This window comes from Trachurus trachurus (genome assembly GCF_905171665.1).
Source record: "Trachurus trachurus genome assembly, chromosome: 4".
NCBI classification, from domain to species: Eukaryota; Metazoa; Chordata; class Actinopteri; order Carangiformes; family Carangidae; genus Trachurus; species Trachurus trachurus.
In genome coordinates, this window is record NC_139898.1 from 27,081,809 (window position 1) to 27,225,987 (window position 144,179).

The 144,179-nt window shown below is 41.9% G+C and overlaps 5 protein-coding genes across 6 annotated transcripts in view; 4 read left to right on the forward strand and 1 right to left on the reverse strand.

The window, feature by feature from the left end:
* Positions 1-4,998: 4,998 nt before the first annotated feature.
* On the forward strand, positions 4,999-119,309 carry LOC310984968 (disks large homolog 4-like). 2 transcript variants are annotated; one of them, XM_083970348.1, is made up of 24 exons: positions 4,999-5,263; positions 6,282-6,452; positions 8,426-9,287; positions 10,804-10,927; positions 70,907-70,960; positions 74,343-74,393; positions 76,185-76,309; positions 76,988-77,157; positions 77,671-77,807; positions 78,294-78,438; positions 79,596-79,728; positions 82,011-82,167; positions 82,912-83,014; positions 96,435-96,549; positions 102,958-103,140; positions 106,455-106,518; positions 108,382-108,397; positions 110,590-110,631; positions 111,013-111,063; positions 111,688-111,789; positions 112,587-112,759; positions 112,888-112,997; positions 113,962-114,053; positions 115,005-119,309. In XM_083970348.1, exons 1-24 carry the CDS (start codon positions 5,245-5,247, stop codon positions 115,109-115,111), a joined length of 3,306 nt encoding a protein of 1,101 aa, XP_083826474.1. In that variant the 5' UTR covers positions 4,999-5,244; the 3' UTR covers positions 115,112-119,309. The 2 variants fall into 2 exon arrangements, with proteins under 2 accessions (XP_083826474.1, XP_083826475.1); XM_083970349.1 differs by lacking the exon at positions 110,590-110,631.
* A 3,019-nt stretch (positions 119,310-122,328) lies between these two features.
* meltf (melanotransferrin) lies at positions 122,329-133,825 on the forward strand (the record flags this gene model as incomplete). Its single annotated transcript, XM_083969827.1, has 16 exons — positions 122,329-122,377; positions 123,541-123,695; positions 124,189-124,288; positions 124,868-125,053; positions 125,153-125,309; positions 126,507-126,574; positions 126,670-126,854; positions 127,876-128,041; positions 128,458-128,600; positions 129,616-129,712; positions 129,816-130,010; positions 130,946-131,099; positions 131,635-131,702; positions 131,814-131,998; positions 133,222-133,414; positions 133,598-133,825. The coding sequence occupies 16 exons, from the start codon at positions 122,329-122,331 to the stop codon at positions 133,663-133,665; spliced, it is 2,169 nt and encodes a 722-aa protein (XP_083825953.1). The 3' UTR covers positions 133,666-133,825.
* Positions 133,826-136,731: 2,906 nt separating this feature from the next.
* On the reverse strand, positions 136,732-137,749 carry LOC310985237 (protein NCBP2AS2-like). Its single transcript, XM_083970777.1, has 2 exons — positions 137,697-137,749; positions 136,732-137,578 (listed from the first exon to the last, which is right to left on the reverse strand). Exon 2 carries the CDS (start codon positions 137,503-137,505, stop codon positions 137,200-137,202), a length of 306 nt encoding a protein of 101 aa, XP_083826903.1. The 5' UTR covers positions 137,506-137,578; positions 137,697-137,749; the 3' UTR covers positions 136,732-137,199.
* Positions 137,750-139,002: 1,253 nt separating this feature from the next.
* On the forward strand, positions 139,003-141,039 carry fkbp2 (FKBP prolyl isomerase 2). Its single transcript, XM_083969685.1, has 2 exons — positions 139,003-139,568; positions 140,596-141,039. The coding sequence occupies exon 1, from the start codon at positions 139,106-139,108 to the stop codon at positions 139,526-139,528; it is 423 nt and encodes a 140-aa protein (XP_083825811.1). The 5' UTR covers positions 139,003-139,105; the 3' UTR covers positions 139,529-139,568; positions 140,596-141,039.
* A 720-nt stretch (positions 141,040-141,759) lies between these two features.
* ncbp2 (nuclear cap binding protein subunit 2) overlaps positions 141,760-144,179 on the forward strand; it is a 4,637-nt gene continuing 2,217 nt past the window's right edge. The window contains exons 1-4 of the mRNA XM_083969411.1: positions 141,760-142,042; positions 143,196-143,282; positions 143,599-143,693; positions 143,894-144,032. Of these exons, the coding sequence (XP_083825537.1) occupies positions 141,968-142,042; positions 143,196-143,282; positions 143,599-143,693; positions 143,894-144,032 (396 nt within the window). The 5' untranslated portion in view covers positions 141,760-141,967. The remainder of the gene's footprint in view (positions 142,043-143,195; positions 143,283-143,598; positions 143,694-143,893; positions 144,033-144,179) is intronic.

Below are 144,179 nucleotides of genomic sequence, written 5' to 3' on the forward strand. Positions count from 1 at the left end.
GAAAGACAGAAGTGAGGAAAGAGAGAAAGAGGGAGACGTGGAGTGATGAAGAAAGGGAGAGAGAAAGTATGAAGTCATGAAGAGGAAAGGAGGAGGTAAGAGTATATAAGAGATGAGGAAAGAGATGGGAGTCAAAATAAGGGAAGTAAAATAGGAGGAAGGAAAGGAGGAGAAAAGGTGAAGTAACAAAGTGGAGAAAGAAGGGAAAGAGATGAAGTAATGACAGGAAGCATGTGATGAAGCGAGAGGGATGAGGATCACCTCAGCAGGTCTGGGAGATTTGAGTTCCCTCAGCTTCTCTGTGGATTAAACTCAGCAGAGCCTCTCGTCATCTCAGCAGACGTCCCTCCTTTTGTCCGTGTCCATTAGTCTAACAGCCTGACTCTTCTTCATCCCTCTCTATCCGTCCATCTCATCCACTCTTGACACTTATCTGAGCCCAGGATCACGGAGGCACGGCTGAGTGTCAAGCTGTTTATTATAAGGTCGAAAAACCATCAGTGCTTCAGTGTTTTTCAGGAGCTCAGAGACAAAGTCTGGTCCACTGTGGTGAGTATTTTTGTATTGTGTATAAATATCCTACGCACACTCCACATCAGCACCAGTCTGCACATAAACTAAACTGATTATTGATTATTCATAATTAGGCTACATACAGTAGAGACCTTTGCTGTAAATTGACCTTCAGCTTCTTCGTGTGGTATTACTGTATTTCCTAATGAAAAATCTTAGCACAGTGAGAAAGAGAGATGCTTTATATTCTCTCTCCTGAACTATTTGACACCGACTGTACTCAGCCTTTGATTTATTCACAACTTTATTATCCATTAATGGGCATTAATGACAGGGAACTTTAATGATTAGTCTAATTCATCCCAACTTTGCCCTATGTGCTCATTCATCTTTCAGTGTGACTAAATTATATATCTACACCTATTTGAGTAGTGCCATTTGTTTAATTTAACAGTTTTGCAAATGTGCCACTTTTGGTTTTACTAAGCTGAAACACCTGTGGGGGCTTTGAATCTTCTTGGGGACGACACAACAAGCTTTACAAACCTGGATTTTGGGATTTTTTTCTGCCACTTCTCTGTAGATCATTTGTCACTGAGCAGCTACTCTCAGGTGTGGGATGTTTCCCCTTCAGGTTGTCCTGAAGCCCCTCTGTCTTGGTCCTATTGGAAGCTGAACTGTAGGCTTAGTCTCAGGTCTTAAGTAGTCTGGACCAGGTTTTCGTACTTTGCTCTTTTCAGCTTTCCTTCAAGTCTCATCATCCTGGCTGCTGGACACACTCCCACAGCAGGACTCAGCCACCACCATGCGTCACCTTCGGGGTGATGAGCTGTTTCTAATTTCCTCCAGACCTAACACTTAGAACTGAGGCCAAACAATCAATCAATCTTGGTTTCTTCAGACGTAACAAGATAATCTTTTTTCTCCCAGTTTGAGTCCATCAGGTCCATCATCCTTTGTTTTTTTTTGCAAAGCCCAAGCAGATTAGTGGAGAATTGCAATGATGTTTTTCCTTTTCTCCCACTTCCACTCAGGTTTTGTGGAGCTCAGCCAGAGCGACCATCAGGTTGTTGGTCGTTTCTCTTATCAAGGCCCTTCTACCCTGATTGCCCATTTTGGTTAAAGTTCCCCACCACATTAAAACTTTATTTACATGCTAATGCATCCTTATTCATTCTTCAACACTACAGAGATATAGAACAGGAAACTTTTACATAAGGGTTTTCTCCGTAAAGTTATTACTCTATACATTTTACTAATGCTATTTCTCCACAATTTGGTTAAGTAAGCTTTTGCTTTTACTCTGCCTCTCTATTATGGAATTACAATACACTGTTTTATGCTGTTTAATAATACGCAGCCGGATCCTAATAATATAGGTATCACTCGCTAAACGTTCACGCCAGTCTGTCTTGTACCATTCCCCGCTGTTCTCCTGGCATCACTTTCCTCTTTAGAACAACTCTTCTCACTGTGGTCCAGGCCGACAATTAACAATAGAGGCTAGTAGCACACGCACACACACACACACACACACACACACACACTTCTACACACATTGACGAAAGCAGAATGATGTCCCTTTGTTCCCGTTCCTCTTTACTCTGTCTTTTACACACTGGTTTGGACAAAATGATACCTCTGTGCTAACTGACCAACCCACTTACACAATCATGCATAAATCCTCCTCCCACACACATACGCAGAGTAATAGGCTACATTATGCTGCCATAAGTATGTGTGTGTGTTTGTGTTTGTGCATGTAAGAGATAGCCTACAGAGTGAGAGTTTTTGTGCACTCTCCAAAGCAGTCAATAAGCTCTTGTGACCTGATCAATAACAATACCAGAGACTGGGTCCATGACCTGCATTCAGCTGCTGCCTGCATATGTGTGAGATGAGTGTGTGATGATGACTGTGTGTGTGTGTATGCAGATGAAGTGTCCCCACAATTGATGCATTGTCCAGAGGCAGGACCGAGACATACAGTATATTGTGTCCAACACGCAGAACTGACGTGTGTGAGGCAGAAAAACTTGTTTGTTAGTTGACAGTTGTTGGCATCTGATGAATCCCAAACCCGAAATCAAACTTTATCATAAAGTTTCATTTAAATTTAACAGGACAAAGTACAGGCTATACAATGTCCACTGCTGCATACTGGGAAATTGCTGTCTTTTCCCAGAGTTGAATTAGAAAATCAATAACAGTTTCCTCTCTGTCAAGCCAGCAGATGATTGGGATGCAATTAGCCTAGCTTAGCACAACGAGAAGGGCACGTGGTCAAACATAAAAACTTCCAACAAGTCCAAATATGTCTTATATTGGCTCCATGTTGTATTTTGTATATTATGATGCACTAAGAGTTAGCTTAGCTTAGTAAATTACAAGACTACTTCGCAAATTTCTTACAGATATAAGCAAAGCTATATGGGTCATTGGCCGAAGTTACTGTAAGATGGTTAGCTTTGTTGTTAGACATGTTTTTCTTTTAAAGAAATATTCTAAACAGTAGTGACAATTAGGTACTTGTTGAAAATTATTTTTAAAAAATGTTTGCAAGAGAGATAAGCACAGCTAAACATGGATTATTGGCCTTGTGGTCAAGCTACTGTAAGATTGTTAACATAGTTGTTGGCCAAATTTTTTGGGCGGTAATGGACCTACATAAAAACGCTTTCATTAGATTTTTAGCTTAAATATGGGAGTTATTGACTCAACAAAGAATCACCAAAACAGTGATTGAACAGATTTGTCAAATCATTTGTTAGCCAGTTAGCACTGTCGTGGGATCATCCCTATGTTCCCCGGGTCCTATGTTCTCCGATTTTCCCCAAAAGGACCTGGGGAACATGCAATTTTTGTACCCGTATAGCCTACCTGGAAGTGGAGTTGTGAGTGACTTGGCATATTTTTGCCTATTTTTGAGTGAGAAGTTGAGTTGTGACTTTGAGTGAGAAGTGTAATTGTCCCATTGGTTGGGTTTAGGCAATAAAGAAAGGAGTTGGTTATGTTTAGTAAAAAGACCAGGTAGAGGCTAGACAGGCCAGATAGATGGAGAGTCCAGATAAGTAGAGAGAGTCCATCGACCAGCAACAGCGGAGAACATATGACCCTTTTTTTGAAAAAAGTCTTACTGTATGTTCCCCAGTATGTATTGCGACCGGGCAACATAGGACCCTTTTTCAAAAAGAGGGTCCTATATTCCCCGATCAGGGAACATAGGTACGCTCCCCTGTCGTTAGCCACTCTATTATAAGTAATAGAGTAAAAAGCACCTAAGCAGAGAGCCCAAAGCTGCTGTGTGTGTGTATGCTGCCATCTTTCCTGACATGAACAGGCTCAACAGTTGTTTTCAATTAGTTCTGTAAATTAGGTATCGTAATTTTGAAACCATTTCCATGTTTACATTATATATTATAATTTTTGATTATGCTACTTTTCTGTTATCATCAAAATACTGTGTAAATTGATGTCACCTGTTACCAAAGACTCTCAACGTGACTTTGGCTTGATTTCCCCACAGACGTCTAACTCACTGTTTTCTTTTCCCACTGAGTTACAGACATGATGAATGTTGTATTTTCCTGTGAGGACTCGGACGTGTTGTTTTGAGTAAACTAGGCCCTGGCTGGCAGCCTTGATCCACTGGGCTGAGAGGTGCAGACAAGCCTGGGATAGCTAGTGCAGCTTTTTAATCTCCTCATCCAATTCACTGTTTACCATGACAATACCACCAAACCCACACAGGGATGAACTTGCCTGAACTGCCAGTGGGATTACACCTGTGACATTTCAACTGGATCCCTCACATACACCTTTGTACAAGATGATAGTGTTTTTCTTTCTTTTGTGTGTGTGTGCATGCATGTGGGCTCCATAAATTGACATTAATCCTACACCAACCCCCTTCAGTGCAGAGTACTTTCATATCTTCACAGGTCAATATCGCCTACTACCAATATGTGATTTATAGGTTACATGGGAGTCTAATCAGTATATGTAAACCTAAATCTATACTCAGAGTTGAATGGATTAGATGTAGATCCAGTGCGCAGACCCTGCAGGCTTTGATCCCCTCCTGCACCACAATACACCTGTTTAACATGACAATACAACCGACATACACAAGCTGCTTATGTGCAGCCTCTCAAACAAAACCGGCTTTAATGGCGTTTGGATGACAGTCTCTCTCTCTCTCTCTCTCTCTGTCTCTGTCTCTGTGTGTGTGTGTGTGTGTCTTTCAGGCACTTTTAGTCGTGTGTACAGTGTTTTGTGTGTGTTTGGTCTCTTCCCATAGGAGCCTAAAAACCGGTCTGACAACGTTTTGAGTCCAGACACCTGAATGAAGGAATGGAGGACTAGTTTCTTTTTTTCTCCCACCGTAGAGCCAGAGGGAGAGTCAAAGTGAAAGAGAAGGAGGGAGTAAAAAAAAAAAAAACCACAACACAATTACAGCTCCGGGTACTAAGTCCAATTATAACCGGGGGACGATTTTCTCTGTTCTCCGCTGGACTTCCGGATATTTCATGAAGTTTCTTCTGTCCTCTCCTTTCGGTCCACAAAGACAACTTGACAAACCAGAGGACCGTGGTGTCAGCGCGCTGTCCCACTTTGGAGGCAGGCTGTCCCGAGACAGACGCACACATCTGTAAAAACAGCGCCACACACACACACACACACAGGCGCACACACACACCCGGGGAGGAGTGCTGGACTGCGCGCGTCACCATGCCCGTGCGACAGAAAGGTAAATAAAAGTCTTTTAAATTGTTTTTTCGTCGGTCTTTATGTCCGTAAGTGTAGTCTTCACAGACATGTGTTTTTGTTGTGTTAAAGAAACGACTCGGTTTATTTCACTTTGACAGACTGGAAGCTCACGTTGATGTCGCGAGGCGCTCCTCTCTAGCGTCAAAGTTAACGACACATCACGAAACTTCTCCACAAAAAACCGCAAATTCACCGTTTGACTGTTTATTGAAGAACTCACACAAGTCGTAGGTCGTAACCCAGGAGTTTTTACTGCTCGTTCAGACCTTCTGGTGAATTCGGCGAACAGATACTAATGCGTAAATTAGCACTTTAGAAATATTTAAATGTACTCTTTCGTTTGTTTTCAGCTGCATGCTAGACTGCATTGAAATGCATCTACTGTATGTTGAAGGAATTACGATTTAACAATAAATCTAAATACTCCAAGTTGTATTAAAGACATGCAGCAAAGGATTCATGCCGACTTCTATTAATTAAATCGCCATAAATCTGGCTGCAGTTTGGGTTTGACGTGTGGAGGCTCAACGCTGACACATTTCCACAGAGTTTGCTTTAATCAGCTGTTCACAGAGCCACAGAGGGCGGAATGCAGTCTGCACGACTCCTTTTTACACCATAAACTGTTTATACCCTCCTGCCCTCCTGCTGCACCAGGGCAGCTCAAACACGTGCTTAACAAATGTAATAGAAGTCACCAGTCCATAAAGTCCAGATGAAAAGTATAAATGTTGTTCAGTGTTCACCAAAGAGACCCCTGTTGTTTAAAATTACTGTGAAAAAAATAGATGGACACCTTGTTTTCCACGTGTTTCATATTTATATCTACCTTTGAAGTTGCATTTGAACACAGGAATTGGTTGCAGAAAAACAAGGACATGAGATAACACTCTGGCACTGCTAAAAATCTGTCCTTTAATAAGATCTGAACCAGTCACAGTTTTAATCAAATCTTAATCAGTAGTTGTGTGTTATTGATTTGTATGTGTTGTGTTTAGATGCTCAGCGAGCTCTGGAGCTGCTCCAGCAGTACCGGGTCAAATTAGACCAGAGACAGCAGAACCAGAATCGGAGCAAACCGGGCCACGTGGAGGAAGACCACCAGCTCCAGCTGTCCCTGGACCGGGTCATCAATGTTTTCCAGAGCCAGCTCTTCAGCGCTCTGCTCGGTAAGGATGATCTGCCTTTTAGTGTATGTGTATCCAACCACTCAGCTGTTTATTTATACACACATTTAAACCTGCTGTTACAATATGACCTATTGATTTTGAAGCCTGGGTTGAGCTTTTAACTGCTGTCAGGCTTGTTCACCTTCCCATTATTCTGTTTTATTTGGACTTAACAGCTAGAGGTGAATAGACTCTGAAGGCGTGGTGTTGAATTTGTTGCCAGTGAATAAATGAATGGACATTAGGGGTGGTTCTTAAAAAAAATAAAGGTTGTTTAGGCTCTTTTAGGACATTTAAGCATTTTTTTTTTTTTTTTTACGATGTTAAAATGTAAATGTAATGTTTTATCAGCTGCAAACCAGCTGCAGATTTTTGTGATTTGGATGAACTGACCCTTTAACACAGTTCTTGTGTTGTTTATTTCAACAAGTCCAAGAGCTCAGTGTCATGTTGCCAGGTTGGTTTGATGGATTAGTGTCATGTGTCAGTCAGGAAAGATGTTGTACGTTTAGGACTGTGTATAAGTCTTAAAGACGAGTGTCTCTGTACGTCAGTGGGCCAGTGGGCCGGCAGCAGAAAGACTTGACTGGTCTCATATACACATGTTCTCACGGTGTCTATAAGACGTTTGAGCCTATATAATCACATGACTGTTCACCAGGAAATAGAGAGATCAGTGCACACAGGAGTAGGCGTGACACGGCCCGTCGTAGGACACACAGGACTCCTTGTAGAAAACAGAGCACACATCTGAAGTATGTGCAGCATGTGAAGAAGTCGTCCGAGTGGAGCTTCACTCACCAGTTAGAGCTGCTTGTGGTGAAGTTTCCTGTTTGAAAGGAAAACACAGGCCCTGTCTCTGTGTGTGTGTGTATGTGTATGTGTGAGAAAGTGAGTGTGTGAGACAACAAACAGGTTCTTAATCTCCGGTCCCACCCGCTCTGAGCCACGCCCACACCTGTGGCTGCTACACTAATACTGCTTCCTCTGCTCTGTGTGAGTGTGTATGTGTATGTACAGAACAATAGACGGACTTCCTGCAGCTTTAACCTTTAACCTCCTTATTGATCATTGACTACTTTACTGTTAAATACATCTGACGACATCCACTGTAACAACTAATATATTTGAATATTGTCTGTTTTGATTTCTGATATTTGATGTCTGTTTCGTCCTCATGTGTACCTGCTCTACTTCATTTCATTCTCCTTTCCCCTCCCCTATTGAATATTTCATTACTCTTCCTGCTATCTCTTTTATTGTCACCTGTTGTTGGAGTTGGCAGCCTGAGCTCACACAACCATGTGTTTGATTTAGTGTGGAGTTTGTCTGTCAGTTGTGGAGCAGGGGGAAGTGAAACCTGCGATTGTAACAGTCGCTCAGTGAGCTCACGTCCGAAAAAAGGAAATGACAGAGGAGGGATCAACCATTCATTCCTCCTTAAAATGAGGAACAACAAGGTTGGGACACTTCAGGAGCCAAAACTATGATGGAAGTTCCCTCATGTGGCCACTAGAGGTCACTGGTGTATCAGCTGTTTCATTAATGATGGAGAACTCAAAGACTTTGATTGATAAGATCACATTTTCTGATACGTCTTGTTTTGTTTGACCAACTTTTCAAAATTATTCAGATGCTCGACTCGGCTGACGATGATATGAAACAAAAAATCACCACATTGTCACAGTGTAAAAGTTGGAGCAAAGAGCATTTATAGTTTGTTGATAAAGACTGACCTGTGATTAAATGATCGTCAGAGCGGTTGATGATTAATTTCTGGTTATTAAATAATCGTTTTTTAAAGCTTTATATTATTTGATGATGAAAGTTTCCATTGACATTCATTAATTCATTCACTTATTGTTTTATTATTAATTTTATAATTAGCCATTAATAGTCATCTATTCATTCAGTCATAACTTGGACTCTTCAGTCGTTCATCATGGTTCTACTTTCTGTGTTTCCACCTGCAGACATCCAGGAGTACTATGAGCTGACCATCCTCTCGGACAGTAAACATTCTGGGGACCAGATCGACGGTCCTACCCAGGACCCAGGAGGACCCCCCGGCCTCCAGGAGCCCCCTCCCTCCTGCACCCCACCGGAACAGCCCCCCGCCCCGCCTGAGGCCTCCGCTGGTCCTGTGAGTCCACCGGCTCCTCAGCCTGTAACACCTCAGCCCAAACCTCTCACCCCCAAACCCAGGTCCATCAAGTCCCCTGCCCCTCCAATCCCAGCCGGAGTCCCCCCGAAAAGGGCGTCGCCCCCATCGACACAGGCCGGTTCGCCTCCGTCGCAGCCCGGCAAGGTCAAGTACCGAGCTCCTCTTCCTCCCGTCCAGTCCGGAGCCTCGGCAGCGGAGACGTCCAAACCCTCGTCTCCCACCGCTGCTGCCACAGCGAACGGGATTCAGACTCCAACTGGCTCCGTGAAGACGCCTCCCGTTGTTGTATCGCTGAACGGAGCGAAGCCCCCTCTGACCGCCACCTCCTCCTCAGAGAGCTCCACCACCTCCACCAACCCACACAGCCTCCCCGTCTCCCCCGACCTCAACCTGGTGACCGTCTCAGCCCTCGTCTCCAGCACCATCCAGGGCCTCTTACCTCCGACCGCTCCAGACAAACTGATCAGCCTCAACAACTCCACCAGTCCAGGTCCGGACTGGGTCTCGGATGCTGCAGTCGTCTCTACGGGGGTTTGGACCAGCAAAGACCCAGGATCGGGCAAAGTCCCTCCCAGTGTGAGTCCAGCGAGCCAGAACCAGGGGCAGTTCAGCTTCAGCAGCCTCAGCCCCACAAGTCCTCCAGGGCCGCTGACCAAAGGACCCCATCTGAGGTACGACCATCTTTTTATTAACCAACTTATTGTGGCTTTCTTTCGTGTTGTTAAAGTCACGTGAGAGGATAAAAGGCAGGGATTCTTACAAGAATGAATTAAGAGATGTATCCGTTTCAAAACAAAGTTTACTTAACGAAAAAACAATTTACATCCATCACTCCGTAGAAAAACTGTGCTCCCTCTCACCGCTCTCATCCAAACTGAGGCAGTCAGTGCTGTAATCTCTCTCAACTCTGCACTATAGATATAGAACACATTGATCTAAAATACAAACTTAGAAATAATTAAATACAATCTAAGTCTCCAACTCTTTTTTACATATCTATGAATTATGGCTCCTACGCAACTCATCTGATTAATTAATGCTGGGATGTTCAAGATTATCAAGGAAAGCTTAGGTCCAGTTTTAGTTTTCTCAATTTGAATATTACTTCTGTAGTGCGCAAATTTTGACGGTTAGTCATTGTCTCAAATCGAACACTGTTGTTGTGCACTTACCAGGAACTAACGATGGCAACGGTTGCCAATGTTTTATTTTTTTTGGACCGCTATCATCGCCCGTCAACACATCTACCGGCTTGTTTTGTTTGTTATTTCAATTAGTGGTAATGAATGCCTTACTCATCCTTTTTTTTTCTTTTTTCTTTACTTTCTTTTTCTTTGCTTGTGCGTCACCTGTTTAATGCGAGGTGGAGATTACGGCGCCGTAATCAGCTGGCTCCTCTTACTTGCGGAAATCATTTGCCTACCGGTCTGTTGATTTACATATTATACTCTTTTACACCATATACTATTACACTACTATACGTAGCAAAGATGGCGATCATTGAGGGTGTGAAGCGTCCATCGTTCAACACTCAACTTTTGGACCGTTTTGAGTGCACCATCCCAGTACACTGCATTTTGACATACTTGTCATTTGAGACGCACTTACATACTCAAAATACTTACCGTAGTTTATGTATGGAAGTTTTCGAATTGAGACACAGCACCTGTCTTTCACAGCTCTGGTGTGGTGATCTGATCAGAGCTGAAACAAATGCGTTAGAGGACTTATCACCGGCCAATCGGTCCCATCACTTTCCTGTGGCCTCATCAAAAAGCTTTAGGTTTAGATTCTGGGCCAGCAGCAGCGAGTGCCCTCTGGAACGAGGTTCAGATAACTCTGTTTTAAGTCTGAGCGGATTAAAAGAAGTACATTCCCTTAGGCCTTTGGAGTCGTGAATGGAAAACCTCCTTCACCAAAGGTCACATTTTGTTTTTAGTCACTTGTGTCACTTTGTGTATTTTTAACCTCTTAATTGCAGACCTGCCACGTTAGTTATTTTTTTAGCAGATTATTGCACCTGCAGCACTTTGTCTGCGTGTGTATTTTCACATTTTACGAAACACAAACTGATGATGCAGGTGATGCTGTGCGTGCAGGGACCTCATGTGTAGAAAGTGCTGAATAATATCTGACAGTTTTAAGAGTTCACCTCCAGACACCCTCTCTCCACCTCTCTGTTCTCAGCCCCACCAGCCCTGGGTCAGGTAAAGTCACCTCCATCTCCAGCCCCAGCTCCGGCCCCAGCCCCGGCCCCGGCCTCGGTCCAGCCAGCCCCAGGCCGGCTACAACCCCACTGACCCCCAACAAGGTAAGACATCTCTGGTTTTTTTATTTGTGTGTGTGTGTGTCGGTGCCTGAGGAAACCTGCAGCAAAGCGCTCTGCACTAAATAGCAGAGCGAGGCGCAGATTGTCTCCTATCAGCAGGTGGCTGGACTCAGTCTCTGGGTGGCAGCCTGGAGGCCAGAGCAGGGCTGCACACATGAGTTTTACAGAAACTGTTTCTATATATAAACTATAAAACGTCTGTTGTCTCTTTGTGCTTCGTTCGAGAGCTCGTTGGGTTGTGGAGCTGAGCTGCATGATGCTGCTGTTTTATACAGGATCAGGTGGGAGGGGCTGCTTACGAGTTGTCATGGCTTTAATCCTCCTCATATAGAGATTTCTTTATGTTATGTTTATTTTATTTGATATGGACATCACAGGTACATTGAGGCTGTACAGACCAGATGCTTTGCTTGGTTGTATATAGCACAATTTTCAACACAGGTGCATAGGCGGCTTTTCTAAAAACAAAGAGCATATGATCAACTATAGAGCTAATCGATTGATTGATCGATTAATCATCAACCATATTTTGATGATCGAATAATCAGTTTGAGCAGTATTTTAAGAAAAAAAGTCAAAATTCTCTGATTTCAGCTTCTTAAACGTGAATATTTGTGGTTTCTTTGTTCTTCTGTGACAATCAACTGAATCTCTCTTTGGTTTGTGGACAAAACAAGACTTTTGAGGATGTCGTCTTGTGGTTTGAGAAACACTGATTGACATTTTTCAACCTTTTTTTTGACCAAATAACTTAGTTTAGTTTAGTTTAGTTTATTTAGATCGCCATTAGCTTTTGCCACGCAGCAGCTATTCTTCCTGGGGTCTTTTCATCATAATAAAAGACAAATACAAACCATTAACACACAACACATTAATACATAAAACAAAAAATACATACAGAAAACACATACTCAATACAAAAAAAAAAAAACATCCAAGACAAACACTTAACATATGTTACCCGCTCCTACATTGAATCACTATACAACAAGAATACCAGGACCCAATTTACAATAGGCTACTAATGGTCAAAATTGCGATCAAAATAATAATCTCTTAGTTTCATTTTAAAACTAACCATGTTTCTTTGTTGTATAACATAATTCGGAAGGGCATTCCACTCCTTCATAGCTCGATATAATACTGTACCTTGAGAGAGTGCCCTGGGTAAAATAAAATAACCTCCAGCAGCATGTCGAGTTGAATAATTATGTATGTTTGAACTAAAAGACAATTTTCTATACAAAATGTATGGCATTTTAGTTGTTATTATATTTTTAAGAAAAACCATCAACAAATATGACAATCTGTGCTTAACATCCAGCCAACCAAGACTGGCATGCATTTGACAAATATTCGACCTTATTCCACACATAAGTGCAACTGATCGAATAATCTTTAACTGATTGAATAATCTTTTAAATAATCGACAGATTAATCGATAATGAAAATAATCATCAGTTGCAGCCCTAATAAGCAATAAAAAAAATAAAGCAAACACATTTCATGATCATAACAATAACTATAATAATAGAAAGAAAAAAGAGTCTGTGTTTTCATATTCAGATGTGATTTTGTTGGCATCTTTTAGAGCAGATATAAAACTGTTGCTGCTGCAACGTCGGCTTTTTCTTGCAACATATTTACTGCCACGATTGTCTCTAAATCAGTGTGTCAGAGTTGGTGCTGGATAAATAATGTTTTTATCTTCCTGTAATCTGAACCATCCTGACTGGGACAGAACCGCAGTTTGTCATTTGGTGTCACGCTGCTGCTTAGGAGGAAATGAGGAGCACAGTTCACCCTGCTAATGCAAATACAGAGGAATCACTGTCATGTCTGATATCATTCCTCAGATGTATGAATCAGACTCCCGCTGTTGCTTCGTGTCGACACATCACTGCTCTCGTATGGGAATAGTTTTGATACAAGTCAAACATGTTTATTGACAACCTGTCTCCTTTTGAACCTGTAAATCAAAAAAAAAAAAAAAGGCTGCAGACTAGAGACCAGAACTAGACGGACGGATCATGTATGCTGTTTGACCACGGGTTTACACTGGATTACATAATATGACAAGAGGAATCAATTCCAGTGCAGCAACATGTGTGTTGTCCTGTAGAGTCAGCAGAAAGCTGGGAGGTGCAATGGGCTGTTGGTCTCATCGGCTGGTTTGTGCTGCTCACGTCTCAGGAAGTGTTGCTGTTATTGCCTTTATGCTGAAGGTGTTTTTGTATAACACTTCAGGCTGTTCACTGTGTTTCACCGTTGTTTGTTGTGTTGCGTTGCGACACATTACTCAGGTGTTGTTCAAACCTGCAGCTGCTGGTTCTTCTGGCCTCGTGTGGGCAGCACAGCACCCACCCAGTCGAAAGCTGGAGAACTTGTTAGTGGTTGTTTACACATCATTTACACAGAAGTGTTAAAATAACATCAAGGTTAATTTGTATTAAAAGTTATCAGAAGTGCAACATGGCCGAGTGCAATATCCACTGTTTTAAGTGGTAAAAAGTAAAATGTGTCACTACAGACCAGGAATGAAGCACTGTGCATCATGATTTTTTTAATGTCTCTTCAGTGAAAATGAAATACAAATGATTATTCCAGCTGAACCTGCCAAAATCATTGCAATTGTTCAAACCCTAAATTGGATGTTGTGTTTCTGGCTGTCGAATGGTCCAGTTTCCAGCATGTTGGAGCAGTTTTTTAGTTGTTTGTGTTGTGGTTTCCAGTCACTCCTGATTGAAACATCCGGCTCTTTAGCTGCTAAGTAGCTGCAGGTGAAGCAGCTGGTCAGTGACTGTGTGAATGTGTCCGTGCTGTTTGTCACTGAGAGCAGTTTCTTGCCGTGGTTTTTGAACAATGAGCTGAAACTTTCAACAACAATTTAAATTCTAATACAGTATTTTTGTAAAAGATGTCTGCCGCAGTTGCTTTAATAATTAATCCAGTAATAACTGTAAACTCTGAGGATGTTGTATCACTCTTTACACATTATTAAATGTCCATGAAAAGAGGTGAAGTTGGCTCTTTGCTGTGATGTGTTTGAATAAATCCGACCAGAAATCCAGATGCCTTTTCTAATGTTTATTAAAAACAGAAAGAGATACTGACCAGTAGTTCTTGTACTGAAAAGATACAACATTTTTGAGCCCTAGTCTCTGTCGTTGAATGATGCCCATTACTGTAAGTGATGGTAAAGAAAAGAATATTTAAACCCTAAACACATACAGTAATAAACAACACAGGTTCCACATTTTGGCTCCTACTGCTTTTAACTCCCTGTACGAGAAATTGAGACCCAGTAACGATGTTCGTTAGCGCAGTCAGACTGACTTCCTGTTGGCAGCAGTGAGCATCAGGGGAGAGAATCAACAATGAGTGCAGAGAGCGGAGGGAGGGAGGGGGGTTGGTGCTGGACAGAAGTAGAGTAGGACAGAGACGGAAACAAATGTAAACTAGTGTGTGTTTGGTCTTATTTGGTTTTAATGTTTCAGACTCAACAATAACTGCAGTGATGCCGTGCACCTTTAAAAAAAAAGCTGAATATCCTGATTGAGAGTGAGATCTGGTCTCTGAGGAGCTGCAGGCTGCATGTGGAGCTCTAACTTGAGACCCACAGTCAAAGTTGAAAGTAGAGCATCCATCGCTTTACCGCTGTTACTGTTCACTCAGTCCAAGCCCGGCTCCTGCCAAACAGTGACTGACCTGATAAAATTGCACAGAGTGGTATATGTGTGTGTGTGTGTGTGTGTGTGTAGTATATGTACTTATGTGTGTGCTTATGTCTGCGTATACACGTCTGTCTGCGTGCGTGTTTGCCTGTGCATCCATGTGTGTGCGTTTCTGCGCTCGTCTCTGCACGTTTTTTCTTTTTCTTCCTTTTTTTTTTCTTTTTTCATTTTCGTGGCGAGTGCGTTCTGCCAGAGAGCGGATACATATCCTGAGCCATGCTCTCTTTGAGCTCAAAATGTGGCTACCAGCTGCCATAAAGCGAAGACAGCAGCTGGAAGACAAGAGGGCGGGCGGAGGTGCAGCGGGACGACTGCCATGTTTCCGAGTCCGGCCTCTATTTCAGCGGAGAAATCCTGTCTAGCTGCTCTGATGAAAGGACAGGTGGAGAGGACATGAGAAAGGGAGGAGAGAGAGAGATTGAGGGACGAAAGAAGAGGAGGAGGAGGAGGGGACAGAGGCGGACAGACGGCGGGAGGAGGATGTCTCCAATGGCAACAAGCGGCCGAGCGGTGGCAGAGGGAAGTTGCGGCAGGAGGATGTTTTGGTGAAACTTTGCCAGTGGGACTGGTGAGGATGGACTGCATCTGTATCCTCACTACCAAGGTGAGACACAGGAAGACACACAAACAGATACAACTGTTTTCTAACTAGATGATCAATGATCCCCTCTGGGTTGAAACTGTTTGTGTATTTGTGTTGAACTTCGACTGAGTCCGACGCGATCCCAGCTGCCGACAAATACCGTGCTTTTTAAAGTAAAGTGACTTTTAGAGCGGTGGGAAATTCCTCTTTACGTACTCTGAATAGTTTCACGGTAAAACAGTTGCTTTGTAACCGATGGTGCACCTGCTCACGATCACTCAGGTCACACAGGCTGCAAATTGTACAAATGTGTCGCTGTGGTTTGATAATGAACGCACTATAAGATGACATGTTTGAGGAACAAGCTGTGCTCTGGTGAAGTGACTCTGATGGTGGTGGTGGGGGGAGGTAGGGGGGTCGATCTGCTGCTCAGCTGCTGGTCCGACAGCGGACGATACCCACAGAGAGACGGGAAATTGGGTTGATGGGACATGCACTTCAAAAGGCGAGCGCTCTGACTGGCTGACGGACTGACTGACGGGTCTCGAGGCGAAGAACTAGGCTGGTGAGAGTTAAACACATACATTATGCACGTACTGTATGTGCAGGCTCAGATATGCATGGCCCATTTAAAGCAGCACAACATGTAGATGGATGGATGGATGGAGAGTTGAAATGATAGATGGGCTTTTTTCAGAGCAGGAATGCAAATACAACTACAAGCTGGGGCCATGGTGAGCTACCTGATAGACAGGTGACATAATTGTTCAAATGGGAACAAGAAGTCACGTCAATTTTCATTTATCTTTATGACAGACGAATCCCAACAAAATCCCACCAAGAGCAGCGCTCAGTAACAGTGGCAGGAAAAAACTTCCTGAAAGATACAAAAACCTTGAGCAGAACCAGGCTCAGAGTGGGCGGGGCTATCTGCTCCACCAGTTGGGTTTGAGAGGAAGGTGGTAATGGAAACTCATGAGCAACAAGTCTTTAAACAGTTTTAAAAAATCCAGAGATGCTGCCTCCACATCGTTTCACACACGTTGTTCATCCCCAGTGTGAACTCTGTAGACAACCTGGTCTGTCATGTTTCAGTTTGTCCTGAGGTTCAAAACATTGAAATTGTAGACACTGAACATTGAAGCTTGATCTTGTGATATGGCTGAGTTGTTTTTGTTCTGCTCTGTCAGTCAGAGTCTGTGTGTTTGTAGACCCCGTCTGCACAGGCGGCCTAATGTGAGCAGCAGCAGCAGCAGCAGCAGCAGCAGCTCCGGTCCACTGTGTGTCTGTGTGTGTGTGTGTGTGTGTGTGTGTGTGTGTGTGTGTGTGTGTGTGTGTGTGTGTGTGTGTGTGTGTGTACAGGAGGCGTTCAGGCACAGTGCTGAGTGTGGGTCACCTGTGTTCTTGGAAGTGCACACACCCCATTACATAATAACTGTAAATACATTGTTATAAACTAGATCCCACTGGATTCCTGCACATTTAAAACCAGTATTGTCTAGAAGATTTTGAGGTTAAGAGAGACATTAAAGGGATACTTCACTCAAAATCGATAATTCACCAATTTTCTACTCACTGTCATGCCAATGAAGGGTTTGGAGAACTTTCAGAGTCATCAAAACGCTTTAGGAGTTCCAGGGGGGGTCCGGCTGGCAACGGATTTTCATATAATGGCGGTGGATAGAGTTCACTTTTGAATCGTCCAAAACACACTATGAAACGTCCAAATGCCTCTATACTGCTCGTCCGTACTGACCCAAGTGTCCTGAAGCCGCAACATGAAAAAGTTGTTCGGAAAAAATTGATTTGATCTCTGTTTTTAGCCTTGTTGTAGTAGTAGCGTTTTGATGACTCTGAAAGTTCTCCAAACCATTCCTTGGCATGATGGTGAGTAGAAAATTGGTGAATTATCAATTTTGGTTGAAGTATCCCTTTAAATATCAAATTCACAGTTCAAGCTCGGCCGTGAACTCCTCTTGACTCTGACACTTGTCCTGGACTCGAACCCCGAGTCACCGTGCTGCCACCTCGCAGCATGGAGGTAGGTCACTCTGCGGCCAGTTCATGTGCTTTGCTTACGGGGGAATTAGCCGTCAGGAGGACGACAATCTGTCACTCTGGCAAACACAGGGACAGAATCACCAACCAAATCACATCACATGAAAAACAAAATTACTGTTGTTGTTTTTTTTTTTGTTACAGTTTTACAGAGTTCATCCTAAGTGTTTCCGCAGAAGGCCGACATTCACAGTATCGGGGTTAGGATTCCTTAGAAAGAAGCTGCAGGGTCATTTCAGTTAAAGGGATCTGGTGAGAGAGAGAGAGAGAGAAAGTGTGAGAAGAATGAGACACACTCACACCACACACATACACACACAACCAAATAAGTCTGTAGTCTATTGGCAGATAGACAAACAGACCGCATTAATCTGGTTAATCTCATTCATCTCATTAAGATAATGGATTGAAGAACAGAGGGTGTTCCCTGAGCTCCACGCTGCTAGATTACTGCTGGAAAATGTCTCAGTATATCCCCGCTCATCCTGCTGGATCCATTTCTTCTAACACATCCCTGTCTGACCGCGGGGCAAAGGGAAAACACACTGAAAACACACTAGAAACTCAGGGAGATGATTGAAATGCATTTAATTGCACTGAGTGCGATGAGTTTCCAGTTCACCTACAGTGTAAAAGCCACAGGTTGTATCTTGCAGACACTTTCATAATATCAAAAATGTTGGTTTGTAGAGAAGCACAATAAGGATGGGAGGCAAATATGATACGGGTTGAGTTGTGTTTGCTTTGCTGACAAAAGGAGAGAGGTCATTAACTTGTGGTGACTGGAAATGCATGATAATATACGGACGAAATGTAATTTATCATCATTTTGAAATGCAACAATGATGTGATGTAACCGGATGTCCTTTTGCACTCAGACGCAGCAGTGCGCCGCGTCTGCCTGTGGAGATTGTTGTCAAACATAGTGTATGAGGACTTTACTCTCCTCTCTATCTTGTCCAATCCTCTTTTCATCTCTGATATATCCAGTCTTAAATCCTTCACTCGGTTTTATCAGTGTGTGATTGTTGTGTTGGCCTTTACCGAGTGTCGCTGTGCTTCCCGTGCTCCCGAGAGAGCAAGAGTCTCCCCTAAGAGGCTTACCTTAGGCTGCTAATAGACTTTACAGAGGTGGGGCTATTTTAGTCTGGACAAAGAGGAGGAATGAGAGGAAAATAATGAGAGACAGAGACACACACAAAGACGGAGGGAGAGCGGGTCTGGGAGTCTTTGCGTTCCTCGCTTTGTTGGGATATTTTTCCAGTACAACTCCCATGCTGCATCATTCCACCGATCCATCCATCTGTGGAGCTGCCCAGCTGGCATTGTGATGTAACTGTGAAGGAGGGGAGGGCCGGTGGAGAGGGAGGATGGAGGGAGTGGGGGTCACGGCTGACAAATTAATCAACAGAGGAGGCATGAGAGGAGAGAAGAGCCAGAGAAGTTTGCAAAGAGCCGCGGGACCACCGAGCACAGGGCAGGACTACTGAGACAGAGATGTAGGAAACTCTCTGCGAATAAAAAGGGGATCGACGTCCTCTCTGCGGCGCCGCGGGATCCACAGTTGAAGAATTGGACTAAGTTTGTAGGTGCGAGGATTTCCCTGCACGCAGTAGGGCTGACACCTACTGGGCCGGCACGCAGGCTGCATGACGATGGAGCGTCACAACTCTGCTTCCTCACTAAATGTAACGTATTTACTCGGTTTCTTTCGCACCCACCTGCTGCCTCAGGTGCAGCTCACTCACTCTGAAGTTTTGTAGTTGGTGTAGCAGCATGACATAACTGTACCTGTGCATTCACCTGTCCGGCAAATGATATTCAGTTTGCTGTATTTTTTTTTTTGTTAACTCTGTATTTGTGATCTTGCAGCAGAGTTGAAGTTGTTTTCAGATCAAACAGAGGTGTGTGTATTTAGTGAGAACACAGTGCAGAAAAAAAAAACACAGCTTCCTTGTCTGTTCGTAATCATCCTCATTCACAGGATTTAGCTGCTGTGAGACAGTTTGCAAAGCTCATCTTAGTACAAAGTACATGTTGGCATCCATGTACAGTACGTGCACCAGGCGCCTCCCAAATTATTTTGGAAGAAGATTTGTCACTTCCTTCCCCGAAACACCCGAGGTCTTTCCAAGGTTCTCCCAGAAGAGCATCCGAGGTGCTAGGAATCACGGAGGCTGGCTTACAATTAAGAGGAGCTGAGTAATTAAGAGGAATTAGTCCAGGGCCAGAGGTTGTGACTTTACTATTAGTGATAGCCGTTAGCCGCTCTCTCTACTTGTACGACCGCGTCTGTCTCGGACCTGCTCGGCCTCCGCAGCTTATCTGAACTCAATGTCCCACTGCGTAAAGGGTCACGACAGGAGCAGAGAAATTTAAAGAGGTAACCAGATTAATAACAGATTCAGGAGACTGTATCTCAGCAGGTTAATTGGAAGTTCGGGATTTACAGCTCTATTGTTGCAACTCACTACTAAGAACACAATATTGTATAATGTGCGGTCAAACATGCTGTAAAACGCAAGTTGTGTAAAGTTTTTTGGCCCCTGTTTTGGCGTGAAAGTGAGTCGTTAGCAGGTCACGACTTTGACCATCCCAGACTGAACAAATCTGACATTTAGACAAAATAATAACAACTTTTACGAGAAGTTTTCATCCATATTTACTGCATTTTCTTTTATTTACGTGCCCTCACATGCAACGCTGCTTTCACCTTTCTCATAATTCTCTAAATTATAGATACAGAACTGCATTGATGTCTAAAAACATTATAACTACAGTTTACTATTTAACATCACTTTGTGAAACCCATTAGTCTCTAAAACTAGCCCAGGGCTGTAATGCTTCTAACTGTCCCGTCCCTCAGTCCACATCCCTGAATCCGGTCCAAATCCGGAAGCTGGAGCCGATCAGACTTTAGCCACAATCAGACCAACTTGGCCGGTGACCAGGGTCAACTCCGGGGTCAAAGACTGAGCCGTGGTCGTCTTTGAAAAATAATTCACCTGGCTTAAAAAGAAAAAGGAGGGGGATGAGCAGGGTGCCAACACTCTGCAGGGGCCGATAGCCTCATGAAGAAGGGTTTATAGCGGTGGTTTGTTGTTTGTATCTGAAAGGGTATTAGCACAACGACGCGTTCCCTTTGCCAACACTTTTTTTTTTTTTTTTTTTTCATTTTTAACAGTCTGTTGTTTCTCGGTCAGGCTAATGGGCTAGCAGGCTAACATTAAATTGCTCATTGTTCAGCCCATGTCATGCCTGAGTTCAGCCAGAGCAGCTAATCCCATTAAGCAGATGACTAATCTCTGTGGAGCCACACACACACACACACACACACACACACAGACAGAGAAACACACACATACGAAGATACCAACCTATACACACACACAGGCAACGAGACAAGTGGCTGAGTTCATGTCGGTTCAGTCTTATCATTGATTTTCCAGCAGGGGGAAAATTAAACAGCTTAGCGTCATCATCATGGCTGCATGAACCCGTGACCCCCGACTGTCAGGGCAGTTTAGAAAAGAGGTCTGGATCATTTTTCATGTCTATTGTGAGTCAAAAAGATTACAAAAATATTGCTCATGCCCCTCCTGCCCTCGTCTGTCATACTCCCAATAGTTTAGATGCAACAGATGAGTCGAGTGATTAGATTTAAGCCCGTTTATGTCCACATCCAGATCCAGAGCCTGTGCAGTTTTATACAGTATTTGTTTCCATATGAACAGCTCATATAGACTTGTACTGTGTGTATGAAGATGCTAAACGCTTTATATTTTCTCTTGTCAGGTCAGGATCAGGACAAAAGCATAAAAGCACAAATTGATGTAAAATATGTTTGAGATGAGGATTAATATTTGTAGGTCACAGTCCAGGTGCTGCTGTGTCTGTGTTTTACCACATAGTGGCACTGTATGTATGAAGAACAGCAACATGTCGGCTGCCTCAGATGATTATTCTGCAGAGACTTGACACCTCCAGTTTTTCTGTGTCACCACACAGGCGACGTTGTCCCCGCGAATTAAATCCACAATTCAAAACCCACCTCTTAAATTAATGAACTTTTTTCTGCCGTACGGTTTGAGATTTGCAGCTGCAAAGTTTCCCCCACATCCTCAGACATTAGTGGTGTTTCCCTTCTGCTGTGCATCTCTTTTCTTTTTCCTTTTTTTACAAAGCGAGGAGGAGAGATATATTTAGAGGGAAATTCACTCATGTGGAAAGTGAACACACAGCTGGTAAAAGGCAGATCATGTGACCGTCTTTGAGATGTTGATGTATGGAGTATTTTGCCATTGGTTCGTGTGTAGTAGAACGGAGAATCTGCCACCATTGGCTCGTAGGGAGTGTATGAGGTTACCACACACACACGCACACATACACACGGCGTAGTTATTTCTGTGCTGGCTGACCTACTAATGTTAACATGTAGTGCATTGCCTGCTAGGCTCGTGAGGTAGCATCTTCTCTCTCTCTCTCACTCCCCCCATTTGTCTCCCATTCATTCCTTTATTTATCTTATCTTCCTTCTTTTCATTCCTCTCTTTATTTCGGATTATATTTTTATTCATTTAGTTCTATCTTCATCTTTTAGTAATTGGGTGTGTGATGTTGATAATGTGACATCCGATGCTATGTTTACTCTCACATTATGTTTTATGAGGCATATGAGCCAGAGCGCCTGTGGCTATCCCAGATGTATGAACGTACGTGTGTGTGTGTGAGTGTGTGTGTGTGTGTGTACAGCAGGATCTCCATCTGTTCCTTGCCAAACACATAAGGACACTCGGTCTCAGGATGGCTAACTTATCACACAAGCCAAGACTAAAGGAAGACTGGCACTTGACCCAACGCTGACTCTTTGACAACGTAAAAATAACTCCCTGATTTCTCTCTGCAGGAATCCGAGCTGAGCTTTCAATAAGACTTCATTATAAAAAATTACAATCTTTTAAAGGATTCATGAATGGGTTATAACTCATTTATTGATGTTTATTGTTATCACATTTGTTACACATATAAATGGCAGATAGTGAACCCACATCCAGCTGAGCTTTTTTATTTTGTGTTCCCCATCATCATCAGCATCTGTGCCTGTCGGCTTTATCAGATATTTAAGTAACCACAGTCATCATCTTAATACTCAGAAAGTTTCATTCATAGATTATTTATCATATGAATTATTTTATCATATCATATATTAAAAGACCAGATTCATACTTAAAGGCCTTAGGAAACCTTGGCCAGGCTGCTCTCAGCCGTCATCCTCATTATAATCCCAGGTGTGAATCAGATAGATTAGAAGAATTATCTACACTGAGACCACAGACGATCTTATGAAGCATCTTGGTGAGAAATCAAAGATGCTTTTACTTTACAATACGGATTGGACGGAGTCTGTGAGATTAAATAAAACTTCAAACTTGTAGGAATTTAAAGAAATTGTCAGTAGCTGCACCGTCCCTACTTTTCACTTGCAGAAGAGTAAGGTTTGAGCCTGAATCATGTCTCCAACTACTTTCCAATCAGTGAGATCGCCCTGAAGGCCAGCTGTAAAGTCAATGTTTTCATGAAGGACAAGCTGTATACTGTATCCTCCCCCCCTCACTATTTTTTTCTTCTTGTACTTCTGCATCTTTCCCAGGAGAAATCTTTTTTAAATTTTGTAAGGGGAAGAAATAACCTGACCTTGAGTCTGCATCAGTGTATGAACTGTGGATAAAGAAAGTGTTAATAACTTAATTATAACCCATTTATGAATCCTTAATGAGGGTTGTCCCATTGTAAAATGACGCAAAGGTTTCTGTATAAAAACATGTCAGACAGATTCGAGTCTACACCCAGAACATTTTCATGTGAATACGGCCCTTTTCCTATTGTCAGGCGGTATACTCTGTATCTGTTTAACGTTTATTCCCCTGAACGCTCCTGGGGAGGACTCTCTAATGTTTGTTTTGGAGGATAAGAAAAAGGAAGAGGGGAGTTGGCCTCGATTTTGAGTTTGAAGGGTGATATTTAGGATGAGCTATGCAAAAACTTCAAAGCACGGAGCACAAAAATGTCAAAGTGACGACAAGTAACTCAGAGGAGTTTCTGACTTTACAACCAATCATGTAAATGGTAGAATCACATCCAAAAAGACAGTGAAATAAATAATAATTATGATAAAATCAGCAAATCTTGCTAAAACCCTTCAGGGACTGAGGATGGATGCAAAACACATTGTTCTCACCCTGAAAGTCTTTTATCTCGTGCCTAAAAAAAGAACATTTCTAGAGATTTGTTGTGCAGAAGCTTTGGAACATGGTTGATGCATCAATTATTAATCAGCTAATCACTTACACAGAGTTTTACATGTGTTAATTTATGTGAATTCTCCACAAGAAACTTTCTTTCTTTTTTTTTTTTGAAGATAAAGTCCCTGCTGAGCTCAGAATAACCTTTCATGTCATTACATTATTTATGTGACTTGTCTACCTGCATCAACTTCAGAACTTAATTGGCTCCTCTGGTGCTTATATCTGTGCATCTTTTATCTGCGTACTGTACAGTTCGACCCTGTGAAAAAAACCTTCTAAAAAGAAATTCTCATTACAGATTAGCAGCTTTAAACTGGAGTCTTGCTTGTGGTTGTGGATTTATTACATAATCAGTAAACCTTTTGAAATTACTTTGGAGACCTCTCGTATCAATAATATCAGTATCAGCTTGTCAGTCCCCGTCTTCCCCACTTTTCCATCTTTTAATATTTCCTCCTCCTCTTCTTCTTTCCTGTCAGTGACCTCACAATCACCGCACACTGTTTTTTTTTCCTTTTCTCTGTGCTCGTCTCTCTCATGCTGCGTTGTTTGTTTTCCAGTCGAGGTGAGAAGACAGAGACAACCGCAGAGAGACTACTGTGTGTGTCACGGTCCAGATGGCCCAGCCGTCAGCATCACGAGCCTCAGCTGAAGAGTGCGCTTTGACTTGTTTGACTTGCTTTGCCCTTTATCTTCCATAAATCCTCTCCTCCCCACTCCTCCCCTCGTCTCTCCTCTCCTCTCCATTTCAGGAAAAATATCATGCACACCATCTTAAAAATATCAGAGGGGATGAGGCTGGTCTCTCTGCAGCTCCTATTACAGAGCATCTGGATCTGAACAAACAGTTAAATGAGTCTTATTGATAATTCTTTACATATTTTAATTAAAAGAGAAGATTAGAAGATTTTTTACAGGACTTTTCATTAAGAAATACAGTAGTGTAGTGCTCGATTGAAATTACGTGAAAGCAATTCAACAATACAATTTAATGTGGCTGGCTAACCTGAAGATGTTTACAAAGTGATATGTTAGCTAAGTTCATATAGAGAGTGTCACTCATGCATCTTTTGCAGTCTGCGAGCCATTTCTGCGCGGTTTTAGTGCACAGTGATTAATTTGTCTCAAAAGTTGCGCATGTATGTGTGACGCAAATGCACAGAACATATCATAGAGCAAACTATCAAACCTTCACAAGACCACATTTATGCTCTGTGAGCTAAACCGCGACTGATCGGGTGACTAACGGTGACTAGCGCTTAGTCGACCACTTGCTCATTCACTTGTTTAACTTCTGAGATATGGAGGCATTGCCAGTGGCTGACGAGGGTTCCCTCAATATGTCATCTTTTTCCCCATTGTCCCCTCCTAGGAGTGCACCAAGGCTCAGTATTGGGCCTCCTTCTCTTCCCAGTATACACCACCTCCTTGCGTCTGATCTTCTGCTCTCATGGGTTCTCTATGCAGATGATACCCAACTATATTTCTCCTTCCTGCATGATGATCCCACAGTTTACAGAGATCAAGGATCGATACCTTTAAATAAACTCTCTCTAAGACTAAAAATCCCATCTAGTCACTCTTATTATCTCAATATCAACAGGGATAATAGAAAACATCAGGCCTTACCTGGCCCAGGACGCCACCCAACTCTGGTCTGAGTTGTCCAGACAAATGAGTTAATCCAGATATAAATGAAATCTAAATATCAGCTTGTGGTATTTACTGTATTAATATAAGACAAGAAATCTGAATGAAGTCCTCATTGGGTGCTGTTAAGGAGTCAGTTTGTGCTCATTGTGACATTTGGCACATTTAACTATTAATACAATAACAATACATGTAAGTGGATACAGAGACGCTGTCCTGCCAGTAACCTGCACCTAAGGCCATGTTCAGACTGACTGAAAAAATAGGCCTCATTCATTTTAATTAGGCCAGTCCACGGACACAGCAGGGGGGGTGCCAACAAAACGTTGACGCTGTCTCAACTGTTGCTGCAAAGCAACATGATGTCATGATGCGATGCAGCGGCCAATCAAATACAAGCATGCAAAGAGACCTGCAGGATTACTCTAATGCATAAATGCTGTAGATTTACCATGTGGCTTGTAGTTGTTGCATTAATATTAAATACCTCTTCTCTTAGCTGTTAACTTGTAGTAATGTAAACTGATGTGTAGTGTTTTGGTGCTTTGTTAAGCCTTAATTGCTCAAATTAGACTCACTTTGGATTTTACATTACGTCTCTCTGGTGCCTGACGCTCATTTTCCTCCTAACAGAGCATTTTGTGTTATTTGAATGAATTTTTAATATTAATACCTGGTTATAAATACAACAAACAGTGTGAGTGGAAGTGACCGTGGTAATGCAGGATATGTAAATCTGTATGTAAAAGTTTGTCCAGTGCTGGATTAACGGAAATGCTGATGGTTTTATTTTGATCTGCCACCCTCCGATCAGCATCCTGGTCACCTGTGGTTTAAAATGGCTCAACGCCAGAGTTATCAATCGGCTGCCAGCAGAACAACAGAGCGGAGTTCAAATGTCAATTGAACAAACCACCCCCGAAAAATCTGTGTGTGTGCGTGTGTGTATGTGTATGCGTGTGCTTTTTCTGCATGTGTATGTGTGTATGTGTGTGCGTGTTTTTGGAGCTCATGGTTTGTGACTCTGGGTGATGTAACAACAGTGTCTCTGGCTCAGCCATTCAGTCTCTATGTCTCTCTACCCCCCTCTTTCTCTCTCTCTCTCTCCATCACTGTTATATTTGGTCAATTCAATCTTCACTAGCCCGTATAATACTGTACCCTTACCCCCCCCCCCCCCTCGCTCTGTGTGTGTGTGTGTGTGTGTGTGTGTATGTGTGCGTGCTGTTGTATGACTATACAAGGCTGAGCATCACTGCAGCAGGTAGAACAAGGGAGAATGGAAGAGAGAGAGTGAGAGAAAGAGAGAATAAGAGGGAGAGAGAGACGTTACAAATTTAATCCTCCCTCCAACTCAGTGTGCTGGTCTCTCCTCTTCCTCTTCCTCTTTCTTTTTCTTTTTCTTTCTTTCTTTCTGTCTCTCATTGATCTTGCTGAGAGGCGGGCCAAGAGAGGCAGTGGAGCGAAGCGAGGGAGAGTGAGCAAGGCAGTGTGGGAAAGAGAGAGATAGAGAGAGGGAGAGGGAGAGGGGGAGAGAGGGAGACACACAGAAAGAGAGAGCAAGAGGGAGAGAGAGGGAGAAGGGGAGCAGAGAGGCAAACTCTCACACAGAAACAGAGAGAGAGAGAGAGAGAGAGGAGATAGAGGACTGGGACTGCTGCTGCAGAAGAGGACAACAGAGACCACATCCACACTTACATGCACACACACACACATTCATTCATTCATGCACACACACTGACCCACACATGCTGACAACAACAACAACAACACCACACACACACACACACGTGCTAACCCGTTCTGATACACACACACACTCACACTAACACACACACACATCCTCACTGATGCACAGGCAGACAGTGACCATGCTGCTCTCTGCGTCCTGACCAGCTATGATGAGGATTACACTGATGAAGCTGATGATGAAGATGAGAGCGACGAAGAGCGCGAGGGAGAGGACGCCGGCCTGCCACAGCTGAGGACTGTAGCCAGGCGGTGGGGGGGGGGGTGGGGGGTGGAGGGAGAGGGCAAAGAGGTGGTGGTGGGGGGGGGTTGTGGAGACGGGATGGATGGATGGAGCGCGGTTGATAGAAGACATGCATGTGCGTGTGTGTGGTGTGTGTGCATGCGTGTGTGAGTGAGCGCATGGATGTTATGTGTGTGTGTGTGTGTGTGTGTGAGTGTGTGTGAGTGTGAAATGTGTGTATGAAGGCTAGGATGTGCCCCCCCCAGCGCGGGACCAGCTAGCTAACGTTAGCCACATGTTGTGCCACTGCAAAGTAGCATGTACCAACAACACCATATCTCTGATGTTTGGATGCAAGGTAGGTAGAGAGTTGCGTGTGTTTGTATGTGTGTTTGTATGTGTGCGTGTGTGTGCGCATGTGTGTGTGTGTGTAAGAGAGACAGAGAGAGAGAGAGATGCTGGGGGTAAAGGTAAAGTAATGGACAGAAAGAGAGAAAGAGACACTGACTATGGCAAAATGTGCTGAGACAGAGAAGGAGAGAGGTAATGACTAAGCTTGTCAAGGGACTCGGGGTTGAGGTAAACTAAGGTGAGAGTTAGTAGCCGGCAGGAGAGTGAGTGAGAGAGTCACAGAGAGAGAGAGAGAGAGAGAGGTCCTGGCTGTGTGTTTTTTAAAAAGAGGGAATAGCCGGGTTGTGCTCTGCTGTCTGATCTACTACAGCGTCCAGTCTGAGCCCTGTTGCTGCTACGACTTGATCTGCTGATGTTTCGCTGGTTTGAATTCGACACTTCAAGTTATTTAAGTTTGTTTTTATTTTATTTTATTCTGTGTCTGCATTGAGAGAGGATATAATTATAGATGTCTGTCTCTGTGTGTGTGAATTCAGTGTATTTTGGTTTGTAAACATGCAGTTATGTGTTTGTCCACTTGGGGGCAGAGGTACTCGCTGTAGCTGCAGCATTAGCATTAGCATTCAGCATCAGCATTTGCAGGTTGTGTTTGTATCCACCTGTTGTTTGTAATTCCAGTAGCCTACTCGTTATAGGTTTGCACACACATACACACACATACCTGAGGGAAATATCTGCCTCTTTATTTTACGACATGCTCCACTGTGTTCACCAGGGAGCTGCTAACCATGCACGCTGCTGCTGCTGCTGCACAAGTTTTCATGGAAAATGCCGGTAAATCAGAACCGTTACGAGAACCAAAACAAATCAGCAACACTGAGACACAGTGGTGCAACAGAAACTGCAGAGTTGGTGGATAATTTCAGTGGCTGTGTCAGTAACTTATACACACCACACAGAGACATTTCATCCATTGTTTATGGGAAGAATGTTGATTATAAAAACCTTGAAAGGAAATTGTAAGCAAATGAGATGGTGTCCAGAACATATTTTCCATTTACTTTTTTTTACTTATTAACTGCCTTCGTGTTCTTTCTCTTGGGGCTTGGCTTTCTTGTTGTATTTCCAATAACAAAACAATCATCTTTCGATGAGTTTTCATCACCTGACTGCCTCTTGCTTTTCATTTAAACAAATTATCCTATATTAAAAAAGACAGAACCTCAGTGGAAGTAAAATACTGTAAAATATTAATAGGAATGTGTTTTAAAAATGGAAATATCCAACCAGAATACTATACATCTAATATGCTGTGCATGGTTTCATATCCCACTATAGTTTCATCAAATGCATGATTTATTATAAACTCAAGTTAGCTGTGTAGCTGAGTGGATGGCGTCACGGTGGTGCAGTGGATAGTCGACTCGTCTTGGACTCAGTTTATCACAGACAGTTGGGTTTGTTTGCTTGTTCCTCTTCCATGGTCTATAAACATGCATGGCACACTCAGTAGGTCTCCATAGGATAAACATGGCCTCGCTGTGGGAGGCCTTCTGGGATATCCTCAAACAGCCGGCAGCCATGTTGAACTTGATAAACAGGTATAAATAGACAGATGTGTCCACTGTTATCAAGTGACCTTAATCCATTTACAAACAAGATTCGTCTGCACATCTGTCTCCCCGGTAAATTCACAACCGAGCAACTGCAGCTGCCTTAAATTCACAGTCACTCCATTATGAATGCGAGGAGTGCAGCCTCCTGACAGGTCCTTGGCATCCAGAACCCCTTATTAAATTAATACCACCATATCCCTTACGAGTGTGTGCCGACTCGCTAATTACATAACGTAAGGCCATGCTAAGTGAATGAGCTTAGGCTAAAATTGGCAATCATCATCTCGCAAAGTACTCTGAAACTGTTGAGTGGAAAATCAACACATGAAATATTAAAGTTCCACCCAAGCGCTTAAGGACCGCGGCTTTGATGTGGAGGAGCTGTTGCTACACTGAGCCGCATCTTTGAACAGTCATTAAACACACAGCTAACCCAAAAACGGCTGCATAAATGGGTCTGCGAACTTGTCTAAATAGCACAGTGAAGAGTGAAAGAGAGGGAGAGAGGGAGAGACGCTGAGAGAGGAAAACACAAGACTCAATATTCACAGCTTTATCAAACATCATGTCGTTAATCTCAGTGTTATATTCCGCTGCAGAGAAAAAAAACCTGAGACTGAGCAGAGGAGCGCTCGATTTACTGTGACAGATTCATGTAAGCGCTGTAATGTGAGAAGATACTGTAGGACCACTGGACTGTGTGTGTATGTATATGTGGTGTGTGAGTGTATGTGTGTGTGTAATACTGTTGTCCAGTTCAGCAGTTAGCTCATAATAAACTGTATGGACTTTATTTCTGTCCCATTAGATCACCTCAGCATGACGAGCAGGTCGAGAGACAACTGCTACGGTGGAGCTATAAAGAGAGAGAGAGAGAAAGAGAGTCATCATGAGTGTGTGACACAGTGAGAGCAGTTAGTTTTGTCCTCTAGAAGTGAAGCTGGAGACTCAGTGAGTCCTGAAGATTAATAATAACAAGTTATTCAGAGATTTTACTGAACAGTGTGTGGGTTAGATTTGTAGTGACCAATGATCAATAATAGAGCATCAGAACAGACATGTTTTGTCTATTAATATAATTTATAAGGTGGCACTTTATAATAACTACACATTATTAAGTGCCATTATTTTTAATTTATCATGTTTCATGATTCATAAACATTTATTAATGCTGCAAATTATGATTAATTCAGGTCGTTACTAATTGTTAAATAATTTATAAAACATCTATGTAGAAGACTTGGGTGAGCTTTTAAATTTTAATTTCATCTTAAAGAAAATGAAATCTAAAAAAAGTTAATGATATAGTTGTCTAATGTGTGACCACTTTAAGTAATTTTGCTGAAAAGTAATTATCTCATTCCAGTTGTTATTTTAAAGTTGCTGAAATTGATAAAGTGGATCAGGAGTGATGGAATCTAAACTTCACTGACGGAGACAGAAACACTGTAAAGTTTGATTAAAGTCACATGTAAACATGAGAAACATGGAGAGAGACAAGCGTGAACACACACACACACACACACACACACACACACACACACACACACACACACACACACACTTACAGTGCACGGTTTGAGGAGGAGAGTAGCTACATTTTAAATAGATGAGGCTGCACCACCTTCACTCTACCTTTGCCAGCAATGTGTCCATTTCTGAGGCTGTTTAAGTGTCTGAGGAGATAAATCAAACGCACCTTAACTGGGTCAGACAGTTCAACACATTCAAAATAGATGAATATGTCCCTCTATTTCTGCCCAGGTCTGTGTGTTTTCACTGACGACACTTGACGCGAAGCTGCAGCTGCGGTGAAGTCAGTTCAGGAAAATCTTCAGATGAAACATTTAAAACGGCTTTAATTTAGAAACCGGATGTCTTCCCCTCTCAGCCACGTTAAGATACGTGTTGCTTTTGAATTATACATCTCCTTTTGGTTCTTTTCTCTATTTATACATCCAATGATGGCCTTAAAGAGCATTTCCTGCTCTGTGATAACCGTAGCCTCTTCCTGTGTTGATAAAGTTTTTATTAAAGTTTGATTTTTAGCTTTTGGTCAAATACAATCGGCCTGTCTTTCCTGTTTTCTCCTGCAAGTGGTCATGATGCCACCACACAGTACCTAGCACATTAAGAAAAAACAGAGTAAACATGCACTGGATATTTACAATGAAACAATAAAACAACCATGTTAGAATAAATAATAGTAATATTTGGGAAGGAGAATGTGCTGACAGTGTGTCCACAGTTTAACACCGTTAAAAAAACCCAAATGTGTCCATTGATTCAGTGATTGTCTGACTTTTTAGATTATTGACCCATGTGCATCTGTTACTGTCACTGTGTGGTTGGTCATCAGCTGCTCTCTGATGTTCTTTCTTTGGCAATAAGTGCTTTTGCACTTTATGCCAAAAAGGCCAGAGAGAGAAAGGGGGAGAGAGCATGACGTGAGAGACAGAGAATGAAAAGATATATATGGAGAGAGAGAAAGATGAAGGCACGTGTGTGTGTGTGCGAGAAGTCCCTTACGGCAGAGGATCCCCTGCTCTTTCATATCTCACCAAGCGTGACTAACGCCTGGCTTTACACTGACGCACACACTCACACACATACACACATGCACGCACGCACACACGCGCATGCATGCACACACAGATCCAAACTAGCACATAGACATGTACTAGGATGCTGAATCTGCTCCCAATCTAGTCACGTTTCTCTGGCTACGCAAGACTGGCTGACACACTAAAACATGACAGCCCCAGTGTGCATGTGTGTGTGTGTGTGTGTGTGTTCAGCAGGCTTTCTGCAGGCACAGTCCTGATTAGGAAAGCTCGTTCCTTGCTAGTCGAGCAAGCAGAGAAACACACACACGTACACACACTTTGATGTAAAAAGAGACATATTTGGTGTCTCTGTCCGTTCATGCATTCATTCCCTCAGAGGTGCTCTGGTATCATGTGAAAATGAAACACCAAATATAGGGTTATAGCTGTGTGTGTGTGTGTGTGTGTGTGTGTGCGTGCATGTGTGTGAGTGCAGAGGGCAGGAGCAGCAGTGTTGTGACAACAGTGTGAGCCAGGGTCTCTTCAGGGTCTTAGTGCCCGGCCGCTCAAACCGCTGCTCTCCAGATTATTTTGAGGCGTTTCTGACTAATTAGCGAGTCGACAGTGAATGAAAAGATCAGAGCGAGGGGCGGAGAGGAGATTAGATGCTCAGTAGGGCACGACACGGGGGCTCAGATGGGTTCATTTTTGTCAGAGCAGTATTTACTCACAATCGAGGTCTAAATGAGGCTAAAGGGTGCAGTGGGAGCAGCAGAGGGGGCCGAGCACACGCACACATACACACACACGCGCACACACATAGGCCATGTCTGTTTGAATTCACAGGAATTAGCTGTGATACTTTAGAGCACGGACGGAGAGTCCTGTGAACAGCAGCCGCCCACTCTCTGCCCCAAAACAACATGTCTGCCAGACATTTTTTGGGAGTTTGCTGCCGACCAAGACGACACTCAGCTGCACACTGGCTCACATAGTGACAGTGCTTTAATACTGTGCAGCAGGCAGGCCTATACCTGTGTTTGTTCTAACATCATTGATTCATGAGCTGTGTTGAGTCAGCCGATGTTCAGTGTTTTTGGATCAAGGAGACTGACTAAACTTTGTTACAGAACTAAAAATCAGGACAAGAGAAAATCCAATAACGGAGTTCTAAACTGTGCAAAATGTCTAAATGTCTCTCCTGGGAGAGAAGTTTAATTAAGACTGTGGGCTGTGTAGTTACTGAAGCAGAGACGCAGAGGGAGCTCCATGATGAATCACACTGGAACACTTAACTTTTACTGTCATTTTCCTCTAAGTCCTTGCGTTGACTTACTGTATGTTCATTTCCTGGAGGCGTGGCCTCGCCTCGACCGTCACAGCTACATAGCTAACCCCAACTGAAGCTAAACTGTCCCAACATGGCTACGCTTCATACTGGTGTGAGTGGATAATGTATGTTTTAAAGTCATGTTAATGTCCAAATAAGCATTTTCAAATATAATAAGCTTGTGTCTATTTATAATAATAAGGCCCAAATTTCATCTATTTTACAAACAAAAATGATTTTATACTGATACAGTATATCATAAACAAAGCCTTTTACTATTCTAAACATTGCATTTTAATCATTGCAGTGAGATTATGAACTTAAAGGGATAGTTAAACATTTTGGCAAATTGGCCCATTGCCACAATCCCTATAGTCATAGCAGTAGGTTCGTTACCTTTAATTGTTATTTTTGATAAGTTTGATGAGGGAAACCAAGAAATCCCATTAGCCTCCTTAGCGTAGCTCTGAGCAGCTCACGGCTCTGCACCGCCGTTCTAAAAATAGCTTGCACCGACAATTAAAGGTAACGAAACTACTCCTAAAACTATAGGGATTATGGCAATGGGCCAGTTTGCCAAAATGTTTAACTATCCCTTTAAATGATCACAATAACATAAACTGTCTCTCAGTCAGTTACACCATGTGTTTTCATTAAAGCCACTTCTCCCAGACTCCCATATTATACCTCCAACTAAAGCAGCTTCTCATCAGCAGGTGTGTGATGAGGCTGCAGCGTGTGACTGTGTTAACAGGGTTTTTATTACAACACACACTGACTCAGAGAGATCAGCTCTGACTGTTTGTTGGCCACTGACGGAGAGCGAGTAAAAAGGTCAAATGTCATATTAACAGAACCGACTGTGAGATGGTTTGGTCTCTGCAGGAGGAGGAGGATCTATCTCCTCTCAACTCCGCTGCAGGCTGATTGGTCCGACGGCTGCTGCTGCTTTATAGACAACAACACTCTGTGTGATAGAGCTCTATACAATCAGTGCTTGCATCGAAATATGTTTAAATGTCATGTTGTTAAACTGAGCTGCACGTTTCTCAGCTGCTTGTGTCTGGAGCTGTAAAAGCCTCTTCATTAATTCACCCTTGATTCACCTGATCTGTATCAGACAGGAGAAAATGGCAAAGTAATACTACATATCTAAATCAACAAGAAACCATTATGTACATAACATTACAGTATTACATTACTGCAGTTTGTGTTCATAATTAATGTGAATGTTGAGCTTACAATGTGAAAATGTGTACACAGGAAGTTTAAAACACACGATGGCCTCTCTTTCTAAATGTTTCCTGCAGTTTGACATGTCATTATTACTGTTAATTTATTTCCATATGTGTTGCCACAGCACTTATCTCTGTGTTTGTATAGATTATGATGTAAAAAGCCACTTAACTTAGTAGCTACTGTATGTCCTCTTGAGTTGTGCTGGGTTGTGCACACATCTCTTTAATGGGCTCCTGTGTGTTTGATTTATTGACCGAGTAGCCGGAGTCTGTTTAGGTTAGTTTGTTTTGCTTTGTGACCGTTCCCGTTGTGTCTCCGCTGAAATTACCTCATTATCTCTGCGTTGATATGATCAGAGAATCCACATCCAATTCGTCTTGGAGCTTTGTATAAATCCAGTGTAACTCGCACGCTTTTCTTTATCAGCGTCTCCTTGGTATCTCATTGGTTTTTTAGATTTAATAAAACAGATTAATGAGGGATGAAGGATTTTACCTGGATTTCACCTCATTAGAGTTCTTTCCTTGAAGGAGCGAGCGACGGCCCCTGTGCAGCCGATACACACTCCCGTCCTCTTTACACAGCAGATGGACAATTTCCATACCATGAAACCACAATGTCACAGATCCACTGGCAAAGTACCGGCCCTCCCCTTCCCTCCTCCCTCTTCCCTCCTCCCTCAGACTCACCCACTCTCTCTCTCTCTCTCTCAACTGTTCTCTGTCCAGTAAAGACAAGAAAAAAAAACACATCAAAAACTATATTTTTAAAGATGAAGAGAGGGAGGGAGGGAGGGAACGTGGGAATAGGGATTGAGAAGGAGGAGGAGGAGAAATAGTGAGTTTTAGATGTGAAAGGCAAAGATGAAGGTAGAGAGAGGAAGAGGAGGAGGAGGAGAGAAAGACACAGTTATTCCCCGAGGTGGACTTGTCCCCCGCTTGCTGTCCTCATTCGGTTGTGCATCTCATTTTGCTTAAAAAGTTCTGTTTGAAGTCCAATGTGTGTGTGTGTGTGTGTGTGTGTGTGTGTGTGTGTGTGTGTGTGTGTGTGTGTGTGTGTAAACGTGTACTCGTCGTGTGTGTTTGTGTTTGTGCATTCACATATGTACAATACAGGAAGCTCAGGAAACAATTACTGCCATGCTGTGTGTACACCTGGACTGTCCCTTGTGCTCCCACACACACACGCACAAACTGTACTATAAAAACATCTCATTACACACACATGAGCGCACACACAAACACACACACACACACACACACACACACACACACACACACACACACACACACACACACACACACACACACACACACACATACACACATACACACACACACTTATGCTGTACTGTTTCGTGCTGGTTGCATTTTTTGCTCTGATGCTTCTTCTTTTCCAGCTTCACTAAACCTTTTCTGCTTCTATACTTGTCTGTAAACTAACCTCTCTTCTTTCTTTTTTTTCTCATCCTTTTCTTCCTCTTCCTCCTCTTCCTGCATCACTTTCTCTGTTTCTTCTGTTTCCACCTGGATTCCTTACCTCCTCCTCCCCCTCCTCTTCTTCCTCCTCCTCCTCCTCCTCCCCCTCTTCCTCCTACTCCTCCTCCTCTTCCTGCATCACTTTCTCTGTTTCTTCCTGGGTCTTCCCTCCTTTCCCTCACTCACATTTTATTTTTTTTAATTTCCATCTGGTTTCCTTACCCCCCTTCTCCTCCTCCTCCTGCTCCTCCTCCCCTTCCTCCTCCTCCTCCTCCTCCTCCTCCTCCTCCTCCTCCTCCTCCTCCTCCTCCTCCTCCTCCTCCTCCTCCTCCTCCTCCTCCTCCTCCTCCTCATCCTCCTCCTCCTCCACCTCCTCTTCCTGCATCATTTTCTCTGTTTCTTCCTGGGTCTTCCCTCCTTTCCCTCACTCACATTTTATTTTTACTTCCACCTGGATTCCTTACCTCCTCCTCTCCCTCCTACTCCTCCTCTTCTTCCTCCTCCTCCTCCTCCTCTTCCTCCTCTTCCTCCTCCTCCTCTTTCTCCTCTTCCTGCATCACTTTTCTCTGTTCCTTCCCGGGCCTTCCCTCCTTTCCCTCACTCACATTTTATTTTTTACTTCCACCTGGTTTCCTTACCTCCTCCTCCTCCTCCTCCTCTCTTCTCAACTGTAGAAGTATCGGTATCAAGAAGAAGACGGGGCGTCACCAGGCGCCCCGAAACTCCACCAACACCCGTGTCATCAACATTCAATGGGAGTCGCCAGAGAGCTGAGGGATGGAGGGACCCTGGGGAGGGAGGGGAGGGAGGTGAGGGAGGTAAGGGAGGTGAGGGAGGGGAGGGAGGGGAGGGAGGTGAGGGAGGTAAGGGAGGGGAGGGAGGGGAGGGAGGGGGGGACCTGGAGGAGAGAGGGAGGGGGCGCCGGGACCATGGAGCGGGAGAGGGAGAGGGAGAGGGACAGAGACAGAGACAGGGAGAGAGAACGATCCCTGGGGAGGGATGGATCTCTGGGTCGCCACGGTGACCTGCGGGGGGCCGAGCTGGTTCAGGTGGCGGAGCGGCAGCTGTCTCAGATCCAGCACGTTCACGGATACGTCACTCACACGCACATCACGCCTGTTCAGGTAAACTAAACTGTGGACATCCAACACACACACACACCTACACACACACACACACACACACACACACACACACACACACACACACACACACACACACACACACATGCACATGCACACAGATTGCCATTGTCAGTCTTTCCCTGTCACATCTGCTAAACCCACGGCCCACCTGTCTGTCACTGATTTACAAACACACACACATGGCTCAGGGCTTACACACACACACACACACACACACACACACACACACACACACACACACACACACACACACACACTGGCATCATGTTCCCTGCAGAGATCACCAGCCTGTCTGTCAATCCATATGTCAGGATGACTCTGGTGACAGACGCTGTCTATTTGAGGCCACAGGTTTTCCTCTCTGTCTCTGAAATCCTTTGTTGATTTTCATGTTCCGACTCTGAGGCCTATAATCCATCATCTTTGCGCTGCATCCCTACATAATTTAGGACCTTGTGTTAAAGCGTCAACTTATCATAATTGAAATGACAGCCTGTGTTTTTCCCCTGTATTCAAATATTCATATTGTAAACAACCCCTTGATAATATCATGAAAATTTGATAACATGGATTCAGCTGTACGACTGAATCTGTGCACGAGGGCATGTTCCAACCCTGTCGCCAAGAAATTATATTTATATTCTGCTAATTAGTTTTGTCAGTTATGTTTTGAGGGAAGTGTAATCGCTGCCTGGACTGGGTTTGTGGTGAATATTTTCTTTTTCCAGGGGACATGGTGGTGTTACATTCTTCCATTGTGTGCAGGTTGGTGGGGTTTTAGACACCAGAGACGAGGCTGTGGTTGAGTTTAACCAACAAAAGCACTTTGGTTGAGGTTAAGAAGGATTGTGGTTTCAGTTATATTATATAGTTATAATATAAAGTGGAGTTACCTCCTCCTCCACCAATGAAGTTGCAGTTTGCATCCATGTTTGACTCCACGTGCGGTGAAAACCTATTGTATGGAAGTGACTGATTTACCGGTAATACTTTACTTAAAGGTCCTGCACCTACAGTAATGGTCCCTATAGGCCATAAAAGACACTATTTGACTATTACTCATAATTTAACCTTTTTTTTTTTTTTTTTTTTTACAAAATTCAAAGTAACATTGCAGATTATTCAATTTCCATTAACAAATTGGATATAATGTTCTCTGTCTCAATATTGTTAAAGCAAAAATTCAATTCAACATCACGATCAGACAACCAAAACCAATCTGGGTTCTTCCATAAAAGTTTCTCGAACAGATGGTTTCAAGATTAACCGCACAGCAGGCAATTAAATATAAAATGAAATTACGTAATAACAGAAATCACATAAACGCTGCTCCTCAGGGAAGCCTCTAGATTTGCCTATTTCGATTACCAGTGGTAAAGTACCAGCACCTCTGTTATGTACTCTCTTTATATTAAGTCTCTGTGTGATCATTTTCTTTAATTTGCAATTAATTCCTGAGTTTAGACTCATCCCAAATAATTTATCCATTCTTCCTGATGGGCATAAAGAAAGCTTTGTTTGATTAGATTTGAAAATGTGCATCAGAGAGAGAGCGTGTAGCAGCACATGTCCCAGTTAGTGAAGTTCACCTTTTGACCTTTTGGATATAAAATGTTACCACTTAAGAATTTTTCTCAGTTTGACATTTGTGTTAAATTGTGTCATAATTTATTTAACAAATAACTGAGTCATGGTTATAAAAATGTGTTCTGACCTTAACCTTTGACCTTTGACCGTCCACGTGGACGTGTGCCAGATGTAATGAAACTCCCTCCAGGTGTTTGCTGATGTGCTGCCGGTCTCCTGCATGGAGGCGTAATAAAGTAAACACATCACGTCTCATGCTTGAAGTCACTGTTGACTGTGACTATATTTAACCAAGACCACAATCTTCCCCTAACCTTAATTAAAGGCTGACAGTCTCGAAACAAAACCAAGACACTGAACATTTTACTGATGTGTGTAATTATTCTGTAATTTGACAGATGTGTTCATCATCAACAGAGGTTCTCCAGCAGAAAATGCAGTCTGGGTATTGTTACGTTTCTGTCAAAATGTATTTACTGTTGCAGATTAGTGGGTGTCATTATTATTTCTAATAGACAGGGGTGTCACTCTTGTGTTGGGCGACTCCTTTGTTTTCAGTTTGGGAACAGAGTTTCTCTTTAAAGGGACGGTTCAGTTTTTTTAAAGTTTAGTTGTATGAGGTACAAATATCTATCTAATATAATATCTGCAGTAGACAGCTCTCTGCTCCTCGCTTTGTGCTAGACAGAGACACAGGCAGTGAACGGATGCAAACTAACAGTGCATTTTCACCCTTTCGTCTCCAACGACCAACTCACTCAGTAGTCCTCTGCACAGGTATAGGCTCCACGATGTGCTGTATCACTCCGCCTTTTCCACACACAGCTAAGAGTCTGATCCAAACAGGTGATGTGATACGGGTGGAGTGATACATCACGTCATGCCTGTGTGGACGAATACTGAGTTGGTTAGTTCCAGATAAATGGCTTTTTCCGACCAGTTGATGGACTGCAATTGTATTTAACATACACTTAAACAAGTGTATTATTTTTAAATGGGACATCTTGTAGGTGGCGAAAACATGCTGTCCGTTCACTGCTTGTGTCTCTGTCCAGCACAATGCGCTGCTATGGATAACTGCAGATATTATACTTCGGGGCTATTTACACCTCATACAGTCCCACTTCCAAAAAACTGAACTATTCCTTTAAGGACTTCACAGCAGTTCTCAGCAGTTTTATGCTTCTATTCTTGAAGCTGATGACTTTACTCAGCATTAGTGAAGGTGGCAGGCGCACCTCTATTCTCAGTTCAAGTACAAACACAAGTAAAGGATTCAATATGGCTCCAGAATTAGATTTGAGACTTTTTTTGAAAGTACTTAGAAGTCAAGGATACTGGCCTAAATTTTGCCTCCATGCACAGAGCCCTTCTTTGTACCAGGAGAATACTTTTGCAGAACTGTGCATGCAGGGATTCAGTCGAACGCTTGTCCCATTTTTTAGTAATGAGGCCCATTACTATCTCTTTTCTGCACTCAGTCTGTGTCTGACCGGCTCGCTCTCTCTTTGTCTCCCTTTCTTTCGACTCTCTATCTCCCTCAACACACGCTCATAATCGCGCAGCATAACCTGGTAATCTTTTTATTTTGGTTGATTGGGCCGTATCTGTCTGCAGATTAAAGCTTACATCACTGTACTCCGCACACACACACACACACACACTGGTTTCCCTGCAGCATGTGCACACTCTCACTACACATCAACACACATAAGACCTCAGCCACACACTTCATTACACTTCATAATGTGTATATTATCTTTTGTTGACTTTTTTTCCCCCTCTCCTTGAATCGTCGGTTTTACTGCCGTTTAAATCATAATTATGGTCTTTTTTTTATGTGAGATCTAACAAAAAACCGTCTCGTAGCCCATTAAAATTACATAGAAATATGCAAATTAAGAATTACAAATTACTTAGTTAGCACCACATTGAATTTCAAGGTAGGAAATGAGGTGTTTAAAGAGCCGTTGCTTTTCCTCTGTCATTCGCTCAAGCAAAGCCTCCGTATTTTTTTTTTTTAAGCCGTAAGCCATAAAAGGCTTTACAATGACTCTTAAACAGCTGACAGACATTAGAAAATAAGATTTAAAACGGCCCAGGATTCCTCTGCTTCTTTGATTTCCTCTCGTTTGCAGTTTTATGTCTCCCTGTCTCCTCTCTGTCATTTTTCTTCTCCCATCACCCCCTCCATTAAAATGTCATCCTGTTTTAAAATCTGGCATGAGTGATGAGCAGTTAGTGTTTTATTTTCTTCGATCAACTCTTATGTTGTTGTACTCTGTGTGTATTGGGTTAGTTACAGCAGCCTGCAGTTCGCCCTGGCCCCCTCAGCGCTGACGACTGTATATTATTGGTGTGTCAGGTCGGAGTCGTTACACAGTGTCATTTGTTTGTCCCCTCACTGACTCAGTTGTAAGTCATCACAAGTTCAAAGCTGGTGAAGCTGTGTGTGGAGTGGACACACAACTGAAGCAGCTCATCTTGTCTGTTCGGTGGAGGAAATATAGTTGTGTAGCTCCACCTAGTGGCCAGATGACACCTACCACCTCTCCTCCAACCCCCAACATTACACTGGAAAAAACAGAGGTGTAAATAGGAGTTTTTGATGTAATTATAATACTGCATGCATTCGTACATGAGAGAATCATATCAATACATGGAATGATTGATCAGTCTGTGCACCAGTAAAGCTGCAGTCTTTACTCACCTGTGACCACTGAGCTTCATATCCTCTTGCCTCGTGGCCACTCCAACATCATCATCATCATCATTCACCTGCGTTTGTTTGGCAGCTGAATACGAAGAACTTGTGTCTTTGTGCTGAATGTGTGTGTCGTGGTTGGTGTGTTTGGGTATTCAGGTTTATTTTGAGAACTCCTCCTTCCCAAATGGTGTGTGTGGGAGTTTGGGTGTGTGTGTGTGTTTTGTGTGTGTGTGTGTGTGAGTGAGTGAGTGACCACAGGTGCCAGGTCTGGCTTGCTTGTGCATGACAGATGGACCTGCCATCTTGTTCTCCCCACGTACATGTTCCCTTCTCTCTCTCTCTTTCTCTACCACCTCTTTATGTTTCCCTTTTTTATTCTCTCTCTCTCTCTCTCTCTCTCTCTCTCTCTCTCTCTCTCTCTCTCTCTCTCTCTCTCTCTCTCTCTCTCTCTCTCTCTCTCTCACACACGCACACACACTTCCTTCTCTGCAGTTTATCTTAAGTGCATATTTGTGTTTCGTCTCCATCATATAAATAATCCATGCTCACAGTATATCACATCCTGCTGTGATGTCACATTTTTTAAGAAACAGTGGACAGAGGACTTTTCTTTTCCCTCATCTACGTACATCCCATAATACTGTATATGACTAGTGTGAACTTCAACTGACTACTGTAGATAGGCTCTTGATTTTCAGCCTTTTATCACAGACCTCAGTTAAAGGGATAGTTCAACATTTTGGCAAATTGGCCCATTGCCATAATCCCTATAGTCACAGCAGTAGGTTCGCTACCTTTAATTGTCGGTGCAAGCTATTTTTAGAACGGCGGAGCAGAGCTGTTAGCTGCTCAGAGCTACGCTACGGAGGCTCATGGGATTTCTTGGTTTCCCTCATCAAACTCATCAAATACACAATCCAACAACTCCAAAACGCTCTGGTGGACAAGTTGTGACCTGCACATTCACCACGCTATGAGATAGTAACAGAACGTTAAGAGACAGTTGTTTTCGAGGCAAATGCAGAGACTGCTTGCTGAAAATCTGTCCCTGACGGGAACGCGCATCAGCGGTTTTGCATGAATTTGCCTCAAAAACAACTCTGTCTCGTAACCTTCCGTTATTATCTCATAGCATGGTGAATGTGCAGGTCACAACTTGTCCACCAGAGTGTTTTGGAGTTATTGGATTGTGTATTTGATGAGTTTGATGAGGGAAACCAAGAACCCACTGCTAAAACTGTAAGGATCATGGCAGCCAATTTGCCAAAATGTTGAACTATCCCTTTAAGACGCTGACATATTAGATTCACTTTTGTACAGTTGTTCAATATTTGAAGTATAATGTGTGTTGAGTCTAACATGGTTATATCATCTTCCTCTGCATTGTTGCAACATACAAAACATATAGTTGATGACCTGACACGGCTGACACAAATGTAAAATATGAAAACATAAATAAAAACAGAACCAGCAGCAAAATTAGTACAAAAAGATAAAAAGTTAAAGTTATATCAAGTTGTTAGTTTGTTAAATTATCTTTGTGCGGTTTCATATGTAGAGAAACATAGAAACTGAAGGCATCAGTGTGTGTTGCCCCGTGCTGAGCAGTGTCTGTGCACCGTAGGTAGAATCTCCCGAGGTTCCCTACGACGACGAGGCGTGGCCTCACCCAGAGGGAGAGAGGCTGAACGACGTCCCCGCCCCGCCTTTCTCCTCCCTCTATTCACAAAGCCACTCCTACTACCAGGTAAACCCGGCTGCCTCTGAGCCCGTCGCATGCGTCCATACAGTCTGTTGTCGTGTTCGTGTGTCGTCTCTGAAGTTCACGATGTGTGAGCATGCCTTTCCTTTTTTTTTCAAACACTTTTTTTCCCTCTCTTTTATTGTGTTTGTGTGAGATTATTGTTTCTGCGGATTACCCAAGATTCTTTAAGACTTGCCGTTGTTGCACGCATTGAATTTTACACACACGTCAAATCTTAACACCTCACAGAAGCAGATGCTCGAAGTTGCATTTTCACATTAATAAATTGTTAATAAGACGGACAACCTTGGTAGGAAACTCCTCCTCTGTGCAAATGGAGCTAAAGTGCCAGAGGTCTGAGTGGCAGATGGTGAAGAGAGGGAAGACTGAAGGAAAAACAGCTTCCAACATGCTTAGAAAAAGTTTTAACATCCTTTTAAAGAAGCTTCCTATTTGAACATAGAAACATGTCCTTTGTTTATGAGGATACGGAGGAGGAGGAGGAGGAGGAGGAGGTTTCATTATTGATTATACAATAGTTACACCAACTTTTAAAAATGCACCATGTAGCATCTTTAGGAGAAAAGTTATTCAGCATGTCCATGCTCTGCTTTTAACGAAATAACTGAATATAAACGTGTTTCACCGAAGCCTCTGCACGCAAAACCAAAATGTGACTTTAATGCTATTGTATCGCCCGTGTTTTTGTTTTGTTTTTATTTCTGGAGTTAGTTCATACGGAGCATGCTACTGCTGTGATTGTTGATACCTTCTGTTCATTGTGTGTCTGCTGTGACAGTTTGTGCCTTTTTGCTCTGTGCGCTCGGTCTACTATGGATGTGATGTGAAGGATTACACAACTTGTGTTTAATCAGCATCACCAGAGATGAGAATATCTGTTATGTCTGTTAACTGTGCTGCTGAGGTTTTTTTTGCCATCTGGGTACAGAGAGTGAACCACAGTGGGAAGAGAGCTGAGCTTCTCCTGTTTTCATCCACCCACACTGTTCATGTAGTTACAGTTTGTAAACTGCAGGGGGCAGCAGAGGCCAGAGCTAACGCTGTGTGGCCGGCCGCCTCACCAAATAAAGCCTGAAGTGAATTAATCAAACTGTTTGATCGTAAGCATCATGACCAGACAGATGATTATGAAGGCAACAGCAGGTTTTATTGGGATCATCAGAGTATTAATACACCTCACACTCTTCTCTGCTTTAATAACTCCACCGACAAAATCTATGTCCACATCAGAAACTGACGAGGGAGAAGGAGTAAAACGTGATTTGCTGCCTCTCTCTTACAGTAAGACATACATATTCCACTCGGAGACGTCAGGGGCTCTTAGTCATTAAGCTAATGTAGATAATTAGGAAGGAAGGAAAGACGGAGGAGAGGACCAGGGAGTGGCAAGAGACGGGATAAAGAGAGAATTAGAGGCAGACAGACACAGAGACGGAGTGCAGATTTGTTGCTGGCTGTTAATCAGCCTGTCACTCAGACCCCAACGAGTCGCTTTTCCCCTCCTGCTGATACACTAATAGAAATTAAGTGCGTGTGACCTTTACACCGGGCTTTCTTTGATGCTGAACAGGTGTGTGTAGTGATGATGGACTACAGTGGGACCACCAGCCTGAACGGCCAATCAGATCAGACCCTGAGCGTTGACTTAGCTGGACCTGACCCTCAGTTAACCAAGTGGCTTAAAATACCTTTTAGTATTTGAACTCTCCGCATGTCAAGTGCTGCACCTGTCGCCCATCTAGCCACGGAGCAGAGTGAACGTCATCAATCAACAATGTGACCGATAAAATGGAATAATCAGCATATCAGTGTTTTCAATCAGGACAGGTGCGACGATCAAACATCCTTCAAACACTGTGAAAAAAAGGAAATAAACAATATATTCGATCAGCTTTAAATTGGAACATCAAGGGAGCTGATGTCAATGTAGCAAATGGCACATGTTGTGAATATTTGTGGGCGTTGCTGCCGTTATTTTTCAGTGAGAGCTTCCTGTTCTGTTTGGATGAGAATGTATTAAATGTATAGAAATAACCAATGGTGTTTGACTTGGAAAACTTGTCAACATGCAGTGTCATCTTTGCACGAGTGACATCTTTTTTTTTTTTTTTGGGTTATCCGGATGTCATGTTCAATAATATCCACTCTCTGTTTTAGCTCTGTTTTTGGTTTCCTCCAGCTCCTGAGGGAAATTATCTCTCTAGTTTATTTATCTGTCTGCTGCCTGCTGCTGAGCAGAGCAGGTGGCATGCGGTGGGTTATTTCAGAGCTTTTTTTTATATGCTGCAGTCGAAAACAAGGCTTAGAAGAGATGTCATTTGTGTAAACGAATAAACAGAAGACAAGAAAGAGACATGGAGGACATGCAAGAGAAATTGTGGTGAGGCTCTGGAGTATAAGTCTGGACACTGGTGGAGGTCTTGAAGACAGGAAAAGGAGAAGCTGCAGATCAGGATGTAGATATGATGAGCTCAGCCTGACTGGGTATGAAAACTGGCCAATGCACTAAAATGACTGCTGATATAGTTGGATTTTATAGGACGACAGGGACGGTGTGATTGACCAGTTTAAGTTGTGGCCAAATCCTATATTGGTTGCCGCACGAGCACAGCAAGCACGAGTTTATTGGTCTCACACTTTTCCCAGATGTCAGTGCTTCGTTCACGGTTGTAATTTATACAATAAAACGAAACAAATGAATCAAATAAAAACAGAAGTTCACCTGAAGTCAGCTGATCATGAGAGGTGTGGGTGAGAGAACTGATTGAAGTTGACGCAGAGCTTTAGTAAAGTTGCTGTAAAACAGACGTGAGGGAAACAAACAGCCCAGTCAGATATTACCTCAGCATAACAAGCTTTCACATTATACAGAGTAAGTTGATCCAGCGTCATTATAAAAAACATATTGATTATAAAGTATAAAGAGCAGTTTGTGCTGGAGATCTGAGAAGGAAACTCAGCCCACCCCCCCCAAACACGACTCTAAATATCTGCTTCGGCCTCTTGGGATTCTCCTTCTGCTTAAGTAGGTGCTTTGTTTGCTCTGCAGTGCTTTATGTCTATTTAGCTTTACATCCAGCCGTTTACCTGAGGTGCTTGATGGCTCTTCACTCTGGTCCTTACCAGAACCTGAAAGGGATCTAATGGAAGAACTGGGGGGAGGCCAAAAATGGGTTAGAAACCGTTAGCAGAGACCGCAGTATAGATCTGTGTGGCGTCTGGTTTTACAGCGCCTCCAGTTTGGCCGGCGTCCCTTTACGGCCGTCGACAACGCAGAGCTGGCATTTATTTAACTTTTATTGACAGTCATATTGAAGTTAAAAGTCAGTGAATACAAATGTGACAAGGCAGCAATTGAGTTTTGATGAGCTGAAAAGTCCTGGTTTACCAAATATATCTCTACTAAAGCAGTAATAGTCTGACATAAATACACATAAGTGCATTGTTACTGGGTCACTGTGTCTGCAGGGTCACTCTGTCGACAGCCTGCTAAACGGGGACCTAAAATAGGTTGTGGGTCAGTTCGTGGACGGCCCGGGGGGAGGAGGGACCGCTGGGCAGGAGAGATGGCAAATAAATTTGTTTTAAAAAAAATAAAATAAAGGGAACACAGCATTTGTATGCAAGGCCCATCCATCTATCCATCTATCAGCAGCCTGGCCTACCTGTAGAGGATGGAAGGGCAAGGTTGGCTCTCTCAGCAGTCACACATTAAACATGCATGATGTGTGCTTTTATTTAATTGGTCCTAAAATATTAATAGAGCTGGCATTCACTGGCTGACATTTGACTAGAGAGAGAGAGAGAGAAGGAGAGAGAGAGGAGGAAAAAATGAAAGAGAGAGAGAGAGAGAAGCACATTAGGGGTTGTGATCGGGCCAGTGTGCCGCTGAATAGTTGCTGTGTCAGCTGACATGTCTGTGGATTGTATTATTTGTTGTGGTGGCTCGCTGCAGACAGACTGGCTGTACGAGGTGACTGGCAGATGCTAATGATATGGTTCCAGTTGTAATTTATGCCGGCCGCGATGATAGCTTCTTACTGTGTGTTCACACTGCGGGGCAACGTGATTGATGTGTTGTCTGTTCTGACCGACTCTGGGCGTTGCAGGAGGCTCAGGTTGCATCGCTGTTGTTGTGTTCTGCAAAAAAACCACAATAGTTTTCACCCTCGGCTTACAATGTCGTGTTAGAAAAGAGTCTGTTAAACCAGAGAACGTTTATCCAACATCTCACTATCAACAGAACGTGTTTGGTGTTCAATGGACAACAGGAAAACAAGGCAAAGAGGATGTATGCTCGGACTGACGGTGCTGATGAAGCAGGTATAATATTTACAGCGTGCGCCATCGCATTTCAGCGTGTTAGCATGCAAATACTTGCACAATATTTGAAATAGTTGCTGGGATTTTCCACTCTGGACCACAGCTAAGTTCCTGACACTGCACACGTTTGTAATATTTTTATTTTGACACATCAACTTGCATGAACAACCATTGCTTCCCATGTGTAATCAGAGAGTAACTCCAAAGCGTGTCTTGGGACTACGGTTATGCTAAGTCCGGCGCATTTACACTGATGCTTATGTGCATTGTCCCAACTCAATAGATAAATTAATGAAAATGAAATGAAAGACAGATAAAACACAGACAAACTCTTACTCATATTCCCAAATACTGAGCCAGAAACATATGAATCTCAAACATCCAGGGCTGCACTGTGAACAGGCTCCACCCACCATGAAGAGAAATCAAGGATTGTGACCGGCAACGTTTTCCTGAGCAATAAAACGTATTCTTCCTAGATAAAGAGTCTCCACGCTGGAAGGGGACTCTTCTGTAGATCTCATTTGGGTCCTGTCTTATCTGGAGCTGCACACGTTTGATTTAACGCCACAAAATCCCTATAACTTCCTATAACCCAGGCTGATTGGAGCTGCAGGTCTGTCAGTCACAATCACATCTCTGTAGCCCCCACATGAACCATAATATTCTGCACGGAAGGAAATAAATGGACCTCAGTGACTTGCTAAATGGTCAAACAGGGATTTAATTGGACTTTTCATATATAACAAGCTTTTTCTTTTTTTTTTAAATAGAAGATTCATGGTTTGAACAGCTTGACCCGTCTGAATCATGAATCAAGTCTTAGTCACAGAAGCCTCTTGCAAAATAAAGTGTCTCAACATCGGAGGGACACTGCTCTGAAAGCCCCTCCCTCCCTCCCTCCCTCCCTCTCACCCACTGTCACTCTCATTTATAAGTTCCTTCATAATATTTTGTTGATAAAAAAAAAAAAACACAAGAAATCTCAGCGGCATCTATTCACATCTTATGGAGGGGGGGGGGGGGGGGGGGGGCAACACATTAGTCAGCGAGTATCAGGTGTATTTCAGGACTCGGCAAGCTGTTGCCATGGAGACGGTTCCCAAGGAAACACAGGCAGAAGCTGTGACAGGGGTCCTGCTCCATCTGCAGCTAATCCTCCAGGAGGCTACGACACGTTAGCCCGTGGAGGCTAACCTGTCTTTAGAGGCTGGAGAGAAAAAAAAAGGGGGGGGGAAAGGGAGAGAGTCACCTGTCTGATGATGAAGCTGTGCAGCTACGTACTGAACCTTTATCCTCCTCGGGTACAGACGTCGTAGCTGATTGGGCGGCTGCTGCAGCCTGCAGGCCCCGGTGTCATGCTGGAGGGGGTTCCTGCGAGGACACTTGTCTAACGCTCTCCTCTCCTCTCCCGTCTTCTCCTCTCTTTCCCGTCTTCTCTTTTTCTTTTTATCTCAGTCGGTGCCCAGCAACAGCCTGTTGTTTTCCATTCTGGAGCCGTGCACCATGCGTGTATGTCTGCGTGTGCGTGTGTGTGCATGTGTGTGTGAGAGTGTGTGGGAGAGCTGGGTGCTGCAGTGTCGGGAAACAGCCTCAGGAGAAGATCTCTCTTTCCTGCACACATACACAAACACACACACACATGTAAACAATAAACCTATCAACTAATGCATGCATGTACTCTGACAAACACACACACATTGTTAAAAGCATACAGTACCTAGCAGTGCTGTGCTTAAGTGTTACTTAGTGAAACTGGGTGAGCATCTCTCTTGTTTCACTCTTGCTTCTCTCTCTCTCTCTCTCTCTCTCTTTCTTTCACTCCGACACACACACACACACACACACACACACACATGCACACACACCTGCACACACACGAACACACTCTCTTTGTCTTGTGTCTGGCGCTCAGCTGTTTTCTACCACGTCTCCTCCACAACCTGCAACAGGCATCATCATTGCATATGTTTGTGTGTGTGCATTCATGTTTGAGGGGTGTGTGTGTATTTGGAGTATAAGGGGGGAGGGGGAGGGTGTGTGTGTACGTGTGTGTGTGTGTGTGTGTGTGTGTGGAGGGGGGGGGACTCTGATGTCATTGGCTGGCTGGAATGTAAGGGGCGTGGCTTGTAGCAGTAATGATATCTGACAGCGACAGAGAGGGAGAGAGGCGTCGGGTTGCAGCTCCAATAAAAGACTGGAAAAGACAATTTGCTGAAAGACAGACACACACACACAGAGAGAGAGAAGGTGGGGAGGTTAGGCAGAAAAAAGAGAGGGAGAGAGAGACTGAATAATGTACTGAGAGAGAGAGAGAGAGAGACGAGAAGAGAGTGAGACTTGGAGCTACATCAGAGATGTAGGAGGGAGGGGAGGAGAAACAGAAGAGTTGCAGAATGATTCTTCCAACCATCCACCTACTTCAGATGCTCTCCCCCTCGCCTGCATCCTTCCACCTCCCTCCTTTCATCTGTCCAGCCACCCGTCCCTCCCTCCTCCCTCCTTCCTTCCATATTTAATGGGAGCACACACAGTGACAGAGGGGGAGATTGACTGGTCATCTCCTAGGACTCGGAGAGAAGGAGGGAAGGAGGGAGGGAGCGAGGAAGAGGTGGGGTGGAGGAAGACAGAGAGAGAAAGAGTGAACTCCCTTAAATAATCAATCCTCATATCCTGTCGTTGCCTACGTTGGCCCACGCTGCCTCTCACTCTCTGAAGAGGAGGGAAGGAGGAAGGAGAGTTGGAAGAGAGGAGCTTGTTTCGGACTTCCAGAGATGGGGACGATGCACATTTCTCCCGGCTAGAGAGAAGATGCGATGATGGACAGATGGACGGAGGACAAAGACAGAAGGACAAACGGATTGACTGGCGGACAGATGCACAGAGACCCTGATGGATGGACTGATGCTCCAACTCTAAGAGGACTTTGTCTACCTGCCCTGCACTTTCTATCTCCTCCTCCTGCTCCTCCTCCTCCTCAACATCATCATCATCATCTCTTGATCTGCCAGCTGCTCTCACGTCCCTGTGGGATCTGAAGAAGAAGAAGAAGAAGAAGCAGAAAAAAGAGAAAAGAAAGAGATTTTATTAAGAGAAAAGTGACAAGAGGAGATGAGAATATCAGAAATAGCAACGTAATCTTCAGTCGCAACTGGTGACAGCAAAGAGGGAAGAGTTGGACGCTTCATCTGACGGAAACATCACAGGAGCTTGAGAGACAGAACCAGAAAGAGAGAAAGAGAGAGAGGAGAAACTGGGATGGAGAGATGAAGCAGTGGAGAACTACATGAACATGAACTCCACAGCGTCTGTCTGAGGGGACGCAGCAAGGGAAACATCATGAACTATATTTTCGGCAACAACACCCTGTACCCGCGCAGCGGCCGGGTGGGCGGGCCGTCCGGGGGTCAGGGGCCGGGCCTGGGAGTCAAACAGAAGCTGGGGCCCAAGCGGGGCTCCTCGGAGGAGCTGGCGCCTCCCCACACCTCCTCCCCCTCCACCTCCTCCCCCGCCTCCTCCTCCCCCTCCACCTCCTCCTCTCGCTGGCAGCAGCTCCTCACCTTCTTCTCCAGGAGGAGCGCCTTCACCGACTGCATCACCGCCAGCCAGGTAACACACACAGACACACGTCACAGGCGCTCGAGGGCTGGCAGGGGAGCAGGGTGGGAAGAATGTAACTTAACCTGGGTTTTTGTGTGTGTCTGTCTCTGTGTGTGTGTGAGTGTGTGTGTGTGTGCATACTGGACTGGTCATTACATTAACAAACACTCTCTAGTTTCAGTTTCTCAGCCAAAAACAGAAAAGAAACAGGGAGGCAGTCGGGTTTTGAATTAAAGTTGAAGCAGCTCTCTGTTTGTGTTTGAGATTTTTTTGATAATGTTGTCATGGAAATCGGCTCCGGCACAGTCAGTGTACGAGACCCAGAGTGCCAGTGTGTTGCCATGGTAAAGCCATCATTTAGCCCAGCAGTCCTGTGTGGCACAAGCTGCAAAGACAAGACAACGTTGAAATCACAATCTTACCACGGAGACAGAGAGAGAGGGATAGAGAGGGAGGAAGGTGTGTGACGGTGACGGACAGATCGCGATGATACTGTGTCTTTTCCACAGTGAACATAAGGAAATGTGTATAAATAGTAGACACAGGTGGATCTGCCGTCTGAAGTTGTGTGTGTACTTTTTGTGTAAATGAGTTACGACACAGCCTACGCAGATCCTACCTGTGGTGACACCAGAGCTGACGTGTCGTGCTCCCCCTCAAACGATGACACGGCGTCTCGTCACCATACAATGTGTGACCGGTCAGTGTTTGGTTTGTTCCAGCATTAAAAGTGAAGAAAACATCAAGAAAGAAAGACTAATGATGAACTGATGTAAACACAGGGACCCCCAATAGACAAGATATGCAGAGCTCACAGTATCATAAAGTAAATAAAAGATTATGCAGTAGATATAATTACAGCTCCATCATGATTCATGAATGATACATACGTCCTGCGCTGCGGTGCTGCAGTCGATGGGTGAAATACGATGCTCAACTATAACTCAAAGCTGCTTTGCTGTAGGTTTAGTTTCTATACGACGGCTTTAATTCCCCTGAACTATCCTTTACATCCCCAATTATAATATAATAACTTTCCACATGCTGAAATAAAAGCGCGTTAATGACTCTATCTATAATAACGACACATCAAACTGTAGTTAAAGGGGAATTTGTTCGCAGTCTGTCAAAGCGTGTTCCCCTATTTCGCTGCTAACAAAACTCATAATGAACAAAGGTGTTAACCAACTAATTTTATCATAGGCTTCCAGAAGCTTTCATAAATTGCCTAATTAAAATCCTAAGCACTTCATCAACCCTCTAAGGACACACGAGGACAGGAGTGCTGCTTCCATTACATAGATCTTAACATGTCTCTAGTAAACAGGTTTAAATTGTCTTAAGCATCTTCCAACCAGGACTCCTTTCTTTACCACTTATATAATATTGTAGGGAAAAAATGATGTGGTGGCCACAGTAATTACCTTATGCAAATTTCAATAATGCATCAAAGTCTTTTTCTATCTGTTCAGATTCTTAAATTAAAAACTGAGCGCTGAGCTCTGTGCACACAGAAAAATTGTCAAAATAACTTTGATTCCTTTTATGTAGGTTTGTTTGATGTGTAGGTGTTGCCTTATTCATTTTTTTTTTTTTTTTTAATGTGCATTAAAGATGCATATGATCTGCCCTTGGAGGAATATTTTGGGGTCTTGCTCATCAGTATTAAAGACACTCTGCCCTGCACTCTGAGGCGGAGCTGGCCTGTTAGTCCAACGCTGCCATGGGCTGATGTGATTGGTGATTAGTGAGTCTCACCCAAACTCCACCTGCTGATACTGGATTCTTCCTGGACAAGTGTTCATCCAATAGTTAAAGCTTTGTGCTTGAGCCTTTAGTCGACTAAACTGTGAGAAAAGGGACAGTGTACATTAATAAAACATTGTAAAAACAAATGTAAATGTACCAGAGTTAGCTAAAAGGTTAATTTCCATCGGTAGACAGGTGAGAGTCGTTTGGTGAAAGACTTACAGTGTGAGCCGAATAATAGAATTTGGATCCAGTTTGTAAAAAGTAAAAAAAAAAAACTTAAACAAGTGAAAACAAGTGTATGACATCCTAATTACACTGTTATAAATAGATCATGTATGTACTGTAGTTTATTTTATCGATTAACATTCTGATGGTCTTTGGGCAATGGTCATCAGATTTGACAACACGTCACCATGGTTACTACTATGTGTAAATGCAAAAAAAGAGGAATCGTGGTCCTGCATTTCCTCACTTTGCAAAAAAACTAAAAAACAAATCAAACGACGACAGACTTTTTGAGCTGCAGATGACAAACGCAGTGATGTCTCTGCATTATTGATCTGGACGGATGGAGCACCACTCACGTCGTCCAGTCCCGCAGCACTTTAACAGGATCTGCAGATTTACAGCTTGGCCAATGGAAAAAGTTTACACTCAGCCCCCATACCCCCCCAACCCCACCCCACCCTACCCTCCACCCCACCCCATCCTATCCCATCCCATCCCAACCCCTTTGCAGTAATCATACCGGCCAGTGTTTTCCCAAGGTGTTGCCATTTTCCTGTCTGAGGCACTTAGTGCATGACTGATAGGCCATTACGCTAAACACGTACACACACAGCTGTTGATGGGAGCGAGAGAGTGGTGATTCTTGGATTTACTGGTTTGATGTGGTTATACATTTAAAACTCTGTGTGTGTGTGTGTGTGTGTTTGTGTGTGTGTGTGTGTGTGTGTGTGTGTTCCTCTTTCTGTTGTTTGGTGTGATAGTGTGTAAATTCACGGTCATGGCCCAGCCTTGATCAGATTAGTCCGTCCGTCTGTAAAGAGCCATGGAGACCAGAACGACGAAGTCTGGAACATGTTAGAGTCCGGATGTACGTCTTTATCTCATTGTTAAAGGGATAGTTCACCAAAAAATGAGTCATTCAGTTATTATTGACTCACCCTCATGCTGATGAATACCCCGGAGTAGTTTTTTATTCCTCAAAGTGAATCTGAAGACCCGGGAGGGGGCCACGTAGTTCAACAAGATCCTTATGAGAGTCAATAGTGCCCGACACAAACAGGTCCATAAAACTACACAAAAACCCTCTAATATTCCTCCACACTGCTCGTCCACTGCAATCCAAGTGTCCTGAAGGGATATAGTCCAGAATTTTCTCGAAACAACATAATTTAGGACTTTTTTGCCAGGGGCACGCTCTCCTGTTCACGCGTGTGAACGTCAGAGCGCAATACATGACTGTTTAGGCTGTAAAAATATCCTAAATGACATTGTTTCAAGTAAACTCTGGACTATATCCCTTCAGGACACTTGGATTGCAGTGGACGAGCAGTATGGAGGAATATTAAATGGTTTTTGTGTAGTTTTATGGACTTTTTTGCGCCAGGCGCTATTGACTTTCATATAAAGTTTTCATTGGACTATGAACCCCCCTCCCGGGTCTCCAGATGCACTTTGAGGAATAAAAAACTACTCCAGAGTATTCATCAGCATGAGGGTGAGTTAATAATGACTGAATTTCATTTTTTGGTGAACTATTCCTTTAAATCTCCTCTTTTGTTGTGTGATAATCTTATTGATGCCATCAGATCCACCAGTCAGTCTGTCTGTGTCAGAGGCTCCGGTGTTGGTGACCAATCCTAGTTTGATTATCTATCTTCAAAATGATTTTCTAGCATCTCTTTGCTGTTCCCTCTGCAGCTTGGAAAGGTGTTTGTCATATCTGTCCTATGTGTTTTTTAACTATCCTATATATTGATCTGAATTGATCAGTCTCCATAATCACAGGTAAAGTGATAACACTGGTCTTTTCTGTTGTTTTTGTTGTGGGTTATATATATACCCTCATAGAGCTCGCGTGCTGTCTCTGTATAATTGATGAGTGAGGTAAAGCAGAGGTATGAAAGTCATCCTGGCTCTTGAGAAAGAGCTTCTAAAAGCCTTAAAGAGGTGTTTAGTGGTCACAGGAAATGGAGGCAGCGAGGGATGGACGGAGCAGAGCAGGGGAGATGGAGCGATAGAAGGATAGATAGATGGATAGATAGAGAGACACACACCGAAGGAGAGAGAGTATTAGTGATTGATTAGGACTCTCAGAGAAATATGATAGGCCTATTAGCTCAAAGCTGACAATGTAAGTATATCATGCACATTACTCTCTTAGATAATGATGTATCCATCAATGTAAAGAGCACACATGGAGTCAGCTGACAGACCTGGGCTGCACATCAGTTCATCAGTCACTTATCAGGGTTGGTTATGAGGTAAACAGGAGCGATGCATCAGAGGTTTGAGCAGATTGAGTATCAACAGTAACTAGACTGGTATCACGACTTCACGTGTTTTCCTTAACAGTCAGCAAAAAATGTTTGGATTAGAATTGTAATGTGTATTTTTATTTTTACATAAAATGTGTAAACTAGTGAGTAGCAAATCTGTTTTGTTGGTAGAAGTGTTAGTTGTATTGGTCATTTATAAAATGTAAAACTTGTTGGAGACGCGTCATTAACACTCTCAAACATACTGCAAAGTGCGTGTGCACAGTAGAGTTCAACCTACTCTCCCTGACACACACCTCCCCCCTGTAGAGAGCAGCTCGTTATCCTTCTGCTGCCTAAAGAAAAACTTTCCACTTTCCACCGCGCCTCATGGGAAGCCACTGTGTATGTGTGTTTATGTGTGTTTATGTGTGTGTGTGTAGGCTCCTCTCGTCTTCTCTCCCTTTGTTTAGATGCGTTGTTTTGTCGGCGGCGGTGGGCAGTAAATTGAGGTGTGTTTTGTCTTGAAGCGGGAACAGGATCCATCTCTACCTGTGTACGCGCTGGAAACTCAATCACGCTCTCTGCAGCATATTACTGCTATAGATCATCTGTTGCTGCTGAGTGGGCAGTCTGTCATAAACCAAAGTAAGAGTTGTATATTTTTGTGCCTTCGCACCATAACTGTGAATTTTCACCTCCCACAGTCTTTTGCTCACTCAGAAAACTTTACATCATCGCCACATAGAAACGGAGCAGTGCAGGAGTTGGACAGAGGGACGGAGAATTAGCTGTGGACGTATATGAAAACAAACATCATGTTAGCCTCAACTATGGAAAACATAAATCTACAAGAAACCCTCCACTCCACCGTCCTCTGTGCTGATGTCATATGGGAATAAATATTGGAGCAACTTGAAGGTTAAAAGCAACGACTTGGAAACATTAACATGTTCAGACTTGTTTGAACCCCCCCGAGGCGCCACCACCACTGATGTGCACTGCTGTCGGTCGGTTTGATCCCGATCAGCTGTTTCCTGTCACCATCGTGTCGTGATGTAACACAGAGAGAGAGAGAGAAAAAAAAAAACTCCCTCATGTTCATTTCCTAAATTTGAGAACAACAAGTCCTCTGGTGGCTTTATCTGTTCAACTGATGCCGATAGTAACGGAGGTGATGATGTCATCAGTGGGAGGGGCCAATGCTACAGTAATGTTTACAACTTGGACCGCCGTCGTCCGTGGTAACCAACGAGCTCCTCCTCTGATGCTGGCCCAAGACTGCATCGGCGGCGGCATCAGTTGCTGTCATGGTGATGCTGCTATGCAGAACATGACATGTGTGGTTTGGTGTGTGTGTAAGTGTGTGTGTAAGAGTGAGAGACAGAGAGAGATAAAGAAACCAGTACATGATTGTGTGTATAAACTTAAGTTATTAGCATACTTGCACACACACACACAGTGTTGTAGCACTAAGCGGTGCATTAGAGTTGTGGTGCTTGAGAGTATGTGAGGTGTTGCGTCACCTTCTGTGTGTGGGATGATGAAGCTTGCATATCGGCTCCCTCACTCTCTCTCTCTCTCTCCCACACACACACACACACACACACACACACACACACACACACACACACATATAGACACACACTCCTTCTCCAGCAGTCTCCTACCTCCAGCCTGCTCTGTGTCTATGCTGATATAATCAACACAGATTAGCTGACCACGACCAATCACTTAATACGGCCGCTAACTAATGAGGCGGAACACAACACAATGACAGCTCCATCCATCCTCCTGTAATTAGCATGGGATGGTTTTACACGACAGAAGGCTTGACCTATCGCTGTTAAAGACTTCATAACTGGATTGAAATGATGATGTTGATGATGTGAATCTGTGTTTTCACATCTTTGCATCTTTAAACAATGTTGTGTGTTAGTGTTAGTGTCACCAGGTGCAGTGATAATATTAGTTCCTCACAGTAACACGCAGATGTGTTACTGTAAGTGACAGAGGGTTATTATTGGTAGATGCTAATTTGGGAATATGATTGTTATTCAGAGAATACAGTACGAGTCAGCAGCAGCAGTCAGTCACATGTAAGTGATGCCAGCCCTCTTGACCTGTAATTGCTGCGCCTCCTTCTTGGCCAGTCGATGTTTTACTTGATTAGAATTAAAATTTAATGTAATGAAAAATCTGTGACAGCATCCTGTGACACAAAGAGACCTCAGCACCGCCGGTGGTTCAAAGAGTAAGCAGCCGAGTGTTTGTGGTTGTGTGAGATTTTAAAACTATATTTGGTTTAAACGTATTTAAAACTGGAGATTTTGACAAAATAATACAGTACATCATTTGTGCATCTGAACTCAATACACAGGGTTCAAGTTACAAATGGAAAAACATGTCATTTATGTTTATTGCTCAGTCTCGAGGCTCAAATTTCCTTGGTTGCTGTTAATCCATCATCAATCAATGGGTCGATCAGTCAGTCGTCTGAAAATCAATCAACTTTCAGTCATTTTTTTAAGATGAAATAACAAAAAACATTTCCAGCTTCTTAACTGAGCAGATTTGTTGCTTTTTCTTACTCATATATTAATTAACTTAATGTTGTTTGGATAAAACAAAATAAAACTTGAATGTCGGTTTTAATCTTCACTACTCAGACAAAACAATGAATCAAGAAGAATTACAGTAAGAGGTCGAGGTTACAGACAGGAAGAACGACTATACTGCAGTGTTGGAAGTTCGCCAGTGTAGTTTTAAATCATGTTTGTGGTGTAGTGGGGCCGAGGCTGCAGCAGCTCCTCGATCTCTGGCGCCGGTGGCATCTCAAGTCTCTAATTAAGTCATGGAGGAAGAGATCTCAGGGTTGGCAGACACTGTAGACACCTGGACAGAGAAAGAAAAGAAAGAAAGAAAGAAAGAGGCAACCGACACTGAGGCCACGTCCTGAACAGAGAATAGCGTTACAGCTGAATTACTTCCTCTGATTCTTTGGATCACAGTTGAAGAGTCGGCCCAAGCAACGCAGGACGAGCTCGAGTTTCAGCAGGAGGAGCGGGAGGCGGAGGCCGACACAGATAGAGACGGGGAAAGAGAGAGTAGTCTGAACACCATGTCCAACGAGCCGCTGTCTTTACTGCTGATCTGAGGTCAGCGGTTAGTAGGAGGAGGAGGAGGTGGAGGAGGAGGAGGTTCACCTGAGATCTGATCGACAGAGCGTAGAAGACTCAGCTCCACCTCTGCTGACCCTGCTGCTAACTCTCAGATCCAGTTGCAGCTCTGATACAGTAGTTCTGCTTATGATCTTTAGAATAACGAGGGAGGCTGAAGGATTATAGCAAACAAAGAGTTGTGCTGCTGCTTTTCAGTCTGTGTTACACAGCTGTCTTTGAGTCAAATCAGCTCAAAATGTCACAACTTTGTCACAAGCTTTAGCAAAAACTTTTCTTTGAACACTCACATCCATATTGGTGCAGTAAACAACAAACTTTTTTCACATCTGTACTCACACACACTCTTAAAGGGATAGTTCAACATCATTGCCATAATCCCTACAGTCATAGCAGTAGGTTCGTTACCTTTATTTGTCGGTGCAAGCTATTTTTAGAACGGCGGAGCAGAGCCGTGAGCTGCTCAGAGCTACGCTACAGAGGCTGATGGGATTTCTTGGTTTCCCTCATCAAACTTTTCAAATACACAATCCAACAACTCCAAAACTCTCTGGTGGACAAGTTGTGACCTGCACATTCACCACGCTATGAGATAATAACAGAACGTTACGAGACAGAGTTGTTTTCGTGGTAAATTCATGCAAAACCGCTGATGCGCGTTGCCTTCAGGGACAGTTTTTCAGCAAGCTGTCTCTGCATTTACCTCTAAAACAACCCAACGTTCTGTTATTATCTCATAGTGTGGTGAATGTGAAGGTCACAACTTGTCCACCAGAGCGTTTTGGTGGTGTGTTGGTCCTCAGACCTGCACAAGCTGAAATTAGTGATCAGAAACATCTTTATTTGTGATTCTTCATGGATTCCATCATATAATAGACAGTGAAAATGATTCTGAAGCTGCTTGTACTACTACGACTGAGAAGATCTTGACTCAACAAATGCTTTGCATCGGCTCTGATGTAGAAGTTGAAAAGACTTTTGCTATTTCTAGAAATCACAGTCAGGTTTTCTATTCTGCGTTATTGAGCTCAAGATCCTGCTTGCAGTTTGCATGAGAGGTTGATCTAGTGAGTCCTCAAGAACCCCTGGTCCTTATTTATTTGGACAGACTGGATGTAGTTACACATTCTTCCACAAAAACCAAGAAAATATCCCTCTATTATATTGTGGACCCAGTGTAGAGAGTTTCTTCGCATTGGTTTAATGAAGGACTCCCCTGAACACTGGTAGGAATTCCCTGAAAGCTTAATATGACAAATGGACTCATGATGACAAATGTAAATCATGTTTTGAATGTTAGTGACTCTGCAGCTCTTCCATGACTAATCTTGAGGTAAAGGGAATGAAACACACATTCTTTGGGGTTGGTGGCTTCTTGCAACATCTCATAAGCTGTTTCCAACAAGACAAGATGAATATCCACCACTTTCTCTGCACGAAAAGTCAAAGAATCCAGAGTAAGCCCGTGGCTGGTGAAGAAAGTTGAGCTCTGTCGTGTCATTTTCCCTCCCCCATCAGTTTGTTGGAGATGAACCCAGTGCTAAAAACAAAGCAGGAAACCAACCAGACACACGACCCGTGTTTCTCTCTGCTGGATGTTTAATGAGACAGTTGTTGGTTAACACATTAACTGTAACAGCTTGATACAGTGATGGCACACAAGTGTTGCTTTCTGTGGTTTTGTTTTGTTTTTCCCTCACATCACATTATCACCCCTGAAGTCAAACCAAAGCTTCTCTGTCTCCACTCGTGTCTTTTTATCATCACAAACATAAAGATGTGAATTAGTGATACTTAATGATCCAAATTGAAGTTTTTTTTCCACCATAAAAACATAAACCGAGCTCAGACAGACTCTCTAAAGTGAATACTGATTTATTCTGCCATGTTGTGTGTGGCTGCTGGTGTGATATATGATAATGAAGATCTGAGGCTGTGACCTCACATGTCTCATCGCTCCGGATCCATGGAGACCACAGCTCGGCTATGTCGAGATGTAAAATCTCCTCTGAATCCTTTACCTTAGCATGATGTTTAGTGTGTCTGCAGCTGCTTCTCTGGCACTTTCTTGTGTTTTGTGTGTTGTTTGAGACATTTTTTTTAAATAGAAATTCCAAATATTCACTGATCCCAGTTTCTTAGGCCTGGCTACTTTCTCTTGTCATCTGTGACAGAGAAGTGAATATCATGATATATAATTTGACTGTTGCCAGAATAGAACAAGCTTTTTTAATATGCAAGTAGCATTATGAACTTATAATGGACATGGTAACACTTTATAATAAGTACACACTATTAAGCATTAGTTAAGCATTAAACACTGAATTCATCATTTATAACACATGAATACTCATTAGCATGTAGTTTATAAACACAGTTAAAATGTTTTACTCATCATTCATAAGCACCAACTGTATTTATAAACGACATACTAATGAGTATTCATGCGTTTAATGCTTAACTAATGTTTAATAGTGTGTACTTATTATAAAGTGTTACCATGGACACTTTTCACTGCTCTCCGGCAAATATACAGCAAAAAAAGAAGGATTTATTCACTTCGCATTAATCAGTTATGAAAATAATCACTTTTATTCAGTAACCAGTTTGTTGTTTAGATGTTAAGAGCTGTGGTGACACTGAGCTGCTGTTTAACAGGTGGGGGGTGCCTGGTTATTATCCTTAAGAAGTGAACTACTGAACTACACTGTGCAATAATATCCCAAAACCATGTGCAGTGATACTCTCATTCCCTCTAACGCCGGTCGGCCTAAAAATAGTATCATGCATTTGCAAAACATTAGCAATTTTTTTTTCTTTCTTTGTTCTCAGTGTTAAAATGAATCAAAATGAAACCAACCAGTCAGGTACCACAATGGTAACACAATGGTTTGACTTGTGTTGTTTTTCGTAGACTGCTTGTTTTAATGTCTTCTTGACGTCTGCTGCTGCGTGCTGCTTGTGTTCCCACCACGACCGTTTTTTATCTGGAAGTGAGCGAGACATTGATTTGACACGCGGCGCTGCAGCGTCGTCGTATGACCTCATTCATGCTGTCAATCACCGGTGATAACATCAGACAGCTGCAACAAATAACTCAGTAATGATGACGGAGTAGCACTGTGGAGTAGCATCATCGTCATCACCATCATCATCATCATCATCATCTGTGTACATACAGTATGTGTGTTTTAGTCTCCACTTGATGCTCAGTCTGCCTGTGGAGTCTGAGGCCCCCTGCTGGTGACATGCAGCACCACACCCTCGTCTCCCTGCAGACAGAGGAGTTGCAAAATCCTGATCAATTGATTTTTTTGTTGGATGTTTTACACAATTTTTTTTTTCAAATCACCAGTAGAGCCCAGATGTTACTGTCAAGTGTGTGTTTTCACTTCTGTAGATGTGATCCTCTTTAATTCTGCTCTGTGAAGTCAGATGTGGATGTTTGAGGAAGTTAGAGATTTGACACTGGTAATAATATAACAATAAACATATTGTTCCAATCCACAGAATATAAGTATTCAAAATTGTGGACACTTTTTTGGATAATCAGAAGCTTGACAGCACTTGAGGCTTAAAAAGGCCGCTAAATTGATATATTATGGCTTTCTCAGCAGCTAACTTCTGCTAACTGCTCTTGACTAATTGATTAATAAGTCAATTACACGACTTAAATGCTCAATAAATGGGCAAATAATAATAATGAATCATTTTTCTTGGCTGTTTAATTTCAACTTGTGTGGGGTCAGTGTGACAGAGCATTAAATGAGGATTCAGTTGAGCAGCAGCTTGTTTTGAAGAAGAAAACTGAACTATTTGATGTGTTTATTAATGTGCTTTTTTTCCCTTTTTTTTTTTTTTGATAATGCTTTCCAGAGCCGTGTCAAAAGCGAGCGGGGGTAGACGACTAAGTAGAGCTTGATTTATGATGGTGTGGGCTGAGACACGCTGACTCAGAAGTTTGTGAACATTTGAGGACATAGTTTCAAGTTTGTCACGTCTGTGGTGAGATAAACTGTGATCACTCCAGGAGTATTGAACATCTAGTAGTTATTGATTTGGTGGCTGATAATCAGTTTGGTGTGTTTTCAATCACAATGGAGTCAAACTGGACCTTCCTTGTGCAGCTTTATTCATTTTCGATGCCTCATTTCAGCCTCTTGTCTTCCACCTCCCTCCTGCCCCGTCCCTACGTTTTTTTTTTTCTTCATTTCTCAGCAGCAGCAGCAGCAGCACCCCCCCCCCCCCCCCCCCCCCCAGTCTACCCCACCCTCTAGCACTGTATTAGTGCTGGCTTCATTTAGCGCTGTGATGCTAACAGCCTATTCTCCTTGCTCATCCTCTCCTGACTGAGCGGTTAGCCTGCAGCGCTAGCAGCACTTTACACAGGGAACACACACACACACACACACACACATATACACATGTACCCGCTAACACACTGGGCGGCTATAACAGGCTTTCTCTCAGCCGCCCTCACCCTCTCTTCATTTCTTTGTGCGCTCCACACTGGGTGCTGTTTTTTTTAATGTGGCTCTTCTGTCTCTCTATCTGCCTCGCTCACTCCCTCTTATCAGGTTGGTTAGAGGCGAGTTGTGGCATATATTATCTGACATTATAAAGATGTGGACCTCATAGCAATAACCAGATAGGTGTGTGTGTGTGTGTGTGTGTGTGTCTCAGCTTTATGCACAAAGCTCCTGTTCTTTCTTAAATACCAGCTGTGGGCAGCCAGAAGCTGTAATTAACCTGATATGAAACATATTGTTTCCTGGTTATTGTGTCATTTCTTTAATTCTATTTAATTATAAATGTAAACTGAATAACTGAGGAGTTGATTGACAGGTGTTTAAGGGTGTGGTGTTGATACACATGAGACTTTCTATTGCCACAGTTATAATTGTCACACACATGTACATAGTCAACCTTACTTTGCTCAGGAGAATATAGCTTATTCAATAAGTACAATAAGTGATAAGTTCTTTGTAGAGTTACAAGTTTATAGCGGTGTTTCTTGGAAATGTTTCAAAAATGATTGGTTTCAGCATTTATTAATTGATTATAATCAGGGAAAATAGATCAAATAGATAGACGTACAGGGCTAATTCTACTTGTTTGACTAGAATTCTCTGAAATTCAACATTGAATTTTAAAGTGTACATGTAAATTATAGCTCAGCTTATCAGAGGAAACATTAAAAAAACAGAACCAACACTTATTGATAAAATATGGCAACACTTAGCCAGACATAATTCAATTGGTAACGTACTGAGGTTCAATACTGAATCAATTCAGACTCCAATCAACAACAAACAAAATATACAAATTCAGCTTTCCTCATTGTGAATGTGTAAAACACGTTTTCCTGTCGGTTCATACGGCCATGGACCATGGTTGTACAGGCTCATAGTTCTGGACTCTCCCCTGGTCTTCATGACATCTAGACAGCACCTTCAGCCTCAGCTGGTGTGTGTGTGTGTGTGTGTGTGTACAGTACATGTCAGAGATTGGAGACATGGAGATAATATAATGGGGAAATACATCAGGGTGCACACAGATTCACACACACACACACACTTGATACATCTTCAAAAGGAAGTAGGCCAATGCATAGAGACACACACACAGACTCACAGCAGGCATTTCATAGACTTTATTTCAGCCGACCCGGCCTGCCTTGTGATGCTTTAAAAGAACAAGACAAAGGTTGATGGAAGGGACTCGCCTCCACCAATCACAGCACTCCGTTCATTGTACACACATACACACACAGTAACAGAGCTCTGAGCGCTGTATCACTGTCCCCTGGTTGCCTATCGATTAGTCATGCCTGGCTGCTGTCATGTGCAGGAGTCCAGGGATGTCCCTAATTGGTTGGTCCGGGAAAGAGCGAGGGAGAGAGAGAGTTGGAGAGAGAGAGAGAGAGTGGGGGGGCAGACACTGAGAGAGGGAGGCAGCATAGAAAGATGGGAGAGGCTGAGCAAGAGAATTGTGGATAGAGATTTGACCTCATATTAAATCAACGGGAAGACTAAAGAAGAGGGAAAGAAGAAAGACAAATGCTGCTCTCTGACTCTGACGTCTCCTCAACTTGAATTTTTAATGGACACAAAGTCAAACACTGGAATCTACTCTGAGCTCAGGTGCCGTGTCCCTCTCTTACTTTTCTTTGGGAACACATGAATCAAGGTGCATGGTCTTTTTTTCGGAGCGTCAAAGCCACAGGGCGCAGCGACATAGGTGGATAATCCGAGTGACTGACCATCGCGGTGGAGCGATGACCGTGGAATGAGACGGAGAAAAACCTTCCAGTGGAGCGAGTGAACGGATTCGCGACCTCTCCAGAGACAAGAAGCCGGGGCTGAGGGGAAGTTTAAGCCCAGTGTGTCCCAGGTGGTCCTGAACCTTTAATCTTCACCACTGATGCTGTAAACCACAAGAGATGGTGAGGAGGTCAGCGTGCTCCTGCTGGGAGAACAGAGAAGAGCAGAGCTGAGTGGTAGTCGCTCTGCTTTTGAAGGACCGGATGGTGGATGTTCTCAAAACCATGATGGAAAGGACATGGAAACACAGAAGGGATTGTTTTGTTTTTTTTAATCCTGCGATCGTCCAATGATCTGACACACTGATACACAAAGTGAAGACACCGGGGAAGGCAGGACGAGCAACTTTGTCGCCGGACACAAAGGAGGATCGCTTGTTCTGTCGAGGCATGACCTACATTATTCAGACAGAAGTGAGTCTGAGGAGATTCTCCCTTTTGGCGAAGTGGTGACAGTGGGATAAGGAGATAAGAAAGAGGACAAGGAGGGATATCTTGTTGGTTTTTTGTAGTTTTTTTAATACACCTCTGCAGTTATGACCACTTATTTCCACAGCCATGACTTCTGTTGTAGCCCCAAGAAGCCCGGCGGCGGCACCTCTAAGGGCAAATCTGGCAAAGGGAAGACCAAATCAGGGAAGAGCAGCTCTCACTCCAAGCACAACCAGAATTTACTCCAAATACAGACGCCCAACCATCACCAACAGTCGCCGCTGCACTCGCCGAAGCACCATCCCCACTCGCCGAACCACAGCTGCCATTCGCCCAAACACCTGCTTCCTTCTCCATCTCCGAGCTACTACCACATAGCACCACCGTCGCCGTCGCCATCACCGAGTCATCATCAGCTGGCTCCGCCGTCGCCATCGCCAACGATGTACCAGCTGGCTCCACAGTCGCCAAATCACCTCCTGCACTCGCCGAGCCACCACCACCACCACCAGCAGCAGCAGCAGCAGCAGCAGCAGCTTCATCTGTCTGCCAGTCACCACCAGCTTCAGCATCATCATCAAAACCCCCCGGCTTCGCCAAGTCACCTGCTGTCTTCGCAATCCACGCACCAACTCTACCACCACCAGCATCAGCAGCAGCAGCATCAGCTCCATTCGCCCACTCACCACTCGTTCTTCCAGCAGTATCAGCACCACCACCACCACCACTACCCGCCTCCTCTTCCTCACGCCTCCCAGTCGCTGTCCATCCACCCTTTCCACTCGCCGCAGCTGCCCCTGTGCTCGGCGCTGGGCGGCTACGGGTGGAGCACGCTGCCCACCAGCCTGGCCACCCGGGGCTCCAGGGGGAAGTTCCCCAACCTGAGGGACAGCGTGAAGAAGAGTCCCACCAAGAGCAAAGCCAAGTGCAAGGCGGGGAGCCGGCCGTGGCCCAATGACACGTACATCTGGACCGCACACTCGGTGGAGCCCCCCCCTCACGTGCCACTCATGCACCACTTTCCACAAATACAGGCCCATGTGCAGGTAGGTCTGATGAGAGGGCAGTAAACCTGTGTTGTGCACAGTAGTAGTAAGGCAAGGCAATTTTATTTGTATAGCCCGTTTTTACAAACAGTTTGTCTCAAAGGGCTTCACATGTCATCACAACAACATCCTCTGCCCTTAGACCCTCACATCGACTGAGGAAAAACTCCATGGAAAACCCTTTTAACAGGGAAGTAGTAGTAGTAGTAGTAGTAGTAGTGGTATTGCTGCGCTTCAGGCCACTGATCCTACGAGAGGACAGTATGTGTGCGTTTGATGAATTGTGTCTCCTCCACCTGTGATACAGCAAAGTTCATGCTGTTACTAAACAACCTGTGGTGATAAATCACACAATTGGTCCAAAGCTTCCTCCTCTCCTGCACAGTGAACCTGCATAAAATATAGGGCTGGGACGATATGCTTTTCTCCCGATTCGATTCTTCTACGATTTTTTGGATGGCGATTCGATTGAAATTGCGATTCTACGATATTGCTGATTCTCTCGATTTTTAGTCTGCATTTTTAACATTTATCTGCACACAAATACTGTAGGAGCCTATAAATTAACATACTCCATTATAAAGTGAACTTAAACCCTTTTCAAAGCCTGTACTCTCTGTATGTAAAAGAGGCTAACAAATACACATTGCACAATATTTAAAAAAAAAAAAAAAAAAAAAATCGATTTTTGAAAAAAAAAAATCGATTTAAAAATCGTCAAAAAAGATATCGCGATATCTATGTGAATCGATTTTTTCTCCCACCCCTAATAAAATATGTTCACTGTAAAAGCCAGTGCATTTTTCTCATATACTTTTACAACTTTACTTTTACTACTGTCATTGTTTTTGTTTCACTACTATTGCTGACACTCACATAATCTCTCTCTATGCACACGTCCCACAGCTTTGCTATTCTAAGGTTATAAACCAGGGGTGTCAAATGTGCGGCCCGTGGGCCAGAACCAGCCCACCACAGGGTCCAATCCGGCCTAAGGGATGGATTTAGGTGTGAAAATTATATAGAAGACAGAAGAGGCATAATATTGATGAAATTGCACATAATTTTCTCAGACAGTAGAAACATATTTCATAAAAAGATAGTTCATTTAATGTAAACATCTTAATAATGTACATTTTTGCACTAAAACAAAGGGAAGTTTATTCATAGGTTGTTTATTATGCTGTTATTTTACCGGTCTGGCCCACTTGAAATCGCTGCATGTGTCCCCTGAACTAAAATGAGTTTGATACCCCTGTAATAAACCCTGTTAATTGTGTGAACATATGAAGTAAAAATTGAATCTAATTTAGCAGAAAACTATAGACTAAACAGGGCTTCATATTCTTTAAATAACTTTGTTTGAGTTTGACGTTCATAATATGTAAATAGAAGTTAAAATAAAAAATAAAAAAAAGTATGAATAACACCATCAGGTTACATAGTGGAAATTGATTGGTTATTCCATTAAAGTTCAAATTACTTCTGGAATCAATACGTGGCGAGAGATATTAGACACTGAAGAGAAGGATGGGACAAAGAGAGGAGGGAACAAATGTAGCGCGCAGTAATCACCCTGCTGGTTGCTCTACTAGCTGCTGTAATCTGACCACGGTGTGCAGGCATTTTAGAAGTGGAAGGTCACTAACTGTAATGTTGCCATTATCCTTGTCAAACTGCCCTTTTAAGTGAAGCACTGACAGCCTGAAGTGCTTCAGTGCTTTCTCCACTAAACCTGGGCCCCCGAGCTGTCAACGTATCCGTAGTGAGTACAGGATGTGACTGTCTCTCTCTCTCTCTCCCTCTCTGAGGGGATGCTGAAAGTAATTCTGGGAAATACAGAAAACTAACAGACCAAGCAGATTGTGTCTAAATGAGGAGGTTTACGAAAATAACTCATAACAAAAAAAACAAAACAAAGCCCATCACGGAATGATGATAATAGCAGTGAGTGTATTATTGGTTATGGTCAATTTCACCTCACTAATGATGCAATCAAAAGAGCGTGGTCCGTGTCCGTGTGTAACAGGAAGTGTGCGTCGTTATATATAACGGTAGTGTAGTGATTGCTTATCTGGTTTGTGTTCTGCTGGGTACATCATCTGCCGTTGGACGCAGAGATCAGGAGATTGCAAGTAGCGATAAGCGTGACGACGACGACGAGCGCGGCCGTTCTGATTTGATTAGAGTCACACTTCATCTGATTAGCTCATTAGTCAGAGGGAGATTTTTTTTATTACACATTAGGAAGACGAAGACGTGGAGTAGTGGCGATATTAGCTGGGGAGCATTTGTGTGTATGAACGTCGTCGTGTGTGCATGCGTCACTCGTCGGCGAAAGTGACGCCACAGATGTTAGAAAGAGAAACGCTTCCAGGTGTTTTACAGATCATCCGGTGTGTCCCGTGTGGTTTGTTGTGACGTTTCCGCTCCTTCCTTTGAGCTTCACACGTGTTCGGCCCATTGCACTGATTGATTATTTAACTAACTGCTGCTCTGCATCATTACATGTTATGGGATTCCTGACTCCTGTTTATCCAATCCAGATTCATCTGCTAATTGATAATTGGAGCCTATAATCATTATGATGATGATGGTGGTGTAGTAGCTGAGGATCATTTCCCAAAGACAACACACACACACACACATTATACACAAACACTGTAGCATGAGAAGCACTCGTCTATCTGTTTTGTCTGTTTGGATCTCTTTTCTAAGCCGGGCCGTGCCGGACTGAACCAGGCCATAATGCCACCATAACACAGCTGGTGTAACAGCGATTATGTAACGACTAACAGTCACTTGCACAGAGCAACAAAACACTGTCTGGATATGGATATTGTGTGTGTGTGTGTGTGTGCTTTGTGTATTAGTGTGTGAGTGCCTGCTTGTATGTATTGCACATTTGTTCTTTTGGCCTTTTCATGTAACACACACACACACACACACACATATTGATGTTACATAAGCATGCCGTCTGACATGGCGTGTCGATGGAATCACCAGCTGACCGACCAACTGGATTTGTCGCTCTGTGAATGACACACACACACACACACACACACACACACACACACACACACACAGACACACACAGAGATACAGTTGGTTGAGGCGATGAGGAGATGAAGCCCCGGCATCAGATGCTCAGTCAGTGTCACTTTATTGGTAACACAAAACCAAAGATGAAAGGAAATGGTTCCAGAGGTTATACTGTAGATGAACAGGTACTGTAATGCATCAACTGTTATTAACTTCCAAAGTGAATTTGTATTGATTATAGTATATCTATTAGCAGAAAGGAGAGTTGACCGGTTACCTTTGTCAATGTGAGGAGACACAGCTCATCTCTTAATACTGGCAGAGTTCAGATCAAAACCTTGTGATCTCTTCAATAAAGCACTGTATTCATACACACACACACACACACACACACACACACACACACAAATCCAAACAGCTGCAACTGTCAGCACGTCCTTACAGCACCGTATCCCTTTCATCTCTCTCATTCACTCTTTCTCTCAGCCTTCCTCCACGTCTGTTCTCTCACTCTGACGATTGTTGTTCTTTTTCTTGCATCTGCGTTTTTTTTATTTTTTATTTTTTTCAGAAGGGGGTTGGTTGTTGCATCTGTCTTCACCCTCTGCTCCTCGTCGCTGTCTGTTGTTGAGCCGGCAGATTTGACTCCTCCCACCGTACCTATAATCCCTCTGATCCCCCCCGAACCCTCGTCTTCCTCCTCCTCCTCCTCCTCCTCTCTCTGTTCCCATGTGGGATCAAGCATCCAGTCAGTTTGACTGACAGACAGTTGGACATGTGGTGGAGAGAGAGAGAGAAGATAAAGGAGAGGAAAAGGGGGGTGAGAGAGGTCGAGATTAGTGTGGAGGGATAGATGCTGCTGCTGCTCTGTTGCGAGTTGCCGCTGCGAGGTCTGTGTGGACTGTCCATTTGGTCGCTTTACAGTGCGACCTCGTTTGATGCTTGTGTTGTTGGTTGGTTTGTGAACTTTTTTTTTTTTTTTTTTTTATCGCTGCAGAACCAAAGCTGGAGCTTCAGATTATCTGACACTGGACCGGCTCGTCCATTTTGCTGCAGACGTTGGGACTGGAGAAGGCTAGATGTTTTCTGCAGAGGAAGTTAGAGCAGACAGGAGGTAGAGAGGTGGCATGATAAGAAGGGTGAGGCTGATGCTTCCCTCAGAGATGCAGGGAGGGAAAGACACCATGTGGCTTTTCTATTGGCTAGAGTGAGGTTTGTCATTTCGTTTGTAAGATCATGTCAGTCATCTGCTGCTGCTGCTGCTCTCACCTCTAGCTCCTCTGGCTGTGACCTGTCCAGGACTGGGGAGGAAACAGGGCCAGGAGACAGTAGTTGATGTATCGCATTGCATTTTGGATTCATAAAAAGTTTGACTAATGCTACTGGAACAAGATATAGTGTCAGCAATGCCATTCAGAGTATCCTTTACAATCTGAAACACACAAGCTCAGGAGGCAGCACTGAGTCCTGTAGAGCTTTATAATACAGTTCAGTGTTGGTTTGCAGTGTAGTACATTAGTACTGTCCGGTATCAGGGCTGTGCAGTATGTCATGCGGTGTATGCAGTCGCTCCATGGTGGTAATCTGTAGCAGAGGTTCTCAACATGCTCTACCAAAACATGAGACGAGTAAGTCATCGTCTCTGTTTTTGCAGTGATAGTATCCCTCCAAATTAAATAACGGGCCGATAACGATTCTGTTCTCTCTTCTCTGCAGGCCAACCCCCCTCCAGTGGTGGTCAACACAGACAGCGTCGACACCCCCCCATATGTGAGTACTGGCTCAAGCAAAGCAGATTTAAAAAAAAACCTCTAACCAACTGTGCACTTTGCATCTGCTCCCTGCTCGTTCTGTCAAATCTCATTGGCAAACACTTTGGTACGAGTCAGCTTGTTGTCGACGTGAGTGGAGTTAAATCGCACAGATTCAACATAGACACTGAACGACTTGTTGACAGTGGTTGTGTGTGGTCAGCTGTCAGTGGCTGCAGCAGGCTGTAGGGTTGAAGCTCGGGTGAAGTTGAACACAGTTTGTTTTTACCTGCAGTTTGAGAAGTGATTTGAACAGACCACCTTAAATAGTGATTTAAGGGTGACCTGATGCTTCTCTGTGAGTGCCTCTGGTGTATGAAGTGAATTTTCACTGGTTAGTTAGAGCCAAGATGAGGAATCAATGGACAACTGACAGAAAATCAAAAATACAAAATGCTTAACATTTGTACCATATTTCCATCACATATCTACAGTATGATGTTTCTGTTCTTGTGATTTAATCATATACAGTAATATGAGGAGAAAGTTTGAATATGAGCGTCTCTCACAGTATATTTGTAATTCTCAGCTCCTATATTAGATTGTAGCAACTATCTACAATCATTGTGGTACTTTTTGAATATTTACATCAATAGATTTCCTCTATAAGCACCACAGACACAACAATAAAATGTTATATGAAGGGTTACAGTATTTCACCTGCAACACTAGTCTTAGAGCTTCTTTTGGGAAAAAAGTGCAATATTTGAATATTTCTGCCCACTAAATGTTGAGAATAATGACGGTAACATCCTGGTTTTGGTCAAAAATCTCAGTCCTACATGAGATGAATCCAGATGTCATTTTACTGGTTTGCCAGCTGCTACAGAGACTCAGCGTCTGTTTTTGTTAGATAAGTTTATTATGTAATTATAATGGAGTAACTCCTCGGTGAACTGCCTGCGATAAAACACGCAGAAGACGATTCCTTCTCACACATAATTCACTTTTCACTCTGATCGTGACAGTTACTCTCATCCAGATCAGTGCGATTGATAATCTGTGTGAAACAAACTTTACTCTCATTGTTGATGATTCATTAATCAACATTAGGGGGCAAAGGTCAATCAACTTTTAACATGGGGAAAAGTTAAAGGGATAGTTCAATATTTTGGCAAATTGGCAATAATCCCTATAGTTTTAGGCAGTAGGTTCGTTACCTTTATTTGTCTGTTCAAGCTATTCTTAGAACAGCCGAGTTGAGCCGCGACCTGTTCAGAGCTACGCTACGCTATGGGATTTCTTGGTTTCCCTCATCAAACTCATCAAATGCACAATCCAACAACTCCAAAACGCTCTCATGACCTGAACATTCAACACGCTATGAGGTAATAACAGATTGTTACGAGACGGAGTTGTTTTCATGAAAATCCCATGAGCCTCTGTAGTGTAGCTCTGAGCAGGTCGTGGCTCAGCTCGGCCGTTCTAAAAATAGCTTGCACCGACAAATAAAGGTAACAAACCTACTCCTAACACTATAAGGATTATGGCAATGGGCCAATTTGCCAAAATGTTGAACTATCCCTTTAAACATGCATGATGTCATTTCTGATTACGGTGCTTATAGGATGCACAGGCTTTAACTTTGATCATCTTTACTCTATAATACACATACAGTTACAGCAGAGCCAATATTTTCATTCACTTATTAAGTATTAATAGAAATTTCACAGAAATTTGAACTCAGTATTTTAGAAATGCCCCTAATATACCATTGTCCTCAATTTTTACTTATGTGTTTGGTGTTTATAATGAACTATAGATGGTCTATAACAACTATCACTTTAAGTATGTTTGTAAAAGTGTGTGTGTGTGGTCGGTATCAGTAGACAGTACATGGTGTCTGATGGAGGACTGTGCCCTCTGTTTGAAACGACAGGAATTCAAAATCTAAACTAATCTGACTGCACAGAGACACAGATTACAGCCAAGGGGATTACATGGGCCATTGGGATGCCACTCGACCACTGTGTTTTTGTGTGTGTGTGTGTGTGTGTGTGTGTGTGTGTGTGTGTGTGTGTGTGTGTGTGTGTGTGTGTGTGTGTGTGTGTGTGTGTGTGCGCCTGCAGCAGCTAGAGCAGGACCAACACACTCATCTCCCAGTATAAACCAAGCGGAAAACAAAATACATAATAGTCTGCTCAGATCAGATTTAATTCTGTGTGCTATTTTTCATTCAGTCAGAAAAACGTACACGTTAATATATCTCGTAGTGCAGACGGACGGCGCTGGCCGAGCCGTGTGATTGGCTCACGGGCAACGACAACTCATCAGGGATGATCTTAAATGTGACATCAGAGGTAGTACATCATCATTAAGCACGCATTACCCGTTTAATCTGCCGGATTCATGCGTCATTCATAAATTATCAGACGCCTGAATTGACTTTTGTGTCATTCTGATACTTGTTGTGTAATGTTTTACCTGATGAGTGAATTAACGATCAGATAATCAGCTCACTCACTGTATGAGAGAAACATCACACTGACTGGGTCGCTGCTGCAGAGACAGCGAGGAGCCTCATCCACCTGAGATGAGCAGGAAAGTTTGATGCAGCAATTAACTATTTATTTTTCATCACTACTCAATCTCAGCGGTGGTTTTCATCCAATAAACTCATGGAAAGACTGCTTTTAATTTATCTGGACACTGGGGCGGCGGGGCCAGATATATAATATGCATTATATGTTTTTTTTCATTATTAAACCTTTTATTTGAAGAAAAAATAGGTTATGCATGTTTCTCTTAATTTTGTATACATGTCATCAAGTCTTATCATCAGAAATATGTTTTTTTTATGTTCCTAAATATATCTGCTTTGACAAGGATCTGATTTTGTTTTACTTTCTGTTTTTTTATTGTGATTTTGGCATTAAATAAAACTGAGGATCGCCTCTCAGTCTATTCCTCAGGAATAAAGAAAGGTTGATGAGGATAATGGGAGGACTAATACAGCTAATGTGTCACAACGCAAAACTAAAGTTGGCCTTTCATTATCAATAAATATGCCAATTATTTTCTCTTTTGCCTGTCACAGTCTGACACATAAAGATATTCAATGTATCATAGATGAAGTTTTAACAGTTGAGAAGCTGAAACCATCAAATATTAGACAATGTTTTGCTTGAAAATGGACAAAAACCATGAAAGCAGTAGTTGGTGATTACAGTCATCTTCTTTTGTTCAGTTGATCAAATAAACGTTGCAGCTCTACGTAGAAATTAATGCGAAACACTTTTCCTACAAAATGAAAAGAGTGTTTTACTGTCAATTACAGGAAAACTGTCTCCAGAGTTTATTTTTTATTGACTCTATTCTCTCTCTCTCTCTCTGTTTTACAGGTGAATGGAACAGAAGCAGACTATGAATATGAGGAAATCACGCTGGAGCGGGTGAGAGCTCACATACAGTGACAACACACCACCGACATGCGTGTTCATCACACACTCTGTGAATGTACTCAGTCACATCAGTCCCTCGGTGACAGAACCTCCATCTGCTCAGACTGACCTCTGTCCTCCATGAACCCTCCTCCATAATCACGCTAAAAACATCATCAGTGCTGCTGCTGCTGCTGCTGCTGCTGCTGCTGCTGCTGCTGCTGCTGCTGCTGCTGCTGCTGGGAGCACACATGAGTTCACATGCCTGTCTCTTTTAAACTAACAGAAACAGGAACCTGTGAGCAGACAAACACATGCAAATTTGTGAGCTTAAAGAGCTAAGAAACAAGACTGTTAAAAAGGTCAACTTTAAAGCTGCTGATATTTCTAACTTCTTGCTCCAAAATAAATCAGTTGTTAGGATTGCTTTTTTAAAAATCTTTTTTAAATTGTAGGAATAATGCAAGGTTGTATACTGTACTACTAGCACTGTGGAGCCTAGTGTAAAAAAATATCCAAATAAATTCTTCGTTTTTTTTATGCTTTACTGAGCATTTGAATGTTACAGTTAGAAATATTGTACTTTCTACTGCACTGCTTTTAATAGCAGCTGCGGTTAGGTGTTACTCCGCAGATGTTTTTAAGTTATGACTTGACTCAAATACAACTTTTTTGTTGTTGTTGTTGCAGTTAATAAAACTATCCATCAGAGAAAATCCTTAAAATTAGCTACGTGTTTGCCCTTTACTTTGAAAGACTGCTTACATGATAATGCATCCAAATATATAATGAACACTATACAATCGCTACAGCTGTTTAAATGCATGCAGAACATTTACGATATATATGATGGGATGTGTTTTTTTATATTTAATAAGTCAACATTATGTATGAATCAGTCATCTTAGTTTCCTTTTTGTTTAGAGTATTTTACAGCTACTTTAGGCTGTGCAACGTCTTTTAGGTGAAGTTGGTCTCAAACACTGAGACTGAAACACTGAAAGTGAAACGACAGAAGAGTTTGAAGGAAACAAATAAACATGAATTAAGTCATTGATTATTTTTCGATGACATATTTGCTTCATCACTGGAGGAGAAATGGATGGATTTGGTTTTCAGGACTTGCAAACAAATACAGTATAAAACAAACATTTAAAACCAGAGAGTTTCCAGTCATAGAATCTCCATCTGCTCCTTCTTCAGCTCTTTTCTTCTTCTCCTCCTCCCTCTCATCGTTGTACTTTTCCTTCACACAGTCACACCATTGCTCTGACTCTGCTGACCCTGTTTCTCCATCCTCACTACTCCTCATCCATCCTTCCCTGATCCTCCCCCCTCCCCCCTCCCCCTCCCCTCTCTCATTATATTCCCCTTTCTCTCACCCGGAGGCTCTCTCTCCGTCTCTCTCCCTCTCTCACTCTATTCTCCTGTGACCTGGTTCTGTCTGCTTGACTGGATCTGCTTTAAAAGACACTATGGACATACACGCATGCACAGGCACAGACATTATACCCGATGACACAGCATGAGAGAGTGAGAGAAACATGCACAGAGCAATGGCCGCCATCAGGTAACACGGCCAATTCACAGAGATTACCCATGTGTCATTTGATAATAACAAATATCTGGAGATAAAAACTATTATAGAAGATTTTTATTGGTGATTTGAAGAGGTAACACACATCTGCTGTGATAATGTGTGTGATTGTGGCTGTAGGAGGAACCTTTGAAACCAATACAGATAGTCAAACAGTTTATTTCCCCATGAAATAACACTGTGTGTGTCTGTGTGTGTGTGTGTAGGGTAACTCGGGCCTCGGGTTCAGCATCGCTGGAGGGACTGATAACCCCCACATTGGAGAAGACCCCTCCATCTTCATCACCAAGATTATACCTGGAGGGGCCGCGGCTCAGAATGGACGACTCAGGTATTGACGCACATCCCCGTGATGTACGAGGCCGTTGTGCTGATTTATATTTTTCCCTGAAGCTACATCATGTCCGGTCTCCAACCTTATCCAAGTTTACTTCAACCAAATCGTTATTCTTCTAACCTTGACTGAAATCAAGTTGTAAATTCTGAAATTTTGTCTCTGCAGTTTTCATCACTTTGTACAGTATTTAAAGCTGCGCACTTGAAATACAGTAACAATGTTGGTGCAGCAGGTATCACAGATCTACAGGTGGTTACACTCCACTGTTGTTAGGCGATCATGAATGAATCGATTGACTGAACGTCAGCCGTTTAGCAAAGCCAACAGATTCGATCAGCTGTATGAAACCACTGAATGTGCCATTTCAGTGCTTCACTATGGAGATGACTCAAAGACACACATTCATACTACTGTCTTACTGTATGAACAGTCAGGTAGAAGTGGAGCTGACACATCAGTTGAAGATCTTTGTACCTTTTCCTTAATAAAAACAAAACAAATTATTTAAGGAACAGGTAAAAAGGACTTTGTCAGAACTTTCTTTCTAACCAACATTACTCCAGTGTCTAATTTCAGAGTGAGAGATCGTAACATTTGCATTTCTGCACCGTTTATCTCCTCATGCAAGTCAAATGACGTCTTTTACTGCACGTGACTTCTTTTATTGCACAGGGTGAACGACTGCATAGTCCGGGTAAATGAGACGGACGTCAGGGAGGTGACCCACAGCGGGGCTGTGGAGGCGCTGAAGGAGGCCGGAGGTCTGGTCCGGCTGTGTATACGACGCAGGAGGAGCCTCACCGAGAGAATCATGGATATCAAGTTGGTCAAAGGGCCGAAAGGTGAGTGGACACTCGATAACGCAGTGTGTTATATGGTCCCTCATCCACTCTTCAAATGGCCAGATGATGCCATTTTACTGTATGAAATCTAAATATCAATATACCTCTTTACCTTAATCTAATTATACATATGTATACATGTTTGAAGGTATGTGTATACATGAATGTGTAGTATGATGTATAGATGTATGTGTGTTTTATAACTTATTTTTATTTATCTAGTTAATCATTTTATTAATTTATTTATTTTATCCAATTCTACTCTTATTATTTATTCTTATTTTAATTCCCCCCTCCTTCTCTCCCCTATTGTAACTCATTCTACTGTACAGTCTATCACACATTTTCAAAGTCATATGTCAGGAAATGTTTTATAAAATGTTTCAAATGTTTAAATAAAAAGTTCTAAAAAAAAAAAAGAAAAAGAAAAAATGTAAATATCTTTCAAAAGCATCCTGGTTACTCGGGACCAAGATTATAAGTATGACGTGTTGCTGTTTTCTGTGTGTTCAGGTTTAGGATTCAGTATAGCAGGTGGAGTTGGAAACCAGCACGTCCCGGGTGACAACAGCATCTATGTGACTAAAATCATCGAGGGAGGGGCTGCACACAAAGACGGGCGGCTACAGATAGGAGACAAACTCGTAGCTGTAAGAAACACCTTCTTCTTTTTTTTGTCCCTCTTCTGTCTTTTTCTTCTCTGCTGAAACGATACAGAAAAAGTTTATGCCTGAACAACTTTTAGATAAAAATATAATTTCAGGTTTATCAACCCATGAGCAAAATATGAGCAGAAAACAATCATCATGTCATCTCCATTACCCCTGGCTACGTTATATTCCATAATAAGACTACTGTATATTATTATAGAAGTACAATATCTGAGGGTATGCGTGTAATTTGTGACTCTGCTCCTCTGCCTCGCGGCCTGTGAAAGATAATTTAACATAGCACAGCAGCAGACTGACTCAGCATAGAGGTAAAAACAACATGATTAGAGCTTCTTCTCTGGTAAATAAACGCTGACAGACATTAAAGCTGCACTATAGCATCCATGTTGTGTGTCTCTGCTGCAGCGTGTCTGTTATTTCGTTGTCTGCATGTTGTTCAGGTGTCGGTTGTTTGTGTGTCTCCAGGTGAACGCCTCCTGTTTGGAGGAGGTGACCCACGAGGAGGCGGTGGCTGCGCTCAAGTCGACTCCCGACGTCGTCTACCTGCGCGTGGCCAAACACACCTCCCTTTTTATCAACGACAACTTCCCTCCACCTGACGTCACTAATTGTAAGCACACACACACACACCATAGAGCTTTCAATGTACGTACAATGTATGATCCTGCTCCCAGGTAAACATGGGCTTATGCAAACCCTGACTGTGCAGACTCTCTTCACAAAACCAGAAAACAACTTTCAGCAGAGCAGCACTAGAGTGAATGTAACACACATCACTGCAAAGACAGTTTAGAGCCAGATGGCGTTGAACTATAAAGAACAGCGAGGCTGTCGCTGCAGATTTCTGCTTCAAGTGAGTGAGTTTATAAGAAAACTCTCATCTACCATCAGACTGCAGGCAGACTCACTTAGAGTCACACAGACTCTTCTCTACGACTTTGTATCATTACAGCAGCACAGTACTAATGAAACCCCACATCAACATTATTACAAATGCACATTTTTGAACAGTTATCAATCATGACTTATTTATTTTTTTATCTTTATTATTACTGAGTCAGTGTTGCCTATGGGGGAGACATTGCATACAGTAGCTCACTCAGAACAGTATAAGGTGGGATGAGTGCCGCCTCCTCAATGCAAACCATGATATAATATGTGGCACATCGGTTCGGTGGTCAACTCTTACACCCTCGCATGCATCTTTGCCCGGCGAAGTGGTCACTAGTCTTTGCAATAGATTTCCACATCACTGTTAAATACTAATACTAATGTATTATGGCTTGTTCTCATGCTATTGAGCCATAAAACGTTCTTACTGTGCACACGTTAGATGCATTAGAAGAGTTTTACATTAAAATACAAATATTTCATGAACTTAATTTGGTTAAGAAAATAAAATATACATTGACATTTAAAAGTCAGGCCACGCCCCCTCGCCAGACAGTCTGAAATGTGTTATACAAGCGTCTGATAATCAGAGAGGGTAAATTTGGTCGACTGGATTACCGCCACCTGTCACTTCTCCAAATCAGCATATTATCAAACAACATGTTATTTATCTCCGCCTCCAAATCTAACACATTACCAAACAGCAAATACCATCCTGCTGCCTCTCCATGTAACTGCAATATATCTAATTATATGCAGTCTGTCAACAGTTTAGATGGACGGACGGAGCTGTAGCTGCCCGAACCTTAGAAATGACAACAACAAATGAATGTTTTTATGTGACAGTTGCTGTTTTTTTTCTTTCACTCCCTGCAGCGTACTCCCCTCATCAAGACAACCATATAAGCCCCTATATGAGCGGCAGTCAGTCTGTAAGCCCGGCTCCATTAACCACACCCAGATACTCTCCGTTGCCCAGGGCGATGACCGGAGACGACGACGTCACCAGGTGAGAAACCCCACATGATCACACAAATACAAACTACAAAATAATAGCTGGTACAAAAGAATAGAAAAAAAACAACAACACACAATCCAAACCTGAACTGACATGCCGGTCACTTCATTACTGAGGCACGATCCATGATTAAACCTATTACCACCTTTTAAAAGTTCATCTTCATGTATATAAGGGCTACACATCTAGTGCACATCCAGGCAGCTGTAATGTTCTTGATTTACCGTGTGTCATTACAACACAGTGTCACACTAAACCTTGAAACCTTGAAACCTCACCGCCTGGATGTCCATCTCCTACAGAGATTTATATGCAGTAACAGAGACCATGTGTCATGCAGCTTTTCAGCCATCACCAATAATTTCTCAGGTTTTTTATTACATCAGTGTCACATTATTGTTTTTTTTTTGTTTTTTTTAAATGATCCTGCATGTTAATCACTGCTTATTGCAAATTGAAAGAAAATTGTAAAATTTTGTGGCAAAATGGAGGAAATACTATTTGATTTTGCAGATTCTTGTTTGCTCTAGTAGTTTCTAAAATAAATGTGAATGCAGCAGTTTCCAGGGTCAAAGGTCAAGCTGTTCTCCACTCCTGCAAAGCTGCTTTAACGCCCCCCTGCGAGGTCTGTGGGGGCTTTAAAAGGAGTCCACAAAGACGTCAAATTGGGCAACAGAGTCCTTGAGAGCTGAAAATACACTGACTGGCCTATGTCCTTCCCTGCGTGTGTGTGTGTGTGGCAGTAAAAGGCAGATGGCATTGCGAATTTTGTCTCAGGACTCAGGTCACATATGCACACACATGCACAGACACGCATGCAGATTCTCAGTGCTGCTCTACTGTCTTTAATCCATTTTAATGGACGGATTACAGCCTATCACAGCCCTCGTCACACAGCTGGCATCACCGTGGTTACCAGAAATTCGTCATGAACCTTTGGGCCAATCAGAGCGCTTTGATTATAATAAATCTGATAAGCCTCAGACTGAGTGCAGAATGGTCATTTTGACGTCTGCCTCTCTTTCTCCCTTTTTTTAGTTTTTTGTTCTCTGTTTTTATCTGTCTCTCTCTCTCTCTCTCTCTCTCTCTCTCTCTCTCTCTCTCTCTCTCTCTCTCTCTCTCTCTCTCTCTCTCTCACTCACTCACTCCCTGATTAGTTTGTCATGCAAATAGAGGATTACGGGTTTTAATGAATGTCCACTGAGTGATCATAATTTTAGGAACATCTGCTTTTTGCTTCTGTTTCTTCTTACGTATTATTTCCTGCTTTTGATCGAGCGACTCACTGCTTCAACTTTCCCTCTCTAGTAAAACCCCAAATCCAAAACAGATTACTAATATCTTTTCCAAGACTTCAGGGCAGGGAACAACTTTTTGTTGTTGTTATAAGATTTAGTAAATTGCCCACCTCAATGAATGAGCTTTTATGGCCCTATAAACTGTATTTAATGTAGATGTTTTACTGTCATAGTCAGTTGTTCAGTAAGGGTCTGTATGGCTCCTGATACTGTTCTTCCTTTTGGATTATTTGATATTAAAGATGATAAAAAACGAAATTCATATCACATCCAACATTCACTAATGCACGTTTATTATTAAACAGCATGATAACTTACTATCACATATTATTATTGAAGTCAGACCTGCACAAAATGAAGAGCCACATGCAGGTCCGGTTGTTGTCTGGACAGAACCGGGGGATCCAGGTTTCAGTTCTGTCTTTAACACTTATCTGACCTCTTGTGTTTCCTGTGTATGAAACACATTAAAGGTAGTTGTTGAAGAATCAAACTGAAGCATCAGTGTGTGTTTAGCACCGAGGCTCAAACTGTGGGTGGAAACAACCAGACACAATACAATACTGACACCTGCTGGTCAATACGGTGAATGAGTCTACTGTTAAATTCCCTTTGCTCCCACCGAGAAGTCCAGTTAATCACCACTCTGTGGGCTTGTATTGCAGATTTTTATATGTTCACAAAACATTTAAATACACACACTTCAGTAATTGTTATTATTTGTAAGTTAAATTATATAATGTCTTATCTTATCGTATCTGTGTGCCATGTTTCTCTGCTCCTTATAACAGGCTCTCAAACAGAGCTTTATCAGGTTTTATTCACATCCATCAACTAGATTTGAACTCTCTGGCTCCACTCTCACACTGATTTGAAAATACAATAATATATATAATAATTTGTACTGCAATATGTTAGATACCATCCTCTTTTATGCTAATACAAGTGTGTGTGTTTGATTTGTGTTCCTTCCAGAGAACCCAGGCGGGTGGTGCTGCAGCGGGGGTCCACGGGTCTCGGTTTTAACATAGTCGGAGGAGAGGATGGAGAGGGGATCTTCATCTCCTTCATTCTGGCCGGAGGTCCAGCTGATCTCTGCGGGGAGCTACGAAAGGGGGACCGCATCCTGTCGGTATGAGCAACACACATGAACCTCACACATACAGTACAACACACACACACACACATACAACAAAACTACTGTCACCATTACTGTGATTCATATCTCAAATTCTGCCGTTATTGCCGCGTAGATCACACAGGGTCATCAAGGGAGTCACTCTGTAAGATGATGTCGTGCATCTGTGTCTGTACATTATTGATGTGGAGCCATACGAGTGACATTAACAGACATTTTTTTGCTGAAGCTTTGAATTCACTCACAGTTTCTACAAGCCTCAGTCTGAATTTAAAGAGAAAACTGGCATCGTATTCTTTGCCCCGTACAGTAACCTGTCAGTCAGTCACCACTAATATGGGGGAATGTGTGCTTTAAAGCTGTATTTTGTGCCCCTACCAGTGTGAGATATGGCTTTAATTTTCTGCAGACAGGACTCAAACAGGATTAAGTTCCCAGACTGTAGAGACACTGACTGTCCCTGCAGAACGACCGGGGCTGTATTATGTATTCATGTATGCATAGAAGTACTGACATAGAATGATTTCAGGCACAAAACAAGCACACACACAAACACACACTGCACAAGCACAGACGCAAGCGAGCGGTCACCTGCAAAGTTATTGACCCACACACACACACACACACACACACACAAGCGTTCTTAATGTTGTGCTCATCTCACTATACATTTATTACTATTGATCCAGCGTCAGCTCTTAATTCTCTTTCTCTCTCTCTCTGTGTGTGCGTGCGTAGGTGAACGGTGTGGACCTGTCCAGTGCGACGCACGAGCAGGCGGCTGCAGCTCTGAAGAACGCAGGACAGACCGTTACCATAGTAGCACAGTACAGACCAGAGGGTGAGTAATGCAGTTACAGTAAATACAGTGCACAACAGATCTGGAAAAGGAACGGCTCGAAGGGGACAAACGTGCTGATTGTATAAATATACTGTATATAAAAGGTTTTGTCTGTAGCTGTGTGGGGTGGAGATGTTGGTGAGGAGATTAGGAGAAAATGAGGCAAGTTGTAATTTCAGGCAGTGAACACAGTTATCAGTGTGATGCTGCCACCTACAGTACAATCTGTGGAAAAGCCCCCCCTAAAAAAAGAAAGAAAAAGAAAACATTACTGTAACATGAAGCAGTGACGCCACCAAATTCAAATTATTCAAATTCGCTTTATTGGCATGAATGTTACGAGAACTATGTTGCCAAAGCATCAAGAATCAATGAAACAAAACAAATACAACTCACAGAATCATAAAATGTATATATAGTATATATACCACCATTACCACCACATTGGATTGAAGTGTGTGGTCTGATCTTTGCATGAATAGTTGTATTAGAGTCATTATTGGGAACATACATTCAGAAATACAGTAAAAATCAAGACACCTATACATACACACGCACACATTTTTACTGCCCTAGCCCCCAGAGTGAACCTTAACCATCACCACTGACTTAATGCCTCATGTTAAACAGCATCTAGATTTAATCAAACAGCCAAAATGTCTTCACACCCGACATCTAAGTCCTCACAAAGACAGACAAACATCTACTCATGGACACACGCTGAGAGGCAGAGCCAGGTTTCCCAGCCAGCACCATCCTGGGTGTTTGTCTACTGGGAGTGACTGAGAAGGCTGTAACCTAGGTAACCAGGTTATAACCAGCTGATTGGCTCAGCTAATGGTATGCTGTCATGATGTGGGACCTGTGTAAAGCACATGCACACGCACATGTACTGTACGCACACACACACATGCACATGGTCTCAGATTTTTACTCCAGGAACACGTCTGCAGGAGCAGGTGGAGCGTGTGAGTCTTTCTGGTTTCATCATGTATAATTCAGTCAGAGAGACGGTCTGGAACAATGTTATTCAAGGCCAGACTAGTGTACAGTATGATACACTGTCTCTCATGTCTTTACAGTAAGACACTCATGAAACGGAATTTACAACCCTTGGAAATTATCTTTTGTATTAGATTTGGAAGATTTGGAAGATTTGCAGTGCATAAATTAAAACAAGTCAAACTGATAAATAAAATTAGACACGTAAAAAAAGCAAAGCTCCATTAGCTACAGTACAGTATACCTCTGGGACTGGAGTCACAGGGCTCACGGATAGAAACAAACAACCACACACACACTCACACCACTTCAGTGTCCACTAGCTTAAACGTACAATATCAACACTGTAAACTGTCATTAGTTTTTTAATGAGTTTTGGGACTTTTTTTCTTCTTTGAAATGGAAATGTAACGAGTTATGCAAATGTTTGTGCACTATACTATATATTAGGGCTGACCCAAAAAAATCGAAGCTTCGAAGCTTCGTTCGTTGCCATGGTAATCGATCATGAAAGTCCGTGATCGATTATTTTTTTTCCCCTCCTTTTTCCCTTTTTGACACCGGTTCTCATCGGCAATTGTTACATTAAAATGAGTAGGCTACTTGGCATCCTGGAAACAGCCGCCGAAGCTTCGATTAAAATCGATTTTATGTCCGCGAAGCTTCGATTATCAAAATATGATAATCGGGTCAGCCCTACTATATATGTTATTTGTTTTTAATTAAACCACATATACAATAAGTCCACACATAAAAAACATATATTACATATGAAAATACATCCAAAAAAAAATGTGTGTTTCACATTGTGACTGGTGTGATCCCAACACAGGATTCGATTAGTTTTAACTTAAGCATTTAAAATCTTCCGTACCAGGTCGTATAGTTTCATTTTTGGTTTTCAAAAATCCTGCACTGGACATGAAGAAACATTGTCACAAGATCTTGTTAATGCTTTTCACGGGTTTAGTGTTTGTAAAACCCTTAGCGGGCGAACAACGACACAAATTGATGACATAAATAAAAGGCCAGTAGCTGTTTCTCCAGGTATTATTCAGTCTATAGTTCAAACAAGGTTTTATGTGAAATAGAGAAGATGAGATGGAGGTCAGACCACTGAGGTGACAACAGTCAATTGAACCGTGTTATAAAAGCGTTCTGGTTGTATGTGTAACAACCTTGATATGAGAAGGTTTTGAAAAGCATGAAAAAGACAGAAGGCACTTGAAACTCTACACTTGAAATCAGAGCAGGCAGCTGAAAGGACACACCGGTGGAGATTTTGAACTGAGCAGAGTCGACCAGCTGGAGGAGAAACACTGAAGTAGTTTGAATATCACCTAGAAATGATGCAGCTGTCGGCTTTTAGAAAGAAAAAAGAACTCCAATAATGTCCAAATAGTGTTCAGGGGAAAGTGGTTGTTGTTGGCTCAGCTCATATGGAAAGGAGCGACATACATTAAGAAGCAGAGGGCAGTGTTAGACTGTAATGAAGTTCCACAGCAGCTACAGTATGCAAATGTAATTGAATCTTATGGAAGTAGCATGAAGATATAATCCATACATCATGATGTATCGGTCATGAATTCTAAAAAGCTGCACAAGCATGATGTATGGGTTATGAATTTCTAATTTTAGGAAGCAAAGTGTTTAAGTAAAGATCCTAAGTGAAGCGTTTCTCCTGTGCAGGATGGTGCAGAGTAAAAGAAGAAAACAGGAAAGACAGCACACGTACTGGTCCTTTTGTTTACAGTTATAATCCTCTACATTTTGACAGTAATAGACGACACCCCTCTGTCATTTTAAAGAATAAATAACTGTGTTCGTGAAAGTATTTTGCTGTTAAGAGTCCATACCACATGGTTGGGTGTTTCTGTAGCAGCACAACACTTATGGTGCTAACAATGTTGTGCCACTCCTGCGATTTGGATATTACACTTGGCCATATTTCAGTTACAGTGTGATTAATTGTGTCCTTTTCAGCACCAAAAAGGTGATAAAGTTGTGTCACAGGGACACGGGGTGTCACCCAGTCTGTTAGTCTGTATTCAGCACCAGTAAAGACACTACTGCTGCTGCTGCTGCACCTCACAGGAGTTTGCTTGTATTTGCTGTGAGGGGGATCAGCACCATGGACAGCGCCCTGAGCTCTTAAAGGAAACATCCAACAAAAATATCTCTCTTAAGAGTCAAACACACAGCACCTGTAGCTCTAATAAGTTTGTAGCCTGTTCTCCTTAATGGAGTCTGGCTCCTGAGTCACAGCAGTTTTGTATGTTGTGCGCAATTCTTTATTGAACAGAAACAGATTGAAAAACTAATTTATAACGCAAGCCATTACACAACTTAATTAAAATTTCAAAAACAGTTATGACTCACTCTATTTTTTTTTTCAACAATGTAATGATAGAGCAGCCCTGTTTTATGTTTTTACCTGCCTGCAAAGCAAATTTCCCTCTTGGGACAATAAAGTCGAAGTTGAAGTTGAATTTCAAATTGTATATAAAGACACAGGAACAGCACAAATACAGGACAAGAGGACACATGTAGGTACAAAAAGATAATGTACGTATATGAGAAAATAAACAATAAATAATAAGTATCAAACTAAAATAAAGTATCAAATGAAAATAAATGATAATAAGATAAGATGATTAAAAAAAAAAAAAATTCCAAATGTCCCACAATGCTTTGCTTCCCAGAGGGAGAGGCTGAAATATTGAATGTTTAATACCTTTAATAAAGAGTTGTTTGTTGGGAGATGACAGAAAACGTTGTGGCCTTTGAAGCCTGTGTTGCACACAGGTCAAAACGGTCTGTTGATTTGGCCCGGTCCTGATCCATCTTGGCACTGTGTGTGTGTGTCTGTGTGTGTGTGTGTGTGTGTGTGTGTGTGTGTGTGTGTGTGTGTGTGTGTGTGTGTGTGTGTGTGTGTGTGTGTGTGTGTGTGTGTGTGTGTGTGTGTGTGTGTGTTGGGAGAGGTACAGTAACAACGTACAGTATCAGAGGAAGTCCAGCAGGTCTGACTGAGAGCAGACTGTAGCTGTAGCTGTGATGTGATGTTCAAGGTCCCTGCTCTGTTACAGTATCATATCACTCTAAAATGTATGTTGTTATTTTTTGTTGTGTTACTCCTCCTAATGTATCAATTGGTGTAAGTCCTAATTGTGTGTGTGTGTGTGTGTGTGTGTGTCTGTGTCGTGACTCTCTTTGAATCCACATTAGTGACTGTTGAATGAGCTCTATATCAAACCTTCTGTCCACGCTGAGCTTTGGTCAGCACTGTGCGCAGGCGTATGTGGGTGTGTGTGTGTGGGTGTGTTAGTGTGTGTGTGTGTGTCCATCTGTGGTCTGTGTCTATCCCGTTCCCGTGGTTACAGCATGCAGTGACCAGCAGCGCTCCCTCTGTTTCATAAAAACACTCCCTGCCAACGAGAGAGGAACTCAGGATGACCTCCACCAGGAGAGGAAAAGTGTCTCTATCACCTTGTGTGGAGTGTGTGCCTGTGTGTGTGTGCCTATGTGTGTGCCTGTGTGTATGTGCATGTGTGTGTGTGAATGTGTGTGTGTGCCTGTGTGTATGTGTGTGTGTGTGTGTGTGTTTGTGCACAGGTCCCCTCCTGTTATTTGTATTAAATATGGTACCCGCTGTAGCCAAACACAGCACAGAGCTGAACACCTCATGGAGTTTGTGTGTGTGTGCCTGTGTGTATATGCATGTATGCCTGTGTGTATACGTGTGTGTGCCTGTGTGTGTACGTGTGTGTGCCTGTGTGTGTGGTTGGTTCAAGCTGATGCAGCAGATATAGATCTGTGTTTATTGGAAGTGCGGCAGATGGAGCGTGTTTGTCTGTGGAAAGTCTTCATGCTGCATCAGGAACGAAGGCGTTCCTCGTCACGTTTCAAGATATTTGGAGCCAATTATAGTTTAGTCAGACCTGTGGCTGCAGAGTGTGTGTTTTACCAGGTTTATATTATACCTTCAGTCAGGCATGACTGGTTGACTGGACTTAGTCCTAAAACTGTTTACTTGTGTAAGAATAAACAACCTCACTTAAAGTTCATTATGGTGCATTTTCAGCACATAAGATTGGAAGATTAAGTTCTTGCAAAATAATGACAGGAACAGGAAACAGGAAACAGGAAATCTTGTTTTAACTATATGATTGATGCAGTAAATACCAGTGTGGTTCACTTTCTGCACATAGCATGTGATATTCAGATTCCAGTGATTCTCATGCTCTCAGTGTTTTCATGCAGTAACAGGAGAAAGTTTTAAAGCCTCATGAGCTCATCATGTCTACAGAGCCAAATGGAAAGTTGCAGCCACCTCCACTTTCCCTCCCTCTGAACCCACCGTGGCATTAACACAGTGTTCTTAACATAATCCTCGAGTATTATTGATGATAGCTGCTTTTACAAAGCACTGTCTTCCAGACGGAGGTAATGAAACACACAACCAGACAATGATGCTTTTAAACACAAGTTAACAGTGTGGATATAATAGAACCACACTCCCATTACCGGACTCATGATGGACGTTATAAGTATTAAAATCAATGGAGCAGAACAAGAGATATTATCTCTTTTTAATCTCATGCATTCAAAGATTGGTGCCTCCATTACCCACAATGCAGCTCCAGTCTGGTATGTTATGTTACAGCAGTTGTGGCTAATTTTAGTCTTGAGCTCCTACACTCCTCAGCTTTTGTCTGGAGCTAAAAACTCAATGCAGTTTTTTTTTGTATCTCAATGCAGTTTTCTTTTGTATCTACAGAACAGTACAGTACAGTATGGTGCAGTATTATAGTAAAATACAGTACAGTACAGAACAATGGGCTAATACTCTCCAAGTTATCAAACATCAGCCGTTTCAAGTTAATGGTCAGATTAACTTGCTGCTGACAGTGCTGAAATTAGTAAAGTTGTGTTTTTGGTGATTTAGATTTGTAAAAGGAGGATTATCTGTTTGGTCTGCCATCTTGTTTTACACCAAAAAAAAACTATTTAAAATGTGTGAAAGCAGGCAAACTGCATATTAAAGAATGAAGCGTGGCTATAGGGTCAGGAGGACGTTTCAACACCCAGCAGAGGATCCTAAATAAACACCAGTCAAGTTGCCGTGCGTTGAGGCGTCGAGGTGTCGCTGCTTCACTTCTTGGCGTCTCAGAGAAACATCTGGACGTTCATCAGAAAACCAAAACGCCGCAGCTCTGAACTCTTGAGTGTGATCTCCTCCGGTGCCGTTAAGTTTCCTGATGTGGGACTGGAAATGCCTGCAGGTTGACAGCAGTATTAGTCACTGGGATTACACACAACTGTCACTGTCACACACACGTACACACACACACACACACACACACATGCACGCAGAGGCGGTCTCTGTCAGCAGTAATACTGAGGTGATGCAGAGCGGATTATCTTCACTTCTCTTAGCCCGCTTATTAAACTCTGTGTGCGAGTGTGTTTGTGTGTGTCGAGCACCAGTTGTTAAGCAGAAGATTAGCAGCTCCATCTCTGAGCTTTCACGCACCAAGTTGTGGGAATATCATCATCCGCTGGATACGTACAGTACAGACCGCTTTCTTTTCTGTCCCCACTTCATTCCATCGCTCTCTCTCTCTCTATGTTTTTCTTTTTTCTTTTCTTCTTTCTTCACTGCTTTCAACCTGTCAGCCCCACCCACCGTCTCCCCGGTGTACTTGTGTCTGTGGCAGTGGTCTGACTCACCACCCCATAAAGTGGCGAGTGGTGAAGTGGGGAATCGGAGGCAACTGATTTGGGACCTGCGTCGTGTCACAGTCGTGTCGAGACGATGAACAAACACACTCAACATGAGAATATTCTGTCTTTTATTGCTTTAATTTTAATTTTAATGTCCCCTTCTTCACCTCCCTTCACCTCCTCTGCAATCTGATCAGTTAATCAATACCAAAATAGATTACCGTACTGTATTGTATCCATTATAGATGAGCCTCTTCCAGCACTGGTATTTTTAGAGTCAGAGCCTAATGTCGATTCTTGCACGCTGATGATCAGACACAGGAAATTGACTGAATGTGTGCAAACACAAGAAGAAGGGAGGATTTTGGAAATTTACTGCTCCTACAGTAGCCTACGTGCGCTCTCTGGTTATTTATTCATGGTGGATATTCACAGTTTGTTCTACTCGAGGAAAGTTTGTGTGAAGAGGAAGAAGCAGGTGACGGAGGAAGAGAGAGAGAGAGAGAGGGAGGGAGGTGCAGGGTGATGGTGGGGAGGAAACAACACTGGTGGTGCAGTGGCACAACCCTAAAGATGAGAACTGGCCATCTCCAGTGGTTTTCTGTTGCTGATCGCACTAAAGCAGCACGATGCAGAGAAAGGTCCCTGGCTGCCAGCTGCTGAATGGAGGAGAGGAGAGGAGAGGAGAAAGGAAAGTAGAGGAGATGATAGGAGAGGAGAGGAGAGGAGAGGAGAGGAGAGCAGACTAGAGGTAAATGAAGGAAAGAGGGGATAGAAGCCCCAGAGCCCATTAGTCTCTGTCATCACCCCTCCCCCACCTCTTCCTCTCTCTCTCTTTCCTCTCCTCCTCCTCTGTTCCCCCTCTTCCATCTCTCTCTATTATATCTTGTTTTCTCCACCTCTCTCTTTCTCTCTCTCTTGCTGTTAATCTGATAATGCTGCGTTGAGGTGATGTGTGTCGACAGAGGCAGTTAGATGCTGATCATGTGAAACTTCATATCTGTCTTATAGACAGTTTTATGTCCAGAGGGCGAAGTTGAGACCAAAGCGTGCGAGTGTGGAAGCCCATAACCTTCTGACTTTTATATGAAAACATTTTTTGAAGCTGTTTCTTGTGAAAGATATAAAAAGAAAAAAGTGGAGCTGGAGAGAAACAGATGGAGAGACGGACCAATATTAATCAGGCAAAGCAGAAAGAGTTTAATTCCTTCTTACTTATGAAGACAGATGATTCTGTCTTTTACAATACAATGAATATTCAATCCACGCAAGAACCATGAATTGAGATATTAATGAAGAATCACACACACAAAAAAAAAATCTATATTCACAATTTTGTGTGTGTATATGTGTGTGAGTGAGTGAGTGAGTGTGTGTGTGTGTGGTGTGTAGACCAATTCCCTGGGCCAAAGTAGGGCAGGAGAGCCTGGCATCGACTCAGCTTCCTGCATGAGTGACCTGAGGAAACAGTGTGTTGTGTCTGTTTGTGACTGTGTGTGTGAGAGAGAGAGAGAGAGAGAGAGAGAGAGTGTGTGTGTGTGTGTGTGTCTCCGCCCTACAGCAAGCTGCTGTCAAAGAGAGGGAGGAGCAAATGAACGTAGCAGCGAAAGGGGAGATAGAGAAAGAAAGAGAGGAGTGTAGTAGAGAGAGTTAGCATCTGTTGTTTCTGTGGCAGCTCAGCAGCACTGGACTGATTTTTAAACACACACACACACACACACTCTCTCTCTCTCTCACACACAGACACACACACACACACATGCATACGCACACCACTGCATACCTACACACACTTCTATTCACACACACACACACACTTCCATCTTTCCTGTGGGACTCTCTCACACATGCTGAATCCAACGTGGAACTGACGCTACTCTCTTCATCATCCCTCCACGCACACACACACACACACACACATCTGTGCTCGCTCACTCTCTCTCATTCACATCTTGGGAGTTGAAGCTCCACACACACACACACACACACGCACACACACACACATATAGAGAGAGAGAGACAGTGATCTGAGAGCGACCGCGCCGGCACCACATCGTGCGGACGTTGAGGCTGCCCGTCTGCCAGCAGCATGTGAGTACATACAGCTGAGTGGGATTTTTTTGTTAGGGAAGTGGACTTGAGGAGATTTACTTGTTGTCTGGCAACAACCTGGCGTGAGTGTTTAGAGGTAACAGTTGTTTAACCCTCACCGCTGTCGGAGGAAGAGAAGCTAATAAAAAACCAAAGCTGATAGTGTGAGTGTGAGTGTGTTGGAGCTCTAACACTGTGTTATCCCTCTAATGACCAGTGATGCAGCATTAACATGTCCACCACTGTTCTGCCTTTAATCTAATGACTCTGGCGGTGTGAGAGATTATCAGCGACGTGGAAACACTGTCGATTCAGACATCCACAATCTCACTTTTTTTCTGCTCTGCTGACTTAAGTGAATTCTACTCAGAAGACTCGTTGCTCTTTGCTATTTAAGATAAAGATGATTAAGACTTCGCAGCAGTGGCTCTCTCTCTCTCTCTCTCTCTCATAGCTTTTTGCTGTTAAAAGAGAGGAAATGATCAGAGCTGCAGCCCCGGCAGCACAGGCTTTGTCTCTGTGTTCAGGATTCAGTAACACTAATATCTCCGCTGCATCACAGACTTTGCTCTATAGATCACACAGAGGAGCAGCTCCACTGTGTCTTTGTTTTCCATTGTTCCCGCACCGACTCTGATCTAAACTTTTGTGTTTATTCTTTATCTCCCTCTATCAGATGATATGGTGATTTTGCTGAAAGCTCTTATCGCAGTTATTAATCTTCTTTCCTATCGTTTTATTTTCTCTCTCTTTCTCTCTTCATTCATCTCTTGTTTTCTCTCCCCTCGCTCTTAATCCCATAATGCTGAATGGAGGCGATGTGTGACATTTAGATGTTGTGATGATGTGTGAACATTTATACAGTGTCTGGTAATTGTGATCGCTCCTGTGTCCAGGGAACAGCGCAGAAATAAAACTGTTAATCCATCGATTCGTGGAGGATTAGAGCTGAGATTGAAAAACGCCAGACTGAGGTCAGCGGGGAAAATATTGAAGGTTAAAGCGAAAAATGAAAGTTTGAGCAGAAGGGCATCTGATGTGAGGCTTTTTTTTTCCTTTTTTTTTTGCTTCTGTGTTAAGTGTGGAGCTCTGATTTGGGCAGGAATCAAACCTTGACCGTGGTGTCTGCACATCTGCTTTAGCATGAAATGAATTGCAGCAGTAAAAACCAGTCACATGGAGGTGAATCTCTCTTTCCTCCAGCAATGAAAATCCATCAAAGTCGCTTTTTTTGCAGAACATCAGGATGTAGTTTTTAAAAAAACGCAGCTGGAGAAAAAAGTGCAACAAATTGTGTCGGTCTGACTGTTTCAGTGATTTTTTTAGACTTGCGTGACTTTGAGCTGCTTTAGTGCAGTTTAGTCATATTTGTGTCCTTGGGTGTCGCTGCGTTACATTAATGAACGCTTTCGGGGGGAAATGGGAGCTGAGATCTGGGTGTTGTCGGCTGCTTCTTGACAGAATTTAGAGGTTGATTTTGTGTTTAGAGGGAAACACACACACAGAGGAATAAGGAATAAGAGGAAGACCCATCAGGAGATACTGCAGGTTGTCTGTGTGTGTATGTGTGTGTCTGACCGTGTGTACCTTGAGTATGATTGAATTACTCAGGGTTAATTAGATTCTGTAGTCCACAGTGATGGTTCAGGGACACACACATACAGACACACACACATACGCAGGGACATCCTTCAGAGGGGCTTTTTCAGGCTTATTGCCAGCGGCGTTGTCATCCATGTGTTAGTTCAGAGGTTTCTGGGAAACTGTGTGGTGTTAAGAAGACTAGAGGAGAGTCAGTGAGGATTTATTACAACACACATCTGCTGTTATATGCAGCCGCTCTGAGTAAAAAAAAAACACACACAGAGACAGACACACACGCACACTACATTTTACTGTCCTTTTGATGCAGCAACCTGCTGGTTATTTTTACTTTCCACTGCTGGACAAAAGCTATCGTCCCTAAAAGCCATGGCCATGCATCACAGAGCACATTATATCATTTGTATTTTATATATTTTTTCCCCCACTTTGTGCATTTTCATAAATAATGTACATTTATAATTAAAGAGGTACAATGACATTTTTATGGCCACTAGATAAAAATGGGTCAGTAACTAAAGTGTCTGTGCTGCATGGAGCAGGAGGATACTAAAGCACAGGGCTCCCATGCTGAGTGTTTGAGCAAATCGTTGCTCTTTGCATTGATTGTTCAAACCGGTTGCTCTCTCTCTCTCACAATTTACTGCTTGTCATTCAGCTGATACAGGGGGATACAGTTTTTCCCGGCAATTAAACTAAAAGCGCTGTTGGAAAATTCTGTGTTGCAAGCGTGCACAAAATCAACACTGGGTTTTGTTTTAGTAGGTTTAAGCAGAAAGATGGATTCACATACAGTTGTGTATGAGTGAAAATGTGAAAAGAAACCAATTCAACCTGTATATTGTTGTTTTCCTTATATCTAACTTGTTAAATCTGACTCTCTCATGTAAGCCAATAGAAAACACGAGCCCCAACGCTGCTGCACCACTGATGCTGTCACTCTGCTGCTGAGCTGCTTGAACGTCACTGTGTGAAATCAGTGTGCATGTTTAATGTGACGCTTGTGTTGAGTGCACACTCACTCATGTTCCACCTACAGCTTGACATGTAGGCAGCAGAAGTCACATACGTCCTAACATGTCCAGCTGATCCGCATGACAGCACTGACTTTGATGGACGTAACGCTCTTTTATGTGTTTGTTGGCCTGTAGGTGAAGGAGTTAACAGTTAAGACTGAATGACGTTGATAACCTGGTTCCACAGAAAAATGAATACAGTGAAAGTCAATCAACACTGTAAGATGTATTTATGATACATTATCTTTAAATCAATCATTCTTAAACCAACAGAAATAGGTGTTTTGGTGCTCAACCCTGTCTCAGATAGTGAGTTTATACACAAGTAAACTGCAACAGTGAATTCATTTATAGGACCTTTCATTGATTATGGTCTGAAGGTGATTGTTCTCTGCAGGTTCCATTGCAGCCAGCCTCTTTGACTTTGTTTTCAGGTTTTAAATGTAGCAACAGCTTTAATCCAGGAAGATTAATTGTTATTTTAAAACAAATGGGTCATTAAAGGGAACAAAACAAAGTACTGAGGTCGCTGTAAAGCAACAAGAAACCAAGAGCTGAATAAATTAAAGCAGAAGTAAGCGGAATGTTTGTGTTAATATAAGTCTTAAAATAGTTATATTTTCCGACAGCAATCACTTATATAGAGTGTTTGGTCTGAAACACGGGTCTGTCAGTCACTCTGCTCTGCTGTAAGCCGAGGAGAAAACTTTCCTTGTATCCTACAACCTTTATCCAATGAGGAGAGAGAACGACATAAAGGGGCGGTCCTCTCTGTGTGTGCAGCCAAGGGACGCGCGTGAATGTGGTGACGGAGGGACGAGGACCAGTAGATCCATGACGAGGGCGGGGGCTGCTAACTCCATCGGCTGACAAGAAGTTAGCCAAAACGACCGGATCGCTTACTTCTGCTTTAATATATGAATGAATGAATGAATGATTTTTTTTATTTTCGTGTCATGCCACCACTGTGGCCCATCCCATATCGGATTACAAGACACATTTAATGACAAATAAATAAAAAAAAGACTAGACAGTCCTTCCTGTTGGTATTACCTGCCACACAGGTGTGGCACATAAATAAATTAAGATTACTTTCGGTACTCAACTATATATCACTCTTCGTCTCATTGCCCAAGCCTTTTCAAGAAATAAAGAAAATGCAAATATATTCAATTCAACTGAAAAAGATGTTTTTCATCGTCTAACCACACAAATTCGTTATTTGGATCTACCTTACTAAACATTTTTTGTCTTATAGAGTCATAGAAAGGACAGTAGAACACAAAATGAATATTTATAAGTTATATCACATTCTGCATGTATGATCGGTGTCTTATTCTAACAGTATCTGATGTCTAAATAAGTGAGTGTGGAAGTCTACAGCCGACTATTTTAGTGTGTGTGTGGTTGTGTAAGCAGGTGTGTGGTGATGATGTTACTGACATGGATGGAGTCTGATGTAACAGGAGTTAATATTCAGATCAAACAGACTATTTGATTATGGCTGTGGAGAATTTGTTGACAGCTGCGTGTGTGTGTGTTTATGTGTGTGCGACTCTGTCTGCACTGAGAGTCGTGTGTCGACGACGCCTTCCGCACTTGAACATGGAAAACAAACTTGTTTGCTTGTTGTTGGACTGACATTTGTAAAAAAAAAAAAAAAAAAAAAAAGACGTGGTTGACACTGTGAATGAACCTGCTCCGTCCTTCAGGCCGTGTTTGTTCATGCCTCTGCTCTCGTCTTTGATCCGTGCAGCGTAACGTTGTTTCTGAGCTGCTGAACAAAGGTGATCGAAGCATAAAAAAAAAATCACTCAGCTGCTTCTAATGCGGCGCAACAAGTCGCTTTAAAAGTAGCTGGAATTAGATTCTGTGTAAATATTTTAATATGGGTTGAAAGGGGAGGATTTTTTATTATGGAGAATCTGATTTCAGTTCAGTTTTTATGTGTCTAATGGTGTGTGTCTTTGTGTGTCTGTCTGCAGAGTACAGTCGTTTCGAGGCGAAGATCCATGACCTGAGGGAACAGATGATGACCAGCAGTGTCAGCTCCAGCTCCACGTCGCTCCGCTCCACACAGAAACGCACACTTTACGTCAGGTAAGGCACACACAAACGCGCACACACACAGAGCAGACAGAGGTGACTGATTGTCCAGTGTCCTTCAGCGTGACACAACTATTATAAGGTCTTATCTCAGCTGTCGACTCTCAGGTTTTGTGTGTGTGTGTGTTTGAGACGCTGAAAGAGAGGTTATCACGTCTGAAATCACAATCACAATCACATCGTCTCAGACTCACACACACAAACAAACACATCCATCGCCTGTCAAGTCTCCATTTCTATATGTGTGGTTTTTTCTGTGTGTCCTTCTCGTTCTCGTCTGTCCCGGCTCATCAGCTCTCTCCGAATCACCCCTCGCTCTTCGTCGGTTTCCTTCACCAGAGCCCAAAATTTAAGCATTTAAAGATCCTTTCTTCACAAGAACCTCAGTGTTTGTGAAATATTGATTAAACGCCCCAGCGGCGGCTCCAGATCAGTCACATCGGAGCTCCTGGGAGATCAATAATGTGGAAACAAACACCGATGGCTGAATCCATGTGGGTTAGGCTTTAAGGACACAGGGAAACATTTACAGATCAAAGTGATTTCACAAACATTGTCTCTGTCTGTCTGAGCTCAAAACCCAACTGCATCTGTAGATTTTTATTTCATGCCTGCATCCAGAAACAGAATATTTCATCTGAAATGTTCACGTTTGCTGCCAAAAAAGAGAAGTCGACATATGAAGCAATATAAAACCAGATGTTGTTGTTATACAGTTTATTTGATAGATAGAGGATGGGTGGAAAAAACAAGAGCTACATCAAACAGTGGAAAGACAATTAAGGGAGGAGAAGACAATAAAACCAAAAGAGAACTTCACCTTAGAGGGAATTTATTCATGATCTGAAACTGAAATACAGACTAAAGAAAGCTATCTACTCTACTCTAGTCTTAAAAAAAAAGAAGAAAAATATGAAAAGCAACAGCCGTGATAACATAAAGGAAAAGCCTCAGAAGTTGAGCTGACAGGTACGTGTGCATGAAAGGAACATCTGACCTGAGCTGTGTGCAAGTGGCCTGGAAGGAAAAGGCCACAGCAACAGCTGGAGCATTCACCTTGAACTACACACACACACACACACACACACACACACACACACACACACACACACACACACACACACATGGACTGACTCACTAAACAGAGCAGAGGTCACAGTCAGCACAGGGAGCAGGAGGCCAGAGGTCACACTCAGCCATGTGAGAGGGTGAAGGAGTTTTTCCTCCATCAGGTGCAGTGATGTACTAAAAAGCAATAGTTCTGGGATGGCTGAAAAAAAGAAAAGGAAAAAAAACACTGATAACATCCTGCTGGTTATTCCCCGGACAGCAGTTCCCATGGCAACGGGGGTTGCACTGCTGACCGTATGCATGTATGTTAAGCTGAGGCTGCAGTTGAAGGAGTAAATGAAAGAAACAAACAGACAGTCAGTGTCTCGGTGTCAGGGTGACTAAAGTCGTGTCTAAGCAGGACAGACACACAACGTGACCGAGGTTCAGCAGGATTTAATGTGATATGGGTGCATGGAAAAATAACCTTATTTGGACATGTAATAAGTATGAAATAGTGCAGGGTTAAATGTGTCCATATGGGTCGTATGACTTGAGCTGTGGTCCAACAAGTGTCACATGTTTTCACCTGATTTATCTGAGAAACAAGCTGATTATATTCATATCTGACTGAAATACAGTTCAGCTTTTGATTCTGAATTTCAGTTTCATTCATTAGTGTGTGTAAACGTGGGGTGTCATCGACCCACCGTACTGTAAAAACCTGTACTGACCTACTTGTCATACCCACCACCACTGTGAACCAAAGACTTAAGTAGTAAAATATGAAGAAGGATGACATTGCAGCTGCTTGCCGTCACCCTTGTTAAATTTTTAAGTAGTCACCCATAGGCATGATTATTATTAGCATAAATTAAGTCTAACCCCCCATTTTTTTTATCTGTTTGTGGCCAAAAATGAAGAGAAGGAGGTCTGTCCACTGTCCATGTTTGTTTGAATCAGAAGAAATCTGCATGAGGATGTTTACAAAATGATGCATCTGAGTGAAATGATGCATTAATAATGAAGTTGAGGTTCATTTAACAGTTGTTTGGTGATGTAGTTCCCAGTCTTTTCATGAATGACTTGATGCAAAGAGCAGTTAGATACATATTTCACGGCAAAACGCAATCAAAGTCAGAGGGAAAAGAAGAAGAGCGGTTGTTTTGTCGGGGAGTCCGTGCTCTGACAGCAAACGAGCCGGTTCACAGAACTAAATCAGAGTCAGCTCCTTATCGAGTTTCCTGCTCAGACTGTCAGAGCTCAACACGCTCATTCAGCTTTTAATCATCCTCCAGTGAGTTTGACAAAATGACTTTTTGCTTAATTCAGTTCACTTCATTCAATTCAGATGACAAAAAGACTAAGAGTCTGTTTGGCTCGGTGAGGCTGCACTCAGGCACAGTGGTGCTTTCACATCAGCAGGCAATGACAATGTGAAGATGCTGACGATAAGCAGGTGTAATGTTTAATATATTTTCTGCTGAGGCTGAAGGCTGAAGGCAATATCATTAGCCGAGGAGGTATTTGCTTATAAATCATAGTGCTGGACTGAGGAAAAGCCACCAAAGTTATCACAGTTCTCAACGTGTGTGCTGAATTTCGCGGTAATTTGTCCAAAGTTTTCTCAAAACCACAAAAAGTGGAGCTGCAGGTTTCATCCTCAGGGGACCATGAATGTCTGTTTGTTGGGATATTTCAGTGTACAGTAAATGTGTCTACATTGTCATTCCCAGAGCATGGCTGCAAGCATAGCTAAAAGCATTAACTTGGAGAAAAGCTGACAACTGTATAATCATAGATCTAATAAGGAAAAATTCCACATCCCAGATAATTATCATGACACCTCCCGGTACTATAATCAATTTACATCCTTGAATCTTAATGATAACGTTGCTCCAAGTTGAGTAAAAATCAAGCCGGGATCATTTCAAGGTTATATACAGTAGAATAATGTAATAACCCCCCACCACCCCCCACCCCCCACAATAACCCCTATAATGAATCACTGTCATATGAGAATTTCCTGTATCTGGTTACTGCCCATAAACGACCAATCAGGATGCAAATGTTAAAAGAAGCCAGTCTGACAGGCAGCTGATTGGCCGGGGTGAGGCTGTTGGTGCGTGACAGATTGGGGGTGTCTAGTGCTCTGGGCTGCTGTGTGTGTGTGTTCATGCATGTATGTACAGTAGGAGTGTGTGTGTGTGTGTGTGTGAGCATGGGGTTTTTTACTATATGCATGTGTATAATATGTAAGATACAGAGTAACCTTTCCTCAGAGGAAATGTCGCAGAAGCAAGGTGACATACAGTGTGTGCTCTCCTTTATTCCTCTCTCCTTATTTTACATTCACACCGTTATGTTTCTATTTTAAACACACTCTGCTCAATAGCTCGACATTGTAATTGTATATTTCGCTGCACCTGGAACAGCTGACACGGCTGCAACGACTGGTTATGAGATAAAATCCCAGCCTTATATTTCAGATTCCATGGTAGATTTAGTATTGCAGTGCTCATAATAATGCAGCTGTCAGGTGTATGTTGCCATTGTCAAAAGATTGTAAATGAATATTATCCTGATTTATACTTATATGCACTGATCAAGTCATTGTTTCTCAATGGACACTGAAAATTGAAACCAGTCCGTGCTGTACTGGTCTCTGGTTCAGATCAGTTTCAACAAAAGCATTTTATATCCAGAACATCGGCTTCAATCCTTTTTTTTAAATACTTACAGTGATTAGATGCTTCAAATGTTGGTAGCAATTAATTACCATAAAGCATCAAGTATCAAAACCACAACTCTAACTTATAGGCTGAACTTTACTTTACTGATCAGATTCTCGTGTTAGAGTAGAAGAAGTTGTGTGTTGTATAGATTTTGAAGTTACACAAACAAACTATCATAAATCTTTTGAAATTAAAATTAGCGTTGAACACAATCTACCATTTACAGTTTGAGCATCATCACTCACTTCTCTCTGGAGGTTAAAAAAAAAGCATGTAAAATGTGTCAAACACACACTGTGGTAATTAATGAATGTGTGTTCCTGGTACGTGAGTAATTAGATTTCAAAGGTTTCCCACACAGGAGTTAAAACCACTGTAATGCAGAGAACAGGTAATTGATTTGGAGCTACGTTTACATAGCTGTAGGCTCAGTAACCCTACACATAATCAATCAGTATGACCCGCGCACTGCAACGTCCTTCGGGAACATGTATATTTGTATTTACTGTGTTTTATATTTTCTTAAACCATGAACTCTGTGGAGTAATGACTGCAGAGGTTATTTATATACGTATTTATATATAGTATAGTAATAATAGAGTGTTGGATGTGGGACCTCAGCACCGATATAGTGTTTATGCTTTCACATGTCTACAGGTACAGTATGTGTCCACATGTTATTACACACACACACACACAATGGATGTGTTCTCCGGACCTCACGTAATTAGATCTCGAGAGGCTCAAACTGATTTAAAGTGTGTGATACTGAGAACAGGTGATTGATTTGGACTTACAGTACACGTACACACTGTACGGCCTCGATAACACCACACACACACATACGCACGAACACACACCACATCCATCAGTGTAACCTGCTGGCTGCAGAATCGTTCAAGTCATTTAGCTCACGTGTGAATTTTGATGTTTTCTCCTCTAAGCAGTGACTGTGTGGAGCAGTGACATTATGAAGAAAGGAAAGGTTATTTATACACTCACACCTGACAGCTGCCCTTTACTGTGTGTGTGTGTGTGTGTGTGTGTGTGTGTCTGTGTCTGTGTGTGTCTGTGGATCCACTAATGTAAACACAACGCTGCTCTTCATGTTTACAGTGTATCCTGTAACCTTTCACGCGTCATTTCTCCCTCTGATACCTTTTACTATATTTGAACATTTTCATTTCTGATGATAAAACATAAGCTGCTCCTAATGTCTCACTAAGCTGTGCAGACCTGGTTCACCTGTTGACTGGAAATCATACTCACTTAACACATTTTTACACCTTTGAGAGGAAAAAAACTGTTTAGATTGATTTGTTTTGTCAGTGAGTTTGATGTGTAGTAATAAACTCATAAACAATCAGACTTTATTTGTATAGCACTTTTTATACAAGCAATTATAGATAAGGTTATGGATCAATGGTTTAAATAGTAAAGAAACAATTTAAAAGATAACAAATAGCTAAAAGTAGATAGATAAGTTGCATTGTAGGTCTTAGTGAGTGTAAACTAAACCAAACTTGGCAGTCAAGAAATTTCCAATTTAAATTTGTAATAAAAAAAATGAGTTTTTAGAATAAACATTTATTATTTTCCTGTTTCTACCTGCTGATGCGTCGGCCCAGAGGTCCATCAGCTCTGTTGATCACAGTCTGTTCCACTGCAGCTGTTGTTCACACACCGTCACAGTGTTGAAGTGTCGACCCTCGGGTCATGACGTCGTCCCCTGTGAACCTCGTGTCCACTTCGTCCTAATGGAGCCCGACACATTTCACCACCAGATAAAAATATAATGTGCTTTTTTATCTTCTGTAATCTCACATCAATAAAACATACTTTGTAGGTTTTTTTAGGTGTTTTTTTTTTTGCGGTGTGTGTGTGTGTGTGTGTGTGTGTGTGTGTGTGTGTGTGTGTGTGTGTGTCTACCTCTGTCTGATTTTCTCTCTTGGTTTCTTTTCCTTCTCTGTCTCTGTTCTGTTTTATTGATGAAGGCAGTGGGGACTTTAGGGGATGCCTGTTATTTCAGCTCTAGTTCCTTTGCACACATGCATACACACACACATACATGCGCACAACACACACACACACACACACACACACACACACACACACACACTGCTGGCCTACTTTTCCAGGTCTTTTCCCTCTGGACGGGTTTGGAGCTCTGTGGCCACAGAGACAGATCACCATTCAAACACAACACACACAGACACAACTGCTACACATTAATGCACACAAACAGGCGCACAGACAGATGTGTGCAATTGCATTCATGCACACACACACACACAGTGACAAGGTCATAAATTAACAGTAATAATGCAGGAGAGCATCCCTCAGTTCTTTACTACAACAGACTCTGTTGTTTGTCTCTTTGTCTCATTCTGTGGCTTGATTTTATTTTGAAGTGTTCATCAATTTGTCTGTAGTTGTGGGAAATCTCTCTCAAGGTGAAATCTTGAAAGTTTATAAAATATTCTGGAGAAAAAATAGGTAAAAAATGTGGTTCCATATTTACAACAATGCAAAATAATAGGTATTATTATTAGACCACGCTGCAGTTCTTCTCCTGTAGCAGACTGAAGTTTGTGTGTCTCTCTCTCTCTCTCTGCAGAGCGCTGTTCGACTACGATGGAAGTGCGTCAGATCTGAGCATGCCCAATCAGGCCCTGCCGTTTCACTTCGGCGACATCCTCCACGTGAGCAGCGCTGGCGAGGAGGAGTGGTGGCCCGCCCGCCACCTCAGCCCCCCGCCCCCAAACTGCCCCGAAGTCGGGGTCATCCCCAGCCGCCGGAGGTCAGAGTTCACTTCAGGGTTTTATGACGGTGGGAGGGAGGAGGCTATAGATGGATAGCGGGGTTGATTTTTATTGATTCTCATTTCCATGCTGCTTCTGTTCTGCGTAAAGTGTTTCATAATCAGTTAGCCCTGCACCCCCCCCTGTTATCCACCTGTACAGTGTCGACAGTGTTTTTTTTTCCCAGGGGGGGAATGTGAGTATTGTTGTTACCTGCTCCGAGCTGTCCTGAGCTCGGTGTAGGAGCAACAAGGTCAGAGCCTGATGCCAGATTCTCTACCTCTATATTGTTCACATGAGCAACTGTTATTTCATTTCAAACCTTTATTTATTCTCGAAAGGACATTGAGGTTTTACCCTCATTTGCAATGTCGTCGAAATCACAGCAATATTCAAAGCGAAACACAATGCACAGCACAAGTCACGTATAGTTAGGATAAAACAGTTACAAAAGTTATGTGCTTTTCTTCCTAAAATCCTCTGATCTGCCCTGTGATGTCACTGCAACATTTACATAAGCATAAATGATTTCAGCACACCAGTTTCAAATTAGTTTCACTTCACGTCGGTGGTTCGTCATCATCCTCGTCCTCATCATGTGGAATCTGCTGATTGTAAACATGCGGCGCTAAGAGAGAGAGAGAGAGAAGCTCCTTCCTCTCACCTCTTTCTCTCGCTCCGAAGTGGAGGAAGAGGTGACAGACAGATGTTGATGGAAGGAAGGAGGGAGGGAACGTGAGGGCGTTAACGTGACGACGAATAAGCGAAGGTGAAAGGAAGGCAGGATGGAGGGATGGAGGGATTAGAGGCAGCAAGGGGGGTGAGAGAGTGGGAGTGAGTGAAGGAGTGATGGATGCGATGGGTTATAGACAGTGGGGTATTAATAGACGGAGGTGTTAGCGTAGAGGCCGGGGTGTCAGAGGTGTAAGGTGCATTAGGGTAATAGAATAAATGTGTTCCAGGAGAAGAGCAGGATGATGTTACTGTGTCGGCCGAGGGAGGAAGATGTGGAGTATTAAAGGACACAGGAGGATGCAATCACCAGATTAAACAGCATGCACTTTATTCAACTGTAGTGAATCTGATCCATCCACTCTTTACCTTCTTTCCCTCCTCTCATCCAACTTTCCTTATTGCCCTCCGTGCCTCCATGTTCCCTTTCTTTGACTCTAATCTGCTCCTCCACTTGTCTTTCTGTCTCCTCTCCTTCAGTTTCTCCTCATTCCTTCTTCATCTTGAGTAAAAAATAACCACAAAGTGTTTGCTTGGAAATTTCTCCTACACTCCTCCACCTGCTCTCTTCCTCCTTATTTTCCTTCCCGCCTCCCTCTTCTCCCTTCTTCCTCCTCTTTGCATCGCCACCTCTCCTCCCACTCCCCATCCTCTCCTCTTCCTAACCATCCATCTTCCCTCTTCTCTATCCACCTCTCCTCCTCTCTTACGCTCCTTTTTATCCTACACTTAAAAAACTCAAAATCTTTCCAAGAATATCTGTCTTATTTCTTGTCAAAATGTCTCATTTCTGGTCAAAACTAATCTCTTTCCACTTAAAATAATATTCATCACCTAAAAATCTACTTGTTTTTATATAATTTTCACTTGTTTCAAACAAATCTTCACTTGAAGTAAGTAGAGAAATCTGCCAGTGAAAGCAAGTTTTTTGTGTTTGTAATAAGTAACTAAAGTTGTTAGTTTAAAATTATATTTTAATCATGTTCTTTGTAAGAGGAGAGAATGGAGATCAGGACTAAACTAACTACAGAAGTGGAGACAACTTATTTGCTGATGCAGTGTAAACAGGCTGTAGTGATGGTATTGTTTGTGTTTGGTTGTAAAGCCTTTCAGAGCTGAGCTGTCATCAGAGATTAAAACTGAATCCCCCATTTTCTTTTTCTCCTTTAGTTATTACAGTCGTTTCTGCCGTGCTCCACAACACTGCTGGTTTGTTTTCAGTGACAGTTGTTTGGCTGTTGACGCACATTAGGAACCTTAAAGCTGCATTATCGTGAGGCAGTTGTACAAAAACACATCTGACCTCAATTATGAAGCCAGACTTGGAGAAAGAAACAAGTCCCCTCACTGAGACACTGGAGATTCACCTTATTTGAAATTCAGGCGGTGAACATGATCAGCAGCAGGAAATGGTCCTGCACAGGAAGTGACAAATCTAAATTTAAACCTCGGGGACAGAAAATGTCTCCAAAGCAGCAGCAAGCAGACTCCATAGAGGGAGAGTGTCTCCTCTCTGCCGTGGCTGACGTAGTTTGCTCTCGTCGCCGTCTCCTGTCCCTTTGCATTTATTAATTAATCACAGCTCATTCAGAACAGTGGATGTGATCATCCCATCTCCTCTTTACTGTCAAACCACATGATATCTGAATTAGTCGGGTAAAATAGATCCTAAAGTAATTCAGATATCTTGGGCTACAAAATGAATTTCTGAAAAGAGAGACATTGTGTCATATTTTGACTTCTGTTTGTGTATTTTTAGCTGAGAAATGATCAGATTTTTGGGATGTGAGGTGAAACGAGCCCCACAGTTTTCATTGAGCCAAATGTTTTAAAATGCAGCATAATGAGTCTGTGTTTACAGTTTTGATCTTTCAGAGGAAAAAAATCTCCACAAACAGAGTTCAAACTCACTGTTATTTCAGTCTGGACAATTATAACTGTTACAGGCTTAAAGAGATAGTTCAACATTTTGGCAAATTGGAACCATTGCCATAATCCCTATAGTTTTAGCAGTAGGTTTGTTACCTTTAATTGCTGGTGCAAGCTATTTTTAGAACGGCGGAGCAGAGCCGCGAGCTGCTCAGAGCTACGCTACAGAGGCTAATGGGATTTCTTGGTTTTCAAGGTAAATTCATGCAAAACCGCTGATGCGCATTCCTGTCGGGGGCAGTTTTTCAGCAAGCAGTCTCTGTATTTGCCTCTAAAACAACTCTGTCTCGCAAAGTTCCGCTATTATCTCATAGCGTGGTGAATGTGCAGGTCACAACTTGTCCACCAGAGCGTTTTGGAGTTGTTGGAGTGTGTATTTGATGAGTTTGATGAGGGAAACCAAGAAATCCCATTAGCCTCCGTAACGTAGCTCTGAGCAGTTCACGGTTCCGTTCTAAAAATAGCTTGTACCGACAATTAAAGGTAACAAACCTACTGCTAAAACTATAGGGAATCTGGCAATGGGCCAATTTACCAAAATGCTGAACTATCCCTTTAATGCAGCATCAGCGTAAACCACTCAAAGATGATGTGATGTCTGAATATTACATGAACATTAAATGATGTTTTTGATATATTTTTCTTCCTACAGGGCAGAGAAGAAGGAGAGGTCGAGGTTAAAGATCGTCAGAGTGACAAGGTCTCAGGACAGATCGGTGAGTAGCAACTTGTCATATAAACCTTTGAGGGCGCTAATAGTTTGGGGTTAATTACACAGACACTGCTGTCTACTTCTTATTCTATTTGTAAAAAGCAGCAGTTTGTTCCAACGTCCGTCTCATTTTTCTATTCAAGTTAGGGGAACATAAAATCCAGGATGAGCAGAATAACTCCCAACAACCTGCTGGGAGTTTAGGAAAAAACACCAACTTCATCAACTGGTTCTGTTTCTATGAGTCCATGCTGAGCAGCCAAGTCACAAGGAATAACAAGACAATAACAACTCAAGTTATTCAACCATAACATTAGGATTAAAGGTTTTTACTGAGAAGAAAAGGATTAACTATTTGTGTTAATGGGACTTTGGATTTTCACATTACAGCTTTTTAAGGTAAATGTAGCAGAGTCATAAAAGTGCTGCACTGTGTGTTGCTCTCTGGCAATAACTGACAACAAGCGAATGGTGTTGATGGGGGGAAAAAAGGTGTTTTATAAAGAAAATCATGTTGTTAAGAATAGAAAGAGGGGATTAGGAGATACACAATGAAGTCTACTTCAATATAAAACAGGAAATGAAACAAATATATAGTCTCCACATATAAACCGTCCCTCAGGGCAAACAAGGTTTTACCTCAAATCAAACTGTCAGACCACTTTAAATGAGATAAACATGAACTCTATCTGAATCCTATTATAACAACGTTTCAGTGCCGTTCAGTTTCTCAGATGAAAATTCAATGAGGATGTGTTGAGATGATGTGAAAACAGCTGCAGGAGGTTTGATGTTAGTTGTGCATTTCGCAGAGGAAAGACAAACTTAGCTATGATTCGCTGTGTTATTCCTCATACTTAAATCGTCTTACAACAACTAATTAAAAGATTATTATTCATCAAAAATTCATCTTTAATCCAATATTTAAAAGAGGTGATAGCGGAAGTGACATTATGTTTGTTTGGTTATGCCAAAAACAAGATATTTGCATTCTTGCATATTTCATATGTATTGAATATTTCATGCACAGGGTAATCGCAGAGTGGGGATTTTTGGCACAACTTTATTGACCTCCAGTGATCATGGAGGAAAAGAAAGGCATGAAAATTTAGAAATGACAAAACTTTATTATGAGCCCATGGTAATTGAAAGTGCTTTATAAAAACCATTAAAACTAAAACACCAAAAATAAAGCGTCAACCTAAACAGGAAAATAGCAGGACAGAGCAGCAGCACAGGTCTAAAAGCAGCTGAATGTTTAATTAAGAGCAGAGAGGTGAAAACAGCTGAAAACGTATTCTAAACACAAGAGATGCAGCTTCAACAGAGACGTCCTCAGATTAAACCCTGCAGTCGATCAATTCAGCAAACGCCCAGAAGCATTTGTTTGCATAAAACAAAGAAACAAAGAACTCCTGACTAAAAATCTGCTATTGCCAGTCACAGCTGCTCCGCTTGTTTCCAGGAACAGTGTGAGTTACAAATTAGATTTTCTCCTTTAAAAAAAATGGTGTTTGTGATCTAAGTTCTTCTCTCTACGAGTTCACGGACGATGACGTGGCTTTCCAGCTGTCGCACTTCACACCGTGTGACGCCGAGCGCTGACACACCGGCTATTGATATCACAGTGTCGTCGGCTCCCTCTGTGTTTCCCTCGCGCCGTGTGAATCAGCAACTGTGTGTGGTGAAGAGCTGATAATTAAAAATGATCACATGTCACCGTGTGTGTGTGTGAGAGGAACAGAGAACTCATGAGTTTTCATACAGGGATTCTGCTGATGACAGATATGATCCTCTTGAGTATAATGATTGATGTCCTCTTTCTTTCTCTCACTCCCTCCCTCTCTCTCTCTCTCTCTCTCTGCAGGACCAGGAAGATAAAGGTAGGTCTTCTCTCCATTAGTGACACCTGCTGGTCATCATATGTGCCTCCAGCTCCACTGTGCAGCGTCCACTTCACCTTCTCCCTTATCCCCTCTCTTCACATCCATCCATCCATCCATCCTCTAAGTTCCTCCTATAACCTCAGTCCTGGTCCTGGATGGAGGGAGAGAGAGGAACATGATGGGGGAGGGGAGAAATAGATTTCAGATTTTCAGATTTTTTTTTTTTTTTTTTAAATGGGAACAGTACATATTAATGGACATTGACATATAAATATGTGGGATTATAGCCAAGTGGCTAATTTCCATCCCCAGTCCCATTGGCAGGTTGATGTTAGACATAAAAAACAATGACGATAAAAAGTACAAGAGGCAGGACTAGGACAATAAAACACCTTGACATTTTACACGAAACATATATGAACGACATACATAAACCACCAGTTAACTGACCAAAGACGGTTAAAAGAGTGGGTAAGGGGACCAAAAGATTACTGAGAAGTTATAAGGTGCTACAGTGCTAGTTAAAGTGCTATGTGCTAAAGTGCTGTTTGCTAAAGTGACGAGTGCATAAGTGCAAGATTGAATTGAATTTGATTGCACGATGCCCCAGTAAAGTGCAGGATCGACTTAAATTGCACTATCCCATAGCACACGATTGCACATGCAGATGTGTGTCCAATATTGCAGAAAGTTTGTATACATAAATGTATTATGTACACACCATTGTATGAAATTGAGATACATATGTATATGTATACACAATACAGAAAAGGAAGGAAAAAAGAAAAAAAGAATACAGAGTGGTGCCCCATACAATCAGCCAATCAGGCGAACATACACTTCTAGACTTCATGATCACAGGTCTGATTTTGTAATAGTCATGCCTTAAGAGCTTTGGTAAAAGAGGTAAGAGTTGGAAGTTCACGTATAGTGCTAGGTATAAATAGACACTGTCACTGTCCAGAGTAGTCCACCTGTAGCTGTAAATCAGGCAGAAACCAAAAGTGTTTCCAATTTTTCACAAGAAGCTGGAGGAGAAAGTCAAAAATTACAAACTTAACTGCATCTGAGGCTTTGAGTTAGAAAAAAATCAAATGACTACATTTCACTTTTATAGTGTTTTTAGTAGCGGTAATTCCCCCACAGAGTTACGTCTGTGTTGCCTCATAAACTGATGAATGTGTGTTAGCACAGAACAAAGAGGGGAGGGAGGGAGGGAGGGAGGGAGGGAGGGGTCTTTGTGGCCTTTATGAATAAGGAGAACGATGAGAGCAAACAAAATCTGTCTCAGTGGGCGCTTCAGTGTTGCTTTATTGCAGGATTGGTAAAATCATGAGACTTTCCTTTAACTAAAAACAGCGACACCACATTTTAAAATTCACAATCTTACCTCAGGGCAGCCCAACAACAGTGTTACAGCAAGATTGTGGCATCATATGATAGAGCTAATTTACTAATTTCAACACATTTCACTACTTTATAGAAGTCTTTTCTATTTTAAATGTTCATTATAGGTTTTTTTATTTGTAAACACCTATTTATATCTGAGTGTAACATAGCATATTATCAAAATCAAGTACCTTATCCACTTATTGATTCATAAGTCAGATTCAGACTTCTTCTCTGTTGATGCAGTGGAAAGTTCAGACTATGACGCATTTAACGACGGTTTTTAGCGATTGATTTGACGCTGTTAGGAAGAAGCACGTACTGTGAGTCAGGTTAACGCAGCTTGGACTTGAGACTTGTTGTAAAATCCTGCATCACACTCTGCAGGTGCAGGGTGGACTGAAGTGGGCATGTACAGTAGGAGGCAGGGAAGTCTAACTAATATAAGATGGTATTGTATTGTTGTGTATTATGGGATGTCGTAGGATCCAGGATGCATTGGACAAATGTGTTTTCTTACTGAGGGTCATGTTCAGGTGTCCACATACTTTCAGCCATGTCTCACAGGTCGCGGGTTGGATCGCACAATACTGTACATACAATGCATAATGTATAAATGGATGAAATGATACTGTGCTGCTGACAGCGTGTGTGTGTGTGTGTGTGTGTGTGTGTGTGTGTTTTATACGTTTTAATGTGTGTGAGAAAGAATGGATGTGTGTTTATCTGTCTGTTTGTCTGTATATGTGTGTTTGTATGTGTGTGTGTGTTGCTGACTCTGACCTGTCTTGTCCTTCCAGAGCTGGTAACCTCTGGCACCAGCGATAGTGAGAGTAGTTCCTGTAAGTCTAGACCCTCCTGTCTTTCTTTCTTTTCCTCTCTCTGTCTCTCTCTCTCACTTTCTACACTTCTTTATTTTGTTTTTTTTTTACTTTGATTTGGTGTGTGTGTGCGTTTTTCTCTGTGTGTCCTTGTGGGAGTGTCATACACACATGCACATGTGTATTTGTGTGTTGACTTGTGTTGATTCTTGTGTTTTCATGTGCATGTGAGTGTTGGTGTGAGTGTGTGTGTGTTGGTGTGTGTGCAAGCTAGCTTTCTCTGCTTCTCCAGAGCTGGTGAAGAAGTCAAAAGTAAAAAAAAGGGTGGAGGTGTGTTTTGATGTCAGTTGTCTCATCCACTGTGACTCTAAATGTGTCCATCATCTCTGTTTGTCCAATCAGCTGGCCAGGAGGAGACCCTCCTCACCTACCAGCCTGTGATGCAGCAGGAAGGTCAGTAACTCTAATATATTCAGCTTTAATGTAATACTTTTATGTTGTCATCAATGTTTGAATATAATTAGCATAGTTTTAAAGGGATAGTTCAACATTTTGGCAAATTGGCCCATTGCCATAATCCCTATAGTCATAGCAGTAGGTTCGTTACCTTTATTTGTCGGTGCAAGCTATTTTTAGAACGGCCGAGCGCAGCCACAAGCTGCTCAGAGCTACGCTACGGAGGCTAATGGGATTTCTTGGTTTCCCTCATCAAACTCATCAAATACACAATCCAACAACTCCAAAACGCTCTGGTGGACAAGTTGTGACCTGCACATTCACCAGCTATGAAATAATAACAGAACGTCACCAGATAGAGTTTGATGAGGGAAACCAAGAAATCCCATTATCCTCCGTAGCGTAGCTCTGAGCAGCTTGCGGCTCTGCTCCGCCGTTCTAAAAATAGCTTGCACCGACAAATAAAGGTAACGGACCTACTGCTATGACTATAGGGATTATGGCAATGGGCCAATTTGCCAAAATGTTGAACTATCCCTTTAAAGCTACTTACATAGAAAAGTGGGGAGTAAGAGTTGCAACATGTTTACGACACTGTGGTTTTCTCTCTCATTTTCGTAGTTAATTACACGCGGCCAGTCATTGTGCTCGGGCCAATGAAAGATCGGATCAACGATGACCTCATCTCTGAGTTCCCTGATAAGTTTGGCTCCTGCGTCCCACGTGAGTTCCTGAACCGTGTGATAAATTGAAACGCTGACCTCTAAGACACACTGACACTTTGCATTTGAGGCACATGTGACCTTCTCTGTGACATTATGAAATCTATAAAATGCTGTTTATGATGCTGGAATGAGCGCTGCTGACACTTCAGCCTGCGGTGATGTGAGCGTTTTGTTTCATACATCTCAGCACATTTTTATGACCTCACTTAAAGTTGATGTTTAGCTTCTTTCAGTTTTAACTTATAACAGAAATGTGCAGAAAATATGACTGACAGAGATACCTGCTACGGTTTAATTAACTGTTACGATTCCCACTTTGATGAGATGACGTCGTTTGACAGACAGGTTTAAAATGAAAACTGTAAAATGTGGCTCGAGAAGAAATGTCAAGTAAAAGTTGAAGGTCAAATCAAGGATTGAAATGAATAAATCCAGGCTATAGATACTATTTTATTTCAAATTTAAAAACCTGAGAAACGTCTTTTTTGGCAGTGAACATGGAGCTTGAACATCCCATCTTTACATTATCTATATATACACTTATATGCTCTTATTCGTAAGTAATTCTGAGATAAAGTTACATGTATCTTTTTTATTATTTTCATGACTGTTTTCTTGAGAAAATATATTTAGTTTATACATGTGCACACAGCCTAACACTTAAAGAAACACATCACAAAATTCAAAATTAGTAATGCAGTAAGGTGGCAATAAAGTGCCATATAAACACTGACAGAGGTGAGCTCATATAATCAATATTTATACTCTGGTCTGTGTGAAACCTCTGATCCACAGACACAACGCGGCCGCGGCGAGACTACGAGGTGGACGGCAGAGATTACCACTTCATGTCCTCCAGAGAGCTCATGGAGCAAGAGATCCAGGAGCATAAATTCATCGAGGCCGGACAGTACAACAACCACCTGTATGGAACCAGCATACAGTCTGTCAAAGAGGTCGCTGAAAAGGTGAGAGACTGAGAGAGAGAGAGAGAGAATACGAGGAGAGAGGACAGAGGAAACGGGATGAAGGGATCGATGGAGGACAGAATACACAGTCGTCTAATTCTCTGTCTGGCTCTATGTCTCTCTACCAGGGTAAACATTGTATACTGGATGTATCAGGGAATGCGATAAAGCGTCTCCAGATGGCCGGCCTCCATCCCATCGCTGTCTTCATTAGCCCACGCAACGTCGACAACATCCTGTGAGTGACAATGAGAACATTGATTGATTGGTTTTATTTATTTTCACACACAAACACACACACACACACACACACACACACACACACACACACACACACACACACACATCGTCATCATCATTATCATCATAAGAAATCTTACAAACATATTGACATTACTACAGTGGCTGGATATGTAATGGATGGATGGATGGATGGATGGATGGATGGATGGATGGATGGATGGATGGATGGATGGATGGATGGATGGATGGATGGATGGATGGATGGATGGATGGATAGATAGATAGATAGATAGATAGATAGATAGATAGATAGATAGATAGATAGATAGATAGATAGATAGATAGATAGATAGATACTGTACATTGATACACAGATAGATAGATAGATAGATAGATAGATAGATAGATAGATAGATAGATAGATAGATAGATAGATAGATAGATAGATAGATAGATAGATAGATAGATAGATAGATAGATACATGGATAGATAGATGGGTAGAGACAACTAAGAAGAAATGGCATTCACAAGATAGACAGATGGAAAACACTCATATTGAAAACAATACAAAGTCTTCCACTGGGGTTTATCTTTAAAAAAAAAGAAAGATATAAATATAGATTTTAAAAATGTAATTACGTGTATGCTTGTGCCAGATGTGAAGGTGGGTGCAGGCAAAAAAAAGCAGAGTAGTTCATCTGTAAATCCTGCAGTTATACCATGTGTTTGTTTTATTTATAGAATATTTGTTAACACAGCTCTGTTTGCTCTGTATTCGCTCACCACTCGGTGTTGGTGCAGCTCCACTGTTACAAATACCATCGCACCATGTGAGCGCTGCTGAAGGTCAGCCCGAGGTCTCTGGGAGCTCAGCTCGTAACCGTGGAAGAATCACGTTGTGTACCTTTGTACTGTTACACTGTCACTTCTCATGTCCCACTCTCGTGTGTGTCTGCAGAGAGATGAACAAGCGTTTCACCGAGGAGCAGGCGAGGAAGACTTACGACAGAGCGGTCAAACTGGAGCAGGAGTTCACAGAGTACTTCACTGGTGAGTTATTGCACGTTCTCGGAAAACCAGCGCCACATACTGTTGCAGCCACCGCAGGGTTAACTCCTGTTGGGAACAATCCTGACTCTGCATTTCCCCACATAGAAGCCGCACAGACAGTGTACGTAAAGCACATAAAAACTGATGACGACCTTTAAAGGTCACTTTTCATTTTCATTGTAGTTTGTTTTTTCGTGGATTATTATAGGACCCATGTTGTGGAGTGAAGGGACCTTGTAATAATTTATTTATAGTTTTATCTCTCTCTCTGTCAATTCAATTCAAATTTGCTTTATTGGCCTGAATGTTACGAGAACTATGTTTCCAAAGCATCAAGAATCAATGAAACAAATACAACTCACAGAATCAAATATATACAAATAAAATACAAGTATATATACATTTATATACCCTATGCGTGTGTGTGTGCGTGCGTGCGTGCGTGCGTGCGTGCGTGCGTGCGTGCGTGTGCTGATGAAGTGCTGTCTCTCCCTCTCTCTTATACATTGGGTTATACACAGATTGGGTGTCATTAGGCAGTTGCAAGTTGTTATATATAATGAAAAAAATATACATATACTCAACTCAACTTTATTTATATAGCACTAAACAACTGTAGTTGAACACAAAGTGCTGTACATAGAGACATAAAACATTTAGATACAATAAAATAAATAAAACAGACAGTAGAACAGTTGTTTCATTGTTTTTAAAAGCAATTAGAAACAATAAAACAATAAATAAAAGCAAACCATAAAACACTAAAACAACAGCAGAGTCTCATGCGGAGTTGAAAGCCAGAGAGTAAAAATGGGTTTTAAGACTATAGTTAAAAAATATATATATACATATATAGACATAGTTCATATTAAATGATGATAATAATAAACAAAGAAAACAACAACTATATTATATTATAGCAATAATGGTTATCTGTCTGTCTGTGTGCAGGTATCGTCCAGGGCTCGTCTCTAGAGGAGGTGTACTCGCAGGTGAAGCAGATCATAGAGGAGCAGTCTGGTCCGTACATCTGGATACCAACCAAGGAGCGACTCTGAATAAACAAACACACACACATACAAGATCACACAACACACACACAGAGACACACAGATACACACGTCACTCTTTCAATACTTCCTACTTCTCTGATTTTCTATTATCAGCCTGCTTCCGCTCTCTCTCTCTCTTTCTCTTATACGCACCACATCACCACAGACACACACAAACACACACACACACATGTACACAAGCACATAAAACGGGACGAGGCTGGGACTATCTGGGACTGCTACTTCCTGAAGAGGGAGGAGCTCATGTCTGTCCAGCAGCCTATCGGTGGATCTTCCTACAGCTCAGTTCCTTAATGTTTAAGGAGGTGGTTCAAATCAAGGCGACATGTACCATTATCTGATTTGATTTCATTATTGTTGTTCTTATTGTCGTTGTCGTTGTTGTTTTCATATTAACGAAGGGTAATGCATTCATGTATGGGTTTGTAATGATAATATTGTCACCAAGAGGCAGACTTTTGCACGCTGTAGCTTTAAGAGCATGTTTTTGGGACAAAATCTTGATCTCCCTCCCCGTCTGTCTGTCTATCTGTCTATCTGTCCGTCCGTCTGTCTGTCCTCCCTCATGGCATCGCTCCCGTCTCTCTCTTTCTTGTCTTTTTCTGTCTTTCGCTCATATCTCAACTCCCCCACCTCCAGACTATCTACAGACTTTAGATATGAGGTGCAAACTTTATAATGTGCCCCAACATTTTGGTTTTAAGGGTCGAATTGAAACTGTAGAACAATTAGAGATGTAGCAAGAAAAAAATATATATATATCAGATGTAATTTAGGATTAATATGATTGAGACACTTGTTGATATTGGCAAAATAAGAATCAGCCTGAATAGAAACTAAATTCAAGTGCTTCAAATTAACAAAGCATAGAGAAATCTGTGTCTAGTTTGTTTTTGGAGAGCCAAAAAGAAACTGAGAACATCAGCTGGAGACCTGAGCCTATGTTTATCAACTAAAAAAAACCTAAAAGGAATTTGTAATTACCTTTTAAAAAGCAGAGGATTAAGCTTTAAAAACAAGACTATGTCACTTTTTTCTGCAGCTACATGTGCACATTACAGGACCATGGTGTGTTAGACACTGGAAGCAGCTAACAGCTCATGCACAGAAGAAAAAGTCTTAGGTAACAAACACAAACTCATCTTTACACAAACCAGCAACTGATCTGACGACTGAAAATATCTGAGCCCAATGAATGTAGATGCCGGGAGCGAGTCTCTTAGCTACTGCCCTGATGTCTGTACTGTGAATACAGGGCTATCTCCTTTTTTCTAGATGAAGGAATCGTATAGTTTGTGGTGTGTGATGTGCTGCTGGGAGGCGTTACCTGCTTCTTGTGGGAGATTGTACTTCTATAAAGTCACATAGTGTAAGAAACAGGCTTTCAGGGTGCGTACTGTACAGGGAATATAAGAGGCGTTTGAAGCTGTGATTTGAAGGTAAAACGGCTGCAGGGTGTTTTAAAGCAGTGATCACATGATTAAACACATAAATGTTCGGAGCAGAAATAGCCAATCAGTGACAAGGATTAACACAACTGCTGTTTCTTCAGTGTCATTGAAAATAACTTATATTTCACTCAGTGATATTTTTATTTTTTCATTCTATTAATACTTGATTATCCACAGGCAAAGTCTGTTCATACAGTATATTTTGTGGTGCTTTACAATCAATAATCAAATCAGATAGAAGCAAATAAATAAAACAAAGACAAAAACAAAAAATGGATACTGAGTGGGGTTTAGAGCCAAACTGGTGAGAAGAAATTGATTGGTTCTTGTTGATAAATACCATTAAAGATGAAGAAAAAGGGTGTAAATCCTAGTAAATGGTCAAATTGAATGCATGCACATCACGACAACTGCATTAACAAGTATTTAAATCAATTAGTATGCAAGAGTAAAGGAATAAACGTGAGTGATTTGTGATTTTAACTTTTATTATTTCATCAACTCTTGACTTTCAGCTGTTTGATAAATACAGGTTCAGGTCGTCAGTTTGAGAAACTTGGGTTTGTAACGCTCAAGTCTTTATCCCCTCTCTGTCTTTCCTCCCTCCTCCTCCTCCTCTTCCTCTCTCTGTCTCATGCCTTCATGTCTCTCCTCCTCTCCACCTACACACTCACAGTGAGACACCAGTCGAGCAACAGTGTATCATCATCTTCATCATCATCACGATCATAATCAGCATCATCGTTCTAGCTTATACCTTCTTAACCGTAGTTGCACTAACGAGGGCTGGTTTCCTTAAAAGCATCTTAGCGACAGAGCGGATATATATATAAACCAACCGTCCCAGTGTTTCTGCTGCTGATGGACTTCTCCTTCAGCTCATTCACTGATTCATTATGCTGGTTTGAATGTGTTGAAGACACCAGGAGACTTCTAAACTTTTTTCTTTCTTTCTTTTTTTGAGGGGAGGGTGTGAAATGTTTTTGCAGTTATCTCATTTGCTGTTTGTCATGCTATTGTTGAGTAGTCAAAGACATTACGGTATCAGCTCTGCAGGTTTTGCTTTCATGCTGGGTTTATTTGAGCCTTCAGTCCCAGCACTTATAACAAGACGCCTGAAACTCGCTCCATTTGTGACCACAGGACTCTGTATTTTACTCTGTGGTTTGGTCAGACCACAACATTTGGGGGATTAGTAACCTAAATGTCACCCATCATCAAAAAAATGACATGTTTGCATGTGGGGATAAACTACCATTTACTGTAATTCTGCACCAATCATCACCGGTGACTTAAAGATACCATGTAGAAGTTTTAATCACAAACTCAAAAATTGCAGTGAGTGTTTTGTTTTGAGGCAGTTTCCCACTTTACAGGTGCTACAACATGCAGCCTTTCACTCTGGTTCCCGCTGATGCTTCTCGTGGTGGTTGGTTTTCCGCTAACTCACTTCACAAGTGACATGACATGATATATGAAACTTTACTCACAGTGATGACTAAATATATATATTTTTTAAAAGTCCTCACTATGTTGGATGCGGTTTAAAACAGCTTTTATTTTATCATTTGCAGCTGTTTTAAAGTTATATAGAACAATGTTTTCGTTTTTGTATTTTACCAGTGAGCACCTGTTTTGTTTGAATCATGCATGGTGCCTTTGGTTTCATGCTGTACTGCTGGTCGACAGTGAATGTAAACATAACTTTTGTTTGTTTACAAGAAAACTCTACACGGCATCTTTAACGTAGACCCCAGTTAATGAAGAGGAATAGTGGAGAGTCGCAAAACAATGTGAATAATAATGTGGCAACTGCTCATTATGATGAACTTACAGAGAATTATCATCTGTAGCTGTTCTCAGCTCAACACGGCTTTAGGTTTTAGTCAGGATTTAGTCGTCTGCAAGTTTTTCTGTCTTGATTTACTGTTACTATTCTCATCAATTGCTTTCAACTAAACCCACTGCACACTATCTGCTCAACACCAGACAGTATATAGGCAGCAGACACAGCAGAGCGGAGCGTTAGCAGCTAAACATCCAGATTCCTCCCAAGGACCAAAACCAGAGCAAAGAGAGCATGTTGAGTCACAAATGGGGCTGAACGTGAACACAAATGACAATAATCTCTGCTGTCCGGTGTAACATTTGAAATCCCCAAGATGCTTTTGGTGACACAGCCCACTCCCCTTCCCCACCAACCCCACCACCAACCTGTATGGACCTTGTCAGCCAACCACTTCCCATTGTCCACCCTCCTCAACCCCCCGAGGCGACTCCTCCAAGCTGACTGGAGACCAGAGACATACAGAGACGCTGTTCTGTCAGCAGAGTAGCTCTTAGACCCAAATGATTAAATAAATAAATAAATAAATAGTTTTGACCACGTGTTTTTTCGAAAGCTTTAATATCTCCTCACAGAATGTCCAGCTACTACTACACTAAACTTCTGTCCGACTATTACTCCTCTGTATGAATCAGTAGATCAGTGAGTAGTGTGTGTGTGTGTGTGTCGGCTGACAGAACCGGACGCTCTGTGTGACTCTGGCTGTGTGTTTTGAGCCAGGGGACCATGCCACTGTCTGTTAGAGTAAAGCACTGATGCAAAGAATCTATTACAGAGATGGATCTATATCTAACATATTATAATATTTATCCCTGCTCCAACTGCCTATTTTGGTACAAAAAAATAAATAAATAAAAGTCTTTATTGAGATTTACTGAAATCCCTCGACCGATGACTGGAGATGTTTTTGTTTTGTTTTATCTGAATGTTTTACTGCACGTTCATCATGTTATACAATGTTTCACAATGAGGCTGCACAAACTGCCACCCGGACTCCTCTGTTTACATGCCCACATCTCACAAATCCATGATGGCTTTACCGGATAAAAGTTCATAAAGTTTCCTCATGGATTGAACCTTACTGGAACAACACAAAGGCTGAAGACGTTTTCCCATCAGTCGCTTTTATAAAGCTGAGTTTGTTTTACTCTCGACCCACCTAAAAACACAAAACATGTATTTGCTCATGTATTAATCATTTTCCACCTTGGCCTTTGTCCGTGTCCGTCACACTTGAGCAGAGTCTGTTTTGTTGACAATGACTTTCAGTCTCTTTAATTTCCCATCACACATGATTTGCTGCTAATTAATCTGTCACTGACTTTAAACACAATTCATTCAGTACATGTTTATTATGGGAAAGAGAATTAGTCCTGTATGTTGACTGACATTACACGCTTGCTTGACTAATATCACATATTTCTGTTTATCTGACCTACTCTAAACTCTCTCCATTTGTACTTATTATTATTATCATTATATAAGGACCAGTTATTTAGAGGTTAACTAATTCAGCATTTCTTTATTTTCCATATGATTTATACCAAATTGGATAGAAGGTTTTTAGAAATTATCAGGAAATAATTGTAAAATCAAGGATCTGTAAGTACAAAAGTACAAAAGTTAACATAATGTTAAGCACAGATTTAACATTAGTGATTGAATAAGAACAAAGTGCTAATCCGTAATATAAAGAAATAAAAGCCAAATAGACACATTTCAAGACAATTAAGACTTGAGCTTTATTTTTATATTCCCATCCATAACCCATCCAAGGTTCACGTTATCACAATCTTTGAGTTCATCAGGTCCTTGAGTTCAAATCGCAGGTAATATCCTGCTGTAAACTACAGTTAGAATAAACAGGGATATAAATTACAGAACAAACCAAAGAGGGAAGGGAGCCAGCAGTTAGAATATTATTGTTTTATGGTCTCTACACTCATCTTGTGAAATGTTAAACACCTCAAGCTCAGTGTTGTTCTTTGAAGAGACATGCATGCATTTTCATGTTATTGTAAAATTCACATTTCCGTGGTCGTCAGATTTACAGTGTCCACAGCAGACGATGTTTGGTGCTGACTGCTCCTGCACTGAGCGCAGCAGGAGGGGAAAATAGCAGCATCCTGACACCTCAGTGTGGCTGTCACCTCCATGTCAGCCTCACCCCGTCACTCTGTGAATGTAGCAGCAGAATAAATATAATCTGACTCCTCAACCAACTACAAGTGCCATTCTGCAGTCAGATTTACTGCCCTGCACTGGCAACTGTAGAGGTTTCACTTAACTCTGCATTTTCACCTGATGTCAGTTTGCTCTCTGTCAGACAGGGATGTAAGCTCAAAGCAACTCATCTTGACTCATAGTATAAATTAAATTAAAGTCTAAATTTCAAGTTAATTTATAACGTGTTCATTTTGACATAAAGTCTGACGATGATTTGCTTGATCTCTGCCAAGCTGAGAGTTCACTTAACTCCTTAAATTTAAAGTTTTTAGAGAAACATCAGTATGTTAATGCTAACGTAAAAGAATATTCTTCTTGTAGTTTGAAAAAACAAAAACACTGTTCATAGAAACTTGTCTGTTTGTAATGCATGTGTTGAATTTGTGAGTTCGCTTTTTTACATAACAACTGAGAAAATGTAAATGAAGAGCAAAATGGTCTGATCATAACACAACATTCAACGTAATACTAATTATACATAATCAGCTGGTTGAACTTGTTTTCTCAAGTTCAGTAACTACAGTTTCAAAAATCATGAGACGACTTTGAACTAATTATTCAAATTCAGTTCAGTTCACCGTTTAACACTTCAATCAAGTTTAAAAAACATTTTCTTTTATTTTCAATAGCGATTTAAAGCTTTATTAAGTCTTATCTCACATGTTGGATCATTTTTATAGAGGAACTTTCAGAGCAATTAGATTTTATTATGAGGCTGCCTTCCTGTGTTTCACCAAATGCTTGCAGAAATATTTTAATGACCACAATCAACCGTCCTGAAATCCGATGCACGTTGTTTGACACCGGCGATGGCAGAGGTCTCAAACCAAACCAGTGGTGCCCAACACAGCTTGTCACAGTTGTTTACAGTTTAGTTGAATACGTTTACTGTTGGAGCTTCAAGTAGGCCACATGCTTATATTTGTATGTTTTTACTGAAGCATCATTTTAAATGCACTTTTATTTGTCATTTTTTCATGGTGATATTGGTATCTTCTTCATCCACCACATGTATTTGAACCACTTTAACACCTCACTTAACTTTATTTAGGAACCTTATTTTGAGGACGAGGTGTTTGATTCAGCCTGGTGTTTGAGATTTCACCATCTTCCTTAATCTGTTCAAGACATTTTCAGCCTCAACGACTCATGGACGAGGGCGAAGCTGGTAAGGAGAGCAGGTAAACAGCCTCCCTCAGTCTCTGCTCTCCAGCAGCCAGAGCACTGACTCACTGACCAATGGGCTCACTGTGTTGGCAGGAATCTCCACTTTCCCTTTGGCCATCAGTGGAAAATCACCACAGTAGTAGAGTAGAGGAGTGAGGGGAAAGCAGAGGTGCGGTCCTGACTCTAAAAGAGCCCTCTGTCCGGGCTCTGGCCTGCAGCCAGGCAGCAGCAGCAGAGACGTGTCAGACCTGATACACACCAGGGACGCACACTTCATAAACTCTACACTGAGCTTCAAATCCTCGAGCTGAGAGTCTTGTGATTCCTGAATGGCACCTTGTAGATGACCACGCAGTAAATCAGTGAAAGCACAACCTCCTCTGAGCTTCACACGAGGACTTTAAGCCACAGACAGACTTTGGACTTTGGACCCCAGAGTCGTCATATAAAGTAGCAGAGAGACGAAGAGGGAAGTATTTTACCTGACGCAGGGAGGACGAGAGAAGGAAGCCATGGCCATGTGGAGGACAGCGGCAGCTCTAGTGCTGATAGCACATGTTGGTAAGAACGGCTTTATTACATCTAAATACAAAGTATCTGTGTTTCTGTTTTACTTGTGCATCTGCATTTTTTTAATAGTTCATTTCAGGTCCTTGTCTCAGAAGAAAAAAATATATTTTTGCAACATGGTATCAAAAAACACAAGGAACTTAAACACAGAAAAAAAGTGAAGACAGTAAAAAAGTTGGCACACTACATTTAAACAATTAAACAAAGGAATATTGATTTTTTTTTTTTTAGGTCTTTATGTGTGTGCAAGTTAAATCACTTGTCCCTTGTGTTAAAATTCATTTAAGACACAAATGAGAGAGTTGGATGAGCGTTTAGGAGCGACACTCAAATGTAAATGAAGAGCAAATGGCCTTAACACAACATTCAACGTAATACTAATTATACATAATCAGCTGTTTGAACTTGTTTTCTCAAGTTCAGTAACTACAGTTTCAAAAGTCATGAGACGACTTTGAACTAATTATTCAAATTCAGTTCAGTTCACCCCTTAACACTTCAATCAAGTTTAAAAATATTTTCTTTTATTTTCAATAGAGATTTAAAGGTTTATTAAGTCTTATCTCACATGTTGGATCATTTTTATAGAGGAACTTTCAGAGCAATTTGATTTTTTGATGAGGCTGCCTTCCTGTGTTTCACCAAATGCTTACAGAAATAGTTTAATGACCACAATCAACCGTCCTGAAATCCGATGCACGTTGTTTGGCAGAGGTCTCAAACCAAACCAGTGGTGCCCAACACAGCTTGTCACAGTTATTTACAGTTTAGTTTTAATATGTTTACGGTTGGAGCTTCAAGTACATGCTTATATTTATATTGAGAGAGTTGGATGAGCGATTAGGAGCGAAGACTTAATGAGAAATGTTATATTTCTTATAAAAGTGAAGCATTTTACAAGAACTTAAAAGTAAAGACACAACTTTCAGGTTGGGAAGAACTTTAACTTGAACAGTTGGTGCAGTTGAAATGACAAAAGATTACTAAATGGGCCCCATGGGTCCTTGAGGCCCCGGCCCTCATTTGAAAAAGAGGCACAAAATGACCACAAAGAGAAAACCAGGATGTTTCTGTTAAACACTCGATGCTGTCTTTATCAACCACTTGTTGGAGTAATGTAATAACTGAACTGTTTCTGTCTCCGTCTCTCTCAGTGTTTGGTCAGAGCACCATCAGATGGTGCACCATCTCAGAGAACGAGCAGAGGAAATGTCAGGCCATGTCGGAGGCTTTCGCCCGCGTCTCCATCCGTCCATCTCTTGGCTGTGTCAACGGCCAGACAATGGAGGGCTGCGTTCAGAAGCTGCAGGTTGGTTTTGATAATGAAATGGTTTAAACTCGTTGAACTTAATAGTGTTTGTTGTCCCTGTATCATCACACTGTGGATTCATGTTGATCATTATATTGCATTTTAATAAATTTCCTTATCTATTCTCTCTGTATCAGCCAGGACAGCAGGGGACTCATTAAAAGCTAAATCACTCAGACAGGGCAGAACGCACAATCAGGTTTCAGATAACACAGGCCATATGGAAAGTTGCAGTAAACATCTTAACAGGTGATGCAGTTCAGTTATCAGGCCGGTTTATGACGACCACAAACGGGAGGATTTCTGATCTGTGACCAGTATGTCCTGATTAACAGAAGCTGCAAATCAAACAAAATAATGCATCATAAATTTTACTCAGTAGCCTTCCCTAAATGTTTTTTTTTTATCATCACAAGGCCACAGATGAGCTACAACAGACTTTTAACACTTTATTTCTCCTTTTTAATATTTTTTATATTCTTTGTCTCTGCAGAACAAAGAAGCTGATGCCTTGTCCATATTTTCCAAAGACATCTACAACCTGGGAAAGACGGCCTCCTTCAAGATGGCCGCCGCCGAATCAAAGGCTGATGGTAAGATTCAACGACAATAACTAATCGGAAATCGCATTGTTTGATGATGACGGGGAACATGATGGTCAGAGTTGCTGCTGTACTGTTATGTGTGATGATGCTCATTGAGTATCGTTTCCAAATGTGTTGATGAGGATGTCGTTTTTAATATTCAGTTCATCTGGAAAACACCAAATTATGTTACTGTCTTCTTCAATCATTGGTCTTCATTAGAACTGACATTAATGTTTTCTTTTCTGTCATAAAAAAACAACTTGCGGCTTGTTATTTCTTGTCAAATTTATCTTTCTTTCTTCTACTTTTTCTACATAACTCCATTCCCTTGTTTCTCCCTCATATTCTTGATATGTGCTGATTCTCCACTTGCAATGACACATTAGCTCAGTGTAATCTTGTAGTTCATCATAGATAACACAGCAGCTCTGATTTATCACCTCCTATAATCTCTTCACAGAACAGGACTGAAAGTCTGTACTTTGATCTGGGTCTTCCCTGATAATAACATGTTACTGTGCAACTGTCTAATGTCCCAGTGTCACACGTGTGTCGTTAACACCAATGCTGCTGCCGTTGCCTCAGATACTGGTGCCGTCTACTACGCGGTAGCCGTGGTGAAGAAAGCAAACTCTGCCATCAACATCAACAACCTGGCAGGAAGAAATACCTGCCACACTGGGAAAGGCCGAACAGCCGGCTGGAACATGCCTTTGGGATACTTCATAGACCAGGGTTACATGTCCGTGATGGGCTGCGACGTCTCACAGGGTAGGACAAATGCTCATATACTCAATTACACACATATATCCTTCTGAAGCTGCAGAGAGGCATCTGTGATTATATATATGTGTGTGTGTTTGCCATCAGGTGTGGCAGATTTCTTCAATAAGAGCTGCATCCCCGGAGCGAACACGGTGGAAGATCCTCCAGCTCTGTGTGCGCTGTGTGCAGGAGATGACCTTGGAAATCACAAATGTGAGAAGACCGACAAGGAGAGATACTACAGCTATGAAGGCGCTTTCAGGTATAGCACACATTCATACTGCAATACTCGAGAGAAATGTACCGTGGCATGCAACAGTTTGGGCACCCCCGGTCAAAATTTCTGTTAATGTGAACAGTTCAGCAAGTGGAAGATGAAATTATCTCTAAAAGGCATAAAGTTACAGATAACACATTCTCTTTACATTTTAAACAATATCTTTTCTTCTTTTCTTTGGAAACGATCACAGCGTGTAAATAGTAAATATCTCTTGCAGGCTGCTGCTTTGTTTCCCTTTTTCACTCTAAAACTGTAAAAAACAAACAAAAATAATACACTGATATTGCTTAAAATATTGCAAAAGAGTTTTTCATGTTTGATTTTATGCCTTTTGGAGATCACTTAATCTTTCGCTTGCTTAAAGGAATAGTTCACCAAAAAATGAAATTCAGTCATTAGCGACTCACCCTCATGCTGATGAATACTCCGGAGTAGTTTTTTATTTCTCAAAGTGCATCTGGAGACCCGGGAGGCCGGTTCATAGTCCAACGATATCCTTATATGAGAGTCAATAGTGCCCGACACAAAAAGTCCATAAAACTACACAAAAACCATTTAATATTCCTCCATACTACTCGTCTGCTGCAATCCAAGTGTCCTGAAGGGATATAGTCGAGTTTACTCGAAACAACGTCATTTAGGACATTTTCACAGCCCAAACAGTCCTGTATTAAATTTGCCTGGGGTGCGCTCTCACTTTGACGCGTGTGAACGTCAGAGCGCAATACAGGACTGTTTAGGCTGTAAAAATGTCCTAAATGATGTAGTTTCAAGTGAACTCTGGACTATATCCCTTCAGGACACTTGGATTGCAGCGGACGAGCAGTATGGAGGAATATTACAAGGTTTTTGTGTAGTTTTATGGACCTTTTTGTGTCTGGAGCTATTGACTACGAACCCCCCTCCCGGGTCTCCAGATGCACTTTGAGGAATAAAAAACTACTCTGGAGTATTCATCAGCATGAGGGTGAGTCAATAATGACTGAATTTCATTTTTTGGTGAACTATTCATTTAACTGTCCACATTAACAAAAAGTTTTGAGCAGGAGTGCCCAAACTTTTGCATGCCACTGCACAGTATGTACATGAAGAATGCATGTGTTTTTTGTTTTTGTTAACACTTTTCTAGATTCCTTCTTTTCCCAGTTTAAGCAGCTTTCACTGTGCGTTTCTCTGTAGATGTATGGCTGAAGATGCAGGAGAGGTGGCCTTCATCAAACACACCACAGTGGAGGAGAACACTGATGGTAAGGTCTTAGCGATGGATGAACACTGATCAGGTGGTTAAAACAGCAACTGTGTGGTCAAAGTTTGTTAACCAGCTGGTCTTGTTTCTCACCAGGCAAAGGCCCGTCGTGGGCAGCGGCACTGAAGTCGTCTGATTACGAGCTGTTGTGTCGCGACGGCACCAGAGCTCCGGTCACTCAGTGGAAAACATGTCACCTGGTCCGGGTCCCGTTCCGCGGCATCGTGGTCGGCGATCACGTCACTCCCTCTGTGGTGTTCAGCATGCTGACCCAGGGGCTGGTACGTTTCTGACAACTCACACACCCAAGATCAACAACATCACCCCACTAGTGTTTCCTGTCACCTGTCCCACATCCCCTGATATTTGAAAATAGACATTTAATATTGTCTATCCCTATAGTCATAGCAGTAGGTTCGTTACCTTTATTTGTCGGTGCAAGTGTCGGTGTCGGTGCAAATTCCAAAACGCTCTGGTGGACAAGTTGTGACCTGCACATTCACCACGCTATGAGATAATAACGAAACATTACGAGATAGAGTTGTTTTAGAGGCAAATCCAGAGACTGCTAGCTGAAAAACTGTCCCTGAAGGCAACGCGCATCAGCGGTTTTGCATGAATTTACCTCTGAAAAGACTCCGTCTCATAATTTATCTCGTTATTATCTCATAGCATGGTGAATGTGCAGGTCACAACTTGTCCACCAGAGTGTTTTGGAGTTGTTGGATTGTGTATTGATGAGTATATGATGAGTTTGATGAGGGAAACCAAGAAATCCCATTAGCCTCCGTAGCGTAGCTCTGAGCAGCTCGCGGCTCTGCTCCGCCGTTCTAAAAATAGCTTGCACTGACAATTAAAGGTAACGAACCTACTGCTATGACTATAGGGATTATGGCAATGGGCCAATTTGCCAAAATGTTGAACTATCCCTGTAAAGGAGCCATGTTTTGGTATCAGTACATAGTCAACATTAGCATTAGCAGCTGTTTACTTACCAGTCCAGATAATGTGCATAACTTGCAACAGCATTTGAGATTCCTCTTGTCCACATTCACTTCAAAGCTGACATTCCCAGACAAAAACACTGATGAGGATGTTTTAAAATACAGTTTTAATCTGTATTAGCGCCCCAAACTGTCCATGTGTGATGTCATAAGACTAATAATCATGTTTGATCATTCTCGTATGCAGGCTATGGTCACCCTCAGACAGCCAAATTTGTCTTAAATCTCATTAACCTCTGTTAAATGTGATAATGCATTTTCAAAGTGAAGTTAATAAAGTGTCACTTCCTGTCTGCAGGAGAAGTCGGGATTCTCCATGTTTTCATCTACGGAGTTTGGAGGAGGAAGCTTACTGTTCTCTGAGTCCTCCACCACGTTTCAACCGGCCGAGTCAGAAGACCACAAGGCCTGGATGGGTCGTCAATACTACAATGCTCTGAAGGCCATGGACTGTAAAGCAGAGAGTAAGACCACTGCTATCTGATGCATACTCTATATTCAATATGCAACATATGTATTTCACTATTTCTGAAAAAACTAATGCAGAGTTTGCTCCACGATTACTAGACTATTTCTATGTCTGTTATTTTTATTACTCTTAGCAACATCTATGTTAACCATGTAGCCTACACCTCATTACTGTAAATGTCACACTTTCACACAGTAAAATACTTAAATGGTATTAGCTTTTTCTCTAGTTAATAATAATAAAAAAAGGTTTAAATCAGTAAGGCAGGTGAAATGTGAGTACCTTGTAAATCAGAGTTGGACTCATTCATATATTTCTGATTAAACAGGAAACACGCCTCCTCATCCATCAGTATTTCTTTCCTTTTTTTTTTTTTTTTACCACTCACCTGTCTTTCTCTAAATTCCCCAGGTACGCTGCGGTGGTGTGTGCTGTCCAGCGGTGAGCAGCAGAAGTGTGCTGACATGGCCACGGCCTTCCAGACTAAAGGTCTGACTCCGACCATCAAGTGTGTCTACGGGAACTCTGTGGACGACTGCTTGAACAAAATCAAGGTGACTTATTTTTTTTGTTTCTCACTGCTGCCTCCTCCACAGCTGCTCCACTGATAGTTTTAGCTATAGTTTTTTGTTTTGTTTTCGAGGATGAGACTGATATGTTCAAGAGTTTAAGTTCAATAATCAGAAAATGTTATCACATCAACTTACATGCTGATGCTGAGTAATGATTACCAGGTTCACCATATTGATTTAACTTGTTAGCATGCTAGTTAACACTGAGCCAAATGTGCAACTGAGGCTGAAGGGACGATCAGTACCATTTCATGGTAATTTTAAAAGTTGTTGAGACATTTGAAAACCACAAATATCAACCTGCTGATGGCACAAGTTGGAAAATCAGGGCACCACCCATGGATGTATATGATCCATGGCACCACCGAATTCATTAGGATTCATCCTCTGGGGATCATGAATGTCTTAAGTATTATTAAAGGGATAGTTCAACATTTTGGCAAATTAGCCCATTGCCATAATCCCTATAGTCATAACCATAGATATGATTATTATTATATAGGGATAGAGTTGTTTTAGAAGTAAATTCATGCAAAACAGCTGATACGTCTGCCTTCAGGGGCAGTTTTTCAGAAAGCAGTCTCTGCATTTGCCTTGAAAACAACTGTTTCGTAATGTTACATTATTATCTCATAGTGTGGTGAATGTGCAGGTCACAACTTGTCTACCAGAGCATTTTGGAGTTGTTGGATTGTGTAGTTGATGAGTTTGATGAGGGAAACCAAGAAATCCCATTAGCCTCTGTAGCATAGCTCTGAGCTCTGCCGTTCTAAAAACAGCTTGCACCGACAATTAAAGGTAACGAACCTACTCCTAAGATTATAGAGATTATGGCAATGGGCAAATTTGCCAAAATGTTGGACTATCCCTTTAAGATATTTCAGTCCAAACCATCGGAGCATCAACACTTACTCATGAACACCAAGCCAAAAGACAAACTGATATGTTTATTTCCAGCTGTTCTCAGTCTGTGCTCTCCTGTTTCACTCTGGTGCAGAACAACGAGGCTGATGCCATCACTCTGGACGGAGGTTACATCTACAAAGCAGGAAAAGACTACGGCCTCGTCCCTGCGACCGCAGAGAGCTACACGGGTAAAAACACAAAGAACAAAAACACCACCGCTGCCTCATCGCTCTGGATTCAAACACACACATTCATCGTTTTCCTTTTATCCTTTTTCTTTTTCGTCTCCAGAGGACCGTGATGGCTCCATGTACTACGCAGTCGTGGTGGTAAAAAAGACTAGCTATGACATCCGTAACCTTGACGACCTGCGTGGCCGCCGCTCCTGTCACACCGGATATGGTCGCACCGCTGGCTGGAACGTTCCCGTGGCAGCGCTGATAGAGAAAGGCCTGATCACCCCACAGCAGTGTGAGATACCCAAAGGTCAGTGGCGTGTTGGCGTGTGTGAGTGTCAGTGAGAGTGACGGAGGCGGCAGACGACCAGAAAATATTTAGACTTTAGACTTTTTTTAACAGGGACAAAATACATATATTTCTTAATTGATTAGTCTGCTGATTACTTAAAAAAAAAAAAAAAAAAAAAGTTATGTTAAAATGCGTGTTTTGATTCCACCACCACCACCAGTCCTCCTGAGGTCCCTGTCTCTCTTTTTTGCTGTCAATTGTCAAAGTAAAGCAAAAAAACAGTGCAAAGTGTAAGAGTACTCAAGGTGTTCAAGCATTTATGTACAATGTTGTCTTTATATGTAGAGTTTTTATTCTAGATGTGTGAACCTGAGGTCAATTTAAAAAAAAAAATAGAAACAGGCAATAACATACACAATTTATAAACTGACAATACACTGACCAAAAACAGACAAACAGAAAACAAAGGACAGAACAAACCTGACGACATAATAAAGCAGAAAGCAGGACCAAAACAGGACAGAAAAGTAAAAAAGAAAAAAAAGGGATGTGAAACTACTAAAACAGCAACAGTACATTTACTCAAACGTACGTTTTTTTCCCCCATTTTTTAATGCATTTCTATCTTATCTTGATTTGTTGCGATAATGTTTTCCAAAAGAAATTGGCGTCGCACTTTATTTCTAAAAAAAAAATCAAGTTCAGAATGATCATGTTTACAATCTGCGGGCGTTTTGCATCCAGTACTCCAAACAAAATATTTAGTGGTGTAAATTAATTCATAATTAATCTTTTTGGGTCTTAGCCACTTCTGATAAAATGATTTGGTGGTTTTGATAACAACATGAATTTGATAACATGTGATCATGCTGCATCACTATGTAAATTTGTATACAATGTAATGTGTCCATTGTTTGACTTTCCTGTTTCCTGTCTTCTCCCATGATGCTCAGCGGTGGGCGGGTTCTTCAAGCAGAGCTGTGTCCCAGGTGCCAATCAGGCTGGTTTCCCCAGCAACCTGTGTGATCTGTGTGTGGGAGACAGCGCAGGAAGCTCCAAGTGTGAGAAGGGAAAAGACCGGTACGATGGATACGACGGTGCATTCAGGTACTGAAACACTGGAACACCACAAACCAACCACTGCCCCTCACAAGAATAACATGTCAGCATCTCCAATATTTATTGTAATGACATCTATACCAGTTTTTTTATATTACATTTTTACATTTTACGTTTTACTGTCCCTTTTTAAAGTTTTTACACAGTGGACGCTCTAAATACTACACCACCGATAATCTCAGGTCTAATCTAAGCAATAAGAAGTGCTGTGATATTCATTTTTTAGGATTGCTTGAATTCATCCAAGAGTTCACATAGAAACTTGAAACTGAGATGTAATTGTTGCTGATTGTTCTGTCAGTTTTCACAGGGCTGTAGTCTTGTACGTAGATGCTTCTTACTGAAACATACCTTGGGAATTACAGTTGATTTTTTCATGAAGCTTTTATGACTTTTATCAATGAACTGATTATTTTTCCTGTAAACTTACTCAGCTTTTATAAAGCGCTGAGCCCCTAAAAATAGAAAAGCTACTTGTATGTGTACTGCACTCTTCACTCTTCATGTCTATCTGTACATTCAGGTGTATGGCGAAAGGAGACGGAGACGTGGCCTTTGTCAAACACTCTACTGTCTTCCAAAACACCGATGGTGAGAGAAGCAGCTGCTTTTTAGATTCTCACAGTTTTTGGTTTTTTTGGGGGGGGCTGGGTCTTAAGAACAGTTTTAACCCACCTGACTGTGTTGTTGTGTTGACTCCAGGAAATGGCGAATCCTGGGCTACAGGTCTCTCCTCCAAAGATTTCCAGCTGCTCTGCTCTCAGGGCTCTAAAGCCGAGGTCAACCAGTACAAACACTGTAACCTGGCCAGAGTCCCCTCCCACGCTGTGATGGTACGGCCTGGCACCAACATCCACGACATCTACGGACTCCTGGACCACGCTCAGGTAAGAGTCTCCTTCATACTGACAAGAAACTGTTGGAAGATATGAAATCCTTCAGAATAAAATACTTTTATGTCATCATCATGTTGTGGTTCTTCTTGGTGTTGGATTCAAGGATGGTCTGACATCTGAGTGTCAACATTTAGCTGCTAAAAAAATGTGAAGAGATGAAAAAATATGCGGTGTTGTTAGACAAGAAGAACCGATCAGCAGCATAACTTAGAGTAGTTTTTTATTCCTCAAAGTGTATCTGGAGACCTGGGAGGGGGGTTCGTAGTCCAACTTTGTGTAGTTTTATGGACTTTTTGTGTCGGGCGCTATTGACTCTCATATAAGGACTACAAACCCCCCTCCCGGGTCTCTAGATGCACTTTGAGCAATGAAAAACTACTCCGGGGTATTCATCAGCATGAATTTCATTTTTTGGTGAACTATTGCTTTAAGTCTAACACAGTATTTGTTAAATAAAACATGTTTTACTTCCTGTTAAAGGTGTACAGAAAAGAAAATTGAATTTGAGCCCACTTTGGGTCATAAAATTAATGTGATAACTCATCTTTCAGACGTTGTAGGCCAAACTTTGTGCAAAATTCTATTTTTGAGTAAATCCGGGATGAAAGTGTGTATTTTTTTTTTCGCATTGGATAATGCAGGCGCACGGATTATACGTCAGCCTGTACACGATTCACCAGCCACTGATATTGGATCCGTCATCCGTCATTCAAACGTCTGAGACACGCACACACACACGGAGCTCGGTCTCGCCCCAAGCTTTGAATATCCCGCCCGCTCGATAACGACCAATCAAATTCGTTTTCCTCACTCGGGTAAACTCGTGTTGCAGCTCGTGACAACTCGGCGCGACAAACAGGACAAACGGCCATTTCTGTACACCTTTAAACCACAAAAGCTTCTCTAAAGCAATATTCACAAATTCAACATGAGATCACAGTGTATAGTATACATATATATAGTGAAAGAACTGAAAAATAAAAATGTCCATTTATATTATCCATTCATGATTTCCCAGGAATGTATTAATGAATTAATTAAGGTGCACACTACTTGTCAGCCATATGTCTCCAATCATAAACAGTAGGATATAGTGTCTTTGTGGATAGTCTAGTAAAGTTAATCATATTCTGACCAGAAAATAAATAAATAGATGTGAACTTTTAGTGTTTCAGAGTTTTGACATATCTCCTTATCTCCTCTCTTCACTGTAGAAGCACTTCAGCAGCGACACCGGCTCTGGCTTCAGGATGTTTGACTCAACGGCTTATCAGGGCACAGACCTCATCTTCAAAGACTCCACCGTTCGCCTGGTGGGCGTCGCTGACAGGAAGACCTACCAGGAGTGGCTGGGACAGGGCTACATGGACTCTCTGGTGGAGCTGGAGTGTAATTCATCCGCTGCAGGTAAGAAATGCATCAGTTTAATATGCATTATGACCATGTAAAGGAGCTATTTGTAAGTTTTGCTACTCCTACAGAGCAAAACTAAGCATTGTAATTTTCTGAAAGTGACTAATTATAACCTTCACTATTCCCTGAGGACGTTACCTTCTCTGATATTTCACGGTGTCTCTCCCTCTGTTCCAGTGACGTCGTCTGCGTGGCTGATGCTGACGGCCCTGCTCAGCTTCATGCTGACCAACGTCTGGATGTAAAAGCGCATCCTTCCCTCTTTCTCCTACTCCTTTCCTCAGCCCTTCTTTCTGATCCACTCCTCTCCCCCTCCCTTTGGTGTTTTATGGTAAAATCGCATATCTTCTTCCTGATTGTATGATATTTGAATGTACTGTATGAGAGGATGGCATGTTGGAGCCGCCTTTGGATTTAAAATGTTGCTACCGTCGAGGTAAAAGAAGGATTTGTTCTTAGCGGGCAGAGAAAAGTTAGTTTAGAGATGAGAGAAGGTGTCGCGACCACTTTGTTTACTGAGGGTGAGCTGCCATATCAGTGTGTATGCTGCCACCTGTTACATTGCTCTACAGTGGTCGGTGCCTCTCTGTCTCTCCAAAGAACACACAGTCTGATCTTTAAACACCACATGAGCCACAGGTTACGCCTTGACTTCCCTGAAACTACGTCACTTGAACCTGACCTTTGAGTTTACTGACGTTTGTCCCAGATTTGATTCTTGATTCTGCCTCTTCCTCGATAGAAAGCAGGTGAAACACAGCATTTGTGGAGCTTATAGAAAAAAAAATTACATAATCTTTTTGCAGCACTTTGGATAATCCTCAGAGCACACGCTCCGTAACTTTTATAGGGAATTAGTAAACAGTAGTAGTAGTAGAAAGTAGGCTACTGTTTGGGGATTATCCAAATAATTTCAAGTAAAGTCACTCTTGAATTTTAACTTTTCAGGAATGTGAGCATTGTATTGAGGTGGATATACATTTACTCAAATGCACTAAATAAATGAGAAAATATGTTTTTTTCTGTTATTCAACCTAAGCAACACTTTACTTTAAAAAAAAAAAGGTGGGAAGTTCAAATGAACTCACAGAGTCAGTCAGCCCAATCATTATCTCCCTTTGTTAAGTCAGAATATACATTATCACTCTATAACCGCCCTGTAACTGATCCCAAGTCAGTTTCCTAATCTGTAAAGGCCTCATGTGTGTGTAGAAGTCAGATTGTTGCTCTGCTCTGCTCTGCTGCTCTTTGCTCTGTGAGTACTACTAATGGACACGGCCTTGTCTCGGTTCAGGCCGTGCTCCTTGCTATAAGCTAATGCCATATCAGTGAATATGCACTAGTGTTGCCTCCACACAGAGCTGTGCTGGGGATGGTGTGATGATGATGAGTGATTGAGTTTTTAATCCATAGGTCTGTCTGCTTCATGTGTTCTCCTCAAATGCTTTCAAATGGAAAAAAAGGACAAAAAATAATAATAATAGGCTATTAATAATAATTGAATTCACACAATGTGACTTAGTAGCCTATTTGTTTGAGCCTGCCTGCAGCTCAACATCCAGATCTTTTTCTGTATAATTCTTTAGCTTCTTTCTTATTTCCGTAGCTAATTTGAAACATTTTTAGTATTTTGGTTTGGACATAAATGGAGTGAGTGACTCTAACACGCTGGTTTGGGGAGAACACAAAGAAAACATCCTTTGGTTTGTGATTAAGAGTGAATGAGTTTTCGTTTTTTTGTCTGGATAGTTTAAGTCTGCAAAGAGATTGTGTCAGTGGAAGAAAGATAACAGGTTTTTAATACTGGTTTATTGGCAAGTGACAATTAAAAGACAATATATGTGAATGAATGACTGTTCTGAGCCCTCATGTCTGCCGACCCAAACGACTCACTCCAGAAATGTTTCTTTACTAACTGGAACTAACCAGTTTCCTGTCACAACTACTGTACCTCCTGCTGCTTGATGCTTTTTGAAATTGCTGATTGGATGTGTATTTTCCTATGTTGAGAGATTTATTTTTATATGAAGTTCAGCTGCCATATCAGTGTATATGTACTGACTCATGCTGTCAGAAACTAATGTCTCACCTTCCTTTTAAGAGATTTATTTCTATTTCTAAATGAAATGATATAAGATGTAACTAATATTTAGTTGCCAGGCCAGTGCGCCTGCACAAGTATTACTACATGAAGCTGTTTTCTCTGCTTTTTCAAATGAAATAAAGCTTCTGAATATGCTGCAAAATGAACACTGTTGAGTTTTTATTTATCATGCTATTAACTTATTCTTTTTATTTATTTGCAATTTCCAACCTCTGATTCAGAGTCATATCAGGATCCTTATCATAGCAGCCCTTTAACGCTTCCCACAGTGGCTGTAATGAAATTAATTTACATCAGAATAAATGGGGTTTGTTTATACAATCAAATGTGTGAGGTAAGTCATAAACTGTGTTACTATTAGCTCTCATAGTTTCTAGTTTTTATATTATATTGACTCACTTATAATGCATTACTTTGTTAATTAACACCAGAACACTGGAAACAATTGAATAAAATACCAGCAGTGTTTCCATGAGTCCATGCCTCCATAGTGGCATGTCTTTTCATAAATATGTTTTGTTTTGTCAAATCATGAAAATTAGAGTTCTCTCATCTGAAACTCTATATTTTCTTTAAAAATGTTTTTAAAAATTACACTACAAAATGAATCATTACATATTTTTCATCAACTATTGCACTCAAAAGTAACAGAACAGTCAGTGGGTCAAGGCCAAAAGATGGATCCAGCCAGATGTGATAAACTTTGTTCATTCTGGCGTGAGACGTGTGCAGTTCAGGGTTTGAAGGTAGAGCTGAACACAAGCCTGTGCCACTGCAGTGACCACGTCTCACTAGGAGTAATAAAACGTCCTGTGTTGTTATCTCTACTGACATTATGTTGTAAATTCATCTCCATGTCTTAAGTATGAACTATGAGTTACAACTTGGAAGCAGTGGACTCCGTGAACTTCAGTGTACTCCAGTTCATCAGACTCTTCTGTGGCAGCCCTAGGATTTACAGAGGCCCTCTTCTTAACACAATTTAATATTTGATTAATACTTATTTTGTCTGGTGTCAAATCTTGAGTGTGTATAAAAATACAAGTCCATAGCAGAAATTTGCTTAGCTGTGATATTGGATCTACTATGTGGCTTCAAAAGCTTGTGGCTTGTGATATCACAAAACACAACTGGGTGTGCGCACAGAGAAACTTTCCCACTCTCATAGATTAATGTGAAAACAGTTGTGACTGTTGAGACATTATAAATTATAATCTTTATTGACACAGTCTGAATTAAATTGTGAATTCACTGTTTACACATATCCACATCCCTCTATATATTTACACATATTCAGCTGTTAAAATTGATTTGTTTCTCACTAATAACTGAATGAACAGATCAGAAAAGGGTCTTGAGGTCAGGACTGGTGTCCTACTGACAGACTTTATCAGTGCTGGGGTGGAGGTAAGAGGGGGAGAGGATGAGGTGTCCCAGGACCTAACATGGTGTTGATCTGTTCATATGTAGGCTATTAACAAAAACATGCACTGTCAACTGATCCGAGTCCAGCGTGAAGCCAGTCCACTTCCTGATGGGTGCAGTTGATCACCACATGTCTAAGGCAGGTTGATGCTTTATTATTTCTCCTTTCATCTCCTTACAGTTTCTTCAACAGGTAGGTAGTCAGGTGAGGTGTCATCATCAGGTGTCATGCCAAAGTCTCTCCTCCTCTTCATTTCTTGATCTGTCTGGAGCCCTCCTTCCACCCCTCCTTCACTTCATTCACAAATGTCTCTCGGACTTTCTTGAGGCGTGTGCCCACCTCCCCCAGGTCAGTGGGGGCTTTCCCGGCCTCCTGCTGCACCTGCCGCAGCGTCTGTGACCGCAGGACCCGCTGCGACGCGTCCCGGCCGGCTATCTGCGCCTTGGTGATGGCGTAGGCGGTGATCTGGGCCGCCCGGCGGATCGGCCGAGACTCTGCCAGCTTCTCGACCACATGGAGGTTGTTGAGGAGGGAGAACAACAACCGAGAGAGCATTTTTACCCCCGTGTGGTGTTTGTTTATTTCCGGTCTGTTATGTCCCGTCCACTACCTCTCGTGAAGTTCAGCCCTGTAACGACAACAACATTTAACCTTCGTTAGCCCCGGGTGTTAGCTTTAGCTGTCACGTTAGCAGTGGTGTGTATATTTCAATTATTTGACTGACAAAGACTTAGTTAGTTAGTTACCTCGGGTGAGCCAGGTGACCTCAGCAGCAGCTCTGGGTGACTAGTGGTCGAGTTCGGACTGAGGCTGAAGTTGGTTTCACAAACACAACAAGAACAGCGAACAGCGGCCACTGGTGGTAACCATAGCTACAGCACAATGGTACATTCAGTTCTGGGGGTGTTTCTGTAGTTTCAACATGATTTAACATTTAGTAGATTCAACACATTTAATTAATTAATTAAAAAAACTCAATGTAAGGTATTCTATAAAAAAAAACACACATTAAAAACACATTAAATGTTTTATCAGAAGGGGACGGTCACTACAGCAGAGTGATACTACGTGCTTTAAAAATATCAAAACAACATGAACAGTTGTGTCTTAATTTTTATGACCATTGAAATAACATACTGACTTTTTTTGCTGTTGAAATCTAATCAAGACATTCCCATTGTAAACAAAGCAATCAAGCTCTACAAGTTTGAAATAGCCTATCATTTCTAACATAGCCTACAATGCAAAGACATAATGATGAAAGATGAGAGCGGTATGTAGGACACCATCTAAACAATTAGTATCCATAAGGTTGATTTCCCTTTGACCTCATAAAATGACAATTTTACTGTAATCCTAAACTTTAGCTCTGACAAGAAAATGTAAACATATTTATAACTTACCAATATCTGTTTAACTTCTAATTAGGGTTATTTGCAAATAAATTATTGTCTGATTAATGAAGGTAAGGATGTCTGGACCAGTGTAACCAAAGGTTACAGGCTCATTTGTGCTGTGTGGATAGATAGATAGATAGATAGATAGACTTTATTGATCCCAAGCTGGGAAATTACAGTTGTATGTTTTATAAAACAGAGAAATATTTATTTCTTTATTATTATTATTGTTGTTATTTATTTATCTTTTATTATTATTATTATTATTATTATTATTATTATTATTATTATTATTATTAAAAACCACATACCATTACAAGCATAACCTATGAACCTGAACCATTCCACCTGTGGAAGTTTAATAAATAAAGTGAGCAAAAACAAAGAAATATTCCTTTTTTTTCTTTTTCTTTCTTTCTTTCTTTCTTTCTTTCTTTCTTTCTTTCTTTCTTTCTTTCTTTCTTTCTTTTTGTACTGATGAAGTTCATACAAAAAATGTGTGATGCTTGGAGTCAGTCCTTTTTTTTTTCTGTACGAGTGTGAAACTAACTTCAACACAAACCGGACGATTTTCCTGGTAACACCAATGGTTGAAAACAAAACACTTCCGGTCGTATCGTATCCTACGCACGTACTTCCGCTATCAGGAACAGATTTCCTGCTCATTTCCCCTTATTCATCCCCTCCGAGATTTTCTCACGGAGCATCGCGCTTGGTGTCTCCATTAAGAAAACTTTGCAACAAAAAAAACGCAAACCATGCGGGCTTACCTGTTGTTCGCGGTGACGGTGCTGTCGCTGAGCCCGCTGCTGCTGCTGGTGAGCGGCGCCGACAAGAAGAAGCTGCAGATCGGCATCAAGAAGCGAGTGGACAACTGCCCCATCAAGTCCCGTAAAGGAGACGTGCTGAACATGCACTACACGGGCAAGCTGGAGGACGGCACCGAGTTTGATAGCAGCATCCCCCGCGACAGACCCTTCACCTTCACCCTGGGCACCGGGCAGGTGATCAAGGGCTGGGACCAGGGGCTGCTCGGCATGTGCGAGGGCGAGAAGAGGAAGCTGGTCATCCCCTCCGAGCTGGGCTACGGAGACCGGGGAGCGCCCCCCAAGATCCCCGGAGGAGCCACGCTCATCTTCGAAGTGGAGCTGCTGAACATCGAGAGGCGGTCCGACCTTTGATGGAGAGGAAGAGATAGATGATGATGGCAACTATGAAAACGTATGTTATTATTACAAGTGCATTTCCTTTGCATGTAATTTTGTACTTAATTAGTTATTGTCTAATTAATTTAGGGAACTGGACCAGTGGTTACTGGCTCAATGTGCCGTGTTTTTTTATATTATTATTATTAAAAACCACATCTTTGATCCGATCTTTGATGATGAAGAAGAGATGATGGCAACTATAAAAAACGTATGTTATCATTACAATTGATAGAAAGTGCATTTCCTTTGCATGTAATTTTGTACTTCTACTTTTTATTATAGCCTACTTTTATTTTGCTTCATAAGTTTACAATTGAATCGAGTTTTGCATTAAACACACAAACAGCTTCGGTGTAGATAACGTTTACTCACTGTTATGGATGTAAGTTAAAGTATCTACAAGTATCTGCATTACAAGAACTGAAGGTTAATGTTTAGTATCGAAATCTTGTTAAAGATTTTTTAAACCTTTTTTTATTTTATTTTATTTTATTTTAATCTTCAACCTTCACTTGGTTATAATCATTTTTGAGTTTTTGGTTTATTGGCTGAACAAAATGGGCATCATAATGCTTCGAAACCTAGAAAACAGATGTCCTGTGTGGTCATTTGATTAACGGTCTCTGTTTCAGAATCATAACCCCAGGCAGCAAAGCAATGGAAATAGGATTAGGCACATCAGATACAGGTGCAGAGTGGCTGGCAGTGTTTGGCCTTTTGTGAATCTGTAGTGCTGGGGATGTTTTGTTGAGCACCTAGTTTACATACTCTCCTCAGCTGCTCTCAGCTGCTGCCACACACACAAGAAACAGATGTAGAGCTACAAGCAACAGGCTATGAATAAAGTGCTGTAAAGCTCAGGTGTTGTACACTGATAGACTGAAAATATATTACTCCTTATTAGAGATAGCATCAACTAGTGACAATATGGGGAAACATTGGAATAAAAAAACAAGCAACCTCTCTGCAAAACACATTTTTTCAGGTTTAAATTATTTGTTTTATGATATAAACGTTTAGTACTCTGTGTTTTCTTCCAGGTTCCAGAAGGTGCTGCAGCATCAAGTGGAGATCATCTGACCTCTGATAAAGTCTACATGGAAAATCTGGGAGTAGAGTTGGCACCAACCCCAGCAGAGCTGCTGTCCTCCTTTCACTGGCTTTGCTTAATTATGCTCTGATTTATTGGACAGAACTTATTATATGACAGAAGAACAGACACTACTGTATGTCCTTGTAAACCTTAATGGAGCTGAAAGACTGCAGTCAAGCCCAGTTTTTGGCTTATAGAGGGGGTTGATGAAGATGTCACACCCTGCAGTCTCATCTCACTTTTCCTGTCATTTATTTCTGATGTAAAAGTCAAATCTGTAAATTTTTTACAAGATAATTTAGTTTGTTGATTTAGTCAGAAATCAGACGAGTTACATATTGAATTGTTTTGTTCACAATATTTGAATTCTGGTAATAAAATGTTGACTTTATGTGAATCTTTCTGTTTTTTGTTGCTGCTTTTTAAGAAAAAAAGAAAACTCCAGTTTAGATAATTTTCTGTCTCATTTATGCTCTGAAGTGTTCTGGCAATTGTTTCCCCATAAAAGTTAATTTTAATCAATTGACATTTAGAAATGGCACTTGAAAATGGCAATTTTGCCTGCTGATGGGGTCAGGTGTGAAATACATGTGCAAATATCTAAATAAATTATACCAAATATATTCCCCCAGAAAATAGTAGTAAGAGGTTTGAATGAAAATGAGGAAAAAAGAAAAGAAAAGAAAAAAAAGACCCACTGGAGTGAAGAGGAAGGTCTAACGAGGTTAGCGGTCTGTGACCAATGACATACACAGGACTGCAGCCAATAGAGTGGCACCACATCTCCCAGTGCAAACTGCCAGCAGCTCTAATAGTCATGTGACTGTGGGCAGTTACATCATAGAGTGAATGGGTAGCTGCATAATTTGTAGTTAATTCAATCTACACGTTTTAAATACCACATTTAAGTATCTGATTTAGATAAAAGCATGCTTTGTAAGGTGTATTAGGTTAGTAGGGTTATTTCTGGACCTTGACACTTTTTTTCAAAAATTAGATAATATCATGCTTTCCATTTTGTTTTGTTTTTTATCAGAAGGGAGTGCTCAAAACGCTTTGAAATAGCTTTGAAATTTTCATTTTATCTTCAGCGTACTGTACACCAAACAACGTAATCATACATTATAAAGATCATAAATCTGGTATCAATCTGTATCAGTAGAGGGCGCCACTCGGCGTGCGTAGTTGTAATTATCGAATAGTTCCCACCCGGAGCTCTACAGAGGACGGACACACGAACCGGAAGTTATTTTTCGGCGATTTTCAATTGAACAGCAGCAGCAACAACAGACCGTCCGCCAGTCTGCGACTTGTTCACAATGTCTGCTAAATTAAGCGCTTTGACTAGCGACTCTTACACTGATATTAGTCAATACAGAGACCAACATTTTAAGGTAAGTGGCGAAATATTCTCAAGAAAAACGGATCTGCCCGATGTTTTTAACGTCGACGGTAACTTCATGTTTTCATCTCGTTAGCAAACAGCACGACGTTGATTCGGATCAGAGTTTGTTTCTCAATGGCTGTAAAAAGCATATTTAACATGGTATTGTGATTTCTAGATGTGGGCTACACGGTATAAAACCGATTTGACGTGATTATAATACGAGTATATTATCTAAAGTGTTGTGATTTATTGAGCGTTTAGCTTCACGTGTTCGCAGTTGTTACTCTGCAGCTCACAGGAGGAGCTTCCTTCCTACCATCGATAGTTTTTGATTTTAGATCACAGACAAGACAACTGAACTCACAAAAGTCGTTGCCTATTAATTACTAGCGCTACTATACACGATAATATGTAACTTACATCTGCCACGACCTTTAAAGACATCGACATAATTTTACGAGGCATAGTGGGCGCTATGGTTGGATGATAGTTGAACATCCAACCTAAGACGTTTACTAAAGATGTTTTTTTTTATTATAAGACAATCTTTGGATTATTATTATTATTTTTCAATGAGTTGTTTGGTTCATAAAATCTAAAAGTTGGCCAGCAGAGTGTCCCAAACTTAAACTCTTGTCCCCAGTTTGAACGTGTTTTTTTTTGTCTGATTCGTCTCAAAGCTCCCAATGATCCTTTTGCTATTTTATAAAAAACAGGAAAGTAGAAATCCTTACATTGGGGGATGAGGAAACGATAAATATATATCAGTCTAGAATCTATAAATCATTCTTACAAAGTTTTTCCCTCTCCCCATTGGCCTGGGTTCAACAGGTTTAGACTTCATGTGTCACATAACTATTGCCTCCAATTATAACAATCAACCGATGCATTTAATACAGAATATTAAACTTGTTGTTCCGGTGAGATAGTATTAGCACTGTTCTTTTGTTTGATCACCTTGTTTTTCCAAGAAATAATATTCCTTTAACTGGAGCTGAGTAGTTATTATGGAGGCAAAGTGAACATAAATCAGATACAGCCGCTTCAATAGCAGCAGATATTTTTTTTGTCCACCTCTGTAAACCACAGTGGAGAAACCGTAGCTCTGATCAGTGTCCTCATACTTACTCATACTCTCCGATGGTGCTTGTGTTTTTCAGGGTAACCGCTATGATCAGGAGAAGCTGCTGAAGGGGAGCAACACTCTGTATGTGGGGAACCTCTCCTTCTACACCACAGAGGAGCAGGTAGGATACAGAATTACCAAGAAGATCATCAATTAAATCTGGAAACTGGTTGAATTATCATCATATTCTTCCATGACAAGAAGCTGAAGATGAAAAATCTATCTCTGAAGTTACTCAATGATCCCGTGTTTGCTACTTTGTCATCTAAGTGTGACGCACAGAGCTGTTATTGAAATAGTCATTTATTTGAAACCAATATGTAAATTGTATTAGTCTGAAAGATATTTGAATAGACCAGTCTCCTAATACTGAACACACTTCTTATCTTCTAACACAATTCTCACATGCTCATTTATTATGTTTTGTGACTGATCAGGTGCATGAGCTGTTTTCTAAAAGTGGAGATGTCAAGCGTATCATCATCGGCCTGGACAAAGTCAAGAAGACAGCCTGTGGATTCTGCTTTGTAGAGTATCCTTTGAAATAAAAAACCCAAGTTAAAATAGTCTCTGTTACAAAAAATATATAATTGCATTCACCTACACAGGTAACACACCTCGACACCAGTTCAGCACTCTGTTGTGCCTTGTTTGAGCTCAATTCCACCACTGTAGCATGAAGTTGTGTGAGTTCGGGAGCCTCCGACGGACCTTAACCCCCGACTGTACCAGATACTACTCACGTGGTGATGCAGAACACGCCATGCGCTTCATCAACGGCACGCGGCTGGACGACCGCATCATCAGGACAGACTGGGACGCTGGCTTCAAGGAGGGACGGCAGTACGGCCGCGGCAAATCTGGAGGACAGGTCAGGATTCTGTCATTCATTTAATTGTAACAAACTTAACACAACAATTAAGTTAAGTTAAGATTCCTTTATTTGTCCCACAGTGGGGAAATTTACATTTGTGCAGCAGCAGCAACAAATAGCAACAGGATAAGAGAGAAAAAACAG

Bases quoted from the DNA above. Each gene is read 5' to 3' on its own strand.
- LOC310985237 (XM_083970777.1), bottom strand. From the start codon at position 137,505: ATGCTCTCTCGGTTGTTGTTCTCCCTCCTCAACAACCTCCATGTGGTC.
- LOC310984968 (XM_083970348.1), top strand. The intron at 74,394-76,184 runs GTGAGAGCTCAC...GTGTGTGTGTAG, and splicing joins AGGAAATCACGCTGGAGCGG to GGTAACTCGGGCCTCGGGTT. The intron at 77,808-78,293 runs GTAAGAAACACC...GTGTGTCTCCAG, and splicing joins TAGGAGACAAACTCGTAGCT to GTGAACGCCTCCTGTTTGGA.
- fkbp2 (XM_083969685.1), top strand. From the start codon at position 139,106: ATGCGGGCTTACCTGTTGTTCGCGGTGACGGTGCTGTCGCTGAGCCCG.